The following is a 144,179-nucleotide window of genomic DNA, read 5'->3' as shown; positions in this document are numbered from 1 at the left end:
TCATACTTTTTAAATTTTCTGTCTCTCTTGAGGTATGTTACTATAATGGTGTTGTCAACACTAGAAAGATATCTTGTTGTAATGGTGGTTCTAATGTTAGCACTAGCAAAGTTTAGTAGGGAGGATGCTACTACAAGAGGAATTCCTTCTAAGTGACTATGGCATTCAAAATGAGGCTTTATGGGCTGCTTGTTAACACATGTTCTCATGCTCATATAAAATTAATGTGAAAAGTTGCTTTAATTGGTTCCCATGCATAATTGATATTGATAATGGGGTGGTATAAAATTGTAATGGGCATATCCGTTAGTTAGTTATGATGGGTCAACAACATTGAAACCATCCAAGTGACAATTCACCTTGGAACAATCGTCGCTCGTGCGAAAACACGAAGTTTATGTAAATGAAAGTTGTGATTGTAGTGGAATTAAAACCATCGAGAAATATCAAAGAAGACGCTGCCTACCAGTTTTGAAAGACAACCAAGGGATTGAACAACTATTTGCGTTAGGATGTAGTGAGGGAATCGAAGGAAATTTGGCAGCCCTAAGTTGCCATTACTATTGCCAATCACACATTCAATAGTAACCATAAAAGGTAGCCACATATAAACAAAACCTCGAGGTGTTGACAGTTAGAATCTATTGTAATAGCTTTGACGTATATATAGTTTTGTGTTTAGATGAGAATGAAGTGGGCTTCATCCAGGGTTCGGCTCAATCCTTGTCCATTCCATGCAGTGGTGTTTAATTCGCCAAGCAAGAGAATATTACGTGAGTGTTCAGAGTTAAATCAACAGAAATCAAGGACGTGTGATTGTCAAATTATTGCTCCTCCCTTATGATTGAGCGCTTGATGCGATGGTCATTATCCTTGGGTGATACTTTTATTCCCCATTTTCTATTGAAAAAGTAGCGTTTTTCTGTTCGATTATGATAGGATTGGATGAACGCCGGTTTGGGTGGATGTAGACCCATGTTTTTTTGTGGTGATCTTCAAATGTCTTGAGGATAAGAAAAAAATCCTTGACCAAGGTCCATGGTTTTGGGGATGAGTTGGTCTTCTAGTGAAGCCATGGTTTCCCAACTTCAATCCTCTCACTATGTTGCCGATGACTACTCTAGTATGGGTAAGATTCCCAGTTTTCCCATTCACTTTACCCATCTAGATCTCTTAGAAAAAGTGGGCAATTTTATTGGAAGATTCGTCAAAGTAGACAGGGAAAGACTTTTGAAAGGCATTTTCACCTATGTTTGCATATGTGTTTAGGTAGATCCCAATGAAGTTTTGCGAGATAAAATTGAGCTCAAGTGGATGGGAATTGTGTATTCTAGTTCAGTTATTCTGAGCTTTCAATGGAAAATTTTGACTCTATTTTGGCTTACAGGCAAGATTTCATAAACTAACGCTCTCTATAAATGGACTAGACAAGGTTGTGCTCAAAATTTTGTTTAAAAAATGGCAGAGTTTGGGAAGAAGTTCTTTAAGTTAATGGATCAGCATTCAGATGCATTTCGAGTGGTTTGATTGAATGATTTCTGTCTCAGTTCCGCACATTTAAAAGTTTTGGAGAATGGGAATTGATAATTCTGGTATTTGATGGTGTTTTATTCAAATTACACAGAAGAAGATAGAAAGCTAGGGCTCACAACCCCTACCTAAGAAATTCTGGTATTTGATGGTTTTCCCCCGACCAACCAATTTTTAGGCTCACAACCTGGCTAGGCAAGGTCAAGTTTAGGAACAACCTAGCTAGGCGAAGTGAGAGAGTACCGTAGTTAAGCGCTGCAAGGTCAAAGAGAGAAGGTGAAGGGTTGGATTCCTCACCGATCAATGGGGTAAAGTAGGGGTTGGGTGCTTTGTCAAGCCCCCCCCGCTTCTTATTCACCAGTGTCGTGTCGAGAGCAAGGAACATTCTGGAAAATTCAATATTAAGCATCAATCTGCGATGAAACAGGGGATTCCTCTATAATCGGCTATGGGCTTATCTAGAAGGGCACCTCCTGGCCTTATGACTGGCATCTACACCTCCTTCCTTCCATATGCTAAGGTCAATGGTGAAGTGGGTCTAATATCTTGCTATGGAACTTCATGCATGGACAAGGAATCAATATCTACCTACTATGCCAAGGGGACTATTAGAAGGGTACTAAATAGGACCAAAGACTATTGGCTATTGGAATGGCTAAGTTATACTAGATCTAGATCTTTATCTCGGTAGAGAAGAGAGTAAAGAAGTGAAACGTAGAGATGCGAGTATCATATGTCTAGACGAGTATAATATGTATAGAGATCGAAGAGAATGAAATTCTCTGAGAGCTAGCCATGGCTCAAAGAGCCTCTTTTTAGTTGTTGAATTTAATGTCGACTGCTTTCTCCTTTCCCTTATTTCCTCTCTCTTATTCTTTTTTCTTTTCTCATTTCTCTTATTCCCCTGTCCTTTCCCCCCTCTCCCTACCCGTACCCCACCCTCGCCCGGATGGCCCTCAAGCGTGCCTTCCCCTATCCTCGCCCTATGATCGCTTACCGCTTATCTTTTTTCTTGAACTCGTACCTTTGATGGCTCCTCCGGAGAGTGTTCTGTTCTCCTGCAGTGCCGCCCCTCACCTCTTTCAGAGTAAGATAGACTTCTTTCTTCAAACAAGTAACAGTTGTTCGAAAAAAAAGAACAACCAACAACACCCAAAGTACTCATACCGACTTTCTCTCCTACCGAACCGAAGCAAAGCGTAGGTAACCGACTTTCTTTCTCTCGATACGGCAACCGAAGCGAAGCGTAGGTAACCGACTTTCTTTCTCTCCTACCGAAGGTAACTACCAAAGGTAGGCATTCATCTACCGAAGGGAGGACGACAGGTAACTGACTTTCTTTCTCTCGATACGACAACACAACTACCAAAGGTAGGCATTCTTTCTGGCATCTTTCCAACTCTTGCTCTTACCTCTCTTTCCAAAGGAAGGAAGGGGGGTGTGGCGGGAAGGAAGGATCAGCTTCCTTCCCACCACTAATGAAGGAAGGGGGTTGTAAGGAAAATATTATTAGTGCCAAATGAAAATTTATGTTAGGGATGCTTTCACATAGTTAGTTTTGTAATTATTATAAACATCACATACATAACAACAAAAAATAAAAAAAGTATGTAATATATAAGAACAAAACTAATGAAGTTGTTAGTACTAAAATGAGGCATATACCATCACATGTAATCTTAGATATACTTAGTGTGAAACACCATGACATCAATGTCTGAGCAATTTGTAAATGTGCTACAAGGGCTCAATAGGGGGCTAATATTTATTTGATAGTCACGTTCTTGGCTTTGTTGCTTCATTTGAAGGAAGGAGGACACTATTGAATTATTTCAATTACATGGTTCACACCTTCCAAGTATTAGTTAACTTGCCTAAAAAGGTTCCTAACACAAGTGATCAATGCAAATATCACCCATAGGCTACTTTTGTTCACAAAACTTAACTCTCCCACTTTATTTTTGTAAAGACCCACTAATTCAAGTGTAGCCATGGTAGTTGATGCACGACCTCATGTGCACCAAAAAACATCCCATAACGACCAAGCTTACCCTTCCACTCCTAACACCAAAATGTGCAACACTTATCATAGGGTCCAAGGGGTATTGTCCTTGGTGGCCTCTCATCACTATTGATAACTAGGGTTGAAATGTCACACCCCATGCTTGTGAAACATCTACATCATTTGGCACATTGAATTCCATCCATGCGCACCAAGTTCTAATATGCATGCATGCTTATCCTATATCTGCTTATATTTAGGAATGCCAACTATGACATAACCATTACAATATCTTTCTTCTTATTCTTCTTCTTCTTATTACTATAGAAAAAAAGGACCCTTTTGTTATTCACGAGGAAGAAAAAAAGCACAAACATTGACAAAAAGATTGTAACTTCTGTCATTACAATGGGTTGCCAGAACACAAGGCATCACGACCCAGAAGAAGAGAAAAAGAAGTTGTCGTAAAACCAGGGTTTTACAATTTTTTTTCTTCTGCAAATTATAAGACTGACTAGAAATGACAATAGCATGCAACCAAAAATTGTAGAAAGTGTATTATACAACCACGAAGAGGGCCCTACTATGAGAAAAACAAAGACAGTTACTAGAAATGACATTAGCCTGTAACAAAAAATTCCCGAAAGTGTATTATACAACCATGAAGAGGCCCCTGTCAAGAGAAAAAGAAAGACATTGTATTTGAGGCTAATTGAAAGCTGAATGTAGACTCACTTGAAATTTATAGTAAGCTAGTTGATAACTAATTGAAAATTTGACTTAAAGCTGATCCATATTAGTATATGGGCATCGAATGAGAACTTTGAACTGGGTTGCCAACTAATTTATCATAATATATGTAACCTGTCTCCAGACAAATAATTCTTTTTTAGAGAGAATCTACAGTTGTATTTAGCTCCCTATGGATGTGATGGAAATTGATTTCCTAGAAGTGGTTCTTTAACTCCACAATTTTGCTTTTCCAGGAGGATAAACTTATAACTTCCTACTATGCTTTACTGTCATTATTTTTTGGCTCCATTACAATATTTGTATGTCAACAACATGGCACACTACAACCAAGAAGATGAACAATTACATCATTAAGAGTTACAAAACCATCTTGCCATCGAATAACCAACATTAATTAAACAACCATTTAACAACATAATAGCAATTACACTATATATATATATATATATATATATATATATATATATATATAGATCACATTACACGTATAAATACCACATTTCAATAGAAGTTAGATGAATTGCGCTAGTCCCAAAGTTTTGCTTTGACTTGAAATTAAACTCTTCTTCACTTTGTGATTTTTGTGTTATCCACTAGCATAGACCCATCTTAAATATAGATATAATATGAGTGGAGAGGGATCCAATTTCTTCATTGGCAATTATTTTTTATGAGCAAACATTATTTAAATGTTTTGTATTTTTTTTTTTTAATTTTTTTTTTTTTTTAATTTATTTTGGCCGACACTAGCAAAATTTCAACTTTGATGATGGATAAACATCGTTGTAACCATACTAGGCTGTAGAGTGAGCTTGGCATATTCATATTATTTTCATCCTCAACATTGAGGATTGTGTAAAGCTCAGTGGAAGATGCCCCTTGGAATGATGGACAAACATGGCTGTAACCATACTAGGCTGTAGAGTGAGCTTGGCATATTCATATTATTTTCATCCTCAACATCGAGGATTGTGTAAAGCTCAGTGGAAGATGCCCCTTAGAATAGTTTTGATGCCCCCAAAATGACTTCCATTCTCAACCCCTCCCCATGAAATTTGAACTTAAGACCTCGTAACAACTAAACCCCATACAAACCAATTACCCTACAACTTATCATGGATCAACCACAACAATACTTATTATAATAATTTAAAACCAATATTTCTAATTACTTTTCCATATTTATCTCATTTACAAACCCCTCAACCCCATCCCATTATTATTACAATAAACACAATAATATATCACCGAGGAAAGAGTTCAAAATTGCGAAAACAAAAAACGCACAACAACCTCTGGTCCCAACATGAATGAACTAGGCCTCTCATGTTGGAGATGATTTAGGGGTTATTCCATGGCCTTCTCTCCCTTTGAAACCCCCCAACCATCCCTGTAATAATTTATTATATTATCTTTAACGATGCTACTTTTACTCTCAATCTTTAACAGCTACCGGCCTTCCCTCTTCAAAACCCTTATATAGAGTGTTTTCTCTCCATCGACCTCAAAAACCCTTATATAGAGTGTTTTCTCTCCGTCGACCTCTTTTCCCTTTGCCTTCAAAGCATTTTTGCACAGTTAAATCCTTTGTCCAAAATCGTCGGGGTTTCGCATTTGTGTCTGATATTGGGCGAGTTTCTGGCATATTTTGGATCCATCGATTTCATTCGAGCCCTCCCTCTGTGCACTATCTGGTATTGGGATGGCTGGAACTCAGGAGGATCCTGTTCTTACACGGGAGTAGATGACGATTCGAGAGAGAACGAGGATGATGCCGGAAAGGAAGAGGACACTGGAGCTCAGGTTGCACCCATTGTTAAGCTTGAGGAGGTTACTGTCACCACGGGCGAAGAAGAGGAGGATGTCCTTCTTGACATGTAAATTTCTTAATCCATGGCTATTTCATGATTTTGTTTTCTCAGTTGAAAGTTGTTTTCATGGCCTCTTCGGTGGCCCTTTTCCTGTGCACATAAATGGGACCTTGACTATAAGGAAGATGCATTTGGGCAGTTATTTACTTCTAATTTTTCTCCTTTTTAGTAAGATCTGTTTTTATCGGGTTCTCGATGTTTTGTTCGCCTGTTGATGATGATCAGATTTGTCATTTCAATGGGGTGCTGAAGAAACTCTATGGTAGATGCATTTAGCGGGCTATGGTTTGTTTTATCGGGTAATTAGGGTTTTGCTTTTCTGTGTATTTTTGGTGGGATTTGATGCGCTTTGATGGCGAATTCGTTATATTTTGGATTCTTCGCAAGATATTGCATGAAATTCTGAACACCAGAGAAAATTTACCCGAATATTGATAGTACCTTTATGGAACTTCCTGAGATATGAACACATACTGAATCATCAAGTTTGCTTTGTCTTTTCTGCTCTCAATACTGTTGAACTCCTTCGCAATGTTCTGTAATCGGAAAAACAGGGAATTCCGGAAACAACAAGTTCTGAATTCAAACCACGGGAGCTTTAGGTTTATCTTAGGGTTTAGAATTGAGGGTTTGTCATTCTTTCAGCGAGCGTTGATCATATACACAAGCAATATAAGCTCCCTTTCTATTTTAAATTAAATACACTTTCCTTCATCCAGTCATGCTTTTTGTCTTTCCATCGGAATAGTGGGGATGAAGCTTGATGAACTGATAAATGGGATTGAATTTCCACTTGCAGGAGTATGTTGCTGTACTTGTCTGTCATGGAAAGCAACAGGATCAGGCAAAGAGAGATCTGGATGCATTTCTTGGCAATCACAGTGGTGCATTTGTGGCATGGTATTTCAGTCTTTTCACAAATTTCTGTTTTCTCTGTTCTTTTGAGTCAGGATTATGAGGGCTTATTGCTCTTATATCAGCAAGCATAGAATAGAAATAACATGTTAGACTTTTCCAATATAACATTCAAAATGTATAATGTTTCGTATCTAACGGAGATAGGTTCATTTGACCAAATAAAACAATGCACATTATCATATTTGTCTTTACTTCACAAAATTCCAAAGTTTCCTCCAAAGGGCTATAAACAACAGCATTGCAATCAAAATAGCTATCTTGAGGTGCAAATGAATGGATCGGAGGCAGATATTTCTCTGGTCGACAACAATTAATGGTAATTCTAGACAAGATAATCTGTACCCGAAGACACATTTTTCAAGACAAAGTTGCGTTTGATGAATTGTAGTTATGTTTAATTTATTCTTTAGACACTTCTTCAATGAGGTAATGCTTTTGTCGTTTGCAAAGGATTTTTTTGATTTTATTTTTAAATTAATGCACATATCCTGAAACTAGGATTGTAAGGTGCTTCTGAGTAGAATATGAGAAACAATGCTGGCTATATTGTGATATCATAAACGCTCACTTACATGTATTTACTTGGTGGAAGCAAAACAAAACAGAGAAAATTAACATTGCGCAAGAACATCGGGCCGATCAGTTTCCTCAAACAGTTTCCTTTCATGCTTTACTGATAGTCTCACTTGGTTGAGTTTTCTTATTTTGTAACCTCTTGCTTTGCTATAATATGATTTTGCACCTGAGGGCAACCTTACTTCCAGACTTTTTTCTTTTGAACCAGCTTCCTCTTATCATGATGGAGCAATGTGCCCAGATTTAGCGTTATAGGGAACCATTAGCACCTTTTTGTAGAATTTCTTTGAAAATTCTGCAACTGCTGTAGTGAACAATTCTGAAACTAATTTGTGACACCAAGACACAAAGTTTCTCTACTCTTTTGCAGTGAAATAAAAAAGAGTTAAAAACACATTCATACAATACAATAACACAGGATTTTTCTATGGAACCCTACATGGAAAACCCTCTGCTAGCTATAGATTTTTATTGACAAAGTTGAGCAAATAAAATTAATTACAAGGAAAACTGTTTCACTACAGAACAAGGTTGTTCTTTCTGCTGACACTTAGCTGAAAACTGCTTGCAACAACCCTGTCCTTAGCTCCTAAATCCTTGTGCTGGCCTGCCCCTGTTTCCTTGTGCTGGAAGCCTCTATTTTCTAGTGCAATAGTGGCCCTATCTTCTAGGAATTACTCCTGATTTCTAGCGCACACTAGCATGGATTTTCTCTGCCAAAACTCTGTGCAGAGGCCTCTCCTTCACGCTCTTCCTAGCTCTGCCAGCTCACACACAAAACTCGCACTCTATTGTTTGGTCTCACAACCTGTAAAAAATTAATGTCTGCTCATGTTGTAGCCCACCCAGTTTCAAATTCTTGCAAGGTTTAATGCCCAAAACCCATCAATAGCATATGACTGATATACACATCATTTTATCATTTTCTGCATTTAACTTGAAACAACATAGAGGTACTCTACATTTCACTTTCAGCTGATAAGAGAAAAAATAAGGCAAGCACACACATGAATTTTACACTGTTTTTGGTCAACATGATCCTAGAAAAACCCCGCAGCGGGGAAAACCAGTTCTTCTAGGAGGATTTTATTTTGTTTCTTTGACGAAGCATCACTGAAATCCCATTCTCAAACTGAGTTCTGAACTGTCTTCAACAAATGTTCATGTTGAAATTACAGTCCTCTGAAATGCTCCTTCTTCTTAGGAATTCAAGCCACCCTGACAGTCACAGGTTCCTTGAAACTTGGGTTCATCACAGCAAATATGCACAGGTTTTTTTATCAGCGTTTAACCTCCCTGGAATTTGAGCAAATACACTCCAAAACAGCTCTCTAAATATCATTGATATACCACTAAAACCAGGCTTGAGATTTTTGCTGGTCTTGGCCCAAGAATCTCACTGTCCCACATAAATACGCTGGCAGAGAAATATGCTGCTAAAACACTTGCCTACGGTGAGGAGTAACCAAACTTGACTCCTAATAAGCCTTTGACCTGTGTGCAACCACTGGCTGTGACAATCTTCCAAAATTTCGTGCTCCCTTTTTAGCTTTAACTCGGCCTTCTAGGGATTTGATTAACTGTGGTCTTGTTCCTAGTTCTTGCTGTAGAATTTCTTCACAAAAATTCTCTTCCTCCTATCTCCTTTCCTCTCCTCAATAGTTCTCAAGAGGATTGAATGAAGGAGCTCTTCCTTGCTGCCTCCAAATGCAAGCTCCACAACATGGTTGCGTTCTGCTCTGATTTGAGTTCACCTTGGAACACAGCCTCCTCCTTTAGCTGTCTCGATCTCCTCTCAAGCTTCCCTACACCCTCCTCTTTCCTTTGAGAAGAATAATGAAGAATCATTCATTTCCTTTAACTTCTGTTTTTCTTTTGAGAGGGAAACCTAACCCTAAAGGCTAAAGATCAAGGGCTGAGATTAAATCTCAGCTAATGAGATCTATAGTTGAGATCAAGCTCCCATTAGACCCCTTTCTCATGATGACCCCTCACTTAACCTTTTAATGTTTTAGTACCATGGTCACTTTGTCGCTCATAAAGTGAGTTTTAAAATATAAAGGTTACCTTATTAACATAAAGTGGACTTAGTACTTTACACAAAGTCACTTTAATAACCCATGTGACTTTAATAAATTAGAATTACAAGGTACACAACTCATAAAAGCTTCTTTAGCTCCTTGACATTAATAAACACATAATGTCACTTAGAGAAAAGGATATCAATGTGTATTCCTAGGCCAAAAGGATAAATTCCTAGGAAACACTTCCTTGGTACTATATTCTCAACACAATGTTGTGCTCACAAAATAGTGATCCATTTTTGTGCCTTCGTCCTCCTTATAAGCAATTCACATCAACTAAATTTGGCAAGTTTATTTTTTGAACTCGGTCTTGTGATTGACTAGTTAACTGAGTCTAACTGACTCATGTAATTCGTCTTGCCTCAATTTAGAAACTGAAGCTCACTTGCTTGTCCTTTGCCAAAGATAACTCGCACTAGGAGACAAACAACTGAGCCTCCAACTATACACATGAGTTAAACTGCTTCATGAACTCGACCTAATTTTTAGGAACTCGTCCTAACTTTTAGGAACTCATGCATGCTAAAGACATGAGTGCTTGTGGTCTCTTTGACTAAGGAACAAGTCAAAGAAGACCTTACTCGCTTCTATTTTCAACATTCCCTCTTAGCGAGAAAGGTGCTTTTGGAAGAACCTCGTCCACTTGGATCTATCTCCAATACTACAACGTTCTCCGTTGTTACAGCTTCTTCCACTGAACTAGAAGACTTTGCCTTCTTTTGCGGAACCTGATAAGACCTTTTCTTTCCCACCATGCTCTGCGAGTCTATCACTTCAGTCATAAGGGCCATGCACCCTGTGTACCTTTGTGGCTGCTTCCTTTGGTTGAAGGTGATATTGGAAGATCCAACTCTCCCTTGATCTCCCTTAAACAAATCCTTTGCCCACTTGGCTCAAACTCTCCCTATGCTGGGAGTCATTGCTTGAGTCGCTGCCTCGACTCGCCTTCGGCTATGCTCCTCATCATCTTGTTGGTTGGCCCAACTGCCAACTAGCTTATACTCAAATTGAGATACTGGCTGAGGCTTCATCTTGAGTAGCTTCTTCTCAGGTACTCTAATCTGCTCTTGCTCTAAGGACTCCTTAGACTTAAACTGAGATATTGGCTGAGGCTCCATCTTGAGTAGCTTCTTCTCAGGTACTCTAATCTGCTCTTGCTCTAAGGGCTCCTTAGACTTAAACAGACATATTGGCTGAGGCTCCATCTTGACTCTTGAGTAGCTTTTCTTAGGTACTCTAATCTGCTCTTGCTCTAAGGACTCCCTTTGGGTTTTGCTCTCCTCAACCATCAATTCTCTACTCTGAGCTCTCCTTGCCTTGCTGCTCAAGGTTGCACTTGTCTCTACCTAGAACTTGTAGTGATTTTTCATCCTCACACCTATCTGCTTCTTACATCCAAAAGCTAAGTGCTGGAGGTAAGCCTTACCTTTGCTGAAAATGACATCATAATCCTTGTCCTCAAGGGTAGTTATCCAAACAAGATTCTGCTTTAATCTTGGAACATAAAAGACATCTCTGAGATGGAGGGGATTACTTGACTCCCTCTGAAAACTGAGAGTACCAATTCCTCTCGATTTGAAACTACACGTCCTTCTCCTTCAGGTGTCTAAAATTTTTCTTTTTTTTTGGTCATGTGGAAGGATGTCATGTGGAAGGATGCTACCGAATCAATATACCATACACTGATGTCTGCTGAGCTTGGCATGCAAGCAATCAATGATAAATATTTCTCGAACTGGGCAAAAAATGCATCTAGCTTTGCTGATGTAGCTACATGATCCTCACTGGACTCGTTCTTTCGCTTAGGACACTTAGTGGCATAGTGTCCAAACTCATGGCAATGGAAGCACTTGACCTTTCTTAGATCCTTTTACTTGCCCTTTTGACTAGACTCGACCACTCCTTGGCCCTTCGTGCCCTTGGTCTTGCTACTCTTGCTTGTTATGGAAAAGTTCTCCTTGTCCTCTGTCTTCATCGATCTACCATTTTTGGTCCTTCTTCGGATATCTTCCTGAACGTAGTCAGTCAATAGCATTTCCCAACTAGGAAAATTATCTCTGTCATTGACAACATCCTGGAACCCATACCAAGACTTGTGAAGTCGTAGAAGAGCAAAACTCACAAGGTCATGCTCTGGTATACTCATGAGTGAATTTTGACAAATACGTGACAATGGACTCATCCTTGTTCACCTAGATACTCCTTAGCTTCTCCTTAAGAGCAAGCTTCTTGGTATCGCTGGTACTCTGATATAGATCTAAAATAGTTTTGAACATCTCATAAGCTGTCTTCTTCTCATGGATATGAGGAAATATATGATCTCTGACCCCTTCTAGAATAATCGTCCTTGCCTTGATATCATTCTTAGTATGCCGGGTCAATAGTTGGGGATCTTGTAGTGGTGGTATAGCCTGCTTCACAAATTCTCCCACCCCATTATCCTTCAAAACTATCATGATCCTCCCTTTCCATGAAACAAAGTTTGATGCTCCCTCTAAACAGTTATCTGCTCTCAAACCTTGGTACGCCGTCCTGCTTTCCCAGAGAGCTCTCCAACACCTGCCCACTAATAGCTTAGTAGTCCTTCACAAGAGGCTGTACTTAGGGCACAATAGGGCAACTTCTAACAACCCTCCAACCTGTACACTTAAGCTGCCCACACAATTGTCCAATGGGACCTCATCCACTTAGTAGAACATCAACTTGAGAATAACATTCAACATACCTTAACCAATAGAGACTTCTTCTGCTTCTCTAGGTCACACCCCTGTGCAATTACCTGAAGTTTTCGACCCTCTGATTAGGGCATCTTGCACCTACGTCAACCCATAGTTTGTTGCCTCAAAACTTTGCAAACATTTCTCCACAGGTTCCTCTTCTATGCGTTAGCTCTTGTCCTCTTATATATTGTTGTTCCAGCTCCTTAAGAACATAGACCAGCCCTAAACTAGGGCTTAATCTCTCCTGTAACAACACATAAAAAACTTGGTCTGTTTTGCAAGTTGTTTGCACCACAAATAATGCACAAAAAGACTACCCAAAATGCTCCTCTTGCAAGCTACTTGCTCCTGCCTAACTTGGCCTAATTAGTTACAAGAAAAACGAACCAAAACCAATCCTCTTCTCCACTTTGCTAGGCTCCTTTGGGCTATGACTATTTCAGGGAGATTCTCCTTATGATGTTGCACTAGGATGTGCCAATCAACTTGTGTTGGTATTTATTCTGTTCCTTGCTTCGATACCATGTAGAATTTCCTTAAAAATCTTGCAACTGCTGTAGTAAACAATTTTGAAACTAATTTGTAACACCAAGACAGGATTTTTGTAGGGAACCGTACTAGGAAAACCCTCTGCTAGCTATAGAATTTTATTGAGAAAGTTGAGCAAATAGAATTAATACAAGGAAAATTGTTTCACTAGAGAACAACACTGTTCTTTCTATTGACACTTAACTGAAACCTGCTTGCAACAACCCTGTCCTTAGCTCCTAAATCTTTGCGCTGGCTTGCCCCTATTTCCTTTCGTTGGAAGCCTCTTATTTCCTAGCGCAATAGTGGCCCTATCTTCTAGGAATTACTCCTAATTCCTGCGTACACCAACAAGGATTTTTGGTGCCAAAACTCTGCGTATAGGCCTCTCCTTCACACTCTTCCTAGCTCTGCTAGCTCACACACAAAACTCGTGCTCTCTATTGTCTTGTCTCACAACCTTGTGCTCACAAAACAATGATTCAATTCTGTGCCTTCGTCCTTCTTACAAGCAATTCACATAAGGTATATCTAGCAAGTTTATTTTTGAATCTCGGTCTTGTGATTGACTAGTTAACCGAGTCTAACTGAGTCATGTAACTCATCCTGCCTCAATTTAGATACTGAAGCTCACTTGCTTGTCCTTTTCCAAATATAATTCGCACTAGGAGACAAACAATTGAGCCTCCAACTATACGCACGAGTTAAACTGTTTTATGAACTCATCCTAATTTTTAGGAACTTGACCTAACTTTTAGGAACTCGTGCACGTCAAAGATAGGATTGCTTGTGGTCTCTTTGACTAAGTCACAATTCAAAGAAGACCTTACTCACTACTATTTTCCACACTTATATATATATATATATATATATATATATATATATATATATATATATATATATATATATATATATATATATATATATATATATATATTGAAATGTGGAAAGAAATCATTATGAATAAATGAGCAAGAACATTTACATGACAAACATAAATGACAAGCAATATTCCACCATCACTTAACCCCAATGTGGGGAAACTCTTGATCAATTCTTCTTATATTCTTCAATAATTCAGCAGAGAGAGAGAGAGATATTACAATTTACAGATCTGATAATTAATGACAGCGGCAAAAGAGACCTAACCAGAAAAGTCATTGCTGGTCAACAGGGCAGATTTGACCCTCATAAATTGGTCAACTTCAGTCAACTTCGGCCTCCAAACAACAAGATGAATCAACCCTCAAAAGAACCCAAAATCAGCGCAGTCAAATTTGGTCAAACAACCAACCTGTGGTTAGCCCTAGCTGCAATCAACGTTGGTCAAAGTCAATGTTTGGCCTCAATTTCTGTGCCTAGAAATGCGGCTTGCCCAAATAGAGATAGCCCCCACAAAACATAGTCAAAGGAGGTCAACTCATGTTGGTCAACGCTTGGTCAAACTGTCCAGAAATTCTGTCTCTTGAAATTTCGGCCTCTTGAAATTTTGCTTTCCTGAAATTTCAGACGTGTGGAGAGAGAGATGCCTAGAAATCCGTACCCAATGAACGAGGAGAGAGAGAGAGAGAAGTGTGAAGATGAGTGTATCCAAATGAGGCTAAGGCATCATGTATTTATAGCAAATGTTGAGGATGAATAGACGTGACTGTTGGGCTTCTGAGCCTACATAAGTTTGTTGGCCGACCTTGACAATTTGTCCATAATCAAAGTAAATTCATAACTTCATTTGTACATGTCAGAATCGGATGATCTTTAGATCACTCCTACACCTCTCGGAGAGAGGAATCCAAGAAAAATATCAGTTGTCATAAATAAGATGACCCATGTGGAGTTTGGCCCTAGTTGCCGATTTTAACATGATGAAACTACGTAATCCAAACTTTAAAATATGGTATGAAAAGCTTAGTGTGCCCAATCATTGATTTTTTGTTTGAGGGAAGGGTACAATTTTGCTAAGGCAATGATAGAGGAGTCAAATAAGCAATATCACTAACATTGAGGTACATAAAGCACTTGGTGCTTTTGATTAATTGCCAATCCTGAAATCTCGAAAAATGTTAACTCTCTTGAATTTTGAATGGGATATGAAGTTCTACTTTCTCGATATGAAGTTAGAGGAGATGGGAACCGCTTTTAAACATCTCAAGACAATGAATGGTAATGTTAAAAATTTAAGTAAAGGTTTTACTTTAAGACTTTAACATTACCATTAATTGCCATCATTTTAACGCAAATTGAGAGTGAAACCCAGTCTTAAATAAATATTTCTAGTGTATGAAGTTTCTAAAAGTCTCATGAATTCATAATTATCCTCTAATTAGTTATTAAAACAAAAAAATGTTGTTCCCAACATTTAAATCAAGGCAAAATCAAACAAATTTCATTTAGAAACACGTTGTACAGATGTTGAAATGCATTTCCCATGTGAAATATGTTTCATATGAATTGAAATGTGTTTCTCATGTGAAATATGTTTGATATGAATTGAAATGTGTTTCCCATGTGAAAATACATTTCATATGAATTGAAATGTGTTTCAAGAGCATTTTAGTTGTGTTTCAGTGGCTCGATATGAAAACGTAGCTGGTATGTAGGGGCGGGCCATGTTTCCTGCATCATAGATACCTTCTCATATTTGGAAATTTGTTTTTGTGGCTGATCAAATGTGTCGTTGGTTCTTCTTCACTTTGTTGTTCCCTTTGATGGGTTGCCTAGTCTATGATTTGATAGATGAGATGTCTAGTGGTTGTGGTTGCATGGTATAAAGGTTGGACATAAAGAGCTCCTCCACAATCTATGATTTACATGTTTAACAATCCTTTTCTTAAGTCCAATTATATACAAAATTACAAATCCTAGTGCAAGTGAAAATACGTTCTTCTTCAATGTTGCTTTTGTCAAACTAAACAAACAGGAAACAATTTATTTGACAGGTGGAAGAAGTGATAGGCTTAGAGCAATTGAATTGTAGGCCATGCTTCTTGACAAATTGATGAACAGATGTCTCCTTACTTGAGATTTAGGTTGGCACCATGGCACCATCCTGTCCATCATTATACACTAATCTTGTCATTATCTTCTTCACTGTGAATGATTGGCCTGTTCCCTGCAAATAGATCTGGGCATAGAGGAGCCAATCCAAGAACAGTAATCTCTAGCACAAGACAATATTAATGATCTAAATACTTAATCCTGAAGCTTGAGTTTGATTTTTCTCTACTGGTTCTGAATCTCTGATTGAGAATCTCCCACTCGTCATTATCAAACCTTCTCCTTCATCATTGGCATCAGCTGCACTGCTGAGGTACTTTGGTTGGTTGTCATTGGACTTGAGAGCTTGAAGTTTCAAATGATTATAGTAACAGACAGCCAGAAAAGCCAGTCCACACCCACTCAAGTTTATGACTGTAACCTTTTCATTTATTACAAACAAAGATTATGTTATGAGCAGCCAGTCCTTGACAAGACTAGCAACATTCATAGTCAAGGCTGAAGTCTTTCCTATCAGAAGAAATACTGCAAGATTAAGAGCCAAGGCACAAGCAGAAATGTCATGTAATCCAAATCAAAGGAAGAGACCCTGATTATCAGAAATGGGTATTCTACTAAGGCCCAGGGGGTGCTGAGAAAAACAAGGCAACAAGGAGCAACAAAGATGTGATGGGATTCAACTTAATCCCTTTTGATGTTCGTGGAATTTGTATGAGAACCAATTGGGTAGTCTCACATGCAACTGCACTTAACTTGAGAATCACCTCCCATGCATTCATCTTGGCCTCCCCATAAGCTGAAATAGTAACTCCAATGGATATGGCCAACATATTGGCCTCGGGCTCACCTTTATAAGCTTCTTTCTTCAGGGAAACCACAATCAAATACACAGCAATGGGAATTAGAGCTTTCAGCATTTGAAATAATGATACTGAGAGGAAAACATAGGCAGAATTTGAAAACCAGAGACCCAAAGAATACACTTATCAATACTATGGGTTCAACGAGCTTGAAGACTCTTACAATAGCAATAGCCAGTGTTGAGTAGAAGCCCATGTGAATCATGGTGGGACTGATCACACTAAAGTTGTCAAGCAATGGCAACTCGAATGGATATGGCTAACATATTGGCCATGGCCTCACCTTTATAAGATTCTTTCTTCAGGGGAACTGCAATCGAATGCATATCAAATGGGCACAAGAGCTTTCAACATTTGAAATATCGATACTTTGAGAGACATGCACCAAGGGCTGCATCATTTAGGATTTGTACTCAGTTTAGGTGTCATATTCAAGGGGAAGTTGTTATGCTTTCCACCACTTCATAGATTGTTAGAGTGATGAAACAAAAGAGGCTCCCTCTTGAGGCTAGATTATGTCATTCATATCAGTTGTGTTGTTGATGTCCTAGCTCAGCCAGGTCTTGCCAAAACTCTGTTGAGGTTCAAAATTTATTATAAACTGAAATGTCTTCACAAGAATTGACCTCATAAAATGCCATAATCACAAGATATGCCATACATGGCTGTGATTATGGCTCGCAAGACCCTTAGACTTTGAGCAATGAGGCTCGCAACATCACTTATGATTATGCACTCTACAATTCTGTGACCAGCGGAATGTCAAGCAATTGAACCGCGATTTAAATCCTATTTTGTCAGCAATAATTACTATACTTTGTCTTTATTTAGTGTAGAGAACCAAGCACTTATTCTGCTCATCTATAGAAGGGACAATGGTTGTTTGCCTATGAGGTATAAGGAAATCCTATCAGATGTTTTGTATTTTCGTATGGAATTGAATCATACTCCTGCACACTGTAGCATTCATATATATCAACCTGTAGAGGCTTTAATAACACCTGGTATTCTGGTTAGTGATTTTATTGGACCTCATGTGCATATCCTACATGCACAAGATGGACTATTCATATGTTACAGGGTATTATTCTTATTATTTAGGGTGCACATCTTCAGGTGCTCAGGAACGATTACTAGAACAGTCAGTTAATTCTGCAATTTAAAGGATGAAAAAGGAGGTTATAGGAGTCTAGTTTTGGTTCTCATCCACAATGTCACACTAGTCTGCCTGGGCATGGTTCTCATGGTTTAATAGTGACTTGAGGAGTCATAATACCACAGATCACTAAACACAAACAACTAAGGTAGCCCAAGGACAATAGCCATATTTACACATTAATTAACAGGTCTTACATTAATTATCCTAGGGGGTTTTAATACTTCCAAATGCTTAAAAAACAGTTAGAAGAGCATTCACATTACACATTCCAGCAATCTTTTCTATAAACCAACCAAATGCAGTCAGGAGAGCTCTCCTTTTAAACTATACAACCTTATTGTTAGTATGATCAACCTTATTTTAATATAGTGTGACAAACCGTATGTGACAGGCAGGTGGAAAATTTTTCTCGCAATTGACTAAGCGACGTCCTGCGAGCCAGACTTGAGACAGAAACCCTCGTCAGAAGTATATGCTTGGCTCTTTTCCAAACAAATGAAGAGTCAATGAGGTTTTGTGTAATCACTTCTGGTATCGTATTGGGTTATTGTTAGAAGCGATAATTGGATTCGGATTCTCATCGAGTGAGTTGTTCTGCTTTCTCAAATTGAGAGGGTTTGTTTGGAGGGAAAAATGAAAGAGGACATACGAGAATAGTGAGGGGAAAGATGCAGAGGAAGAGGATTGAGAACATCACCAGCAGGCAGGCTACATTTTCCAAACGTAGGTGGATTGCTGAAGAAAGCTTACGAGCTCTCGGTGCTCTGCACTGCAGAAGTTGAACTTGTGATTTTCTCCCCAGCAGGAAAGCTCTATGAACTGGTTTTTAGTGCAAATCCTACTATTTTGATTCTAATAATCATGGCTATGCAAACCTCATGAGATTCTTACTAATAACCCAGGTGGTGCAAGCCCTAGTAAGCTCGATGTTGAAAAACTTAGTGTAAAACCTCCAAATCGCTGGTTTTGTTGTAGTGCTTATTGGAGAGTATATAAAAAAATTCACACCTTTTTATGAGATATGGGAGGAAAACATGTTAAATATTTTTAATAAATATAAAATTTCCAAAATGATGCTAGTTACGTGTGATTCTTTTTTCATTGTTTGTGATTATGAAAAATGAAACTCGATGTTTTTTCATTAGTGCACACATATTTCATTATATAATTGCATATAGAAAAATCATTCCAGAGTCGATAACAATAAAAGTGAAGAATTTATGGTCCAACGTTATATTTAAGGGAGATGTTTAAGGATGACGTTTGAATTTTGTTTTTCATTTTAAGACATTTGGAGCAAATATTAGGAAGGACTTTGAGAAAGGATTGTCCTTCATTTTCGAAAATGGAGTTGTTCCTTTCCAGCCATATGCCCCAAGTGACCATCAAAGGGAGAGCTCATATGTTTTTTGGATGTTTTCTTTATAGCCATTTTTTTACACATATCCATAGAGACCCCGTGCCATTGATGTGAATTACTTGTTCGGTTTTTTTTAACCAACATTTTTAACCAAACAAGAAAAATTAAAAAAATGCCTCAAGATCAAAGACTGAAACAAAGACCTATTGACATACCTTTTAAAGTATGGAAAGAACTTGTAAAATCATATGAGAAGTTGGATGCACAAAGAAAAGCCGGCAATGAGAGGATTCGGGGATTGAATTTTTCATTAAACATTATTTAGAATGTATTAATACTTATAAGTATCTTAGACATGTATTTGTGTGAAAATAAATTGAATTGGTTTATGTTTAAGGACAAGGCATCCAAGGCGAGGTTAACCAAGACAAAAGTCACTTATTGTAGTGGCTAGAAAGGTTTAAAAGCACTGATAACAACCTTTGTAAGTATATTAAACATGTGATATTTTTTTAATAAATTTTGTACTAGAAGAAAGTCATTGTTATCTAATTTCTCCCTATTTACTGATTGATAGGAACTAAAATATGGAAGACCTCCAAATCATTTGGAAAAGGAGGTGCTGCAGCAAAAGAGATGGGTTGAATTTGTTGTTTGGATGGACTCTATGGTATGTAATCTTAGTTGGATTTCCAATATACTTTTAAACCATATTTTCATTTTATTTTTTAGTACTATTAGATATTATATCTTACCTCATTTTATGGTTAACATTGTATAACAAAAACATGCGTTGCGTTATGTAATTAATACTAACATGTAATATTGATTTTTTTTGTCAGAATGCTATAGGTAATAATTGCCAAGACGATGATCCAAATTATGTTCAACATATATCAGGAGATGATGAGGATGAGGATGAGGATGATGGTGGTGAAGGAGGAGATGATGATGATAGTTGCGGTGTTGATGATGTGGATCAGAGTAATGAGGATGGTCAATATGATCATGAGGATGATCTTGGTGGTGGTAGCTATGCATGCACATGCATTGTTTTTTATGAAGAAATTATTGTGTAGAATGACATTGCTATGTTTAGATGGGTGTTGTGAATTTACCCTATATCAATGAGACATTTTGATTTTGTAATCATACGATGAGTTTGATTTATGTATGTTGTTAATTTATCGTAGAATAACGATATTCATGAAATATTTTGATTTGTTAATCATATTTGAATTTTACTTGTTTTGATTAAAAATAATACTGATTTTATTAGTATTATGTTGCTATTTTATACATGTTTTGAAAATTGTTAATGACACATTGTTATTTTTTTGGATGGATGTTGTCAATTTCTCTTAAATTTCTTTACAAATGATTTTGAATTGTGATATCTGCTTTAATGATATTTAGAAACTATCATATATTTCACTATGAATATATAAAGGGGGTCATATATGTAAAGAAAAATATACTCTATATAAGAAGTCAAATGCGGATGTAACCATGGATGCAAAATTGAAAGTAAAATTGGATGTTAAACTAGGAATTAATACAAAAATGCAAACAATTGACATACAAAGTGTTTTAAATTAGAAGTGAAAAATTGTGCAATAGTTGACACAAAGAAGGGAACAAAACATGGCATACAAAAGGATATCAAATAGGGCAAAAACAAGGACACATAAATGGGCACCAAATTAGATGCAAAAAAAGACAACAACTAGATGTAAAATAAGATGCAAAGTTGAGTGTTAAAAAGAAGCAAAAAACGTTACAAATTAATATGCCAAATGATGATGCAAATAATGGTGTAAATTTGGGATGCAAACTTGGGTGCAAAAAAGGAAAAAAAAAAAAGATGTAAGAAAAGACATAAAACAAGATGCAAAATGGGGCTGAAAAAAGGTGAAACCAAGGATGCCATATTGGATGTAAAAAATGATTCCTAATCACATGCAAATTTAGGCTCGAACTCAGACACAAAATTATATGCAAATGTGGACACAAAATGAGGCAAAAAAAGATGCAAATTTGGATGGTGAAAACGATGTAAAACTAGACACCAAAAAAATGCAAAATTGGATGAAAAAGTTTGTGTAAATAATGGTGCAACATTCGACACAAGTAGACACAAAAAAATGGTGCAAAAAGGGGCATAAAATAGCTTAAAATTGGATGCAAAACTTGGTGCAAAAACAAATACAAAAGTAGACGTAAAAAATGGCTCTAAATTGAATGTACCATTAGACACAAAATAAGATGCAAAGGTGGACACAACACATGACTCAACATAAGATGCAAATATAAATGCAAATTTGGATGCTCAAAATGATGTAACATTAGATGCAAGAAATGGTGTTAAAAATGATGCAAAATTGGATGAAACAAATGACGCAAAATATGGTGCAAAATGAGATGGGAAAAAGGGAGACAAATCAAACGTAAATGTGGATGTAAAAAATGGTCCAAAAAAAGATGCAAAAATGGGCACAAAAATGGATGCAAAATTTGGTGCTAAATCAAATTCAACACATGGTGCAAAGATAGGCACCAAAGCTGGTGCAAAAATAGAAGCAAAAACTAGTGTAAGACTAGATACAAAACCTGGCGTAAGACTAGATGCAAAAACTGACACAAAATGGATGCATAAAAAGACGTTAAATTGGATTCAAAATACAGCGTAAACTTGATGCAAATGATGGTGCAAAAATGGAAGCAAAGAATGACAAAAAATAGGAAGCAAAAGAGAATGAAAAATAGATGCAAAAAATGACACAAAACTAGAAGCAAAACCTGTCATAAAATAAGATATAAATCTTGGTTCAAAATTTGACGCAAAAAATGATGCATAGTTTGGTGTAAAAAATGATGCAAAATCTAGCGTGAAAAAGGATGCAAAATCAGGTGCAAAAAAGGACGCTTTAAAAATTGTACAATAGAGATAGATTTAGCGCCAGGTTGCTCATCACAATTACAAAAAAAATGCACTAAAATCTGGCGCTAAATCTGGCGCAAATCGCTGGTTTTGTTGTAGTGGGGGGGGAGCGAAAGCATTCCCCTGCCATTGATCCGGGCGGGGGAGATCTCGACCATCGATCCTTGCGCACTTAATAATCATACATCGGCATAACTATTTTATCGTTTTATCATAAAACCAAACCTTAGTGCTATATTCCTGATTACAAATGGTTAATCATGATTAAATGACACGATTAATTATTTTAAACCTAATTAATTTATCCTAAGCATGATTAATCTATTCTACAGGTGCATTTTGATTTGCAAGCCCTTTTTATTCATTTTTCTAAGGTTTTCGATTATTTTTTCTTTATTTGTTAACCACAATTAAATGGTGTGATTAAATCTACTAATCTAGCTCAATCATGTTTAAACAGTGTGATTAGACTAACTATTTCTAATTCTCCTTTTTACAGTGTGGCATTTAAACAAGTTGCACACTTATTTACAAAAATTCTTGAAGTATGTAATTCTGCTTTTTTCTTGGTGGCATTTAGACTTGCTCACCTAGGGGACATTTTGATATATTTTTTCTCTTTTTTTTTCTTTTCTTTCTTTATTCTATTTTTTATGTCCCCTACAATTTATTTTTCATTTTTCTTTTTCTATATATTTTTTTGGAAATAAATTTCAAGCATGAAACATTATTTACATTTTTCAAATATAAATCATCAGGTCAAAATAACTCATCCTATGAAATATAGGACCCTAACAGTGGCTCCAACTGGGGATGGCATCCTCCCAGTGAGGTGCCAAAGAACATCGTAGATCAGTAGCCTTATCCATTGGGCTAGTTTCAAAAATATTTCAGTTGAACTATTATACCTGTGAATTATTCATACCTATGGTAACACACCATCAGAAGCTCAGGGCCTTCTTTGCAGGCTTCAACTTCTACTGAGAGTCACCTGCACTCTTGCAATAGAAGTAAAAATGATATTTTACAATGTTGATGAATGAATTGATCTAATCAGGTAGGAAATAATGCTTTAAATATCTGCCATTTATTGGTCCACCTAGCAGCTCTTCTCCTTTCAAATATAACAGAAGGAATGCATTGTTACCTTTGAAAGTATCAATCTTAAAAGGTCCTTTCCATAAGTTGTCAAATTTACCATGTTTTCCCTTATCCTCATTTCTAGAATCCCATTTCAAAACAAGATCATTGAGTTGAAAATCATCTGCTTTAGTCCTTCTATCATAAATCCTTTTAATATTTTCTTGGATGACTTGAGTTTTATGATAGACTTCCTCCCTTGACTGTTGTAACTGAATAGTCTGGTTTATCCTTCTTTGCATATCATTGGTCTCCACTTGTGTTTCCTCTAGAAGTTTGAGCACTATAATTCCCAAAGAATTTGGGAAATCTACATTTGTACCATAGACTATCTAGAGTGGTGACATTCCAATGGACTTCTTGGTAGTAACTCAATCAGCCCATAGTGCATTGATTAATTTTTTGTGCCATGACTTCTTGTTCTCCTACAATAATTTCTTGATAATGTTAACCAAACTCTTGTTTGAGGACTCATATACCCCATTACACCGGGGGTAATAAGAATTAGAGTGCCCTATCTTAATTTGATATTTGTTACAAAAATATGTCATTTTCCTAGATTTGAAAGCAACAACATTGTCAGTTATAATTTTATGGGGGCCGCCAAACCTAGACAATATATTTCCTTCCAAAAATTGGATAATAAGAGTATTAGTGCCTTGTCTAGTGGTAATGGCTTCTATCCATTTGGTAAAGTAGTTTGTTGCTATCAAAATCCCTTTGTGTTGGCCTGAGGAACTGGGATGGATTTCAACAATGAAGTCTAAACCTTTTTATGTACATCAGAGAACGGGGTTGGCCAGTAAAAACTAGTTCTAAGGATTTTGTTGGTTGTATATTTCCAGTATAGATGGCCACCATACTCTCCTTGATGAAATTACTCTAGGACCTTGTCTGATTCATCTTTCAACAAACACTTTAGTAACATCTCTCCAACATCTTTCCAATATAAATTCTTATCAAGAATGCAAAATTTCATAGATTTCATTTTAAGGAACCTTGCTTTGGTTTTTGTTAAACTAGTAGTAGCATATAAGTTTTGTAAGGAAAAAATTATGTCTACATACCATGGTGATGTGTTGAAAACTTCTGAGATCAGTGGAGTCACCTGATCTTCCTATTCATCTAATTCTACAATAAAATTGATGTCTAACACATTACAATTAGAATCTGCCATGAGTTTTGTTAACCCTTGACCCTTGAGAAGCTTTGTTGGTCTGATTTCAATATCATATTCCAGAATGGTGGCAAACCATTCCCCCTTCTACCATCTGGATCTGTTTGAGTATGTCTTTGACAATTGCACTTGGGACAAAAGTAATAATGTGTGAATGCAAAATATAAACCCTGAAATATTTAAGTTCCTTTACCAATGCAAATGCCTGTTTTTCCATGATGTTGTATTTCAGAGATGAATCTCTTAATGCTTTGCTGAAAAAGGAAATTGGTTGTTCACGTCCTTCAAAATTATTCTCTAACAACACAACTGTTATAGTATGATCAGATGCAAAAGAGAATATCATGAAATCTTTTGTAAAATTAAGACTTATTAAAATGGGTGCAGTTATTAAAGCTTTCTTGACCTTAGTGAAAGAATCCTTTGCATCATTAGGCCATTTGATTTCAATATCATTATTTAACATGTCAGTTATCTCTTTTATGATTTCAGCTAAATCTAGTATAAATCTCCAAAGGAAGTTTATTTTTCCAATAAAGGATTGTACTTCTTTATTGTTCCTAGGGGGATCTATCTTCAATATTGCTTCCACTCTGCTAAGGTAAATTTTTATGCCTTCCTTTGAGATGATGTGTCCTAACATTTTTCCCTCTTCTAAGCCAAATATCATTTTCTTAGGGTTAAGAGAGATACCAAATTTTCTACACTTTTTGAAAACTCTCCTTAAATGGAGAAAATGCTCCTCATCTATCTTTGAGAAGACAGTGATATCATCTAAATAAATGACTATGAACTTACCTAATTCATATGTAAAGGCAAAATCCATTCCTCTTTGGAATGTAGCACCAACATTCACTAGACCGAAAGGCATTTTCACATACATGAAAGTGCCCCAGGGTGTTGTAAATTTTGTTTTCTCTTGGTCATCTGGATGTACTAGAACCTGGTTGTAACCATAAAATCCATCTAATAAGGAAATTCTATCCGATCCAACTACCTTCTGTAGGATGTGGTCCATTTTGGCCAAAGGATAGTTGTCTTTCAAAGAAGCTTTATTGGTATTTCTAAAATCAATACATAGTCTAATCTCCCTAGTCTTTTTTCTAGTAGGAACTAAGTTTGATACCCATTTTGAAAACCGCAAGGGTACAATGATTTTGGCATCATACAATTTTTTAACTTCTTTCTCAACTAGAGGCAAAGCATTGCGTTGATCCATTTGAGTTTCTGTTTAAAATGTTTATGGTCCTCTTTTATAGGAATTTTATGTTGAATGATGTTGGTGTTATAGGACTTTAAATCCTCATAACTCCAGGCAAATACATCTATGAATTCTTTGAAAAGCTCTATGTATTTCTGTTTTTCAGCAAAAGGCAAAGATTTGGACAATTTAACTATTTTAGGCTTTTCTTCGGTTTCTAAGTTACATTCTTCCACATCGGCTCCAGTAGGTTCTATTTTAGGTTTTTTAGCCACATCATTAAAATCAAATAACTCTTCTAAGGGAACTAACCCTCTAGGCAAAACATTATCCTTCAATTGCAAAATTTCTAACTCTTCTTGATCTTTATCTAATTCATTCAATTCTACTTTATTCATCATCTTATCTACATTATTATCTACATCATAATCTATGTCTATATTGGCACACTCAAATTCATCCTTTGACTACAAAAAAATTTCAATCTGTTCATCGTTAGCAAAAGCTTGCGAGTCCCTGATATTATCCAAGATAGTTGGTTTTTTTTTAACTTCAACTATGTACTGGTGACTTGGGCGGCAAGGAATTTTACAAGTACTAGCTGAAGTAACCAGACCATCAACTATGATATTTTGACTCTTGTAACTACAAATAACTCATACTCAACAAAACATTCAAGGAAATCTAGAACAACATTCCTATAAGCCCTTACCTTGGATGTTTAGTTGAATATTCCGCTATCAGTTATGAGTTCAGAATATCCATGAACTAAAATTCTCTTAGCACCTAATATTTTCAAAAGCTGCAATACTAGGATTAAGGCTTCATACTCAACAATATTATTGCTACATTGAAAATTTAGTTTATATGAATGTCCTTCAGCTTTTCTAGTTTGTGAATTGAAAACCCACACACCTTCTCCTAATCCTTCCTTACTTACGACTCCATCAAAATCCATGTTCCATAAAGGCTCATTTTCTTGATCCAGTTTTACAATGCTTGTTTTGGTTTCTTCCTTCTCACACAAATTAGTTTCTAGGTGTTGTCTTAACGAATCCTAACCCAGGTTTGAAGTTAATTGTGCCAAACAAAACCCTACACTATTGGCCCTTTCGGCATCAACCCACGTAGCGCAGGTTGAAGTCTCACCTGAAGTAATATGGGGGGATTCTGGAACCAATTTTCCACATCCAACAATCAATGTGATGTCTTTTATTGCCCTGGATCTGCCTTCACGAAGATCGATATGCCCCTAGGTCTTGGTATTGTAACCTCCTTTAAACAACTTTCATACCTTTGCGAAGGTCTGCAATAGGCACTTGCGGACCTTCAACAAGTGACTTAGCTACTTACACGCACCATAAATTAACCCTAGATATGTGTTATGCAGATCTACTTAAGAGCTTAATAAACATAATAGAGCGTACCATAATCTTTGCGTAAATACTTAACATGCATTACGATCAGTTAATAAGACCTATCCAATAAAGTCTCGCATCAACAAATTATTATTTCATAAAGGTATTATTTTACCACAACATATATCACAACATAAATAACATAAGTAAATAGATAAAACACATGAATTTCTCCAACAGTCTTCTTTATTGATCTTCAATATGAGGTTACAAACTCAAAACTTCCCTACACACTTAGTTGCAGGGGTCCACACCCTTAGCTAGGGACTCTACTCTAGGCCTCTGTTCACTCAGTTGTGGATCCTTTCCCATTTTATCTACCTGTTTTTTCTTGCCGTTCTTCTCTGACATAGACCTAAGCATCCCTTTCTCTCCCCTTTCTTAGACTCTCTAAGACACACCTATTTATAGATTTTTACATACAATCCCATGGTCCGTGGATCTCAAAACTGACTCATCTTTAAATAGACAAAGGAATAAAACCCCTTTTGACTTATAACTATCTATGTGCTTCGCATCCACAAATTGCAGAGACTTTACATATTTTTCCCAAAATTTACATCAAATCTGGGGTTTCTAACCCCAAAACTGACCCAAGGGACCCCTCCTAACAAGACCCCAACACAAAGGTCGTGACTCGCCCTCGAGTCACTTGGCTGGTGCAGTGATCTTGCTGCGAAGATCCCTAAATCCTCCTGTACAACAGCAACCTCGACAATGCTCTACGTGGTTGCCTATTTAACCTCGTCAACGAGCTGTCCTATAGCTAGTCCTTCCGCGGCTAGCTTGATCTTTTATTGTGCTAGCTACAAGCCCATCAAATTTTCCTAAATTCTTTTTGCGACCTAGTAGGCTTCGTCTAACCAGGGCCCCAATTTGGCCTTAAGCAAGGCCTCCTTCTTTGTTGCCTCAACTTGCGCGAAGAGCTGCTTCCCTTCCTGCAGAGTAGTTACCAGTTTTGTGGCCTACTCAAATAATGTTGTGCATTCTACAACGGTGGCATCTAGAGTGGATAGTCCTTCCTTGATTGCAGCTCCACGCTACTCCCAGACCTCCGGCGAAGTCAATGGTTGTACCTTCAATTGCAGCTCAGTTATCCTCATGTTGAGGTAAAATTGAACTTGACTAAGCTTGGATTTTGCCTCGCGTACACCAACGATCAATTTTCGAACCTTTGCATCTGGTTGTGCATTGTCTGGAATATCGAGCTTGGGTACTATTTTGCAGGCCTCGGTGAGTTCTGACTCCAATCATGAGTTGTGTGCTTGGAGTGCTTCCTTGTATTCCAAAATCTGTGTTTTCTCAACAAACAGCTGTCGGTTATGCACCTTGATCTCGCTGACAACACTAAGTGCTCGTTGTTCCCGAAGGCAAAGCTCTCCTAAAATTCCATGTAGTAACTCATGCAATGTCTCCAATGGCATCATGATAAGGTTTAGGCGCATCTTTCGTATGTGATCGAGTTGGGCACGCTGCTCTGCGGTCTTGGTATGTACTGAACCTGTGGGCAAGGGAAAGACTTGCACATTTGTTGTTGGCCATAGAACTAGCTCTGCACCGGTAGTTTGTTCTGGCGTCAAGCTGCTCACTGCTACACTTACTTTACTGACATCTGCTTGGAGCTTGGTTGTTTGGAGCTGTAGCTCTTGAAGACCCGTCTGCACTCCCCCCAAGGACTGAATATATGTTTTTCCAATTATTGCAGTACTTCCATGGCAATGTCTCGTACTTTATCACCGAGCACATTCAAATCGGTCTTTGTAAGAAGTAGGGGTTCATCCTGTGTTTTGTGCACCTTCTACTTCTTCCTCAATCCCACTTGTTATCTTGAATCGTGTCTTTTCACCACGAAGGGGGTGCGTTGTCCTTCCTGGCTTCCCCCGCCTTGCCTTGTTTCAATCTTTGTTGTTGTCGAAGGTGACTTGTCACCTTTAGGGGTCTCATACTACTCCTGCTCTGCCTTCTACTTGGCAATGCATTCATCCTCAACCTTCACGCAATGTCTTATACTGCACCGTCACTAGTTTTTGTGCAGTGAATTTGTCGCGTAGTCCTCCAACCCTGGTAGTGTAGTTTATAGTTCCGCGCTCCCTTACAACTTCCTGGAGCACTAAAACTATCCTACCACCTATTGAAGCCCCGAAAATTGGGTCTACAATAAGGGGGATAACCACCCGGTCCAGACCTTGAAAGCAACTCCTTTTCCGTTTGGAATAGTGCCTCCAACTGGGGATGATGGGACGAGTTTCCCAATTTGTTTATGATGGTACACTAAAGGGATGATGTTTTTCTCTCTTGAAAGGTTTTATGGGGGGAATGCTTTATTCTAAATCTAATATAGCATGTGAAATTTTATTCTAATGAAGGAAAACATCTAATTTAAACTATCCCCGGAGTAATTCTTTGTTTATGCGATCTAGAATAATTTCCAACAGCAATTGGTAATAAAAATCATTCAATTACTATGAGAAAAGAATACGTTAAAGATGATTGTTTTGTATAAGAAATTAGCCGAAACAATTATGATAAACACATCGCATAATAAGTCATTCATACACTTGACATAAAAGAATAGTTATCACCGTACAAAAGTGCAAAAATGATAACTGAACATTCAGGTTTCCATATATAAACAACTGAAAATAATATATCACTTGGCCTATAAGCAAAAAGTATTAAGAGATAAAAGTACCATTGATAATAGGTTCTGCTCATGAGCTTCAACGATATAGATTTATCTTCAAATAATTCAACATATACTAAGAGTATAGAAGTGAATTTCAGTAGTAGACATTAAACTCAGATATAAATAAATCTCGTTCCATTCATTTATCAAAACCTCCTTAGAGGGGACAAAAGTGCATGTTCTGAAGAATTGTTTTTTACAAATTTCTGAACCCCTCTCTAAATGCATGAGAGGGGTTTAAATATTACTCTAATGAAAACTAAAAATAGTTATTACAAAAATGTGGGAGGAGGTTTAAAACGACCATCCTCATTCAAAGCAAAAATAATTTGAAATTAAACTAAAATTGTATCTAGGATTAATTATGCATCTGTTCACTTAAGTTGCAAATGTCTAGCATTGGCTTCAAGAGTGTTGGTTTGTCGACCTCGAATTTCAATTGACCTATGAAAACGGAATCAGCAAGTGCTGGCGCTATTTTCTCGGCAGAAGTTGTAAGGCACTTCAGAGTCATACACTGACTGTGTGGTTTTACTAGATACTGCCACTAAGTGTCCCAATTTAACTTTGCTATCTTCTTAATTGACTCTGCTTTTTCTTTCGCTGTCCGTCTCCACCTTGTTTGCAGCTATTGTGCTTTTGGAAGGAATCTTGGAGTGGTTTCTGATATTAGATTGGCTCTGTGCAGATTTTCATTGATACAGTCAATGATATTGCTTGCCGCTGTCCCTGCCTCCTCTATTGCCTGCTCTGCTTCTTTAAGTTGTGTATCCCATTTATCAAATAGCATTTCTTTATGGGATTCATCTATCTTGGGAAATTCTGCTCTTTTCCCTTCCTCTGTCTTCTGCCAATTCACGAAGTCAGACACCTTCTTAAACATAAAATCATAATTGATTCGTGAATCTATGACTTGATTTGTAATATTGTCTCTTTTCTCACAGTGGGAATTCCATTGCGATATTCTTTGGAAAAGCATTTCCTGCTATTGTAAGAGTTGGTCATTCAGGGCAAGGGCTTCTGTGGCAAATTCTTCAACTTTAGGGTTGTCCTTGTGCATTTCGATTGTGGCTTGCAACTATTGTTCCTTATCGGCCAGATTATTCTGAAATCCTAACTGCATTTGTTGGAAGTCTTGTTGTAACTTTGCCAATTTCTCCTCTGCTTCCTAGCTGACATTGGCCTGCTGTAGTTGTTGTTTCAAAAATAGGATTTTATCCTCTTTTTCCTTAAGTAACACTTGAATTTCAGATGCTTTATCAATTGTAGCAGAAGCATAAGCTCCTGCGATTTGAGAGAGTCTGGTCAGGTTCTCTGATGGATCAGTAGTTGGGTCTTGCCAAAGGACGCCCAAAGGTTCTACTTCAGGTGAGAACACACTGTCTATTTTTCGCTTCTTTCTCTGTCTCCTGACAACAACTTTATGCTACGGACTGTAAAATACATCCAGAGGAGGAATCTCCTCTATCCTCAGTATAATTTCAGATGAAGGGGCTAGAGGAATGTGCTCAGTCTGTTGAGTATTAACAACCCTTCAATTATCATTTTTGTGGTTTTCTGTACTCGATTCCTTAGTGGCTCTACACTTTGCTCATCAGTTTTAATTAACTCATTAAATTCCCATTCCTTCTATAGATCTACTATGATTGGCTTTGTTGGCTTCGTGAGGGGAGTGGGAGTCTCAACCTGTTTTGGGGACGCAATTTGCTGATCAGGATTCTCTCTAGACTGAGCTATATCTTTGTCTGACCCTTCGCTTCTGCTGTGTTTGCTCCCTGACTGTTTATTAGACCTTTCAGTTGATTCCCTTTCATACTTTGATTTAGACTTTCCTTGTCTCGAGCTTCCACTTATGCTAATGATGGGAGTGGGCTCCCTTATTGGTTCTATACGCAATTTGTCCAATGGGACATTTGCTAAACTCCGTTCTCTATAGTGAGTGAACTCTTGAAACTTCCCTTGATCAAATTGAAGTTGTGCCATATGTAGAATTTCTTTGAGAGAGCTTTTCTGCTGAAAGACATCATTGAAAAGATTGTCTTCCTTTGTAAATACTTTTATTTTGACCATGGTTGTAAAGTTCATTATAACTTCAAAGGGATCATACTGCCTCCTTGGGAATTTTGGCAATTGTAAACAAAACATGTTATCCACCTCCCTAAAAGCATGGCCCAGGTCAAATAATGCAAAAGCCCCACAGACTACAGTGAATTGGGGCCAAATGGCCTTCTTCTTATCCTTAAGTTCTCTGCTCATCCCTCCAATACCATAGGTCTGGTAGGCTATTTCTCTGGCAAAGCATTTTTTGCTATTGCAAGAGTTGGTCATTCAGGGCAAGGGCTTCTGTGACAAATTCTTCAACTTTAGGGTCATCCTTGTGCAGTCCAATTGTGGCTTGCAACTGTTGTTCCTTATCAGCCAGATTATTCTGAAATCCTAACTACATTTGTTGGAAGTCCTGTTGTAACTTTGCCAATTTCTCCTCTGCTTCTCGGCTGACACTGGCCTGCTGTAGTTGTTGTTTCAAAAATAGGATTTTATCCTCTTTTTCCTTAAGTAACACTTGAATTTCATATGCTTTATCAATTGTAGTAGAAGCATAAGCTCCTGCAATTTGAGAGAGTCTGGTCAGGTTCTCTAATGGATAAGTATTTGGGTCTTGCCAAAGGACGTCCAAAGGTTCCGCTTCAGGTGAGAGCACACTATCTATTTTTTGCTTCTTTCTCTGTCTCCTGACAACAAATTTATGCTGCGGACTGTAAAATACATCCAGAGGAGGAATCTCCTCTATCCTCAGTTTAATTTTAGACGAAGGGGCTACAGGAATGTGCTCAGTCTGTTGAGTATTAACAACCCTTTCAATTATCATTTATGTGGTTTTCTGTACTGGATTCCTTAGTGGCTCTACACTTTACTCATCAGTGTTAATTAACTTATTAAAGTTTTCCCATTCCTTCTACAGATATACTATGATTGGCTTTATTGGCTTCATGAGGGGAGTGGGAGTCTCAACCTGTTTGGGGACACAATCTGCTGATCAGGATTCTCTCTAGACTGAGTTGTATCTTTGACTGACCCTTCGCTTCTACTGTGTTTGCTCCCTGACTGTTTATTAGACCTTTCAGCCGATTCCCTTTCATACTTTGATTTAGACTTTCCTTGTCCCGAGCTTCCACTTATGCTAATGCTGGGAGTGGGCTCCCTTATTGGTTCTATACGCAATTTGTCCAATGGGACATTTTCTAATATCCATTCTCTGTAGTGAGTGAACTCTTGAAACTTCCCTTGATCAAATTGAAGTTGTGCCATATGTAGAATTTCTTCGAGAGAGCTTTCCTGTTGAAAAACATCATCGAAGAGATCGTCTTCCTTGGTAAATACATTTATTTTGACCATGGTTGTAAAGTTCTTTATAACATCAAAGGGATCATACTGCCTCCCTGGGAATTTCGGCAATTGTAAACACAACATGTTATCCACCTCCCTAAAAGCATGGCCCAGGTCAAATAATGCAAAAGTCCTAGAGACTACAGGGAATTGGGGTGAGATGGCCCTCTTCTTATCCTTAAGTTCTCTGTTCATCCCTCCAATACCCCAGGTCTGGTAGGCTATTTCTCGGGCCATAAGTTTGTCAAGAACATACAAAGGAAGCACATGAGGCGAGGCAATGCTCCCAAAAATCCTAATTTAGGTAAATGACTCCTCTCCAAACCACCTTCCCACAGGGAGAATGTCAATTTCAGCTTCTGGGGAGAATCTTGGGGCGTCTTTGTTATACAACATTTTATGAATGGGAAGCATTACTCCATGAAAAATCGTATAGGAATGTGGGATGAAATTGGATTCCCACAGCTCTTTGTGGTAGATTGTTGGCATTATGGCACAGGATTGGAGCTATGGCACAGGTGTTGTCCTTGATGGCAACTCTCTTTGGTAACAGATCTCAATTCAGGCTTTCAGAATGAAGGAAAAGTCATATACGCAGGTTCATCTAGACAAAGGCACGTATACACGCAGGTTATACGTTTCAAAGGCGCGTATGCGTATACACACACTTTCATGCAAGGAAAAGCACGTATATGTTGGAGAACTTACCTTTGGTCCGTGGTAGTTAGTCCTTGGTATTTGAACCTATGGTTTTGGACCATGGTACCTCGTCAAACGTGTTGATCCCAAGTATTGGGTCCGTGGTATTGGTTTATTATGGTTTTGGACCGTGGTATTTTGGAAGGCCTAAAACTATGAAAGAGGAAGGAGATCATGTGGCAAGGCATCATCTAAATTACTATTGAATATCTGATAAAGTGTTAGATCTGGAATACTGGAAATTGGGTTATGGTGCAGATCTGGATGAAGGAGGAACCTTAGCGCAAAGAGAAGGATAAGTTCTATTGATGGATCATAATCTTTAAGCTTGAATGATAGTATCTTTGTATGATTTTGATCTGTTATTTGTGGCGCTTGCTTGATCTATAAAACTAACAATCTGGGTTATTTATATCTGAAAGAGTGAATTATTCTTTATAGATCTGTACGTAGGTTCAGAGAAGCGAAGGCGCGTATATATGCTGGTTCATTGAAGGAAAACAACGTATACGCAGGTTGTTCCATACGTAGAAGCGTATGCACGCAGGTTTCAGGCTATTAAAGTAGCGTATATATTTTGAGTTGTGATCTTGCTGCTTCTGTTTATTGCTGCAGTGTTCTGGGTTTAGATTTGGTGTGTGGTACTGTTACTGTGATCTGGGTACAGTCGTCAGAGAAGTGTTTATGTTGATTCAGTTTTGATTGGTGAAAAGGTGATTGGTTGATGCAGAAATTTTTGATGTTTGATTGATGTTATTTGTGGATCCAGTCTGAAAATTTATGAAACGTGGTCCCTGAAAGAAAGAGAAGGTTGTAGCCTTCTGTAGGCTAGCACCTACGTACTAGTATCTTGGCTAGTGCAAGAGCTAAGGTGGTTGTAGCTCCCTTCTAGGAGAAGCTGGAAAACGAGAGAGGGTTGTAGCTCTCTGTAGGTTGCAGCCTGTGTACTGGTAAAGGAATGCACCAGTACAATTGTAAAAAGAAGTTTCTAATTAAAGAGAAGATAGAGACGAATTGCAGTAGGTGGTTTTCACCCACATTGGGTTTCCACCTTATATCTTGTGTTCTTGTGTGCGATTGTCTTTCTGCTCTGTTTTACTGGTTCTGGTTACTGGTTATTTGCTTCTGAATCACAGATTAACAATCAACATCAGAAAGATAAAGTAAATTAAAAGTTTGCATTATATACGCGGGTTTTCTTCTGCATAGTTGCATATATACGCGGGTTTAATTAACTGAAGTAGCGTATATCATTTGATTTTGAAAAAGGAATATTTGACTTGATAATACTGATTCACCCCCCCTCTCAATATTATTTCCAACAATTGGTATCGAAGCAGGTTCTTCAGAAGAAGCTTGATCGCTTGAAGAAAGATCTTGCATCATGAGCAACTACGAGAGGGAAGCATCAATCAGGCCACTGATTTTTGATGGGACAAACTTCATTTATTGGAAGGTAAGAGTTACTGCCTATCTTCAATCTCTTGGTACAGAAGTCTGGGATATCATAGATACAGGGTATACTTTTCCATTAGCAACTCCTACAGATCCGGCTGAGAAGAAGAAATATGAAACAAATGCAAAGGCAGTCAATACTCTATTAGGATGCCTATCTCAATTAGAATTTGTCAAGGTAATGCAGTTTAAATCTGCAAAAGAGATATGGGACAAGATTGTTCTGAGCTATGAAGGAGATGATCAAGTAAAACGAGCAAAACTTCAAACCCTCAAGATTCAGTATGAAAATTTCAGGATGTATAATGATGAAAGTGTGGCTAACTATTTTCTTCGTGTAGATGAGATTGTTAATTGTATGAAAATTTTGGGTGAAGAAATAAAAGAGGTTGTTGTGGTTGAAAAAGTTCTAAGATCTTTGTCCCCTAGGTTTGAATCTAAAGTTTCTACAATAGAAGAAAAAGAGAATCTACAAAGCCTTAAAATGTCACAGCTGCATGGAATTCTAACTGCTTATGAAATGAGGAAAGGAGGTCCATCAGACAGGAGAGAAGCTGCCTTCAAGGCTTCAGGAAAAGGCGAGTACTATGAGTCAGGACACGTGTCAGAAGAAGAAGAAGAATCAAATTTTGTCAGAAATCTTCAACGAGGTACTAGATGGTTCCGAGGTAAGTTACCTTTCAAATGCTTTGCTTGTGGAAGGGTCGGTCACTATGCTGCCAAATTTCCTCACAAGGATAAGATTGACAAAGGGAAGGAACCTATTAGATGGAACAAGAAACAAAATGCAACTAAGAAAAGTTACTACACTCATGAAGACAGTGATGGCCTATCAAATAGTGACGAAGATGAAGGAGGTAATGATTATAAACTTTTAATGGCTTTTGAAGATGATGATTACATGGATGCTATAGATGTGGATGACTTTTATGAAGATATTTCTAGACTCAAGACATGTTTAGAAGAAAAGAATGTGATCATTGATACTTTGCAATTTCAACTTGATGAAAAAGAAAAATCTCTTGAGAAGTTAGAATGTGAAATTGTTGGCCTTAGAAAAGAAATTGAGAAAACAAAGGTTCTTAATCTTAAGTTTGTTAAAGGATCTGAAACTCTGGATGAGATTATCAATGTACAGCATTCTCCACTAACCAAGACAGGTCTGGGTTATAATGGAGAAACATCTCAAGCATCCACCTCAAAGAGTTATCTTGATGCAGCAAGGAGGAATGAGCAAAAGCCCAATGGAGATCATCAGGTAAATCAGGGACGAATTACATCAAGAACAAACAGAGACTACCAGGTAAACCAGGGGCAATCCATCTTAAGGGTGAACAAAAGCTACAACCAGCCACAGGTAAAAAATTCTCAATTTGCTTCAAGAATGGATGACAATAGAAATTACAATCATTTGGCTGGTAGATTTGATAATCGCAGAAGTTTCTTCAATGGCCAATGTTTCTCTTGCCATAACTTTGGTCACAAAGCAGCTCAATGTGTTTCCTATAAGACAATCATGACTAGAGAAGCTCAAAAACAAAGAAGTATGACCGGGATTACGAAAAGGACCTATAACAACTTTTCGGCCCTTGAAAATGAAATTGAATGTTCTATTTGTAATAACTTCGGTCATGAAGATTCTGAATGCAGGAGCAGGTTTCGGCAGACAAAGGAACAAGCCTCAAGCACCCGAACATGGAGAATAAAGGAACCACAACCAGAAAGATGTGGGATAGCTTTTTATGCAGAAGGACAGGAAAATCTATGGTACATCGACAGCGGATGTTCGAAGCATATGACAGGTGATAAAGAAAAACTTGAATCATATACTGAATTAGAAAAGGGTAAGAAAGTTTCTTTTGGAAATGATACCCCTGCAGCGATAAAAGGAAAAGGCACTGCTCAGTTGAAAGAAAAGGTCAAAGCTGGAAATGTTTTGTATGTTGATGGCTTGAAGCATAATCTACTGAGTGTCAGTCAGATGTGCGATCAAGGAACCGAGGTAATATTTCGATCAAATGGATGTAGCGTTCGTGATCTTGATACAGGAAAAACAGTGATCAAAGGCAGAAGAACTCCAAATAATCTATACATATTTGAAGAAGGACAACAACAATGCTGATGAGCCACAAATTTTGGTAACATTTTGGGCTCATTTGGCCTACTTACCTTGCTCAACCCTTCATTTTTCATCACTTATGCATCATTTTTAGTATATTCATGTTATTTGTAGGAAGGAGGGCAGTCACTATGCCTAGGTGGCTAATACATGTTTATTTCAGGTTTTTTGACATTAAATGGAGCAAAACCACGCAGATGGAGGCAAGGAGACAGCCAAGGTGGCATTGCGGTTTTGTAGGAAGGTTGTCCACAGCCTTGAATGATCTTCCTCGTGATCTCCACCCCAACTCCGAGCTCCAACAGCTATCACCACCGAGCTAGAAGGCAGCCAACGGATTCTAAAGGAACAGCAGTTTACTTTTAGTTGGTCAGCCAAGCCCCACTAATTTAGGAGGCCAGCTTGGCCCTCATAATGTATAAATATTGAGGCTGTAGCCTTCGAAAAAAAACTTTTGAACCTTTGTTGCAAATTCTGAAGTACGAGCTACAACTCTGTTTTGCTCTTTGTAAGCCATTTTTGGCATGTTGTTAGACTTTTGACTATGATCTTTTAATAAAAGGCAGGCAGATTTGAGTTCAATTCTGAGTTCTTAGAGGAGCTATAGCTCTCAGGTTTGGGCCCAACCTGAGAGCAATAGGCCTCCTTTCTTTGTATTGTTACTTGTCTTTCTTTTAGCATTGCATTTCTTTCCTTTACATGCACTTGGAAAACACAGTTTGCTGAGTTGACTGTTTCGGTTTGGTTATGTAGGTTAGTTTCATGAATGCAGTTGTTTCAGTAGTTCAGAATTAGCGTAGGGAGATTGAAGTTACGTTGAGTTCCAAAAAAGGTTGAATGCATGCTCACTTTCACCTCTGTTTGGGGACCGGAAGTGTAGACCGTGCCAACTGCCAAAAACACTGTTTTACATATTCATGCAAGTATTGATGTAATGTTTTCAGTTGAAGAAGTGCCCATACGATTATATCTTGAGCAATGACTCTTTGTTTCAACACCATGTACGGTTTTTCCTTTAACTTACATTGTTGTTCTTTGGCTCCTAATAAAACAGTTAGAATAGGTTGATGAACTTTCGTTTACATGCAAGGTAAGGGTGATTTGTTTCATTTACACTGCGAAGCACCACTTCATCGTGTTCTTATCCTTCTAAGCCATGCCTAAGCCACCTACTCATCCTCTGTTCAGCTCATTTGCCTTCCAACCCTTCTATTGTCCACGTTGCTCAATCCTTTTGACCTTCCATTACTACTACCCTCCTCTAGACCAACCAGCTTTGCACACATCTTCTCCATCCCATCACTCTATCCATAAGCCATCACATGCTCCTCTCCTACCTCCCTATCCTCCCACACAGGTCATTCGCTCATCCATCACCCAAGATTCCGACTGCAGAACATCCTGTAGAAATTACGGGACTTCCTGTAGAAATCCTGAACTTCCTGTAGAATCCCCTGCAAACATCCTGTAGAAGCTTGCAAACACGGTTGCCATGCATCTGAACGTGGTGAACTTCTCTGGGGTGATGTGAGCGATCCCTTAGACCCTCTTAGAGTCATCCTGACCCTTTCCAAGCCTTCCTTCCCTTGATTTACCCCTGCATAGTCAAAGACCCAGTAAGAAGCACAGTCATAATAACTCCAACCACTTGAGAAAAAATACAAAAACATGTTCTCTTCAGTTGAAAGTAGTTTAGACACATGCATATCATCTCAATAGAAGTAATAACATCACTTTTAGAAGTTGCATTCCCACCATTGCACCAGAAGGATTAAGCTAGGTAGAATTAGGGTTTACTAGGGTTTCCATGTTCTGTTGACTCTCAGTTTATTTTTGCAAAGTAGGTTACTTTCCTTTGAGATAGCTTTCGTTCATCACTTAAAAAGCTTCTTCTGAGCACATATAGAAGTTGGCTTGAGCCCTAGCGGACTTGTGCCAGCTGACCAAGTGACAGCTGCGACAAGAGCTAGTACTTGTGCATACAGCACCGTCGCTTCCAAGTTTGTTACGAACTACCGGGTTGATAAAACTAGAGAAGGAAGCTCCAGGAGTTGTAGCATTATTGCTACAATACTGGAGCCCACCAAATGCTATTTGAGCAAGGATGATGAACACTGGTTATGGCACCGGAGGTTGGGGCATCTAAGCTTTTCACAAATAAGGAAAGCATGCAAATACCACGCAGTTTGTGGTCTTCCAGATATCAAAATTCCAGACAACACCATATGCAAATCATGTCAGTTTGGTAAGCAAACTAGAACCAACTTCCCTAAGAAGGAAGTATCAGCCAGCAGGCCTCTTGAACTAGTCCATACAGATGTATGTGGTCCATTTAGGACAAGGTCACCTCGAGGAGAAGAATACTTTATATTATTCATTGACGACTTCTCCAGGATGGTTTGGTTGGGACTTATGAAGCACAAGGACGAAGCATTCAAAAAATTCAAATCTTTCAAAGCCTTGGCTGAAAACGAATCAGATCATAAAATTAAGTGCCTCAGGTCCAACAGAGGTGGGGAGTTTACCTCAAATGAATTTTTCAATTTCTGTGAAGAACATGGAATAAGAAGGGAATTCTCTACAGCTAGGACTCCTCAGCAAAATGGAGTGGTGGAAAGAATGAACAGAACGGTTCAACAAATGGCTCGTGCTATGCTTGATGAGTCTGGAACTCCCGCAACCTTCTGGGGTGAAGCTGCATTTGTTGTGGTGGTTATTCTCAACAAAACAAATGTCCGAGTGAACAGCACTCAAACTCCTCATGAGCTCTGGTATGGTGAGACTCCTTTGGTAAAGCATTTCAAAATTTTTGGAAGCAAATGCTACATTAAGAATAATGATGAATAGCTTGGAAAACTTGAACCTAGAGCAAATGAAGGCATTCTCCTTGGTTACTCTCCCCACAGCAAAGCATATAAGTGTTACAATAAAAGACTTGGAAGAATTGTTGACAACATTGATGTAGTGGTTGATGAAAAAGGATACATTCCTAGGCAAGTAAATTATGAAAATATTGAAGAGGATGAAGACTACTCTCCAAATCAGACTGATGATGAAGAATAACCTCAAGAGGCACTTGAGGAACAGATAAGGATAGAAGAGAAGACTCCATCCAGGTATGTTTAGAAGAATCATCCAGAATCTCAAATTTTGGGGCAGAAAGAGGCAGGTGTACAAACAAGAAGAACAATCGCAGAAGCCTCAAGCTATTTGGCATTGCTCTCCTCCACTGAGCCACAAAATGTAAAAGAGGCATGCAAAAATGAATGCTAGGTCAAGGCAATGGATGAAGAACTTGAGCAGATAAAAAAGAACAACACTTGGGAGTTGGTTCCTAGACCAAAAGATAAGAATGTCATAGGGACAAAATGGATCTTTAAAAATAAGTTGAATGAAAATGGAGAAGTAATCAGAAACAAGGCCAGACTTGTGTGTAAATGGTATGCTCAACAAGAAGGAATAGACTTTGAAGAAACTTTTGCTCCCGTTGCTAGACTTGAGGCCATCTGAATGTTCCTTGCTCTCTCAAGCTTTCAAAAGTTCAAAGTATTTCAAATGGACGTGAAATCAGCCTTTCTGAATGGAGACTTAGAAGAAGAAGTGTACATTGAGCAACCAGATGGTTTCATTCTTGGGAATGATCCAAATCTTGTATGCAGACTAAAAAAGGCTCTCTATGGTCTTAAACAGGCTCCAAGGGCTTGGTACTACCGTTTGGACAAATATCTTCATCAACAAGGATTTTCAAAAGGATCAGCAGATAGCAATCTCTATATAAAAATTGAAAATGAAAAATTGCTAATACTTGTTGTGTATGTAGATGATATTATCTTTGGAAGCAATGAAGAAGCTATGAGTCAAAGCTTTGCCTTGGTGATGTAGAAAGAATTCGAAATGTCCTTGCTTGGAGAACTGACATACTTTCTTGGATTGCAAATCCAACAAAATGAAGGCGGTATCTTCTTGTCTCAAACCAAGTACCTCAAGCAGATTCTGAAGAAGTATGGCATGGAAGATTCGAAACCAGTATGTACCCCCATGGTTACAGGATGCAGCCTCAGTGCAAATGATGAATCAACAGCAGTGCATCAACCAACCTATAGATCTATGATTGGAAGTCTACTTTATTTGACAGAGACCCGACCAGACATCATGCATGCAGTGGGAATAGTTGGAAGATTTCAGGCAAATCCAAAGGAAACTCATCTTTAGGCAGTGAAGAGAATTTTCAAGTATCTTCAAGGAAATCAAAACTATGGCTTATGGTATCCTAGAGATACAGATCTCACTCTTCATGCTTATACAGATGCAAATTTGGCTGGAAGCATGGATGACAGGAAGAGCACAAGTGGTGGTGCATTCTTTATGGGTTCTAGATTAGTATATTGGTTCAGCAAGAAACAGAGTTCGATTGCTTTATCTACAGCTGAAGCGGAATATGTGGCTGCTGCAACTTGTTGCACTCAACTTCTTTGGATGATGCAAGCAGGACTTTCAAATCACTTGTACACCACCTATCTCCATCTTATGTGATAATACAAGTGCAATCAACATTTCAAAGAACCCAGTCATGCATTCAAAGACCAAGCACATACCAATTAAGTATCACTTTCTCCGGGAACAAGTCTTGGAACAAAAGGTCAAATTGGAGTATGTTCCTTCTAAGGAACAAGTTGCTGATATTCTCACCAAACCACTGCCCAGGGAGACATTTGAATACCTCAGACAGAAGCTGGGAGTAGTTGATGCATCATCTTGCTGTTAAAACTCGTCTGTTTCAAAGAAAAATGGGTGTACGTGAGTTGCCTGAGGAGGATCCGCATACATATGCCGGTTTGTGCAGAGACAGTCGCGTATATGGAGGTTTGATGGATATCAGTAGGGACAGGCTCTGGTTGAAGATATTCTGATATGGGTCTGACAGAGACCATCCGGCACAGGTTCAGGGGGAGAAGATAATCTTCTAATAATGCATTGTTGGCATTATCTTAGAAGCTTTTGGTTCTAGTTCACAGCTGTTGTTGGTTTCAGATGGAAGAGAGGCAGAGGGAGAACAGAAGGAAACCTTGGTTGCTGATCTGAATGGTGATTGACAGATGCTACTGCTATCAGTTATTAGTGACTTTCATAATTCTTGTTCTAGATATTTCATCTCTATGTCATGTATCTCTTCTGTGGTATCTCTTTATGGTGTCAAGGTCATGTAACGGCCTATTTTGGTTTCCCCACTATGCCTAGGATGAACATGTAATGAACTTAGTTGTTATCTGTAAATTTATGATGTATCCCCACTTGGTTGGGTGGATGATCCCCACTTGGTTGGGTGATCGATGTATGTATTGAGTCTTTTGGTGATAGGAAGGTCTTTCATAATGTCTATGTCTTGGTTCTTCTTGAAGAACATCTTCTACAGATCTTGCCTACAGTCAGGGGGAGCATGGTCAACATAGCAGGGCAGAACTTTCAGCATGTACTCAAGGGGAGCACAACCCTTTGCCCTTGATGTCAAAGGGGGAGAATGACTTTGAGGATTTTGGGTTGCCATCACGTCCAAAGGGGGAGATTGTTGGCATTATGGCACAGGATTGGAGCTATGGCATAGGTGTTCTCCTTGATGGCAACTCTCTTTGGTAACAGATCTCAGTTCAGGCTTTTAGAATGAAGGAAAAGTCATATACGCAGGTTCATCTAGACGAAGGCGCATATACATGCAAGATATATGTTTCAAAGGTGCGTATGCGTATACACGCACTTTCATGCAAGGAAAAGCGCCTATATGTTGGAGAAATTACCTTTGGTTCGTGGTAGTTAGTCCTTGGTATTTGAACCTATGGTTTTGGACCATGGTACCTCGTCAAACGTGTTGATCCCAAGTATTGGGTCCGTGGTATTGGTTTATTATGGTTTTGGACCATGGTATTGTGGAAGGCCTAAAACTATAAAAGAGGAAGGAGATCATGTGGCAAGGCATCATTTGAATTACTATTGAATATCTGATAAAGTGCTAGATCTGGAATATTGGAAATTGGGTTATGGTGCAGATTTGGATGAAGGAGGAACCTTAGCGCAAAGAGAAGGATAAGTTCTATTGATGGATCATAATCTTTAAGCTTGAATGATAGTATCTTTGTACGATTTTGATCTGTTATTTGTGGCGCTTTCTTGATCTATAAAACTAACAATCTGGGTTATTTATATCTGAAAGAGCGAATTATTCTTTATAGATCTATACGCAGGTTCAGAGAAGTGAAGGCGCGTATATACGCTGGTTCATTGAAGGAAAACAATGTATACGCAGGTTGTTCCATACGCAGAAGCATATGCACGCAGGTTTCAGGATATTAAAGTAGCGTATATATTTTGAGTTGTGATCTTGCTGCTTCTGTTTATTGCTGCAGTGTTCTGGGTTCAGATTTGGTGTGTGGTACTGTTACTGTGATCTGGGTACAGTTGTCAGAGAAGTGTTTATGTTGATTCAGTTTTGATTGGTGAAAAGGTGATTGGTTGATGCAGAAATTCTTGATGTTTGATTGATGTTATTTGTGGATCCAATCTGAAAATTTATGAAACGTGGTCCCTGAAAGAAAGAGAAGGTTGTAGCCTTCTGTAGGCCAGCACCTACGTACTAGTATCTTGGCTAGTGCAAGAGCTAAGGGGGTTGTAGCTCCCTTCTAGGAGAATCTGGAAAACGAGAGAGGGTTGTAGCTCTCTGCAGGTTGCAGCCTGCGTACTGGTAAAGGATTGCACCAGTACAATTGTAAAAAGAAGTTTCTAATTAAAGAGAATATAGAGACGAATTGCAGCAGGTGGTTTTCACCCACATTGGGTTTCCACCTTATATCTTGTGTTCTTGTGTGCGATTGTCTTTCTGCTCTGTTTTACTGGTTCTGGTTACTGGTTATTTGCTTCTGAATCACAGATTAACAATCAACATCAGAAAGATAAAGTAAATTAAAAGTTTGCATTATATACGCGGGTTTTCTTCTGCATAGTTGCGTATATACGTGGGTCTAATTAACTGAAGTAGCGTATATCATTTGATTTTGAAGAAAAGGAATATTTGACTTGATAATACTGATTCACCCCCCTCTTAGTATTATTTCCAACAAATTGTTGGAAATAACACTGAGAGGGGGGGTGAATCAGTATTATCATATCAATAAAACTTTTTCATTTCCATACTTAGATACATATACACTACTTCATTCAAGGGAACCTACGTGTATACGCAACTGAGTCTAAAGAAACTAGCGTATATCCAAAATACTTATGATTCAATTAATCCATTAAATGTTGATCTCTAGTTAGTGCATCAGAACTTCATTAACCATATGAACAGTAAGCAGGAGTAGTAAAACAGAACAGATCATCACACACAAGAAGCACACATGAGCTTCCACTTATGCTAATGCTGGGAGTGGGCTCCCTTATTGGTTCTATACGCAATTTGTCCAATGGGACATTTGCTAATATCCATTCTCTGTAGTGAGTGAAATCTTGAAACTTCCCTTGATCAAATTGAAGTTGTGCCATATGTATAATTTCTTCGAGAGAGCTTTCCTGCTGAAAGACATCATCAAAGATATCGTCTTCCTTGGTAAATACATTTATTTTTACCATGGTTGTAAAGTTCTTTATAACATCAAAGGGATCATACTGCCTCCCTGGGAATTTCGGCAATTGTAAACACAACATGTTATCCTCCTCCCTAAAAGCATGGCCCAGGTCAAATAATGCAAAAGCCCTAAAGACTACAGGGAATTGGGGTAAGATGGCCTTCTTCTTATCCTTAAGTTCTCTGTTCATCCCTCCAATACCACAGGTCTGGTAGGCTATTTCTCGGGCCATAAGTTTGTCAGGAACATACAAAGGAAGCACATGAGGTGAGGTAATGCTCCCAAAAATCCTAATTTAGGTAAATGACTCCTCGCCAAACCACCTTCCCACAAGGAGAATGTCAATTTCAGCTTCTGGGGAGAATCTTGGGGCGTCTTTGTTATACAACATTTTATGAATGGGAAGCATTACTCCATGAAAAATCGTATAGAAATGTGGGATGAAATTGGATTCCCACAGCTCTTTGTGGTAGACTTGGATAGGTAAGGGGTTCTGTACAGTCCATTTCCACCCCATAATGGGAAAATCAGATAAGAAACAAACGGCATCCATGACATAGGCAGCTAGAAAGAAGGAAGGATAAAACCTCTGGGCAAGACTTCTTTTAGTTCGATAATTTAGAATAGCAGACGCTAAATTATCAGAGAAAATTTGGGCCCAATCCATTATGGTGGCATTGGTGGCCGCATCCAATAAAGGTAACCACTCAAACGAAAACTTATTGATATCAGGCTTTTTGAATAGCCTACACAGCATTGTAGTAGCAAAGCAATAGGGAGAAGCAAGGGAGCCAGTAGCATACATACCATTCTTATCTTTCTTTAATGGCTCCTCCTTCGCAGACCAGCCTTTTGTGGTGTCTACCAAATCCTCATTCTCCTTAGTGAATTTCTCCACGAACAGTTTGTTATAGCTAGCCTGGGGCTCTGGCAAGTGGTACATGCGCCTTAAATTATGTGGGGTAAATGACCCCATGACTTCTTGGTTCCGCGTCTTGAATTGCTTGTCAGATATCTCGGTGTCGTCTATAACCCATTTTACCATATCTGTGTAAGGGAGTATCTTAGGCCTTGCTGTGACACGGTGTAGAAACGAGCATGCAAGCTTTGTTAATGATGCTTCATATGATCCTTGTCCATCTGCCATAGCTGTAACCTCCATTATTCTCGGGTTTTCTTCTTCTAATAGTTGATACATGCCTTCCCAAGTAGATATCCCTGCTTCCCTGGTACAAGTGGTGTCTGTGAATATTGGAGTCATCTCTGATTTTTCAGATACTGGAGCTTTTCCTTTCTTTCCCATTACATTCTGTGTACTACTCTGTGTGTTGTTCTGTGCAGCACTCCTGCAAGTTCACAAGTAGAGAACGAAGACACAATAAGGAATATAATAAATAATGATCGAAAATAAGGTGACGGGAAAGCTTTTAATTTTAAAATCATATCAAAGATATCATCTTACGTGAAATAATGCTTTAAACCATATCTGATTTGATTTTAATAAATATCATGAATGGGCCGTTACACAAACATTAATGCTCATAACTCTTGCATTGAACGACGGAAAATAATCATTGAACTCTGAGCCCTTAGATTTGCGATAAAGAGATTTTGGGATTTGCTTCGCAATATCCCAGATCGCGATATCGAAAAACCTTTTATTTTTTTAACAATCATTCGTTTCATCGTGCGGCTGCGAGATTCTATTTGCGAGAGCTTTATTGCATTTCGCAATATCTGGGTGTTTTGTATTAAGTGGTGCTGTGATTAATGGAATCTGTGATATGCGGTAAGTTTATAAGACTTGCGATCTCGTAGTCTCGCATTCTCGCTTTTCAAAGAGTTTCTTAATAAAGAATGCCTGCCGTTACCCTTTTGCAATGCGATGCTTATCCTTAAAAGATTAGGTGTTAAAGCTTTTTTGCTTAGTACTCAAGATTTTCCACTTACAAGGGTTTTCCTAGCTTTGTGATTATATTGCGCTTTTTCATAAGGAAGCTTAACAATTATAACATTTTTTATGTGCATGAAGCATGAAAAGGTAGGAATTCATATTTTTTTGGAAATTTGGCCTTGATATCATGTTTTATTGAAAACAAAAATCTAATCTTAAGTGCCAAGTTTTGATTTTTAGAAGGGTCCCCATTTATTAATGTTATTGCTAACACTAATAAAAAGGGGGGTTATTGATGGTCACAACAATTGGCGATTCACTTTGAAAGAACCAGTTATCTCTGATAGTTTTTTTGAATTTTCTAAAACTTCTAAAATAAAAATGGTTTTTGAAAATCAAACTTTATTGTAGAAATATAAGGTACAAAGCGCTATTTACTAACAACAACATTCTGTTCCATCTATCCTAATTCTGATCCTCTTCTTCCTAAAGCTAGTCATTGTACTTACATCAGTCATTACTTGGTTTATAAAGATAAAAATAAAGACATCTTTGTAGATCAGTTTTAGGTGTACTCATTTGTCATAGGTGGAGCCTCTGCTACCAGCAGGCGTTTATAGCCTCGACAGGGTTACCTATTACCCAACAGTGATCCAGTATCCCACTTAAGAAGTATGCAATCCTCAAAGATAAATCCTCATTCACACTTATTGATTTTTCTTTCTTTTAATTCTTAAAGAACAATGTCTTGGTTTGGTGGCCAATTTTGACAGTGCCATTCACTTGATTTATAACTAACTGAACAAGTTGGCTCGTGATGAGACCCCTTGTCTTTTGATTGAAACAATCTCAAGTCATTACCCTGTTTTGGTATGCAGTTTGGCAATGTCAGTTAGTTATAATCTGTATGATCATGATAAGCCGGCTCTTGATGAGACCTCTTATTCTTTAAGTTTATAGTGCATAATTGGATTATTCTTTGAAACTTGCAATTCCCTAAAGTGGGGAGGAAGTCATTGGCTCCTTAAGAGTTCTTCTGGACGACAATTGTAGAGTTTTAGAAGTAGCTTTTCTATAGAGAATCTTTGTCTTATTATTGATGCTTTTCATGACTGATATAATGCAAATTCCTACTAAAGGTTGTTTTTAATCAGAACTTGTAAAGTTGAAACAAAAGACAAGTAAAATCTTCAGAATTATATAGCACTTGACCGTATTTTTCAAAAATAAAGATTAATTTTCCTAACCATTTCCATTTATACAAGCGAAAAACAAAATTGAAAAGAGACACTAATCTTTTTTGTGGAAACCAAAAGGTAAACATTTTCAACTTGTTTTATTATCAAAAAGAAAAATAAACTAAAAATAATAATTTACAAAAATAGAAGAGGTCATCTTCTATGGAAAGTATTTCTTAAGGATCTGTCCATTAACAGGTAAAGACTCTCTTTTCCCTACTAAGTCTTGTAACATAAAAGTCGATGGACCTATGATTTCAACAATTTGGAATGTTCCAAGCCACATCCGTTGGAACTTAGTATGTTTTCCTTTCTCTTCGTGGGCTTTATCCCATTTCAATACTAAATCTCCAATTTGAAAATCTTTTCTGGATACCATGTTTGAATCAAAAGAAGCTTTTACTAATGATTGATGATGTGCATGGGTAATTTTGGCATGTTCTTGTTCCTCTTCTAGCTTAAGGATCTGTATTTGTCTTAGTTGAAAGAATAAAGAAGGAGTTTCTTCAATGAACTGAACTAAAGCTAAAGAAGGAATAGCCAAATGTGTTCGAAGAACTACTTCTTTCCCATAAACTAAATTAAAGGGAGAAGTGCCAATAGAATCTTTTTGAGTTATTCGATCTGCCCAAAGAGCATACATCAAGGATTTGTGCCAATTCCTATGACTCTGATCAATAGTCTGTTTAATGATTCTAATCAAATTTTTGTTTGTTGACTCGGCCAATCCATTCCCTTGGGGGTAGTAATTGGAAGAATACTTAATTTTAAAACCTCTTTTAAGTGCAAATTCAGTCATGGCATTACCAAAAAAATATGATGCATAATCGAACATTAAAGCAAAAGGTAAGCCAAACCTGGTAATTATGAACTGACTATGAAATCGATGATATTTTCAGAGTTGGCTGTCTTGAGAGGAACTGCTTCTACCCATTTATTAAAGTAATCGGTAGCTGTAAGGATGTACTTATGCTGTTTAGAAAAGTGAGGAACGATCTCACCTATTATATCTAATCCTCATTGCTCAAATGGTTGATCGATATTAACTGGTTGTAATGGCAATGATGGTTTCCTCTTTCTTCCGACAGAAGTTTGAAAATTTTGAAATCTTCATACATAGCTATGTGCATCCTTAAATAATGTTGGCCAGTAGTAGCCTGCACACAAGATTTTGTGTGTTGTTGCATCTCCTGCGTAATGTCCACCTGCTGGTCCATCATGAAGTTCCTGCAACACTTTTTCAGCTTCAGATTTCTCAAGGCATCTAAGAAGAATTGAATCATAATTCATCCTAAAGAGTACATCATTTATGATTTGATATTGCTTAGCTTTTAATCTAAGGGCTCTCTTCTTTGTATGATTCAAATGTGAAGGAGCATAGCCATTTTTTAGGTAAAACATGATATCAGCATATCTTGATTCAATATCGTTTAGGCTTACCTCATACATTTGTACCTCATGATCAAGGGATGGTATTTCTGATATATGCGATGCTCCAGCCAACATCCTGCAAAAACCTTGACCTTTTACAATATTTGCTGGCTTGATTTCAACGTCATATTCTTGTAGGGTCGTGACCCAATTCGCTCTCTTTTCACCCACGTCTTTATGTACCAAAAGGTTTCTTACCGCTGGAAATGGCACTATTATTTTTGTATGGGTTTTGAGAAGAAAGGGTCTAAAGTGCTTGATTGCTTTGAAAACAACATAAGCTTGTTTTTCAATGTCGGAGTAATTTAATTCGGGCCCTTGCAAATTTGAACTGAAAAAGGTAATTGGGGCTTTTGCTTTGTCTTGATTGTCTTGCGTGAGTATTGCAGCATATGATTTTTCAGAGGCAAATGTATACAAAATGAATGGATCATAAAAGTTTGGAGTTGCTAGAGATGGGGCATTTATAATTGCTTGTTTAATTAGGTTGAACACTTCATGCTCTGCCTAACCCCATTTGAAGAGGAAGTTTTTCTTTATCATTGCTTGGAGAGGTGACACAATTCTTGAAAAGTCGAGGAAAAAACTTTTAACGAAATTGATTTGACCAAGGAAGGATTGCATTGCTATTTTGTTATGGGGTAAGGTTATCTTGGAAATCTCTTTAATCCTATCTGGATTGATATGGATTCCAGATTTAGACACTATGAATCCGAGGAGTTTTCCTTCACTTAATGCAAAAAAAGACTTGTTTGGATTAAGTGAGATCCCATACTTTTGACAATGTTGAAAGATCTGCTTTAAATATCTGAGGTGATTGCTACATTTTTTAGAATACACTGTTATGTCATCTAAGTAAATCACCACTGACTTATTCACTAGTCCTTTAAATGCAATATCCATGGCCCTTTGAAATGTGGTGCCAACATTAATTAGTCCAAATGGCATCTTTTGATATGCATGTGTGCCCCATTTGGTTCTGAATGTTGTCTTCAAATTATCATCTAGATGGACTAAAATCTGGTTATGTCCTAAAAATCCATCTATAAAGGACATCAATTCAGACCCTGCAACTGATTGTAATATCTGTTCCATAGGTGGTAATGGAAAATTGTCCTTTTGATAGGCTTTATTGAGATTTCGAAAGTCAATACAAATCTGAATGTCTTCGTTTTTCTTTCTTACTGGTACCAGGTTGGAAACCCATTTAGAATGTCAAACAGGAAAAATAATTTTGGCTTTCAATAATTTATTTAGCTTAGAATTAATCTGGCTTTCCAGATTAGGATGAATTTTCCTCAGCTTCTGCTAGACTAGTTTCTCGTCAGAGATCATCGAAATTGTATGCTGTATGATTGAAGTATCATAAGTTTTGAGCTCATCATAGTTCCAGGCAAAGACATTTTAAACCTGCTTCAAATTCGAATGAAGGCTGACTTTTCCTCTGGAGTAAGACCAAGACCTAAGTTGATATTATGTGGCTTTATGTCAGTCCCTAGATTCACTAATTCATATCTCAGAGTTGAACTCTGAAGTTTTGAATTAGTGGACCTTTTGAATCTATCTTTTAAATCATATAGGTCTTCTAATTTGACTACAGATTTAGGTATAGCATTATTGGTGCTTTCTTGTTGTAGCTGCTTGTCGTGTTGGTCCTCATCAATTATTTGATTATTGTAAGAGCCTTCTGAAGTCAAAAAACTTACAATATCAGGGTCATCGTTAAAAACTCTCCAGTTGGTAACATTATCGGGGATGGAGGGTCTAAAGATCAATTCGATTGAGAATCTGTCTGGACTATAGTCTTCTGAGGGAATGAGCTTGGAAGCTACATTAGCCAGAAGGTCAGCACTAGCATTTTGGAGTCTGGGAATGGATGAAATATTAAATGCTATAAAGTGTGCAGTCAGGTCTTGTACTAATGATTGATAATGCTTTAAATGACCTGATAGACAATGTATAGTATTTCGTACCTGCTTAATAACAATCTCAGAATCCCCAAAGACTTGTAGATATTTGATGTCAAGTCTGATTGCCTTGTATAACCCTTGAACTAGAGCTTCATATTCTGTAGTATTATTTGTGCAATCGAACTCGAGTCTACAAGTTAGCATAGTCTTCTCTCCTTCTGGACTAATTAATATACAACCTGCTCCTACTCCATCATTAGACTTAGAACCATCGAAAAATAATTTCCAAAACAAATATTTATTTACAGGCCTATCTACAAAACTAATGCATTTAGAAGTATTTGTTTGAGAAAAATTTTCTACCTGAGATAAAACTGAATTTTCTAAAAAATGTGAAGTATGAGCATTGAAATTCCCTAAGAACAAGTCAACAAAACAATTTCCAATTATATTGTTGTTGTACGCTATAGGTTCATTTTCTCCTTCTAACTCTGTCACTATGTACTTTTGGTGTCTTTCCCACTCAACCTTTATCTGATTCGGTTTACCGTTGTAAGGGAGCCACATGTGTGACCAGTCGATCACGAAGTAAATGTGAAGCTTTTCTAACCAATCCCTGCTTAGAATTAATCCATAAAACTTGGGAATATCTACAACAAGAATATCAATGACTTGACATACCTTTGGGTTTGATGAAAGCCTTATGGTCACTTGATTTAGTTCGCCAATGACTTCAACTTGAGACCGGTCCAGCTGCACTATGCGTACTGCAGACTTTTGAGGTTGGACGTTTAACTTTGTACAAACTGTCTTAGGAAAAATGTTAGATGAAGCACCAGAGTCAACCAAACAGTTATGCAAATTTTTATTGAAAACTTCGAAGGTAAGGAGGAATGGAGGAGTATGGGATTTTGACCTACCTCCAATTAAAGCAATGTCATTTGGATCAACTTTATTTGACATACCAGTTGGAGGTCTCCCCATTTCATGAGTAGCTTGTGAGATTACAGCAGCAGGAAGAGGTGCAACAGGTACTGCATGCAACTCTTTCAAAAGTAATTTCTGTTGATGTTTTAATTTACTCAGCTCATGAAAAGTAATATTGGCCCTAGTCTTCTTCATGTCTTCAACAATATTATACTCCATTTCGTCAGAAATGATAAGTGTTTTAGATGGAGCTGTTGAATCAGATTGCACTGGGTTCGTTTGAGTCACTTTAGGTGATGATTTATTACCTGGGACTTTATCTTTGGAAGCTGAGCTTGAGTTTTTCTGTTTAGAACTAGATTGTGGAGGATCGAGTTGATTTCTACTTCTGGTAGTGACTAGTAATGCATCTTGATCTTCTTCATCTGGAAGAATGAAGTCCCACATTCCTTGTAGTTCAATAACCTCATCAACATTAGTATGTTCCTCATTCAAAGCTTCCTCTTCTTCTCCTTCCGATTCTCCATTTGTTATAGCATTGGGAGGCTTTGGATCGGTTGAAGGATTCCTTCTGAAAGTCTTATAAGGCTTCTTAGAAGAGGTCTCTGCCACTTGTTTTTTAATATCAACCATTTCGTTAGACATGGTTTTTAAAACTTTCTGTAACCCTTCCAATTCAAATGGGTCCTTTGATTGTTTTTTCTTAGGGTCATCCTTAAAATCAACTTTTTAAGATTTTCTTTCATCAATAGCATTTTTCTTTTCAAAAGCTAAGATACGTTTTTCCACCGCTATTGCTTCTTTCATATTTTTGGCCAATGTTGGCTTAGCGGCCCTATCTACAAAGATTGCTATGTTTGAAGGTAAGGCAGATATGTACCATTCACTTCGAACTTCTTCACTAGGCTTGGATGCGGTAGGGATCTTATTTAAGAGTTTATTAAATCACGAGTTGAAATCTTTGAGGGGTTCTCTTGATTCAGTTTTAAGATCTGGGAGGTCATTGATCAATGTCATTGTTGACCTATCATCACTGAACTTTTTCAAGAACTTCTCTTGGAAAATATTCCAACTAGTAATGGATCCTGAAGGTAATGAAAAATACCAGGACCCAACCGCTCCTTGTAAGGTATACGGGAAAAGCCTAACAACAGCGTCTTCTTCAGTAACTCCATTTAAGTTTATGGACAACATAAAGTTGTTTATGTGTTCTTCTGCTAGTATGCCTGCATCTGGGTTAAACTTTGGTAGCCACTTTTCAGGATGAGCTGGCAATTGACTCAAGGGCGCAGGCATTGCGACTACCCCTAGATTGGCCCATGGCCTTGGTGGAGGATTTCCTGCCATCGTTGAGATACTAACAGAGGAAAGTGCAGATGAAGTAAGTGGTTGGGAAGATGATACTGCAGTCCAATACCTTGTTGAACAACGATATGGAGTTGGGGGGTGGATGGTTGACTTTGCAATGGATTAGATGAAATGGATGATGATGATGAAAGAGTCTCAATATCAAACCCTTCTGGTGTCTTCCTTGCTCTTTTTCTTTTCGGCAGAGAGAATTCTGTTGGTTCAATACCAAGCTTTTCGCTTTGTAATCTGGTAAGAGGATTGGAAGGAATGTATTGTGAAGTCACATTGTCTTGAGATAACTCAGACTTCTGCGGTGATATGGAAAATCCTTGAAGTTTATGAATTAAAGACTGAACTTCAAGAGGTTCAAGAGTGGATTTATCTGAGATGTTCAGGTCTTCAGTAGTGGTTGTTGTTTTCTCAACTTCTTGCTTAGAATTTGGAGATTCATAATGTGATGGAGAAGTCGGGGGAGATGTTGAGGGTGATTTACTCTCAGAATGGGTTTTGGATTTAGGTTTGCTCGCCATTCATAGTTTAGGCCCTCCTTCTAGCGCCAAATATGTTGAAGCCCTGAAAATCAGGTCTACAATAAGGGGGATAACCACCCGGTCCGGACCTTGAAAGCAGCTCCTTTTCCGTTTGGAATAGTGGCTCTGACTGGGGGTGATGGAACCAGTTTCCCAATTTGTTTATGATGGTACACTAAGGGGATGATGTTTTTCTCTTTTGAAAGGTTTTATGGGGAGAATGTTTTATTCTAAATCTAATCTAACATGTGCAATTTTATTCTAATGAAGGAAAACATCTAATTTAAACTATCCCAGGAGTAATGCTTTGTTTATGCGATCTAGAATAATTTCCAACAGCAATTGGTAATAAAAATCATTCAATTACTATGAGAAAAGAATACATTAAAGATGATTGTTTCGTATAATAAATTAGCCGAAACAATTATGATAAACACATCGCATAATAATTCATTCATACACTCGACATAAAAGAATAGTTATCACTATACAAAAGTGCAAAAATGATAACTGAACATTTAGGTTTCCATATATAAACAACTAAAAATAATATATCACTTGGCCTATAAGCAAAAAGTATTAAGAGATAAAAGTACCACTGATAATAGGTTCTACTCATGAGCTTCAACGATATAGATTTATCTTCAAATAATTCAACATCTACTAAGAATGCAGAAGTGCATTTCAGTAGTCGACATTAAACTCAGATATAAATCAATCTCGTTCCATTCATTTATCAAAACCTCCTCAGAGGGGACAAAAGTGCATGTTTTGAAGAATCGTTTTTGACACATTTCTGGACCCCTCTCTAAATGCATGAGAGGGGTTTAAATACTACTCTAATGAAAACTAAAAATAGTTATTACGAAAATGTAGGAGGAGGTTTAAAACGACCATCCTCATTCAAAGAAAAAATAAGCTAAAATTAAACTAAAATTGTATCTAGGATTAATTATGCATCTGTTCCATTAAGTTACAAATGTCCAGCATTGGCTTCAGGAGTGTCGGTTGGCCGACCTCAGATTTCAATTTACCTGTGAAAACGGAATCAGCAAGTGCTGGTGCTATCTTCTCAACAGAAGTTGTAAGGCACTTTAGAGTCATACATTGACTGTGTGGTTTTACTAGATATTGCCAATAAGTGTCCCAATTTAACTTTGTTATCTTCTTAATTGACTCTGCTTTTTCTTTTGCTGTCTATTTCCACCTTGTTTGCAGCTGTTGTGCTTTTGGAAGGAATCCTGGAGAGGTTTCTGATATTAGATTGGCTTTGTGCATATTTTCATTGATACAGTCAATGATATTGCTTGCCACTGTCGTTGCCTCCTCCATTGCCTACTCTGCTTCTTTACGCTGTGTATCCCATTTATCAAATAGCATTTCTTTATGGGATTCATCTATCTTGGGCAATTCTGCTCTTTTCCCTTCCTCTGTCTTTTACCAATTCATGAAGTCAGACACCTTCTTAAACATCAAATCATAATCAAGTCGTAAATCTACAACTCAATTTGTAATATTGTAGATTTTCTCGCAGTGGGAATTCCATTGCGATATTCTTTGGCAAAGCATTTTTTGTTGTTGTAAGAGTTGGTCATTCAGGGCAAGGGCTTCTGTGACAAATTATTCAACTTTAGGGTCATCCTTGTGCAGTTCGATTGTGGCTTGAAACTGTTGTTCCTTATCGGCCAGATTATTCTGAAATCCTAACTACATTTGTTGGAACTCCTGTTGTAACTTTGCCAATTTCTCCTCTGCTTCTTGGCTGACGCTGGCTTGCTATAGTTGTTGTTTCAAAAATAGGATTTTATCCTCTTTTTCCTTAAGTAACACTTGAATTTCATATGCTTTATTAGCAGAAGCATAAGCTCCTGCGATTTGAGAGAGTCTGGTCAGGTTCTCTAATGGATAAGTAGTTGGGTCTTGCCAAAGGACGTCCAAAGGTTCCTCTTCAAGTGAGAGCACACTATCTATTTTTCGCTTCTCTCTCTATCTCCTGACAACATATTTATGCTGCGGATTGTAAAATACATTCAAAGGAGGAATCTCCTCTATCCTCAGTATAATTTTAGATGAAGGGGTTACAGGAATGTGGTCAGTCTGTTGAGTATTAACAACCCTTTCAATTATCATTTATGTGGTTGTCTGTACTGGATTCCTTAGTGGCTCTACACTTTTCTCATCAGTGTTAATTAACTTATTAAATTTTTTCCATTCCTTCTCCAGATCTACTATGATTGGCTTTATTGGCTTCACGAGGGGAGTGGGAGTCTCAACCTGTTTTGGGGACACAATCTGCTGATCAGGATTCTCTCTAGACTGAGTTGTATCTTTGACTGACCCTTCGCTTCTACTGTGTTTGCTCCCTGACTATTTATTAGACGTTTCAGATGATTCCGTTTCATACTTTGATTTAGACTTTCCTTGTCCCAAGCTTCCACTTATGCTAATGCTGGGAGTGGGCTCCCTTATTGGTTCTATACGCAATTTGTCCAATAGGACATTTGCTAATCTCCATTCTCTGTAGTGAGTGAACTCTTGAAACTTCCCTTGATCAAATTGAAGTTGTGCCATATGTAGAATTTCTTCGAGAGAGCTTTCCTGCTGAAAGACATCATCGAAGAGATCGTCTTCCTTGGTAAATATATTTATTTTGACCATGGTTGTAAATTTCTTTATAACATCAAAGGGATCATACTGCCTCCCTGGGAATTTCGGCAATTGTAAACACAACATGTTATCCACCTCCCTAAAAGCATGGCCCAGGTCAAATAATGCAAAAGCCCCAGAGACTACAGGGAATTGGGGCCATATGGCCTTCTTCTTATCCTTAAGTTCTCTGCTCATCCCTCCAATACCACAGGTCTGGTAGGCTATTTCTCGGGCCATAAGTTTGTCAGGGACATACAAAGGAAGCACATGAGGTGAGGAAATGCTCCCAAAAATCCTAATGTAGGTAAATGATTTCTCTCCAAACCACCTTCCCATAGGGAGAATGTCAATTTCAGCTTTTGGGGAGAATCTTTGGGCGTCTTTGTTATACAACATTTTATGAATTGGAAGCATTACTCCATGACAAATCGTATAGAAATGTGGGTTGAAATTGGATTCCCACAGCTCTTTGTGGTAGACTTGGATAGGTAGGGAGTTCTGTACAGTCCATTTCCACCCCATAATGGGAAAATCAAATACGAAACAAACGGCATCGATGACATAGGCAGCTAGAAAGAAGGGAGGATAAAACCTCTGGGCAAGACTTCTTTTAGTTCGATAATTTAGAATAGCAAAAGCTAAATTATCAAACAAAATTTGGGCCCAAACCATTATGGTTGCATTGGTGGCCGCATCCTATAAAGGTAACCACTCAGGCGAAAACTAATTGATATCAAGCTTTCCGAATAGCCTACACAACATTGCAGCAACAAAGTAATAGGGAGAAGCAAGGGAGCCAGTAGCATACATACCATTCTTGTCTTTCTTTAATGGGTCCTCCTTCGTAGACCAGCCTTTTGTGGTGTCTGCCAAATCCTCGTTCTCCTTAGCGAATTTCTCCACGAACTGTTTGTTATAGCTAGCCGGGCCTCTGGCAAGTGATACATGCACCTTAAATTATGTGGGGTAAATGAACCCATGACTTCTTGGTTCCACGTCTTGAATTTCCTGTCAGATATCTCGGTGTGGTCTATAACCCATTTTTCCATATCTGTGTAAGGGAGTATCTTATGCCTTGTTGCGACACGGTGTAGAAACGAGCATGCAAGCTCTGTTAATGATGCTTCAGATGATCCTTTTCCATATGCCATAGCTATAACCTCCATTATTCTCAAGTTTTCTTCTTCTAATAGTTGATACATGCCTTCCCAAGTAGATATCCCTGCTTCCCTGGTACAAGTGGTGTCCGTGAATAGTGGAGTCATCTCTGATTTTTCAGATACTGGAGCTTTTCCTTTCTTTCCCATTATGTTCTGCATACTGCTCTGTGTGTTGTTCTGCGTACCGCTCCTGCAAGTTCACAAGTAGAGAACGAAGACACAATAAGGAATATAATGAATAATGATCGAAAATAAGGTGACGAGAAAGATTTTAATTTTAAAATCATATCAAAGATATCACCTTACGTGAAATAACGCTTTAAACTAGATCTGATTTGATTTTAATAAATATCATGAATGGGCCATTAAGAAAACATTAATGCTCATAACTCTTCCATCGAACGATAGAAAATAATCATTGAACTTTGAGCCCTTAGATTTGCGATAAAGCGATTTTGTGATTTGCTTCGCAATATCGCAGATTGTGATATCGCAAAACCTTTTATTTTTTAACAATCATTCGTTTCATCATGCGGCTGCGAGATGCGATTTGCGAGAGCTTTATCGCATTTCACAATATCTAGGCGTTTTGTATTAAGTGGTGTTGTGATTAATGGAATCTGCGATATGCGGTAAGTTTATAAGACTTGCGATCTCGCAGTCTCGCATTCTCACTTTTCAAAGAGTTTCTTAATAAAGAATTCATGTCATTACCCTTTTGCGATGCAATGCGATGCGATGCTTATCCTTAAAAGATCAGGTGTTAAAGTTTTTTTGCTTAGTACTCAAGATTTTCCGCTTACAAGGGTTTTCCTAGCTTTGTGATTATATTGTGCTTTTTCATAAGGAAGCTCAACAATTATAACTTTTTTATGCGCATGAAGCGTGAAAAGGTAGGAATTCATATTTTTTTGGAAAATTGGCCTTGATATCATGTTTTATTGAAAACAAAAATCTAATCTTAAGTGCTAAGTTTTGATTTTTAGAATGGTCCCCATTTATTAATGTTATTGCTAACACTAATAAAAAGGGGGGTTGTTGATGGTCACAACACCACCATATAGTCATTGAGCCAAGTCTCCTATGTATGGCTTCAATCAGCTGCCATTCACCCTTACCGAAAAAGGTTCTCCATTTAGCTTCGTGAGCTTAACTATGCCTCCATCTGTAATCTCTTTGATAACATATGGCCCAAGCCAGTGCATCTGAAATTTCCCTGGAAACTTAGTGAACTTGCTATCATACAATAAGACCAAATAATTGACCTTGAACATGTGGAGCTTGATGTGTCGATCGTGCCATGCTTTTTCACCTTCCTTCTATACTTGTTGATGGAATCTAGCTAAGAATCCGTCTTCTTCAAGCTTCGTTAGCTGCGCAAGCCGTTCTTCCAAGGCTTCACAATCTGCCATACCTGTGAAAGCTACTATGCATAGACTAGGCACGATATATTCCACAGGCATAAGAGTTTCTATGCCATTGACCAATCGAAAAGGTGTCTAACCTGGAAGCTTTTTGCAAGTAGTCATGTATGCTCATAACCCTACAAGTATGCACACATCCCATTCATTCTATTGTGCGTTACAAATCTTTGTCAGTGTGTTCTCAAGGATATTATTAAAGTCCTCAACTATTCCATTAGCCTGAGGATGATATGGTGTGCTCTCCTAATGATAAACCTGGAACTCTTCTGTCAACGCACTGATCATTTCTTTTAGGAAGTGCGTACCCTAATCACTCATCAACACTTTTGGGCAGCCAAATTTGGTTAACACATACTCAAACAAGAACTTTGTTGTTGTATCCCCTATACAATCCTTCACTAGCTGTACCTCCGCCCATCTAGTTAGGTACTCTATCGTGGTGATGATATAGCACGCACCTGTCTTCATTCCTTGGGGCTGAATTCGCCCCACAAAATCAATTACCCATTTTTCAAATGGTTGCAATGATACTTGAGGATTTAGTGGCAATTTGTCCCTTTGCAATGGTCTACTCATTCACTGACATGCATCGCATGCCCTACAATACACTTTAGAATCTTTATGCAGCGTAGGCCACCATGGACCCGCATGCAAAATATTCTGGATTGTTGCTTTTCCTACATAATGTCCTCCCGTAGCCCCTCCATGAGCTTCCACGAGGATGTTGTTTCTCTCCAAATCAGGCACATACCTTTGCAAGATCTCGTCAGCAACCATCTTATACAAGTGTCCAGCAATCATCGAAAAATCCGCCGCACGCACCACTAGTTCCTTCTTTTGTTGACCGATATACCATTTTGGAGTCATCCCTGTAGTCAAAAAGTGGATAATATTTGCAAAATGATTATTGCTACTAGTATCGTGATGAGTTGTGTGTTAGGAAACCCTTCCTCCAAATTAGTAGACTCCTCCCTTGTTTCAATCCACAGCAGATGGTTGATGGACCTCTAAATTAGACATAAATTAAGCCCCATACCTCTAAATCAAATATTAATTTAATGCCTGTGACCATCCTTTAGCACATTAAACCTCTCTTTCTGCATTAGATAATGTATTTTAACTTTAATATATTCATTATGAAGGTTTATGAATAATTGGATATTTGTGCCTAATATTATTTATTTTGTGGAATATTATGAGAATATTGGGAAGATTGTGATGATTTGGAGGAGGAGATAATTTAGGGACTTGCTCCCTACTATAGGAGGATCAAATAATAAATAATAAATCAACAAGATATCATGGAATTATGGCACAGATTGTGGAACTCCAATGATTGAGAAAATCTAGGAATGTGTTCCCTGCCATTTAATGTAAATTACTAGTATTGGGGACCAGATCCACTAATCAAGGGGTTTTGGTGGGGAAATCTTCCTCCATTCATGGGGAATGATTCCTAATAATTTTGTATAAGTAGCAAGTCAAATTTTCCTCTAGGGAATGATTGAGAAAATCTAGAAATGTGTTCCCTGCCATTTAATGCAGATTCCTAGTATTGGGGACTAGATCCACTAATCAAGGGAATGATTCCTGATCATTTTTTATAAGTACCAAGTCGAAATTTCCTCTAGGGGGAGATTTTCGTTAGTGTTCTTGTGGAGATAACTCGTATTTTTATAGCTCCATTGTATTTTCTTATAGGGATGTAATTCTATCGATGAAAATAATGAAGATTAGTGTCATGTTCAACTTCTAAATCTTGTTCTCCTCCATAGGTCTCTGAGTTTCTTTGGGCTTGGCCATCCTAGGAGCCTCAAATCCCTTTTGTATCAATTTATTTCCTTCTTTTCACTTCTTTTTTTTTCTCGTTAAAGACTAATTCTATTAAGAGTAATATAGTACAATTAAAATAAGCAAAAACCGGCAGACCGGAAATGATGGATCCATCAACCTCGGTTCCGGAAGAAAGATTCAAACTCATAGCTACATCAGATGACTAGAAATCACAGACTGCCTAAATCCCCCATAGGGGCAGAACCTACAACACATTGTTTTTTCCCTTTCTTTTTGTTGACTTTTGTCCATCCACCCTGAGGGGAATGAGCCAAGACAACTTGAAGACTGGAATTCTCTTTCATCGGGAATTCCTTTTCTGATTCCGAGGAGGTCTCATGGACGCGTTTCTGGGCTATAGCTGAGCCATGGGTGTGCCCCATGGTATTCATGGGTGAATCCATTGGTTGAGGCGCCTGGTCCGGTTCTGAATCGCTTTCCCCGTCCTCTGAACTTGGGGTGCTGGAGCTTCGAGCTGGCTGCGGAGTACAGGGAGCCCAACGCTTGGGTTTGGATTTTGCGAAGATTCCCTTTTTCGCTCTTGCTGACAGTGATGGGCATGAGGCCTGTAGATGCCCTGTTAGGTGACAATGGCGGCATCGGAAGGCAGTATTTTCATAATCTAAAAACTGGGTCCACACTGTGTCCCTGATCTTGAGATTGATTTGCTCTGGCAGACCCTTGCTTAGATCTAGCTCTACACAGATTCTGGCGTAAGTGTAGAGGCCTTTCATTTCCCTCTAGTAATCTCCCATTAGAAAACAGCCCAAAGCGTTGCCTATCTGCCTGTATACTTCTGTTGTCCACAGATGTAAAGGGAGATTTGGAAGCCTGATCCATACAGGGGCTTTTGTGATAACTGCAGAAGCTGGGTCAAAGTCTGGGAACCATGGAGTTAGGAAGAGGCCTGCTGTACCCATGAACCAAGGGCCTTCCTCTAAGGCCTTTTCGTAGTGCTCGAGACTGTCGAACAACACTATAAAATATCCCTTTGCACAGAAGTAGATCTTGCAACTGTGTGTCCAGTTATCATAGATCCAGTCCGAAAGATCTTTTGAGCGTGGCCAGAGCCCATTGAATCTGCATATGATGGCCCTTTCTGCAAATTTTTGGGTGTCGTCTGCCAGGTTAGGGTAGGAGATCTCAACAGAGGGAACCTCCTCCACTTTGTCTACCAAAAAAGGCTTGGGTACAGCCTGAACTGGTGGAGCTGTCTTGTCAGGCTTCTTGGCATGGACTGCATCTTTATATGAAAATGATTTAGCTGTGGATGGCTCTCCAGCAGCTCCTCCTCTCAAACGAAGGGTTAAAATAATAGATGCATCTTTCTTAATTCCGTAAAAAGAAATAGGGTACAGATCCTCAAGTTGTTTACCTTCGTGGAGAAGTCGTTGTGCTGCAGAGGGGATCCCCAGCTTGATGTACAGTGTCTGCTTGAGATGCTGCACTAGATCCGTCTGGCTTACCCATAGCAACATAGATTTGCCTGTCAAGATCTTGATTTGTATCTGGAATGATGAAGAGGGTTCCAAACGCGTCCTTCCCCTGCAGATCTGTGGAGAGGGCAGGCATATGCATTGTTTGATTCGCGGTTCCTGGATTCGCCTCATGGGCAACAGAGGCTTATTGATCCCACGCGAATCTGCTACAAAGGGATCAGTGAATCCTCTATTAAAACGCTGCGTCAGGGTGAACAAAGCCCAGATCTGCGCAGCCGAGAGCAGAGGAATCTCAAGACATCGAGGATCCAGGTTCATAATCCCCCACCATGCTTGATCTTCGACCCTGTCATTTAAAATGAACCCTAGCTCGTCAGATCGGGGCCATGCTACCCCAGATCTCTCGGCCAAGAGGTTTGCATGCGCGTATGAGCCTGCGGCGCCTGCGTTCCTGGTGTGGCCGTCTTGCAAAGCTGCAGCGGACATACAAATTCTTGTTTCTTGCCTGAGTCTCTCGATTCCCTTCGCAGCCAGAACGATCCGAGCCCCGCCGGCGGCCGAGGGCATGGAGGCGGCAGAACCAGGGTTCATTCTTGGAGCCGAACGCCGCTTTCCCTCCTTTCTTCTAGGTTTTCCTCTCTCCTGACAATATTGATTAAGATCTTGCTTTGTTACTTTCCTTCTTATTCACATGCATCTCTTTTTTTTATTTATTTCTATTTCTGCATTTGGTATTAATGATTTCTTGTTGTAGGATTGTGTTAAATAGTTGATGTAAGTTCTTTTGTAGGATCACAAGAATTATTTCATCCTTGGAAAATCTTTGGAATTTCATAGTAATCATTGAGCTGCTTGGATTAGTCTTCTTATTCCCAAATCTAGATTTCTGGAACTCCTTTATGGCAAAGAACAATAAATTTCTGCTATTTTTTAGAGCATGCTAATGAGCTTCAATCAAGTTTGTTACACTTGCATTATATCAAAAAAACATTATAGTTCATAAAAAAATTACCCCATTGCATTTTCACTTGATTAGGTTAGGCATTTTTTAGATTTACTAGCTCACTAGTTCTCGAATTTCTAGATTTTCGACTAGTAAAGTTTTTCTATTTTTTAGCATGGGTTAACAGAGGTCGTTTTGAGTGATTCCACTTGGAATGGGGACCTAAGACATCATAGTTAATAAAAAAAAAAAAAAATTCCCATCCAATTTGGATTTGAGTTGCTTGGTCATTCGATGAATTATAGTAAATATGTACATCATGTAGGAAATCACTCTAGCATCGTGTAGGAAATCTTGTTTTGAGCTCGAATTGAGAAAAATCATCATTGAAGCTAGGATTAGGCCTCTACTTGACCTCCATGCCATCAATACCATTTTAACCCTCTTGCTCTACACTTAGGTCAGCATTATGCTAGTTTTCAAGAGTAGGATTTGATTTCCATTTCTTCTATCTTCAGTCTTACATTAGATCTCATCAATGTTTTATATCATTCTACAAAGTTTTCCTCATGCATGAAGTAGACAACTAGCTCATGAAATTCTATTTCTTTTAGATAATTAAAGTTCTTCTTGTTTGCATGAATTTTGGGTAAATGTCAATGTTTGATGCAGTGAAAGTGTTTCAAGAGTACAGAGAGATTTCATAGTCAGCAACCTCATCCCAACTTCATCCACCCATGGTCCTCACTTTCTTTCACTAAAACCTCACAAATTTCATCATTTCACAAGGAAACTTCTCCAAGTTTTTTGAGCAAATCCAGCCATATCCCAACTTTAGTTTTGAGTTCTGAAGTGGTCCTTGTTACACTAAAAAATGTCACCATGACTATTTACAGTTAGTATGGCTCTATCAACAGTCATGCTATCCTCTTAGGCAAGTCTTATGCCTCTGCTCTCCATGTCAAACTCCAAGAAGAGAGAAAGTCTTTATAAATGTATTTATCTCTGGGTACACAGGTTCTCTCAACCTTACCTGCGGGTACGCACTCAATGTTCACAATGCCTGCGTCCAAAGACGCTCTGTATGTAAAGGGGTAGGTGCGTCCCCCTGCAAAGGTCAAAATGCGCAATTTTCATCTTTAAAAAGTTACTTGTGGTTATTTCTAGAGCATTCTAGAAGGTTGTTCGACGTGTATGAAGCGCCTCCAGATGGTTCATGTACCCCTACCAAAGAGGAACTTATCCCATCAATAAGGGAGCTATCCCATCCAAAGAAGGGATTATCCCATTGATGGTGGACCTGATTAACTTCCTCTTGAGCACTATAAATATAGGCATTGGGCCAGAAGGAGAAGAGGCTGAAAGCTAAACATTCCTAAGGGTAGATGCTGCTGGAATTAGGACTTCCTTGTGAGAACTTGTGAGGAGAGATTACCATCTTTACTTGTTTCCATTGGGAGGTGGGTGAGCTTTGTCAAAGTAAAGGAGAACTCTTGTGGACCCTGGAAGGAGCTTGCACAACACCAAGGCTCAGGTTGTAATGGTTCCTTTTGTTACCTTTAATACAAATTAGTCCATTCTTCTTAATAACTTGTTGTTTATGAGTTGTTTCATATACTCCTTGGTCTATATGATGAATATGCTTTGTTTTATGTTATAATCAGGTGCTATTTAATGGTTTGACTGTTGGTGAACGCAGGTTTCGAAGAGAAGGAGGAGCTCATCCGGATCAACGGAGCTAAGCTACTACAACAGCGTTTGGTTAAAGGTAAGAACTAAACACTTGATTTCTCATATCATAATGCATGTTTAGAGAAGGATTGCTCTTTTTTGTCTTGTTTGTCATTAGAATGTCTTAGACTTCTAGGAAGGTCGGTTGTGTCCGCACTATTGACTGATTCCGTGTGACAAAATGGCGACTCCGCTGGGGATCCATTGATGTGAAAGTCTTTTCCTTTGAATGAACTTTGCTCTGAGAAAATTGGTTTATTTTTCTGGTTTTTGGCTGTGTGAACTTGTATTTGGGTGGATTAGCTTAGGATTAAATTAGATTTAGTTTTTCTTGAGTTTTCCAGTAGGACGCACCCTCTGAGTATTGCACAGTGCGTCCCTGTACGCACTGTCGCTGTGTGCACAGAGCGGGCCCGCACCTGTCTTAACAGGTTGCCTGCGTCCCCTGCTAAAATTTGAGAAAATTCCATTTTTTGCATTTTTTCTCTTAGATTTTGCTTTTTCTTAGTTTTTACTGCCCAGATCCATGAGTCTCTTGTCAAAGATCTTCACCTGAACTTGTTTCGATAACATTGAGTGTTTTAGTGGATTTCATAGAAGTTTAAGCCCTAGGGTTTGATTTTTGAGTAGGTCTTGTAGTGACTTTGGCGGTAGAAGTTGTCAAGCCTTAGATCTCTCTGGTTTTGTCAGCATTCTTAGAAGTCAGACCTGTCATAAAGTCTACCTGTGAGAGCAACTCACCTTTGAGTGGTCTCTTTGGCAAATTTCGAAGTACTTGTTGATTAAGTATTGAATTCCATTTTGCAAAAGAACAAAAAGATTTTGAGTTTTGTTTTGACTGGTCTTTTGATTCTGCATTAGCTGGTCCTTGACTTGATTTTGGTCAAGTAAAACATCCGGGAATCATCCTTGTAAGCTTTTGTCCTCTTTAGTTTTGCTTGTAGGTAAATTTCCCTTTAGTTTGCTTTTGAATGATTTTGAGTTCATTTCCTTAGATTTGTTAAAATTGATTTTTGATAAATAGTTTTATTTGCTTGGTTAATATAGGAAAAATACAAAATTCTTTTGGAATCGAATTTGCTTTAGTAGCGTTTGTAGTCTTTTGAAGAAAAGGAATTTTCGTGAGTAATTAGTGGTTATGAGTGCATGTTTTGGAAAAGATAAAAGAAAATTGTTTCTTTGATTGTCTTTGTTAAGAAAGTTGTTTTCTATAAAATTGCATTCTCTCAACTCTCTTAGCTAAGAAATTCATTGAAAAGCAAAGTAGTGTAAATCATCTTAGGTGCATCTTTGTAGTGGTTGCGAGTCGAGTCTACACACCACCAGTTTCATCTCCACTACCTTTTGTCTTAAGGAAGCCATAAAAATTAACGCTTAAAGTAAAATTGACGTAGTAATTTTTATTTACTAGGGCTCTGAAACACCAATATAGATCAGGCTAGTGTCTTGGAGTAGGAGAGTAATAAACTCTCCAAGACAACAAAACCAAACAAGTAGCTTATCTTGTGATAGAATAAATCCAGCTGTTTCATTTACACTCTGGGAAAGCTCCTCTTAAAGGAGAAGCACGAGCTCGTGTCCGAACCAGTGAGGGGATCAATCCTCCCTCGTTGGGAACGACGCCAGACACGCACGTATTACAAATGGTAAACCTCGAATTAACCATTGTCGAGGAGCCAGGGGTCACTTGTCGGTAAACCTTGGATTATTGTCAAGGAGCCGGCAAGGGGATTGAGCTTGATACTCTGCCCTTGCGTGCTATCGGAGTTTAGACTGTTCCCCCAGGTGTACTAGTTGCTGTTGGTAACCTTAGTGACCATAATCTTTAGGATTCTACCGAGGTGACGGTGGAGGGAAGATCCCACTGTACCTGGAGCAGACGTCGGCTAGACTCACTTGGATTTTCCGGGGGGTTCACTTCACTCGAGACGGTTAAAGTGGAGGAACTTGTGCCGGTCTATTCATTAAGCAGGTTGCCGGGGTAACTGTTCCACCCGCCACTTCTGTACTGAATCCGGCGATGTTGGACTTCATCACCAACTAGCGCTTTCGGTCCGGAAGGCTACTGTTTGTGCTTGGTTTGACGCCCTAGATTCTTTAGGCGTGTGCTTCAAATTTGTTTGGTTCTTTAGAGACTTTAGGTGGTTTGATTTGAGATTTTACTTTGTTTTCGTGTGTAGTAGTTAAAAGTCTTTAACTGTGGCGGAATTACCGAGACAGTCCCGTAGACTTCGGGGCAAGTCACCTGAGATTGTTACCGGAACTGATTTGTTGAGGAAACTCCGTAGAACGCGGGGTGGACCTCCTGAAGACGATCCAGGTCAGTACGAAGGTTTGAAGGTCCTTGTAACTCCTCCTAGTGGCAGTAGAGTAGGTTCACCTGAAGAAGGAGAATCTTCCTTGGTAGTCCATCCAGATTACCAAAGTCTAGAGACAGGTTATAATCCCGAAGCTGTTACAGTTTCTGAGCTTGCTGGTAGTTTTTCGTCTACTAGTGACATAGGCGAAGAACCTGAAATATCTGAACCTGTTACTCCAACTTCTAGTGTTCCTGATTCACCTAGGGTTGAAAGAGTCATAACCGAAAATCTTCCTTCTGGATTGATTGCTATTGAAGAACTTGCTCCAGAAGAAGAAGTAGGCCCTGTTCTTGAAGATCAACCTACCATTGATCTAAGAGAGCGTGAATCTATCTTTTACAGCCCTCCTAGAAGTACTACTTGGTATCTTTCGTTAACTAATTATCTAGACAACTTAAGTACTGGTTTTTCTCCACCTCGTACTCCTTTTCCATCTAGAGGTATATATAGTCCTGTAAATATGTCTGGTCAGTCGTCCATGTTTTCTCAATCATCTGAATCATTTTTACATGGCGGTCCTTCTGTTCCTACTGGATATCAGTCACTTTCTGGTATTTTTGCAGGAGCATCTCCTCAACCCATTGAACATGGGTTATTAGCTGGAAACAATGGTAATAGGCCGTTGGGTGTAGGGGATATCTATATGATGTCAGGTTCAACTCCTAGTTCTCAACCTCAAGGTGGGCAGTTACCGCCTGGGGGGCAACCTCAAGTAGCGCCTGGGGGGCAACCTCAGGGTACACAAATTGTGTCTGGGGGGCAACCTCAAGGACAGTATATACCTGTGGTACAATACTTACCTCAAGGTCAACCCCAACCTCAATATGTACCCCAAGGTCAACCCCAGTATCAGTATTTACCTCAGGGGTATCAACCCCAAGGTCAGTACTCGAGTCAAGGTCAACCCCAGTACCAGTATTTACCTCAAGGGCATCAACCCCAGGGTCAATATTCGACTCAAGGTTATCTACCACCTCAAGGTCAAACTTATGTTCAAAATATAGGAAATGTACCTGTCAATTATCAATCCTACCCTCAACCTGGTTACGGATCTCAGTATTCTCAACCTGTTACGGGTCAATACCCCGGAATATTAGTGTGGGATCCATCACAAGGTCAGCAGGTGATGCAGCCAAGTATACAGTTGCTACCTCAAACTGGGCAACCTGTAGTTTCTGGTACACCCCAGCAACCACAACCTGTCCAGTCAACTATTCAAACTCCTGTAACTTCGGTAGTTACTCAGTCGCCCATTGCACCTAGTACTCCATCTCAAACGACTGCTACAACTACCACACCATCTGTCCAGTCTACCGCACTTACTTCTGGAGTATCGACAGCTCCGGTTTCTACCGCCTCTACAACCACCCCTCAGACATCTTTACCGTTGTCTGGATCTACGATCCAAACCACAGTTCAGATGCCTGTAGGGCAGCCTGGTTTAGGTACTGTTGTAACAAGTCAACCTCAATTTACGTACCAACAGTACTAGGGGCAGTATCAACTTGGTCCTGCTGTCCAACAACCAGTTTACCAGTATCAACCGTATCCTGGGTATACTTATCAACAACCTCAACAGCCCCAGTACGGTCCGGTTAATCCTGGTTTTCCAGGAGGATATAATATCCCGAATGCAATTCCCATTCCTAGTTATCCTGGATATCCTCCTCCTGGAACTGGTATTGTGGCCCAGAGTTTTAGAGATCCTAACCGACAATTGCCGTTTATTGCAACTTTGGATTTACCCGACTTGATGCGCCTAACGAACGATCCAATCAATTATCTTCCGTTCTAGCCGCCAATGCCAAATAAGTTGCCCAGTGATATACCTAAGTTCGAAGGTAAGTCTGGGGAGGATCCGTCAAATCATGTGATGACTTACCACCTCTGGTATGCTTCAAATTCGATCTCGGATGATTCGATCTGTTTACGTCTTTTCCAGCGTACGCTCATTGGTCTCGCGGCCAAGTGGTACATTGAGTTACCACGGGCCTCTTTTTACAATTTCAGCCAATTAGCTACCTCTTTCCTCACTCATTTTCACTTGCCGGTCAGATACGATAACGGTACTGAGTTATTAACTTCACTAAAACAATCGACGTCCACTTATATCTCTGACCATATTCATGAATGGCGACGTCGAAGACGTTTGGTGAAAGTTTATATCCCGAACCAAATCTTAGCTGAATGGTTTGTAAAATCATTATTACCGAAGATTACTGAAGATGTAGCTAAGGCCGGGGTAGTTACTGAGGAGCAAGTCATTGCTCAAGCCCAGTACCTTGACTTAGTTTATACTCAGTCGGGTACGTTGCACGAGAAGATCCCAGATCTTCCTAAGTCGAATCAAATCGTTGCTGCTCCTTCGGGGTCTCATGCTGCTGATGGCATGATTGGTACGGTAAATACAAAAAGCAAGAAGAAATCCTCCAAGAATTCTTCTCCAATTATAACCTTACCAGACTCCCCGACAGGAGAGTCTTCTCCTGAAATTACTGCCGACATTCACGCTGTAGAGTCATCTACGGCTAAATCCAAAAATGGTAGTAAAAAGAAAGGTAAGAAGAAAGAGAAAGCAGATAAGGCTCTAAAGGAGAAAAAAGAGAAGTTGGAATCTACTGACGAGAAGCGCAAACCTCGATATCCTTGTTTAATTTGTGAAGAAGATCATTTCACAAGAGATTGCCCTCATCGGGCAGAGGTTGTGAAAATCGTTAAAGGTTCCCCAACTCCTGTTGTTTTGAAAGATCCATTTCCAAAGCAGGAGAGTAAGATGATAGGCTCTTCCTCGAGTGCTAGTGAAGAACCCATATTAATGATGTCTCATGTACGGATTGCGACTCGGTTGCAAGATTATGGTAGTAAGAGTCCTGTTGATGGTAAAGAAGCAGAATCTTCTCATTCTAATACATCAACCTCAGCTCCTGGTTCTGATCCACTACAGATCGAGAAACCTAACCCGGACTTAGGAATCAAACCGCTCGCCAAGGGTATACTTCGAAAATCTGCTTTCAAACCACATGCGAGAGCAGCTCAGAATTATAACATTGTTGAGGACTTAGCTGTTTCACCCTCAGCAATGTCGGCCTTGGAAGTGCTGCAATCATGTCTAGCACAACGAAAATTACTATTGTCAGCTATAGGAGCTGTTGATATTCAGGATCCGAACCTGATAATCTTCGATCTAGAAAATAGTACACCACGTCTCCCTCATCAAATGGCTTTCTAGATCCCAGTGATAGTCAAAAACAGGCCCATTCATCGGACTGTAATTGATGAAGGAGCTTCTACGTGTATTATGTCGATTCAATGTTGGAGATCACTTGGTTCTCCTACATTGAACCAGTCCCCGACCATTCTTAAGGCCTTCGATGGCCGTGGGTTCCATCCGTTTGGCATTCTACAGGATTTGCCTATAGGGGTTGAAGGAAAAACCGTTAGTCTGGATGTGGAAGTGGTTGATGCCCCTCTAGACTACAACCTTCTTTTGGGTCGAAGTTGGTCTTACGCTATGACAGCGGTCGTGTCATCGGTCTTCAGAGTTATAAAATTTCCACACAATGGTAAGATCGTGACCATAGACCAGCTGGCTTATTTTTCATCCGACCCAGCCTCTTCTGAGAGTATTCAGCATGTCGGTAAAACGACTATCCCTTACAAGGATATTGGTGTAGGTTTAGTTAAAGATTCCGGTTTACTGGGAACTTTTCCTTTTCCCCCACTCAATGCAGACCCTTCATTTGCTTATATTCATATGATTACTTCAGATACCATTATTTACGATGATCCTTGGATTATCCCATCTGAAACTGAAATAGACTCATTCGGTGATGCTATGCCTTTGAGTCCATATGAGATTGCTTATGAAGCAGTGCAGTCTTTTTCCGACACGAGTTCAACCCAAATTGACCAAATGAATGTGGTCGGTGAAGAGTCACTTTTCACATCAACCTCAGAATGGATAACGTTTCCTGAAGTTGTCTCATCTGACGAACAACTTCGCGAAATCCTAAGTGTAGATGATCTACCGTGGGAAGATCTCCATCACAGATCTTCGTTTTTACCTGAGGGTGATGTCTTTGAAAATGATTTTTCATCCGTTTTTACCGCTGAATATGTCAAGGACGCTCAGAATCCAATGAAACATCCTAATTCAGAGTTGAATTTGGCAAATATTTCTCATACTATTGCCATTGACATTTCAGTCAAAACTGGAACTATTGAGAACATTCATATAAGTGCCTCATGTACAGACGATGAAATTCAAAGGTACAAGGCCCTATTCCAAGAGTTCCGCGACGTGTTTGCCTGGTCTTACGAGGAGATGCCAGGAATTGATCCCTCCATTGTTGTTCATGAGATTAAGACTTACCTGGATGCTAAACCTGTTCGGCAACGTCTGCATCAGATACACCCTAGGAAAGCGGCTGCGATTAAAGCAGAAGTTGAGAAGCTGTTGAAAGCAGGTTTCATTTATCCAATCCCGTTAACGGATTGGGTTTCGAATATTGTTTCGGTTAACAAGAAACAAGGAACAATAAGAATCTATATCGATTATATGGATATAAATCGTGCTTGTCCAAAAGACAACTATCCCACGCCCTATATCGATCAAATCATTGATGATTGTGCCGGCAGTGAAATATTTTCCTTCATGGACAGTTTTTCCGGATACAACCAAATCAATATTCTACCTGCCGATCAACCAAAAACGGCTTTCATTTGTCCTTGGGGGACGTTTGCTTACTGCAAATTACCTTTTGGACTTAAGAACGCCGGAGCCACTTTCCAACGGGCAATGTCTTATGCGTTTCACGACATCAAACACATTGTGCAACCGTATATCGATGATTTGCCTGCTCACTCTTTACATCGAGCTGATCACCCTGTTCACTTACGAGCTATTTTTATGAGGTGTCGGCATTATCGAATTCGTTTGAATCCACACAAATGTGTCTTCTGCATAGAAGTGGGACGATTACTAGGTTTTGTTGTTTCAAAAGCCGGTATCCGCGTCGATCCCTCGAAGGTAGAAGCTATCGTCAAATTGCCTCCTCCTTCGAGTTTGCGCCAACTCCAAAGTTTGCAGGGGAAAGCAAATTTTTTACGTCGATTCATTCCTAACTACGCCGAGATTACAAAGGGTTTCACCCGGTTGTTGAAACAAAATGCTCAATTCTTTTGGGATGAGATAGCTCAGAAATCTTTTGATGCGCTTAAGCACGCGTTAACCCATGCACCGTTGCTGCATCCTCCCAACTACAACCAGGATTACTTTTTGTATCTCGCCGCCTCCCACTCCACCATCGGAATGGTTTTAGTTCAGGAAGATGAATTCGGAACGGAACATGTGATATATTATCTTAGTCAGACCTTAAATCCAACCGAGTTAAAATACTCACATGTGGAAAAGTTGGCTCTGGCAGCCGTTCAAGCTGTCCAGCGTTTTCGTCACTACATTCTTCTCCGCAAAACTATAGTGATTTCGGATTGCAACCCTATGACCTATATTTTGACAAAACAATTGCTAGGGGGCAAGTACTCCAAATGGATCGTTATCCTGCAGGAGTTCGATTTGGAGTTCGAGAAGTCCAAGTCTAAGAAATCCTTAGTTTTTGCCGAGTTGATGTGTGATTTCCCGTATACTGATACAGAGACTGTGGCAGAGGAGCCCATTGCAGACGAATCTTTTTTTCTTATCAGTACTTTAGATCCATGGTACGGGGATATAATCATCTATCTCCAAACCCAAACCTTTCGGCCTGAAGCTTCAAAGTCGGAACGTCGAAAAATTCGGTTTCAATCCCAGCAATACAAGATTATTGGGGATACACTTTATCGCCGGGGGGCAGACTTAGTTTTTCGACATTGTTTAACTCACGAAGAGGCTGAGAGGGTTTTGAATGATTGTCACTCTAGAGCTTGTGGCGGTCATATGTCTGGGTATGCCACAGCTCAGAAGGTGTTGCGCGCTGGCTATTTCTGGCCGTCCATGTTTAAAGATTGTATCATTGCGGTCTGGAAGTGCCACAACTGTCAAGTGTTTGATCGCAAGATGCGCGTACCACCTGCTCCTCTCAACCCTATAATTGTCGTCGGTCCATTCGCCAAATGGGGTATCGATTTTATTACTTGTAACCCTCACTCGGCCGGGGGGCATGCGTATATCATCCTCGCGGTTGATTATTTTACTAAATGGGCCGAGGCGATGCCTACATTCGACGCAAGCGGCAAAACAGCTGCAGTTTTCGTATTCAATCATATTATAACTAGGTTTGGTGTCCCACAAGCAATCATTACTGACCATGGGAGCCATTTTTGAAACATCATGATGACTGAGCTTACAAGCCAGCTTGGTTTGCGCCACGATAGCTCTACTCCTTATTATCCACAAGCCAACGGTTTGGTTGAATCTATCAACAAAGTTCTAGTCATCATGATCCGACGGATCATTGGTATCCATCGGTCGAATTGGCACAACATGTTATTTTCAGCGCTATGGGCATACCGAACCTCAGTAAAAACTTCAACAGGGTTCACTCCTTTCCAGCTAGTTTATGGCTTGGAAGCCGTGTTACCCATTGAATGCGAAATCCCATCGCTTCAAATGGCTGTCGAATTACTCCTAGCTACTTCCGAAGAGGAGAAACGTTTGTTATACTTAGCTAAATTAGATGAGACTCGACGTGACGCTGCATTGGCAATCGAGACTCACGCAAAGCGAATGAAAGCTCAGTATGACCGGAATGTGACCCCTCGCAGTTTTTCGGAAGGAGACCTAGTGCTATTATATGATCAAGCTAACGATAAGCTAGGTGCTGGAAAATTCGTTCCTATGTGGCATGGGCCCTACATTGTTAAGCGAAAGCTAGCAAAAGGGGCCTATGAGCTGGTAGACTTTGATGGGGACTCTTTGGGTAAACCCAGAAATGGACTTTACCTAAAGAGGTATTATGCTTAAATGGTGGGTATGGAGAATTTTTAGTTAGTTAGGTTTACTTTTCTAGCTAGTATGTTTGTTAGTTTAGTCAGTGTGCTTAGCTTAGAAGAGTGTGTTTTCGTCGTTATTCTGGCTTATCTTGGTTTTGCTCTTGATATTGCAGATGTCGACGCCTCTCCAAACGTACATTGGATTTGCTGATGGTGCTTGTCGTAGTACATGGAATATCTCTTCCGAAGCTTGGGTTATCTATTCGCCCTCTGATGAGTTAGTTTCTATGTATGGGGTGAGCCTCGATCAAACAACAAACAACATTGCAGAATACAGTGCAGTGATTGAATTATTATCTGAGTCTATTTCATTTGGGATTCGGAGTTTGATAGTGAGGTTGGATTCTGAACTCGTTGTATTACAGCTTAATAGAGTTTATGCCATTAGAAATCCTGTGTTATTGAGATTGTTTTTGAGGGTGCGTCTCTTGGAACGTGAATTTGATTACATTGAATATCAACATATTCCAAGGTCTTTAAACACATTAGCAGATGCAATGGCGTCTCGAATGTTAAATAGACATTTGTAAACAATCATGAATGCAAATTTATAAACATTTCATCATACATGTTAAACAAAATAAGCCGGTAATAATGATATATATATAGATAGGAGTGTGTCAAAAAATATACATCGTCTTCGATCATAGGTTTAAAACACCTTATGATCGGCAAAATGATAAGTACAAAAAGTCAAAATGTCACATGTGACTACAAAAGGTGACCATCCAGTCACTGGTGATGATCTCTGTAAGACACTACTACATGGGCTACTTTACATAAAAATCTCCTAATAGGCCCCGGGACCGCGACTACATAGCGCTGCAGTCTGATAGGAATGTCATCTATGGTCATCTCCGGTATGTCCACCGTCAGACGCTCTAGATCCTACTCCAACTCAGCTAGCATCTCTGCGGCCGCATCCTCTGGGGCCGGTGCCGATGCGGGTGGATGTCTCCTCTCGAAAGCCCGGAGATTGGCTGGACGCCGTGGGCCTACATCTGCATTTTGAACATTTTTACTGTCAGTTTGAGGCGATATATATAAAAAACAAAAAAATACATAATTTAAAAACTTGTGAAAAATGAAGTACCTCTGTCGTCCCATTGTTCTCCCTGTGGAAGAACCATGTCCGGATCACCTCGAAAATCTACTCCGGCATACGGAAAGTCCTGGATCGCAAAAACCTGGTCCTCTAACCAGTGAAAATAACTATCAAGGAATCGAACAACTGCCGCACCCTCGTCAGGATGCCGGGCCATCACCGTAACCCATCGTATCAGCTTTGGCTCCCGAGGACCCAAGATATCAACAGTGAGATGCTGAGGGATCAGCATCGGAACTCTCTCTAAGGAAAAGCTCACAACTAGAGGCCCATATCCAAAGGTCTTCAGTTGTCTGTTCTTTGCCCTAGTTAGTTGGCCCTTCAAGTTGGCCGACACAGCATCGCACCAGTTGAAGATGGTGCCTCGGAAATAGTGAATTGCCATCCGCATTTGGGACCCGGTGGCAATATGTAAAGCGGCTGCCCCGCAAATTCTGGTAACCGTGAAAGCCATGACCATGAGTTCACGCCGAGAGATGTATTTGATTTCTATGCCTTTCGCATGGTGTTGATTGGGTATGCACCAATCTGCCCGGAGACTAGCAAGGGATTGGCCACCCAGCCTAGTCCCGGCTAGATTGAGTTGCTCGCCCCTATTCGGCAAGCCAGTGAGAAAGTATATGTCGGAGGGCTCTAGCTCGAGCTGGTGCTCTCCGATGTAAAAGCATTGCTCATGAATGTTCCATCTCTCAACCAGCCACTCCAAGAATCTCACCTGAGCCCTCATGCCAGGTATGGCCCAGTATTTATATAGTCCACATGCTTTTAGGGCATCAACGGAAGGTTGGTGACCAATGGCAGCTTCATCAACGTCCTCGTGCTCTCTTTCTCTCCAATCCAACATGGTGAGTGCCCTACACACCAAGAAATAAAGGTTAGAATTTATTTGGGAAAATTTAAATGGTTATTTTGGGGTTTGGGGTTTCAAAAATCCGCCTTTCGCGGGGGACGCACCCCGCGTTTAGAACACAGAGCGCCGGGATGCAGCTGGCCTGAAGGTGGGCTGCGTACCCTGACCTTTTTCCTGTGTAGGAAAAAGTCGGGGGACGCAGGTCACCCTTAGGGCACCTGCGTACCCCGCGGAGCGGATTTTAAAACCTAAAATCCCCCAAAAATCAAAAATAAAACCTAAAATAAAATTTTAATCGGATGAAATTGAAGAGGAGGATGTTGTGAAATACCTGGAAGAGACGGCGTTCGATTCTGACGGCCGGATTCTCCGCAATGACCACGGGAAGTTTCTTGCCAAAAGCCCTTTTCTCAACCTCAATAGTAAAATGGTAAAAATGACATGGTAAAAAGTCTTTTTATAGGTTTTTTGGATGAATGAATGATAGTTTTGTTTATTTTTCACCATGGAAGGATATTTTTCAATGTATTTTTGCCTATCTTAAACAGGTATGAGTAATGTGTCGTTTTTGTGCAGGACAAAGGGATTTAGAGGGAAAATTGTCATTTTTCACGAACTAAAATATTAGAGTCATCTTTTAAGCCCTTTTCTGACTCCTAAAACATGAAAAGATTGCCGAGCGTTTCTTTTACACTCGTTAAAACGAAATTAAAAGACGGTCCCCTTATAGCCCTTTTCTGACCGTAAAATCAGGAAAAGATTGCCGGTTTTTTGTCGTTTCAAACTCGATACTGGAAATAAAACGACGTGTCCTTGATCGCTTTTTACTTTTCAGGTCAACGACACTAAACATGAAAGTACTCCTTGGTCGCAAGATCAAGCGGTTCCCCCAGGTATTATTTTATACTTTTTCGGGCTTGAGGGACACAAACTTACGAAAAAGTTCACCGTGGAGTCTCCTTTAGTTTTTTCAGACTCTCTAAAATTGAAAAACGCCGAGTTTCTCCCATACTGGGCTCGTTAAACATTTCACAGTAAAGGACCTGTTCAATTACAAACAGGAATGAACCACTCCTTCCTAGGGTTCGAATCAAAACTAGGTTGGACTCATCCGAAGGATGAGCTTATAATCAAGCATATGTTATCCTCCTCAAGCTTGTTAAAAATAAAGAGGTACTTGCCAGAAATGGTGGGGGAAAAGAGAGAAGAATGAACCTATTTGTTATCTTTTGCTACAGAAGAACCTTATCACCACTCTTGAACACGACACTTTTCATTCACCTGGGTTGGGAAATCCTTTACCTCACAGTTAATCAAACCACTTTGAAAGTCTTCAGTCGGGTTCCGGGGATTAACTTTGAGTCGTTTATCACCAAGCCATATGTCGTGTCGTTATGTGTTCAAGAGGTCTGCAAACAAAACTTTCATCTGCAAAATACTTGTCATCCATTTGACCATCCCTGAGTCAGTCCTTACAGGAACATTTCTTCAACATGATCAATGATTTCGTGTTGTGGGCTTGCCTGCAACAGGTCGCTTTCTATCGACATCAGCACATTATCTAGAGAGATGACTTAGAAATCGTCAGTACCTTGAAGTCTGCATGCATCAATGGCAGGTTTCTCGCCTTTGACATTAGTTTACATCATTGACTTTCGATCAAAGGATTCCGTGAAATGTTCGACATCAACTCATTCATTCACATCTCATGGATTGTACTGGGTACTTTGAGAACCATTGACATCACTGGTGGTCTCTCTCACACTTGTTAACAGTTTACATCATCGACTGGTAATCAAGTGGTTTCCACCATGCTCGACATCAACTCATTTATTCGCATGGATAGGATCGTACCAATTCGAGAAGTATAAATGAAGACCCTGGATCTAGTTTCCACCATCCAGGCTGCGAGGAGTTTTGTATTCATTATCTAAGTAGACTAATCATAAATAGATGGTTGCGCCCATACTATGTCTACAAAAGTCTATGATTATGATGTACTGCAAGATCATTCCTGTATCAGAGTAGTTAGTCTGTTAGTTAAAGTTTTGATCTGAGTATGGGAATGCCTACCTCAGTGATGATATAATCTTATACATGTATTTTGTGTTGAAAATTGCAGGTTCTGACCAGGCTCTCCACGAGATAATCCTTGAAATGATAAAGCGCTTCACCCTTCCTAGATCATATGAAACCCTGATCTACTACAGGCTTCGCACTTTAGGGGGCAATCTGTTACACTAAAAAATGTCACCATGACTATTTACAGTTAGTATGGCTCTATCAACAGTCATGCTATCCTCTTAGGCAAGTCTTATGCCTCTGCTCTCCATGTCAAACTCCAAGAAGAGAGAAAGTCTTTATAAATGTATTTATCTCTGGGTACGCAGGTTCTCTCAACCTTACCTGCGGGTACGCACTCAATGTTCACAATGCCTGCGTCCAAAGACGCTCTGTATGTAAAGGGGCAGGTGCGTCCCCCTGTAAAGGTCAAAATGCGCAAGTTTCATCTTTAAAAAGTCACTTGTGGTTATTTCTAGAGCATTCTAGAAGGTTGTTCGACGTGTATGAAGCGCCTCCAGATGGTTCATGTACCCCTACAAAAGAGGAACTTATCCCATCAATAAGGGAGCTATCCCATCCAAAGAGGGGATTATCCCATTGATGGTGGACCTGATTAACTTCCTCTTAAGCACTATAAATACAGGCATTGGGCCAGAAGGAGAAGAGGCTGAAAGCTAAACATTCCTAAGGGTAGATGCTGCTGGAATTAGGACTTCCTTGTGAGAACTTGTGAGGAGAGATTACCATCTTTACTTGTTTCCATTGGGAGGTGGGTGAGCTTTGTCAAAGTAAAGGAGAACTCTTGTGGACCCTGGAAGGAGCTTGCACAACACCAAGGCTCAGGTTGTAATGGTTCCTTTTGTTACCTTTAATACAAATTAGTCCATTCTTCTCAATAACTTGTTGTTTATGAGTTGTTTCATATACTCCTTGGTCTATATGATGAATATGCTTTGTTTTATGTTATAATCAGGTGCTATTTAATGGTTTGATTGTTGGTGAATGCAGGTTTCGAAGAGAAGGAGGAGCTCATCCGGATCAACGGAGCTAAGCTACTACAACAGCGTTTGGTTAAAGGTAAGAACTAAACACTTGATTTCTCATATCATAATGCATGTTTAGAGAAGGATTGCTCTTTTTTGTCTTGTTTGTCATTAGAATGTCTTAGACTTCTAGGAAGGTCGGTTGTGTCCGCACTATTGACTGATTCCGTGTGACAGTCCTAGGAACTCCCTTGCCTCATTCCATCCACCAACCACCTTCGCTAAGCTTTCCATCACCTTCAACATCCATCCTTTTTCTCTCGGCTGTATCCTGTAGGTTTTCAAGGGATCCTGTAGGTTTTCCTGTAGTGGCCTGTTTTGAGGCTGAATTGAGGAAAAAGCCTCTAGGAAGCTAGCAAAGGGTCCCTACTTCTCTCCCAAACCTTTTGACCATTCACCATCATCTCCAAGCCACCTGCCACATCACCTAAAGAGATTAGCTTTCACACTCTCACATAAAAAAAGACAAAAGAAAAACAGTTTTATTTTATTCATTTTCATGCACAGCAGTAGAAGGTTTGATGGTTTGAATCTGCATGCTTAGGATAGTAGGATTGCATACATGTTAACTTAGCATTCTTTTGAAGCAAAGCTTCTTAGCAGTTAGTTAGAAAATGGTGTGTTTTAGCATTTGATTTCAGTATCTTTCCTTGTACTTTCTTTCTTGTAATAGGTTAAGGTTCCATTTCAAACATTTCATTTTCTACAATTAGTTTAGGATTTTAATTTAGTACATGCACTCCATTACATCATGACAACAAAGGAAGGACACATTGTATGCCGCACATATAGTGCCAATACCTCTTAAGTTTGTATGAACCTCGGGTTTATAATTAAAGTCAGTAGCCTTAGGAGTTGCAGCATTATTGTTGCAATATAGAGGCTCATCACTTTTTGGCATCGTTGCCAGGGAGGTGTTGAAGTATGCATTGTTTTCTTCCCTAGTTGATTCATTTCTTTTTACTTTTTGCAAAAACAAAAAATATTTGCATTAGGCATATTTAATTTCAAAAGTAGAAATTGCATTGCATAATAGTTTTCATTCAATCATAAAAACAAAACAAAACAACATTCTCCAACACCAACCCACCCCCCCCCCCATTTGATCACGTGGTGCAGTAATAGCCACATCACCATCCACTTTTGTAGGTACAAGAAGAAGAGATGGAAAAGAATGTAGAAGAAATGGATGGAGATTATTCTTTACCCACACAGTATTTAGCAAGGCATATGCCCGATATTTGACACGCCGGGCACTCACTCAGCCGCTCCCTAACAAAGCTTTCAGGGCCCATATTATAGATTACCAACTTGAATTGCAACCTCGGTGGAATATGATAACACCAAGCCTGGACAACAAACCTTCGCGTCAAACCGCTCCAACGCCACCCTCTCCAATTCAGATTCATTTATTTCAATACTGGCTCTTTCTCGGATTTCCCATTCACAAAACCGATGGTAGTGTGCACATGAAGAACATCCCTCCATATTTTCTTCCAAAATTTCATGGTCTAAGGTCAGAGGATCAGGAAACCTTTCTCTTTGAATTTGAAATTGTTTGTAGATCTTATGGTTATTAAAAACTCAAAAACTAAGATTTTTTCCGGCAACATTGAAAGATAAAGCTCTTAAATGGTTCATGAGTTTAGGGACTAAATTGAATAAGATCATGGAATGATATGAAAAATATATTTATCGAAAAATATAAAGATCATGATCTTAAAGAAGAAATATTTAGAATGAATCAAACAGAAAATGAGAGTCTAGAGGATCTAATAGAGAGTTCCATGTATAATGTTAAGAGGGGAAAACTACATCATTTAGGATCTGACACACTAAAAACCCTCTTACTTAGAGAAATTAAGAATGAATGGATTGATCTCCTTAATCTCATGAGTAGAGGTGATGTATATCAATTATCATTTGAGAAAATTTGTGAAACATGCAAACACATATCAAGAGGAAAAACAAGAGCATGTAAATCAACATCAAGGTCAGTAAGTCATGCTAAACTTGGAAATTTGTTTGATGATTTTAAAACAGAAATTCTTAGCAATCTAACAAAACAAGTAGAAATGTTAAGAATGCAAGATGAAGGAAAAGAAAATGTTGATATTTGTGTTGCAGAATCACATGATGTTAAACATTGTACATCATTACCAAGGTTGAAGGAAGTTTACCAAGAGGACAATGGATCAAATCAATTTCCAATGTAGCTATGTTATGTAGCTCCAAGGGCACCATGGAAGTCTATTCAGCCTGATATGATGCAAGAGCCTAATTCATAATTTCAAGGTTATGCATATCCACCTCAAAGTAATTGGAACACACCTTGTCCTTTTCAACATTGGCCATGTCAACCCCAAAACCAATCTTGGCAACAAGGTTGGCAAGGAACTTATGGGAGCCATCCAAAATATCCTCAATATTTTTCTTAATATTCTCCATACCCAACTCCATGTTATCCCTACCATTCACCTCCGCCACAACCACAACCCCTTCACATCCATCTCAAAATATACAGTCCCACTCAACTACATGTACCACCATTTCCAAACCCACACATTGAAGTAGCTCAGCCCACCTACAATGCTGAGGTACAACACTTCCAAACATCTCCTCTTGAGCTCAATGGTATTCACCATAGCTTAGGAAGAGTATTGCAAAAAAGAGATTCTCTTGATATCATTGAAGGACCACATCTAGAGAAAGAAGATTTGAAAGAGAAGATCAAAGAATCATGGGCTGCACTTGATGAAGAGCAGACAATAAAATCAAAGATTGAGAAACCTCCCTCATGGTTATCATCAAGTCCACCATGTGTTCAAGAGAACAATCAACAAAAAGAGGAAGATTTGAAGGTCATGGTATAAAAGACATCCAAGATGGTCCAAATCAGCGAGTGGACCAGAGGCATCACAACTATATTGAAATATGGTTCCAGACAGTCACTAAGTTGCAAAAATAGCCTCTTCTTCAACTATTCTTGAACCTTTCAAGGTCAAATCATTTGGTCTCTGAAATCCAGGTACATGTCAAAGCATACATTTCAAGCCTACACATCATTTTGTCTATCATCTTGATGTGCACATGGCTCCATTGGAAGTATTCTTATACTTGAAAGTGATTTTGTTTTTCAAGCAGGGTAGGGTAGGAAAAAAAAAATAAAAAAAATCCCAGGTGAAAACCTCCTTGGACGTGCCTTAGATTGGCTCATTGATTGAAAAACTCCATGAGGCGATCAATGGGTCGGAAAAAAAAAAAAAAAAAAAAAAAAAAAAAAAAAAAAAAAAGATCCTAGGTGAAAACTTCCTTTGAGGCACCTAGGTAGACCTCCTAGTTGAAAACCTCATTGAGGCGGCTAGTAGGCCTAGAAGAAAAAAAAGAGAAAAAAATAAAAAAAATCGTTGCTCTTTGATGAATGCATGTACTCTCCAACTTCTGCAAGCAAAAAAAGAAAAAGAAAAAAGAATTTGGTACTGAAAGAAAAAATGGTCAAGCCTAGTCAAAAGAAGTGAAATTTTGACTTTCTCCTCCTTTTCTCAAATTCTCCAACAATACCAAGGCCATGCCAATCCATCACCCTCATCTATTTTCATCATCCACCCATAATTCTCAAGCTTCTACCATTCAGTTTGCTTGTTGTCCTAAAAAATTACAGGATGCCCAATTTTACTACAGGATACAAAAATACATAGAGCAGAAATTTGTTTTTGCCATAACTTGAAAATCATGCATCCATTTGCCAAGATGTTTCAAGGGGAGATGCATATGGATGAAGGTAACATGCTCAAGCAATTTCAGCAAATTCCAGTGCACGGGTTTCGAGAAATCAGAGTCCATCACCTACAGTAATTTTCCATTTTCTCGATATTCGTGTATCCATTTAAAAATTTGTTTCATGGGAAGATGCATATGGATGATGGCAACAAGCCCAAGCAATTTCAACAAATTTTGGGGCACAGTTTCCAAGAAATCGACCACCATCACCTTTAGCCATTTTTAGTTTTTCTTGAGATCCGTGCATCCATTGACCAACATTGTTTTATGGGGAGGTGCATAATGATGATGACAACATGCTCAGAAAGTTTAGGTCAATCCGTTCTACGGTTTTGGAGATATGGACAAAACGAGTCAATGTCTTGAAAACCTACAGGATTCCCTGAGATCCTACAAGATACAGAACAACACCTACAGGACTGGGAGTGAGTAGTTTTAGAAGGGAAAAATAGAGGTTGGCTTCATCAAGCAATGTTAAGGAGGTAGGGTCTACATTTCCCCACATTTTTCCAAGTGAAAGGAACACAAAAAACCCTTAGTTTGTTGAAAGTGATTGCAACATAAGGGAATTGTATACAAAAAAATTTAAACTTGGTATCAGACATATACAAACCTCCATCCAACAGAGAAAAATGATAGGGGGAACCCATCAACACAGTGAGGATTCATCAACACCCTCTTGTACTAAAAATATTCACAAAGCACAATTGGATGGGTTTCTTTGAAAAATTGAGGATGAAGTAGCAAGAGATTTGCAGTCAGCTTCAACATGGAGATCCAGAGGTCAAAGAAGCTCCTCTAGAGCTTAGCAACAACATTAGCATCACCATCCAACACTTGCACATCAACATCAACTCAGCAACAGCATGCATGTCTCTCCAAAAACCATCAGGTAAGTATAGGTATGCAATATTCTTGACCTCTTCTCTTGAGCATATTATAATTATAAATTTGTTGTCAATGCATGAGAGATGAGGTTTTATAAGCTAAGGATTGGTCAACAGTCTCAGCCGCCTTCAACTAGTTAATTGCAACTCACTCCTTCACTCATGCAATGTTGAAAAATCAAATTATGAAGGGTGATGATTTCAAGGAATGAGGGCATCAGTTAAAAGAAGAAAATTTTTCAAAGGCTAAGTCACCACAGCACTCCAAGCCCTCCATCCACTTCATATTAACTATCTATTAATTATTCGTCCATCCCATTTCATTCTTGAAAAGACACAAACAGAGCATCCTCTCCATTTTCACAAACCTACACTACTCCCTTTGAGCCCTAGCATCATCATCCAATCCCTCTTCATCATTTCTCATCACTCCCATACAGTTAGAAGACCTTGAAAGAGGAGGAATGACTACTACAGGAAGGCAGAATGTTGCTACAAGAAGGAAGAAAAGAACAAATCATGCTAAACCCCAAGATGGTAGAGATTAAGAGAGACCTAATCAAAACAGAGAACTCCAAGGCCATTAGGTAGTCATCTAGGCCACAAGAGAGAAGAAGAAGGCAACAAAAGGAAATGAGGCATTCACCATCAAAACAAAACTCAAACTGCAGTGATGAAAATATGTTTTCCAAGAGGTCTCCAATCTCTTTCTAGCTTTTGTCCAAGGCCTAAAAATGGGAAAAAGGCATGGGAGTCAAGTTGAGGGCATGTCCTAGGCTTAGAATATCATTTATGCTCAAAAAGGGTTTCATGTAGTTTTAACAGGGTTTCCTGTAGTTTTGACAGGAATTACTACAAGATGTCCTAGTTCTCATCTAAATGCATTTTGAAGGTGTTAGAGGTGTCCAAATGGCAGAACAAGGTAGCAGAAGGTTGATAAGGGTGTGGAAGACCTTGCCAAACTGAAAGATATTCAAGAACCCATCTTGAATAAGGAGAAGAAAGCAAGCTAATGGTCTCAAGAAACAATGATTTTTCTTTACACAAATATGTTCTTGGGCTTGTCCTTGCAAAACTTACAACCATTATTCTTAATGCACAAGAGAGAGGCCACCAAGGCCATGAATGAGGCACAATGAGGTCACTAAGTTGCTTAGAGGATGAGCAACACTTTCAGCAGGGCCTATGATGGGCCTCTAAATTAGGCATAAACTAAGATGCATACCTCTAAATTAAATATTAATTTAAGGCATATGACCATCCTTCAACACATTAAACCTCTCTTTCTACATTAGGTAATGTATTTTTAAATTTAATATATTCATTAGGAAGGTTTATGAATAATTGGATATTTCTGCCTAATATTATTTATTTTTGTGGAATTTTATGAGAATACTGGGCAGATTATGAAGATTTGGAGAAGGAGGTAATTTAGGGACTTTCTCCCTACTATAGGAGGATCAATAATAAATAATAAATCAACAAGATATCATGGAATTATGGCACAGATTGTGGAACTCCAATGATTGAAAAAAATATAGCAATGTGTTCCCTGCCATTTAATGCGAGTTCTTAGTATTGGGGACCAGATCCACTAATCAATGGATTTTCGTGGGGAAAGCTTCCCCCATTCATGGGGAATGTTTCCTAACAATTTTACATAAGTACCAAGTCGAATTTTCCTATAGGGAATGATTGAGAAAATCTAAGAATGTGTTCCCTTCCATTTAATGCAGATTCCTAGTATTGGGGACTAGATCCATTAATCAAGGGATTTTGATGGGGAAAGATTCCTCCATTCATGGGGAATGATTCCTAATAATTTTGTATAAGTACTAAGTCGAATTTGCCTCTGGGGGAGATTTTCATTAGTGTTCTTGTGGAGAAAACTCATATTTTTGCAGCTCCATTGTATTTTCTTGCAGGGATGTAATTCTATTGATGAAAATAATGAAGATTGGTGTCATGTTTAGCTTCAAAATCTTGTTCTCCTCCATAGGTATATGAGTTTCCTTGGTCTTGGCCATCCCAGGAGCCTCATAGCCCTTTCATACCATTTTCTTTCCTTATTTTCACTTCTTATTCGAATGCATCTCTTGTTTTTATTTCTTTTTATTTTTGCATTTAGTATTAATGATTTCTTGTTGTAGGATTGAGTTAAATGGTTGATGTAAGTTATTTTTCAGAATCAAAAGCACTATTTCATCATTGGAAAAGCTTTGGAAGTTCATAGTAATCATTGAGCTGCTTGGATTAGTCTTCTTATTCCCAAATCTAGATTTCTGGAACTCCTTTGTGGCAAAGAACAATAAATTTTTGCTATTTTTTAGAGCATGCTAATGAGCTTCAATCGAGTTGGTTCCAATTGCATTAGATCACAAACAAATCTAGTTCATAACAAAAATTACCCCATTGCATTTTCACTTGATTAGGTTAGACATTTTTTAGATTTACTAGCTCACTAGTTCTAGAATTCCTAGATTTTCGACTAGTAATGTTTTTCTATTTTTTAGCATGGGTTAACATAGGTCGTTTTGAGTGACTCCACTTGGAATGGGGACCTAATACATCCTAGTTAATAAAAAAAATTGTCCCATCCAATTTGGATTTGAGTTTCTTGGTCATTCGATGAATTATATTAAATCTGTACATCTTGTAGGAAATCACTGTAGCATCCTATAGGAAATCCTGTTTTGAGCCCGAATTGAGAAAAATCATCATTGAAGCTGGGATTAGGCCTTTACTTGACCTCCATGCCATAAAGACCATTTTAACCCTCTTTCTCCGCACTTAGGTCAGCATTTTTCTAGTTTTCAAGAGTAGGATTTGATTTCCATTTCTTCTATCTTCATTCTTACATTAGATCTCATCAATGTTTTATATCATTCTACAAAGTTTTCCTCACGCATGAAGTACACAGCTAGCTCATGAAATTCTGTTTCCTTTAAATAATTTAAATTCTTCTTGTTTGCATGAATTTTGGATAAATGTCAATGTTTGATGCAGTGAAAGTGTTTCAGGAATACAAAGAGATTTCATAGTCAGCAACCTCATCCCAACTTCATCCACCCATGGTCCTCACTTTCTTTCAATAAACCCTCACAAATTTCATCATTTCACAAGGAAACTTCTCCAAGATTTTTGAGAAAATATAGCCATCTCCCAACTTTGGTTTTGAGTTCTGAAGTGGTCCTAGGAACTCCCTTGCCTCATTCCATCCACCAACCACCTTCCCTAAGCTTTCCATCACCTTCAACATCCATGATTTTGCTCTCGGTTGTATCTTGTAGGTTTTCAGGGGATCTTCTAGGTTTTCTTATAGTGGCCTGTTTTGAGGCTGAATTGAGTAAAAAGCCTCTAGGAAGCTAGCAAAGGGTCCCTACTTGTCTCCCAAGCCTTCTGACCATTCACCATCATCTACAAGCCACCTGCCACATCACCAAAAGAGATTAGCTTTCACACTCTTACATGAAAAAAGACAGAAAGAAAAACATATTTATTTTATTCATTTTCATGCACAACAGTAGAAGGTTTGATGGTTTGAATCTGCATGGTTAGGACAATAGGATTGCATACATTTTAACTTAGCATTCTTTTGAAGCAAAGCCTCTTAGCAGTTAGTTAGAAAATGGTGTGTTTTAGCATTTGATTTTAGTCTCTTTCCTTGTACTTTCTTTCTTGCAATAAGTTAAGGTTCCATTTCGAACATTTCATTTTCTGCAATTAGTTTAGGATTTGAATTCAGTATATACACTCCATTACATCGTGGCAGCAAAGGAAGGACACATTGTATGCCGCACATATAGTGCCGATACGTCTTAAGTTTGTACAAACCCCAGGTTGATAATTAAAGTCGGTAGCCTTGGGAGTTGCAACATTCTTATTACAATACCGAGGCTCATCAATGGTCAGGTCCTTCATTCAACCTACCAGGTTTCACAATAACCTCAAAGTCATACTCTTGGTATAATAGCAACCATCGGCAGATCTTCCCCCCAACATAAGCATTTTGACTAGGTATTTCAAGGCAGAATGATCTGTGTACATTTTGAAATGTCCGCCCAACAAATACTACCTGAAATTTTTAAGCATGTACACCATAGCCAACCCTTCGCACTATGTCATTGAGTAATTCTTCTCGGCCTTTGATAATTTCCTGCTTGCGAAGGCTATAGGGTGGTCCATCTCTCCTTCACCAGCCTGTGTGAACACTGCGCCCAGCACAATGCAAGAGGCATCGACATGTACATGGAATTCTTTTTTTCAATTCGGGAAGACCAAAATGGTGCGGTGACCATCTTCTCCTTCAATACATCCAAATTTCATTGACATTCTTCATCCCAACAGAATGTAACATCCTTCTTCAGAAGTTTCTCCATGGGCGCAGTAATCTGAGCATAAGCCTTGATTAACTTTATGTAATATCATATATGTCTGAGCGTTGCACGCCACTGTTTGACACTTCTTGGGGCCTCCAAATTCACTATTATCGTGATCTTGGCAGGGTCCACCATCAATCCTTATCTTCACACCACATGACCCAACAAGATCCTAAAGGGGACACAGAATAGACACTTCTTCATATTCAGCGCGATTTGTTATCTACGACACGTATTCAACATTAGGCACAGACTTTCTACAAGGCGCTTTCCTAGACCAAACACCTTCTAGTCATCAATATACACCTCCAAGAACTTGTGAATAAACCCTTTAAATGCTACTATAACTGTGTGAGAGAATATTGTAGGCGCATTCTTATGTCCAAATGACATGACAGTATACTCAAAACAACCCCATTCAGTTGCGAAGGTTTTTTTTCTTGTGTCCTCTAGCGCGATCTTGATCTGATGGTATCCAAAAAACCCATCAGTGAATGAGTAGGCCTCCTACCCTCCAATGTTGTCCAATACCTCATTGGTAAACGATGTCGGAAAAGGATCATGGATGCAGGAATCATTAAGTTTCCTTAGATCAATGCAAATTCTTATTTTTATTTCCTCTTCAACCACCATCAGGCTCACCTAATCAGATTCCTCGACAGGTTCGATAATTCCTGCCTCAAGCATCTTATCCAACTCCAAGTAGACATTTTCCTTGTATTTGGGATTAAGGCGATACAAACTCTTCTTAATAGGCTTCGCGTCTGGTTTCAAATTGATTTTCATCACACCCAAGACACCTATGATGCCTTTCAGGTCCAAAAACTTGGTAGGAAAATGATCCTAGTACTCACAGAGTAACTCAGAAACTTTATCTACTATGGCATCATCCTAGTAGTCCCCTATCTTCGCAAATTTAAGCTTTGCTTCAGTACCAATGTTTACTTGCTTGGTTTTCAAGGGCACAGTGATGTCCGGGTTCTCTATTTGCAGACCTTCCACTTCGTGATGGCCTTCTGCCTCCGGGATATTGATATTTCTTGGATCTTCATCCTCCCCCTCAGTGGTCACATTATAGCATTCCAACGCATGGCGCAACTGGGTGCTCCAATCTGGCTGAACCAAATCCAAAGGATTGTGCGATATTCTGAAGATTGCTACCTTAACGTCTTGCAAAGCTTCACCAATGCTTTTGAACCCATCTTCAAAACTGAAGGTCATTAAGAATCATTTCCTTTATATATCCCACTCCGTGGTGCCATGGCGGAGCTCTGTTTCTAGGTACCAATTCATAGGGATTATATCCAAAGTATGATAGAATAAGTGCACCCACTCTGGCTGCAGCTTCATTCCATAAAATTTAGTCCACTTCGCCAAATGATCACACGGATCATTTCTCCCATCGTATTTATTAGTCAGCCGAACCTTTGGATGACCAAATCGCAACCTCATCATCCTTCTGTAGTCTCACCCTTCATCAAATTTTTCCTTATGTGTACCCCACCATCCTGTGGGCATACCGTGTAGCGCCAAATCCAGTGCTTGGAAGCGATGATCCTTAGGGAATTCTTGTTCAAAGGCATCCAAAAACTTATCTACGTTAGTTAAGCCATCATAATAGGGTAAATTTCTTACCTCCGATGACATAGAGCGCAGCGATTTAGTCATCATGTTGCAACGCAGCGTAGATACTTCATGCAACCTATTTTTCCAATGCTCCAATTTTTCATTTGAATTTGAGGTACAGGAACTTTCCCGATCCCATGCAATTCGTCCATGAGCTGTTGGATTAATCTAGTCTTGATCTCGTGTTGTTATTTTGTAGATCTGATCCAAGTCATCATCACTTTCTTGATAGTTGCGAACCGGTTTAGTATAGCACAGTCTTTCCGCAGGGTCCAACGGTACTACAACATGGTGTGATTTCCTTTCAAACAACATCATCCACTCCTTTAAGTTGATGACCCCATTCATATCAATGGCCCAATCAAGTCCAAGGAGCGTAGGATATGGATTACTATCATCAATGATCTCTATTACTTCAAGATCAGCCAACGTGCTTGCACCTTCGATATCCATTGTTACTCCATGTAGTCACCCCATAGGGATGATCTTCTATTGGTTTTCCATTCTAAGCTAGATCAGAGACCACTACAGGGCAGGTCTCCCAATCCTCTCCCATGTTTATTTAGGCAAAACATTTTCGTCAGATACCAGATCTAGAATGACCTGGTCCATCTCATAATCTCCTATCTGTGCGGTGAGCCTCATCTTGTGCCCTATTCTTGCCTTGTGTTTTCCAATATTTTTGACTACATGTTGTCCGTCATGAGTGTTTTCCTTACCAGCACACTTGTTTATCAACTCCTGTAGCCCCTTCACAGCCTTGCTATTGCGCAACATTTTCATGCAGGTCTCCAAAAATGTAGTGAGTACAGAGGGATCAACTTCTGTGGGCGCGTTGGTTTCTAGTATTTTGTTCTAACTGCCTAAGGTAGATGACTCAGCGAAGCTTTTCTTCACCTCCATAAATGTCTCCTTTTCATGTTCTAGATCGAAACAAACTTCCTTTTCTAGGGCCTTGCAGAACCATCCATTCTCTTCAGGTTGTTTTCCCTTATTGTCCCCAGTTGTCACTCTACTTCTCAGAATGATATTCACATTCGGATCTTCCTCGCGAGGCTCGGATCTCATCATTTGTAAGTTTTGTATAGGTTCCTGAGGCTGTGCCTTCTTCTCCTACATCTTGGCTATCAGCACAGGGCATTCTTCAATAGCATGGTCAAACTGGCTGTAGTATTGACAAGACAGGCATGTCTGATTCTGACAGTCCCGCGCGTAGTGTCCTGGTGTCCCATAGTTGTAGCAAATAATCAGATTGTGACCTCTACCAGGTCATCCTCCTCCTCGGCCTGATACTCGCCCCCGATATCCTCTTCGCGCTCCCCTAGCACCCTGATCTAGAGGCCAAGTTTCTGCTTGCACTCGATAGGTGGGTGTTCTTTCGATCATCAACTTGTAGCTACAACAATGGCGCTCATTGTGGCCCACCAATTTGCAGAAATCACAGAACAACTATTGTGGTGATTGGACAAACTTTTGCAGCAAATGACAATTATTTGTTACATGTTTTCTAGGCACCTGACAAATAGCACACCATAGCACAGGCCCCACACTTAGTTTTGCTGAAGCTTCCTACCTCAGGGGAATCGGCCCTCCCCCTATAATGTAATTCGTGAAGATAGGGTAGTGGTCTTTATCATGCCCTTGGCCCTTACATTTGAGGCACCAAACTTCCTCACGCACCTCTGGCCTAGCCTTATTCTCTTTTTTCAATCTCTGTAATCCCAAATAGAGGTTTTGCAACTGCGAGTGAATCTGTTGGAATCCCAGAGTTGCATCCTGAATAGGGGTCTCATGTAATGTCATCACGATTTCTAGAGTGTCTGCCTAAGTCCCTGTCTTCTATTGTGACAAAGAAATCCTTAGGTGTGGCAGAAGTGAGGCTACAAACCACTCGCGGTGTTGGCCATATGTGAGCTACATATTAGCTTCGCGGATCACACACTTCAACCTTTGCTCTAACTCCCAAGGCGTTTCACTAGCCATCCTCATGATTCCCTTAAATCCAATGGCTGACTGTGATTTAGACTTGGACTTACTAAACTCCTTGTTTAAAGCATCCTTCGTTTCTGCTAGCGTTCCTATAGGATGGTCAGCACAATACTTAATATACCACATCAGCGCGCAGTCCTGCAAGGTAGTAACTAAATGTACCTTCTTTATGTTATCATTAGTGATCTGCTACATGGTCCACACGACATTTTCAACAAACCAGAACTGATCTGTATCTTCACTCCATATACCCTTAAAAATCAGCATATTTATTGAGTTCGACATGTTGAACGACGGTGGTGGCGACGAAGGTGTGGGTGAAGGTGTATGATGTGGAGGTGAGGGTGGAGGTGGAGTGGATGGGTGATGTATTCACGGAAAACCCTATCTTATCAGTTAGACAACACTCCGCGGTGAGGCTTGTACCTTTCCCTCATCGTCACTCGAAGGAGGCCCAATCAACAGGCTATGTTCAGGACCTTCTTTCTCTTAATTTCTAAATATCCGCCCACTTCACGTAGATCCAAACATCAAGGCAATGGCATAACTTGTTTCTCAGACAAGAGCATATTAATCCAGGTATTTAGAGATCTTAGATACTTACCTCACGGTCCCTTGAAGAATCGTCGCTCTGTTTCATTGTAGCTGACTGAGGTATCAAACATGAATTCTGTAACAAGTCCTCCTATAATTAGTCAAGCGAGTGGTCGACAGCTTGCATGACCTTGTCTTTAGAGGCTCTCAACCTCTGCACTAGCTAAGGAGTCCACACTATTGTACCGTCAAGCCTCCACCTTCCTTGGCCATTTGCCAACTGAGCTATCCACTCATATAGTTCAATTGGGAAGGTGCATAAGAAAATTTTGTGTATTTCTGTATACAAATATCTGTCCAACCACTGCTCCTTCGATAGACACGGATTTCTGTTCTCTTGCGCCGTGAATTCATGGATCTTCCTATCCAACCACTTATCAATTTCCTTTTTGGTCGGATTCCAGTGATGTGACATCACACATCTCCTTATACAGATCCCTGTCCCGACAATAAAACCATTTGTTGGCTTAACGGGTCCTGACCCAGGTTTGAAGTTAATTGTGTGAAACAAAACCCTACACTACTGGCCCTTTCGGCATCAACCCACATAGTGCAGGCTAAAGCCTCACCCGAAGCAGTATGGCGGGGTGTTGGAACCAAGTTTCCACATCCAGCGATCAGTGTAATTTCTTTCATTGCCCTGGATCTGCCTTCGCACAGATCTATATGCCATCAAGGCTCAGTACTATAACTACCTTTAAATAACTTTTAGACCTTCGTGAAGGTCTGCGATAGGCACTTGCGGACCTTCAACAAGTGACTTAGCTACTTACACGCACCATAAATTAAACCTAGATATGTGTTACACAGATCTACTTAAGAGCTTAATAAACATAACATAGTGTATCATAATTTTCATGTAAATACTTAACATGCAGTGTGATAAGTTAATAAGACCTATCCAATAAAGTCGTGCATCAACACATTATTATTTCATAAAGGAATTATTTTATCATAGCATATATCACAACATAAATAATAGAAGTAAACAGATAAAACACATGAATTTCTCCAACAGTCTTTGTTATGAAACCAGCTCAAGAAAAGATAGAAAAGATAGATCAACGCCTTAGAATTCAACCTCTTCGAGGGGGCAACCTCCTTTACATTACATAAATGAACAATTCTTGGATGATTCAAATGACAAAACCTCCTTTCTATATATAGGAGTCTAAGGAGTCACAATATAATCCAGCCGACCTAACAATAATAATATAAAGCCACAAAAATAACAATAGAGGGATTCTATGGGGCACAGAAATAACAATAAGGGGGTAATAGGGGCACAACAATATAAATAAGGGGTATAACTATAATAGTAATGGGGTAATCACTAGTATTATAGGGACCCAACATGCCCCTCTCCTTCAAAAAAGTGTTGTCCTCAATGCTTGAGTAATTCTGGATACTTCTGCATAAAATTCTCATCCTCCCATGTGGAATCTTCAGCGGATAAGTTCTTCCACTTGATAAGATACTCTGAAATTGATCGATTTCGTAGCTGTCGAGTTCTTGTTTCTGTGACTGCTTCCGGTTCCAATATAATTTTTCCTTCCTCGTCAAGTTCTGGCAATATTGTTTGAATTGGGAGCTTGTCACCTATAACCTTCTTTAAACATGAAACATGGAAAACTGGGTGCAATCGAGAAGCTGCAAGAAGCTCCAATTTGTATGCCATAGTACCAATCTTTTGCAACACCTTGTACGGACCATAATACTTTGGTGATAATTTATTATCCTTCTTAGCTTGCTTGAGGGACATTTGCTTATATGGTTGTAGCCGTAGGAATACCCAATCACCTACATCAAAACTTCTTTCACTGCGATGTTGATCTGCCTGTTGTTTCATTCTATTTTGTGCCAACACGAGGTTATCCTTTAAGAGTTGGAGGACTTGTTGTTGATGTTCGATGTGATGTTCCACTGCCTGAACCTTAGAATTTTCTCTTAAATATGATGTGATGGATGGTGGTTGATACCCATAAAGTGCCATAAATGGGGTCATTTTTGTTGCTGTATGGAAGGAAGTGTTATACCACCATTCAGCCAGAGGCAACCATTTGACCCATTGTGTCTGTTTATCAGATACAAAGCAACGAAGATATCCTTCCAAACATTTGTTTACTATCTCAGTTTGCCCATCAGATTGAGGATGATAAGATGAGCTATGAGCTAACTGAGTACCAAGACAAGAAAATAATTCTGTCCAAAAATTTCCAGTGAAAATGGGATCTCTGTCACTTACAATAATCTTTGGGTTTCCATGTAGCTTTTGAACTGTTTCCATAAATGCAGTAGAAACTGTACTGGCTTTAAATGGATGTGATAATGCACAAAAGTGTGCATACTTGGTAAGTCTGTCAACTACCACCATGATGACACTCTTTCCCTCAGACTTGGGTAAACCTGTGATAAAATCCATTGAAACCTCCTCCCAACGTTGGCTTGGAATGGATAAAGGTTGTAATAGACCCGGTGTCTTAATTGTTTCAACTTTATTTTGTTGGCAAACCAAACATTCCGCCACAAACTTTTGAATATCTGATTTAAGGCCATCCCAAAAAAATTCCTTCTTAACCCTGTGGTAAGTTTTTAAAAATCCTGAGTGCCCTCCTAAGGGAGAAGTGTGCAATTCCATAAGAATCTTTTGTTTTAGCTGGGAATTCTTACAGAGGTATAAGCGATCTTTGTACCATAACGAATCATTTTGCCAGCTAAATGTATCAGAAGTACTGGAATCTTGTTGTAGCTTTCGAATAAGTGCCCACACTTCTTCGTCATTCTTCCATTCCTCCCTTGCTTCGTTTATCCAATCTGGTTGGATAATAGAAATGGCACACAACAATGCTTCCACATCCTCATCCTTTCTTGAGAGTGCATCTGCCACCACATTTTGCTTCCCTTTTTTGTAGATGATTTCAAAGTCATAACCCAACATCTTTGTGACCCACTTTTGTTGCTCTTCAGAGGATAATCTTTGTTCTAAAAAGTATTTAAGGCTATCATGATCCGTTTTTACCTTGAAGTGTCTTCCCATTAGGTAGGGTCGCCATTTCTTAAGTGCATGGAGTATTGCCAACATTTCCTTCTCATAAATAGCTTTGCTTAAAAACTTTCCCTTGATTGGACGACTTTCAAAAGCAATGGGTCTTTCATCTTGCATTAGAACAGCACCAATTCCATTTCCTGAAGCATCACATTCCACAATAAAGGTTTTTGTGAAGTCCGGTGTAGCTAAGACCGGTGCTTGGCACATTGCCTCTTTAAGATGTTCAAAGGCCTTTGTTGCTTCCGGAGTCCATGAAAATGAATCTTTCTTCAATAATGTTGTTAGAGGTGCTGCTATTCTCCCATAATTCTTAACAAACTTGCGATAATACCCTGTCAACCCAAGAAATCCTCGCAGATGCTTTATGGATGTGGGGATTTTCCATTCCTTAATGGCTTTAATTTTGCTAGGGTCTACCTTAACTCCTTCATGAGATACAATATGACCCAAATATTCCACCTCCTGGACTCCAAAGAAACATTTGGATCTTTTTGCATATAATTGTTTCTCCTCCAATAGTTGTAGCACCCTGTCAACATGTTCAACATGATCCTTCCAAGACTTGCTGTAGATTAGTATATCATCAAAAAATACTAACACAAATTTTCTAAGGAATGGTTTGAAAATTGAATTCATCAAACCTTGAAATGTTGAAGGTGCATTGGTAAGGCCAAAAGGCATGACCAAAAATTCATAATGACCCTCATGAGTTCTAAATGCTGTTTTCGGAATGTCTTCAATCTTCATTCTGATTTGATGATATCCCGAACGAAGATCCAACTTGGTGAAGTAAATTGATCCATGCAATTCATCCAGTAATTCATCAATGACAGGAATGGGGAACTTATCTTTAATAGTGAGCTTGTTGAGCTCCCTATAATCCGGACACATGCGCCATGATCCATCCTTCTTGTGCACCAATACTACTGGAGCTGAGAAAGAACTTTGACTCGGTTGAATTATACCAGCCTCTAGCATTTCTGCAACCATACGTTCAATTTCACTTTTTTGGACATAGGGATATCTGTACGGCCTGATGTTTGGAGGAACACTTCCTGGAATCAGATGAATAGCATGATCATGATCACGCATAGGTGGGAGACCTTTGGGAGTCTCAAATACCTTGGAATGATTGTCCAGGACTTTTTGGAGATCTGGAGAAATAGATGATTCCAATGTGGAAACATCTAGTGAACATAATTGTGCAATTACACCTCTTTGCTCCTTTTTTAGGAGCTTAGTCATGCCATTAGAGCTTATTATCTTTCCTGGTTTCCCTGCAATACCCCTTAATTCAACTTCCTTTCCTTCCACAGAAAATTTCATGAAAAGTTTTTGAAAATTAAAAGCTATTGTACCCAAGGATTGTAGCCATTGGACTCCTAGTACAACATCGGCACCTCCCATTGGAATGGAAAGCATTGGGCTAGTCAATACATATTCTCCCATGGATAGCTTGATATTATGGCACTTTCCAGAGCAATTTATTGTTCCTCCATTTGCAATCATCACTTGACACTCTGTGTCAGGCGGAAAGAGTCGATTGTGCGGACACAACCAACCTCCCTAGGAGCCTAAGACTCTCTAGTGACAAACAAGACAAACAAGAGCAATCCTTCTCTAAACATGCATTTACTATATGGGAAATCAAGTGTTTAGATCCAACGCTGTTGTAGCAGTCCAGCTCCTCTGATCCAGATGAGCTCCTCCTTCACTTTGAAACCTGCATACACTAACAATCAAACGATTAAATAGCACTGATAATCTCATAAAATAAAACATATTTAACACGTAGACCAAGGAGTACATGAAATAACTCATAAATAACAAGTTATTGAGAAGAATGGACTCATTTGCATTAATAGGTAACAAAAGGAACAAATACAACCTGAGCCTTGGTGTTGTGCAAGTCCTTCCCAGGGTCCATCAAGAGTTCTCCTTTACTTTGACAAAGCTCACCCACTTCCAAATAGAACAAGAAAAGATGGCAATCTCTCCTCACAAGCTTCTAAATGGGAGTCCTAATTCCTGCAGCATTTACCCTTAGAAATGTATAGCTTTCAACCTCTTCTCCTTCTGGCCCAATGCCTGTATTTATAGTGCTCAAGAGGAGGTTAATCAGGTCCACCATCAATGGGATAATCCCCTCTTTGGGTGGGATAGCTCCCTTATTGATGGGATAAGTTCCTCTTTGGTAGGAGTGCATGAACCATCTGGAGGCGCTCAATACACGTCGAACAACCTTCTAGAATGCTCTAGAAATGACCACAAGTAACTTTTTAAAGATGAAACTTGCGCATTTTAACCTTTACAGGGGGACGCACCTGTCCCTTTACATACAGAGCGTCCAAAGACGCAGCTTTTGTGAACATTGGGTGCGTCCCCGCAGGTAAGGTTGAGAGAACCTGCGTCCCCAGAGATAAATACATTTATAAAGACTTTCTCTCTTTTTGGAGTTTGACATGGAGAGCAGAGGCATAAGACTTGCCTAAGAGGGTAGCATGACTGTTGATTGAGCCATACTAACTGTAAATAGTCATGGTGACATTTTTTAGTGTAACAGATTGCCCCCTAAAGTGCGAAGCCTGTAATAGATTAGGGTTTGTATTATCTAGGAAGGGTGAAGCGCTTTATCATTTCAAGGATTATCTCGTGGAGAGCCTGGTCAGAACCTGCAATTTTCAACACAAAATACATGTATAAGATTATATCATCACTGAGGTAGGCATTCCCATACTCAGATTAAAACTTTAACTAACAGACTAACTACTCTGATACAGGAATGATCTTGCAGTACATCATAATCATAGACTTTTGTAGACACAGTATGGGCGCAGCCATCTGTTTATGATTAGTCTACTTAGATAATGAATACAAAACTCCTCGCAGCCTGGATGGTGGAAACTAGATCCAGGGTCTTCATTTCTACTTCCCGAATTGGTACGATTCTAGCCATGCGAATAAATGAGTTGATGTCGAACATGGTAGAAACCACTTGATTACCAGTCGATGATGTAAACTGTTAACAAGCGTGAGAGAGACCACCAGTAATGTCAATGGTTCTCAAAGTACCCAGTACAATCCATGAGATGTGAATGAATGAGTTGATGTCGAACATTTCACGGAATCCTTCGATCGAAAGTCAATGATGTAAACTGACGTCAAAGGCGAGAAACCTGCCATTGATGCATGCAGACTTCAAGGTACTGACGATTTCTAAGTCATCTCTCTAGATAATGTGCTGATGTCGATAGAAAGCGACCCGTTGCAGGCAAGCCCACAACACGAAATCATTGTTCAAGTTGAAGAAATGTTGCTGTAAGGACTGACTCAGGGATGGTCAAATGGATGACAAGTATTTTGCAGATGAAAGTTTTGCTTGCAGACCTCTTGAACACATAACGACACGACAGATGGCTTGGTGACGAATAACTCAAAGTTAATCCCCGGAACCCGGCTGAAGACTTTCAAAGTGGTTTGATCAACTGTGAGGTAAAAGATTTCCCAACCCAGGTGAATGAAAAGTGTCGTGTTCAAGAGTGGTAATAAAGTTTCTTCTGAGACAAAAGGTAACAAATAGGCTCATTCTTCTCTCTTTTCCCCCACCATTTCTGGCAAGTACCTCTTTATTTTTAACAAGCTTGAGGAGGATAACATATGCTTGATTATAAGCTCATCCTTCGGATGAGTCCAACCTAGTTTTGATTCGAACCCTAGGAAGGAGTGGTTCGTTCCTGTTTGTAATTGAACAGGTCCTTTACTGTGAAATGTTTAACGAGCCCAGTATAGGAGAAACTCGGCGTTTTTCAATTTTAGAGAGTCTGAAAAACTTAAGAAGACTCCAAGTTGAACTTTTTCGTAGATTTGTGTCCCTCAAGCCCGAAAAAGTATAAAATAATACCTGGGGGAACCGCTTGATCTTGCGACCAAGGAGTACTTTCATAATTAGTGCCACTGACCTGAAAAGTAAAAAGCGATCAAGGACACGTCGTTTTATTTCCGTATCGAGTTTGAAACGACAAAAACCCGGCAATCTTTTCCTGATTTTACGGTCAGAAAAGAGCTATAAGGGGACCGTCTTTTAATTCCGTTTTAACGAGTGTAAAAGAAACGCTCGGCAATCTTTTCATTTTTTAGGAGTCAGAAAAGGGCTTAAAAGATGACTCTGATATTTTGGTTCGTGAAAAATGACAATTTTCCCTCTAAATCCCTTTGTCCTGCACAAAAGCAACACATTACTCATACCTGTTTAAGATAGGCAAAAATACATCGAAAAACATCTTTTCATGGTGAAAAATGAACAAATTCATCCAAAAAACCTATAAAAAGACTTTTTACCATGTCATTTTTACCATTTTACTGTTGAGGTTGAAAAAAGGGCTTTTGGCAAGAAACTTCCCGTGGTCGCTGCGGAAAATCCGACCGTCAGAATCGAACGCCGTCTCTTCCAGGTATTTTACAACATCCTACTCTTCAATTTCATCCGATTAAAATTGTATTTTAGGTTTTAGTTTTGTTTTTTGGGGGGGTTTAGGTTTCAAAATGCGCTCCTCGGTGGACGCAGGTGCCCTTCGGGTGACCTGCGTCCCCCGACTTTTTCCTATACAGGAAAATGGTCGGGGGACGCAGCCCACCTTCAGGCCAGCTGCGTCCCGACGCCCTGTGTTCTAAACGCGGGGTGCGTCCTCCGTGGAACGCGGAATTTGAAACCCCAATCCTCACAAACAACCATTCAAATTTCCCCAAATTAATTCTAATCATTATTTCTTGGTGTGTAGGGCACTCACCATGTTGGATTGGAGAGAAAGAGAGCACGAGGACGTTGATTTAGCTGCAATTGAACATCAACCTTCCATTGATGCCCTAAAAGCATGCGGGTTATAGAAATACTGGGCCATACCTGGCATGAGGGCTCAGGTAAGATTCTTAGAATGGCTGGTTGAGAGATGGAACGTTCAAGAGCAATGCTTTTACATAGGAGGGCACCAGCTCGAGATAGAGCCCTCTGATGTATACTTTCTCACTGGCTTGCCAAATAGAGGCGAGCAACTCAATCTAGCCGGGACTAGGCCGGGTGGCCAATCCCTTGTTAGTCTCCGGGAAGATTGGTGCACACCCAATGCACACCATGCGAAAGGCGTGGAAATCAAACACATCTCTCTGCGTGAACTCAAAGTTATAGCTTTCACGGTTACCAGAATTTGCGGCGCGGCCGCTTTACACATTGCTTCCGGGTCCCAAATGCGGATGGCAATTGACTGTTACCAAGGCACCATTTTCAACTGGTGTGATGCTGTGTCGGCTAATATGAAGAGCCAACTGACTAAGGCAAAGAACGGACGACTGAAAACTTTTGGATATGGGCCTTTAGTCGTGAGCTTTGCCTTAGAGAGAGTTCCGATGCTGATCCCTCAGCAACTCACTGTTGATATCTTGGGTCCTCGGGAGCCAAAGCTGGTACGATGGGTTGCGGTGATGGCCCGGCATCCTGACGAGGGCGCGGCGGTTGTTCGATTCTCTGATAGTTATTTTCACTGGTTAGAGGACCAGGTTTTTTCGATCCAGGACTTTCCGTATGCCGGAGTAGATTTTCGAGGTGATCCGGACATGGTTCTTCCACAGGGAGAACAATGGGATGACAGAGGTACTTTATTTTTCACAAGTTTTCAAATTATGTATTTTTTTTGTTTTTTATATATATCGTCTCAAAACTGACAGTAAAAATTTTCAAAATGCAGATGTTGGTCCACAGCGCCCAGCCAACCTCCGGCCTTTTGAGAGGAGACATCCAGTTGCACCGGTACCGGCCCCACAGGACGCGGCTGCAGAGGTACTAGCTGAGTTGGAGCATGATCTAGAGCGTCTGACGGCAGATATGCCTGAGACTACTATGGATGATATTCCTATCAGGCTTCAGCGCTATGTAGTCGCAGTCCCTGGACCGTTTAGGAGATTTTTGCGTAAGGTAGCCCGTGCAGTGGTGTCGTATAGGGAGCACCACCAGTGATTGACTAGTCACTTTTGTAGACACATATGACATTTTTGGCTTTTTGTACTTATCATTTTTGCCGATCATAAGGTGTTTTTCAACCTATGATCGAAGACGATGTATATTTTTTGACACACTCCTATCTATATATATATCACTATTACCGGCTTATCTTGTTTAACATATGTGATGAAATGTTTTTAAATTTACTTGCATGATTATCGTAAATGTCTGTCCAACATTCGAGAAGCAATTGCATCTGCTAATGTATTTAAAGACCTTGGAATATGCTGATATTCAATGTAATCAAATTCACGTTCCAAGAGACGCACTCTCAAAAACAACCTTAATAACACAGGATTTCTAATGGCATAAACTCTATTAAGCTGTAATACAACAAGTTCAGAATCTAACCTCACTATCAAACGTCGAATTCCAAATGAAATAGATTCGGATAATAATTCAACCACTGCACTGTATTCTGCAATGTTGTTCGTTGTTTGACCGAGGCTTACCCCATGCATAGAAACTAACTCGTCAGAGGGCGAATAGATAACCCAAGCTGCGGAAGAGATATTCCGTGTACTACGACAAGCACCATCAGCAAATCCAATGTATGTTTGGAGAGGCGTCGACATCTGCAATATCAAGAGTAAAACCAAGATAAGCCAGAATAACGACGAAAAACACACTCTCTAAGCTAAGCACACTGACTAACTAACAAACATACTAGCTAGAAAGAAAATCTAACCTAACTAAAAATTTCTCCATACCCACCATTTAAGCATAATACCTCTTTAGGTAAAGTCCATTTCTGGGTTTACCCAAAGAGTCCCCATCAAAATCAACCAGCTCATAAGCCCCTTTTGCTAGCTTTCGCTTTACAATGTAGGGTCCATGCCACATAGGAACGAATTTTCCAGCACCTAGCTTATCGTTAGCTTGATCATATAATAGCACTAGGTCTCCCTCCGAAAAACTTCGAGGGGTCACATTTCTATCATACTGAGCTTTCATTCGCTTCGCGTGAGTCTCGATTGCCAATGTAGCGTCACGTCGAGTCTCATCTAATTTAGCTAAGTACAATAAACGTTTCTCCTCTTCGGAAGTAGCTGGAAGTAATTCGACAGCCATTTGAAGTGATGGGATTTCGCATTCAATGGGTAACACAGCTTCCAAGCCATAAACTAGCTGGAAAGGAGTGAACCCTGTTGAATTTTTCACTGAGGTTCGGTATGCCCATAGCGCTGAAAATAACATGTTGTGCCAATTCGACCGATGAATACCAATGGTTCGTCGGATCATGATAACCAGAACTTTGTTGATAGACTCAACCAAACCGTTGGCTTGCGGATAATAAGGAGTAGAGCTATCGTGGCGCAAACCAAGCTGGCTTGTAAGCTCAGTCATCATGATGTTTCGAAAATGGCTCCCATGGTCAGTAATGATTGCTTGTGGGACACCAAACCTAGTTATAATATGATTGAATACGAAAACTGCAGCTGTTTTGCCGCTTGCGTCGAATGTAGGCATCGCCTCGGCCCATTTAGTAAAATAATCAACCGCGAGGATGATATACGCATGCCCCCCGGCCGAGTGAGGGTTACAAGTAATAAAGTCGATACCCCATTTGGCGAATGGACCAACGGCAATTATAGGGTGGAGAGGAGCAGGTGGTGCGCGCATCTTGCGATCAAACACTTGACAGTTGTGGCACTTCCTGACTGCAATGATACAATCTTTAAACATAGACGGCCAGAAATAGCCAGCGCGCAACACCTTCTGAGCTGTGGCATACCCAGACATATGACCGCCACATGCTCCAGAGTGACAATCATTCAAAACCCTCTCAGCCTCTTCGTGAGTTAAACAACGTCGAAAAACTAAGTCTGCCCCCCGGCGATAAAGTGTATCTCCAATAATTTTGTATTGCTGGGATTGAAACCGAATTTTTCGACGTTCCGCCTTGGAAGCTTCAGGCCGAAAGGTTTGGGTTTGGAGATAGATGATTATATCCCCGTACCACGGATCTAAAGTACTGATAAGAAACAAAGATTCGTCCGCAATGGACTCCTCTGCCACAGTCTCTGTGTCAGCACTCGGGAAATCACACATCAATTCCGCAAAAACTAAGGATTTCTTAGACTTGGACTTCTCGAACTCCAAGTCGAACTCTTGCAGGATAACGATCCATTTAGAGTACTTGCCCCCTAGCAGTTGTTTTGTCAAAATATAAATCATAGGGTTGCAATCCGAAATAACTGTAGTTTTACGGAGAAGAATGTAGTGACGAAAACGCTGGACAGCTTGAACGGCTGCCAGGGCCAATTTCTCCACATGCGAATATTTTAGCTCAGTGGGATTTAAGGTCCTACTAAGATAATATATCACATGTTCCGCTCCGAATTCATCTTCTTGAACTAACACCATTCCAATGGTGGAATGCGAAGCTGCGAGGTATAAGAAGTAGTCCTGGTTGTAGTTGGGAGGATGCAACAACGGTGCATGGGTCAACGCGTGTTTAAGTGCATCAAAAGATTGTTGGGCAATCTCGTCCCAAAAGAATTGTGCGTTCTGTTTCAACAACCGTGTAAAACCTTTAGTGACCTCGGCGTAGTTTGGGATGAATCGGCGTAAAAAGTTCGCTTTCCCTTGCAAACTTTGGAGTTGGCGCAAACTCGAAGGAGGAGGCAATTTGATGATAGCTTCGACCTTCGAGGGATCGACGCGAATGCCGGCTTTTGAAACAACAAATCCCAGCAATCGACCTGTTTCTATACAGAAAACACACTTGTGGGGATTCAACCGAATTCGATAATGCCTACACCTCATAAAGATTGCTCGTAGGTGGACAAGGTGATCAGCTCGATGTAAAGAATGAGCAGGCAAATCATCGAGATACGGTTGCACAATGTGCTTGATGTCATGAAATGCATAAGACATCGCCCGTTGAAAAGTGGCCCCGGCATTCTTAAGCCCAAAAGGTAATTTGCAATAAGCAAATGTCCCCCATGGACAAATGAATGCCGTTTTTGGTTGGTCGGCAGGTAGAATATTGATTTGATTATAGCCCGAAAAACCATCCATAAAGGAAAACATTTCACTTCCGGCACAATCATCAATAATTTGATCGATATAAGGCGTAGGATAGTTGTCTTTTGGACAAGCTCGATTTATATCCCTATAGTCGATACAGATTCTTATTGTTCCTTGTTTCTTGTTGACCGGAACAATATTCGATACCCAATCCGTTAACGGGATCGGATAAATGAAACCTGCTTTCAACAGCTTTTCGACTTCTGCTTTAATCGCAGCCGCTTTTCGAGGGTGAATCTGACGCAACCGTTGCCGGACGGGTTTAGCATCCGGGTAGGTCTTTATTTCATGAACAACAATGGCAGGATCGATTCCCGGCATTTCCTCGTAAGACCAGGCAAACACATCGCGGAATTCTTGGAATAGGGCCTTGTAAGTTTGGATTTCATCTTCTGTACATGCGGCACCTATATGAATGTTCTCCTCAATTCCGGGCTTCACTGAAATATCAATGGGAATAGTACGAGAAATATTCCCTAAATTCAACTCTGAATCAGAATGTTTCGTTGGATCCTGAGCGTCTTTGACATATTCAGCGGTAAAGATAGATGAAAAATCATTTTCAAATGCATCATCCTTAGGTAAAAACGAAGATCTGTGATGGAGATCTTCCCATGGTAGATCGTCTACACTTAGGATTTCGCGAAGTTGTTCGTCAGATGACACGACTTCGGGAAACGCTATCCGTTCTAAGGTTGAGGTGAAAAGTGATTCTTCACTGACCACATTCATTTGGTCGATTTCGGTTGAACGCGAGTCGGTAAAAGACATGACAGCTTCATAAGCAATTTCATATGGACTCAAAGGCATAGCATCACCGAATGAGTCTATCTCAGAGTCAGATGGGACAATCCAAGGATCATCATAAATAATGTTTTCTGATGTAATCATATGAATTGTTGCAAATGAAGGTTCTACGCTGAGTGGAGGGAGAGGAAAAGTTCCCAGTAAACCGGAATCCTTAACTAAACCTACACCAACGTCCCTATAAGGGATTGTCGTCTTACCGACATGCTGGATACTCTCTGAAGAGGCTGGGTCGGATGAAAAGTATGTCAGCTGATCAATAGTCACGATCTTACCGTTATGTGGAAACTTAATTACTCTGAAGACCGATGAAACGACCGCTGTCATAGCATATGACCAACTTCGACCCAAAAGAAGGTTGTAGTCTAGAGGGGCATCAACCACTTCCACATCCAGACTAACGGTTTTACCTTCTACCCCTATAGGCAATTCCTGTAGAATACCAAACGGACGGAACCCACGGCCATCAAAGGCCTTAAGGATGGTGGGGGATTGGTTCAACGAAGGAGAACCAAGAGATCTCCAACATTGAATCGACATAATACACGTAGAAGCTCCCTCATCAATCACAGTCCGATGAATAGGCCTGTTTTTTACTATCACTGGAATTTGGAAAGCCATTTGATGGGGGAGACGCGGTGTACTATTTTCTAGATCGAAGATTATTAGGTTCGGGTCCTGAACATCAACAGCTCCGATAGCCGACAAAAGTAATTTTCGTTGTGCTGGGCATGATTGCAGCACTTCTAACGCCGACATTGCTGAGGGTGAAACAGCTAAGTCCTCAACAATGTTGTAATTCTGGGCTGCTCTCGCATGTGGATTGAAAGCAGACCTTCGAAGTACACCCTTGGCGGGCGGTTTAATTACTAAGTCCGGGTTAGGTTTTTCGATCTGTAGTGGATCGGAACCAGGAGCTGAGGTTGATGGGTTAGAGTGAGAAGATTCTGCTTCCTTACCATCAACAGGATTCTTACTACCATAATCTTGCGATCGAGTCGCAATCCTCACATGAGACATCATCAAAATGGGTTCTTCACTGGCATTCGAGGAAGAACCTATCATCTTATTCTCCTGCTCCGGAAATGGATTTTTTAACACAGCAGGAGTGGGAGAACCTTTGACTATTTTCACAACCTCGGCCCGATGAGGGCAATCTCTCGTAAAATGATCCTCTTCACAAATAAGACAAGGATATCGAGGTTTGCGCTTTTCGTCATTGGTTTCCGACTTTTCCGTTTTCTCCTTCGGAGCCTTGTCTGCTTTAGCCTTCTTCTTTCCTTTCTTCTTTCCACCGTTTTTTGATTTGGCCGTAGATGACTCTACAGCGTGAATATCGGCGGTAAGTTCAGGAGAAGACTCTCCTGTCGGGGAATCAGGCAAAGTGATAATAGGAGTAGTTGAAGCCTTGGAAGACTTCTTCTTGCTCTTTGTATTCACGATACCAATCATACCATCAGCGGCATGAGATCCCGAAGGAGCAGCAGCGATTTGATTCGACTTTGGAAGATTCGGAATCTTCTCGTGTAACGTACCCGACTGAGTGTAAACTAAGTCAAGGTATTGCGCCTGAGCAATGACTTGCTCCTCAGTAACTACTCCGGCCTTAGCTACATCTTCAGTAATCTTCGGTAATAATGATTTAACAAACCATTCAGCTAAGATTTGGTCCGGGATAAAAACTTTCACTAGCCTTCTTCGACGTCTCCACTCATGAATGTGATCAGAAATATACGTGGACGTCGATTGTTTTAGTGAAGTTAATAACTCCGTGCCGTTATCGTATCTGACCGGCAACTGAAAGTGAGTTAAGAACGAGGTAGCTAACTGGCTAAAATTGTAAAAAGAGGCCCGTGGTAACTCAATGTACCACTTGGCCGCGAGACCAATGAGTGTACGCTGGAAAAGACGTAAGCGGATCGAATCATCCGAGATAGAATTTGAAGCACACCAGAGGTGGTAAGTCATCACGTGATTGGACGGATCCTCTCCAGACTTACCTTCGAACTTGGGTATATCGCTGGGCAACTTATTTGGCATTGGCGGCCAGAACTGAAGATATTGAATTGGATCGTTCGTTAGGCGCGTCAAGTCTGGTAAATCCAAAGTTGCGATAAACGGTAACTGCCGGTTAGGATCTCTAAAACTCTGGGTCACAATACCAGCCCCAGGAGGAGGATATCCAGGATAACTAGGAACAGGAGTCGCATTTGGGATATTATATCCTCCTGGAAAACCAGGATTAACCGGACCGTACTGGGGTTGTTGAGGTTGTTGATAAGTGTACCCAGGATACGGTTGATACTGGTAAACCGGTTGTTGGACAGCTTGCCCATGTTGGTACTGTCCCTGGTACGGAGGTTGAACAAATTGAGGTTGAGTAGTGACAACCGTACTTATACCAGGCTGACCTACAGGCATCTGGACCGTGGTTTGAATCGTAGATCCAGACAACGGTAAAGATGTCTGAGGCGTGGTTACAGGGACAGTAGAAACTGGAGCCGTCGATACTCCAGAAGTAAGTGTGGTAGATGTAGCGGTAGTTGCAGCAGCCGTTTGAGATGGAGTACTAGGTGCAATTGGCGGCTGAGTAACTACCGAAGTTACAGAAGTTTGAACATTTGACTGGACAGGTTGCGGTTGCTGGGGTGGACCAGAAACTACGGGTTGTCCAGCTTGAGGAACCAACTGTATACTTGGCTGCAACACCTGTTGACCCTGTGATGGATCCCACACTAACATTCCAGGGTATTGACCCGTAACAGGTTGAGGATACTGAGATCCATAACCGGATTGAGGATAGGATTGATAATTGTAAGGTGCAGTTCCCATACTTGGAACATATGACTGACCTTGAGGTGGTTGATAACCTTGACTCGAGTATTGACCTTGAGGTTGATAACCTTGAGGTAAATACTGATACTGGGGTTGACCTTGACCTTGAGGTTGGTACCCTTGAGGTTGATAACCTTGGGGTTGATACCCTTGAGGTTGCCATCCTTGAGGTTGATATTGATACTGAGGTTGACCCTGGGGTACATATTGAGGCTGGGGTTGACCTTGAGGCACGTATTGCACCATAGTTACATACTGACTTTGAGGTTGCCCCCCAGACACGATTGGTGTACCTTGAGGTTGCCCCCCAGGCGTTAACTGCGGTTGCCCCCCAGGCGGTAATTGGCCACCTTGAGGTTGGGAAACGGGAACTGAACCTGACATCATGTAAATGTCTCCTACACCCAATGGTATATTACCACTGTTTCCAGCTAATAACCCATGATCAACGGGTTGAGGAGATGCCCCCGCAAAGGTACCAGAAAGTGATTGATACCCAGTGGGAACAGAAGGACCGCCATGTAAGAAAGATTCAGGACTTTGAGTAAACACGGATGACTGACCAGACATATTTACAGGAGTATAAATACCTCCAGGTGGAAAAGGAGTACGAGGTGTAGAAAAACCTACCCCTGAGTTGTCTAAAAAATTGGTTAACGCAAGGTACCAAGAAGTACTTCTAGGAGGACTGTAAAAGATGGATTCACGCTCCCTTAGATCAATAGTAAGTTGACCTTCAAGATTAGAGACGCCTATTTCTTCCTCTGGAGCAAGTTCTTCTATAGCAATCAAACCAGTAGGAAGATTTTCGGTGATAATTCTTTCTATTCTCGGTGAATCTGGAACACTAGAAGTTGGAGTAACAGGTTCAGATATTTCAGGTTCTTCGCCTGTATCACTAGTAGACGAAAAACTACCAACAAGCTCAGAAACTGTAACAGCTTCGGGATTATAACCTGTCTCTAAACTTTGGTAATCTGGATGGACTACCAAGGAAGATTCTCCTTCTTCAGGTGAACCTACTCTACTGCCACTAGGAGGAGTTACAAGGACCTTCAACCCTTCGTACTGACCCGGAATGTCTTCAGGAGATTCACTCCGCGATTTACGGAGTTTTCTTAACAAATCTATTCCGGTAACAATCTCAGGAGACTTGCCCCGAAGTCTACGGGACTGTCTCGGTAATTCCGCCACAGCTAAAAACTTTTAACTACTACACACGAAAACAAAATAAAATTTCAAATCAAACCACCTAAAGTCTCTAAAGAACCAAACAAATTTGAATCACACGCCTAAAGAATCTAGGGCGTCAAACCAAGCACAAACAGCAGCCTTCCAGACCGAAAGCGCTAGTTGGTGATGAAATCCAACCTCGCCGGATTCAGTACAGAAGTGGCGGGTGGAACAGTTACCCCGCAACCTGCTTAATGAATAGACTGGACCAAGTTCCTCCACTTTAACCGTCTCGAGTGAAGTGAACCCCCCAGAAAATCCAAGTGAGTCTAGCCGACGTCTGCTCCAGGTACAGTGGGATCTTCCCTCCACCGTCACCTCGGTAGAATCCTAAAGATAATGGTCACTAAGGTTACCAACCGCAACAAATGCACCTGGGGGAACAGTCTAAACTCCGACAGCACGCAAGGGCAGAGTATCAAGCTCAATCCCCTTGCCGGCTCCTTGACAATAATCCAAGGTTTACCGACAAGTGACCCCTGGCTCCTCGACAATGGTTAATCCGAGGTTTACTGTTTGTAATACGTGCGTGTCTGGCGTCATTCCCAACGAGGGGGGATTGATCCCCTCACTGGTTCGGACACGAGCTCGTGCTTCTCCTTTAAGAGGAGCTTTCCCAGAGTACAAATGAGACAATTGGATTTAATCTATCACAAGATAAGCTACTTGTTTGGTTTTGTTGTCTTGGAGAGTTAATTACTCACCTACTCCAAGACACTAGCCTGATCTAAATTGGTGTTTCAGAGCCCTAGTAAATAAAAATTACTACGTCGATTTTACTTTAAGCGTTAATTTTATGGTTTTTTCTTAAAGACAAAAGGTAGCGGAAGTGAAACCAATGGTGTGTAGACTCGACTCAAACCACTACAAAGATGCACCTAAGATGATTTACGCTACTTTTCCTTTTTCAATGAAATTCTTAACTAAGAGAGTTGAGAGAATGCAAATTTTATAGAAAACAACTTTCTTAATAAAGACAATCAAAGAAACAATTCTCTTTATCTTTTCAAGCATACAAACATGACCACTCCTTACGTGCACGAAAAACTCTTTTTCTTTCAAATCTTTTCAAAGCTACTTGAAACAAAACTTTTCAAAGGAGATATTTTTGTATTTTCTCTTTTTAATAAAGCATATAAATCTATTGTAACGAAAATCAATTTTAAAAGCTATAAAAACTATGAAAACTTGACTCACAAGCAAATCAAAAAGGAAATTACTCTAAGCAAACCTAACAAGGCAAAAGCTCACAAAGATGATTCTAGGTTGTTTTACTTGACCAAAATCAGATCAAGGACCAGCTAATGCAGAATCAAAAGACTAGTCAAAACAAAACTCAAATCTTTTTGTTCTTTTGTAAAATGGAATTCAAGACTTAATCAACAAGCACTTCGAAATTTGCCAAAGAGACAACTCAATGGTAAGTTGCTCACACAGGTAAAGTTTATGACAGGTCTGACTTCTAAGAATGTTGACAAAACCAGAGAGATCTAAGGCTTGACAACTTCTACCGCCAAAGTCACTACAAGACCTACTCAAAAATCAAACCCTAGGGCTTAAACTTCTATGAAATCCACTAAAACACTCAATGCTATCGAAACAAGTTCAGGTGAAGATCTTTGACAAGGGACTAATGAATCTGGGCAGTAAAAACTAAGAAAAAACAAAATCTAAGAGTAAAAAAGCAAAAAATGGAGTTTTCTCAAATTTTAGCAGGGGACGCAGGCGACCCGTTGGAACAGGTGCGGGCCCGCTCTGTGTACACAGTGACAGTGCGTCCAGGGACACACTGTGCAATGCTCAGAGGGTGCGTCCTACTGTAAAATTCAAGAAAAAATAAAAGGAATCTAACTCTAAGCTAAGCCACCCAAAAACAAAGTCGCAGAGCCAAAAACCAGAAAAATAAACCAATTTTCTCAGAGCAAAGTTCATACAAAGGAAAAGACTTTTCACATCAATGGAATCCCCAGCGGAGTCGCCAATTTGTCAGGCGGAAAGAGTCGATTGTGCGGAAACAACCAACCTCCCTAGGAGCCTAAGACTCTCTAGTGACAAACAAGACAAACAAAAGCAATCCTTCTCTAAACATGCATTTACTATATGGGAAATCAAGTGTTTAGATCCTACCTGTAATCCAACGATGTTGTAGCAGTCTAGCTCCTCTGATCCGGATGAGCTCCTCCTTCACTTTGAAACCTACATACACTAACAATCAAACGATTAAATAGCACTTGATAATCTCATAAAATAAAACATATTTAACACGTAGACCAAGGAGTACATGAAATAACTCATAAATAACAAGTTATTGAGAAGAATGGACTCATTTGCATTAATAGGTAACAAAAGGAACAAATACAACCTGAGCCTTGGTGTTGTGCAAGTCCTTCCCAGGGTCCATCAAGATTTCTCCTTTACTTTGACAAAGCACACCCACTTCCAAATAGAACAAGCAAACATGGCAATCTCTCCTCACAAGCTTCTAAATGGGAGTCCTAATTCCTGCAGCATTTACCCTTAGAAATGTATAGCTTTCAACCTCTTCTCCTTCTGGCCCAATGCCTGTATTTATAGTGCTCAAGAGGAGGTTAATCAGGTCCACCATCAATGGGATAATCCCCTCTTTGGGTGGGATAGCTCCCTTATTGATGGGATAAGTTCCTCTTTGGTAGGAGTGCATGAACCATCTGGAGGCGCTCAATACACGTCGAACAACCTTCTAGAATGCTCTAGAAATGACCACAAGTAACTTTTTAAAGATGAAACTTGCGCATTCTAACCTTTACAGGGGGATGCACCTGTCCCTTTACATACAGAGCGTCCAAAGACGCAGTTTTTGTGAACATTGGGAGCGTCCCCGCAGGCAAGGTTGAGAGAACCTGCGTCCCCAGAGATAAATACATTTATACAAGACTTTGTCTCTTTTTGGAGTTTGACATGGAGAGCAGAGGTATAAGACTTGCCTAAGAGGGTAGCATGACTGTTGATTGAGCCATACTAACTGTAAATAGTCATGGTGACATTTTTTAGTGTAACACTCTGGTGCTGGATATAGGAAGCAATTCAATTCTTTTGCTACCCTACAATGAATAAAATTGTGGGTGCTTCCTAAATCAATCAACACTATTACCTTTTTCTTCTTGATTTGTCCTTCTATCTTGATGGTTTGAGGAGTGGTAATTCCCGCCAATGCATTACAAGATATGGTCGGATTTATTTGTTCTTCATCTAGGCTTTGTTCCTGGAATATATCCTCTTCTTTTGACCTTTCTTGCTCCTTTTCTTCTTCTTCTTCACAATCTATGTAGAATAATTTCTTCTCAGCACACTTATGACCTTTTGTGTATTTGCTATCACAATTGTAACAAAGCCCTTTTGCTCTTTTTTCTTCCAATTGTTGTGGTGTCAACCTTGTAGGTTGTGGAAGACTAGGGGCAACAACACTTCCGTCTTTATAGTTGTGAGTGGTATGCTTCCTAGTTGCCATAATTTTGCTTTCCATTTTTCTTGCTAACCTGAATGCCTTCTCTAATGAATCAAGTTCCCAAAGGCGAACATCATGTTGGATATTATCCTTTAAAGACCCTATGAACACATCAATCCTATGCTCCTCTGGAATATCTTTTACCCTTATGTTCAATTTTTGGAACTCCTCAATATGCTCCATTATTGAACCCTTTTGTTTGAGACTTATCAATTGGCTAAAAAAAGTGTTGCTTTTTGTGTCCGCATAATGTGCTATCAATTCTTCCGTAAAAATTGCCCAAGTGATAAATTGTTTACGAGAACAAAGCCATTGATACCATACAAACTGATTTGGTTCCAAATATACAGTTGCCATACGTACCTTTTGTGCATTTTGCACATTATTGAGATCGAAGAATTGCTCCATCTGTAATATCCATGTGGCAGGATCCTTGCCATCAAACTTCCTCATATCGATTTTTGGAATATGGTGATTCTTTGATCCAACATTAGCGTCTATGGAATCATGATTAACATTTCTTTTGTTCTCATCATGAGTTTCCTTTACTACCTTTTCACCATTAGTAAGTATTTCTTATAGAAAATTTGTCAAATCTGTCTTCAAATTTTCCATGCCTGTCTTCAAATTTGTGTTCAAATCTATCTTCAAATTGTCCATCTTAGCTTCCACGCCATTTATCTTAGCATCTGTTAACTTTTGTGAGCGTGACATTTGTTGCACTTGTTCTTGTAATTTTGATATATCATGTAGCATTTCTTCCTCTTCTTCATGAGTCATGCTCGAGCTTTCAGGTTCCTTACTAGGTGTTTGCATTTTCTTTCCTCGGGGCATCAGTTACCGATAATAATGCTCTACTATTCCCTTTGAATTCCTTCAAAATAAATTTTCAAACCAAGCTTGAGCAAAAATTTAAAAAAATCTACACATCTTTTTTCACTTTGTAGGAGCTCGATATTGCCTCTGATGTATCTCTGTACTTTCCAATCATCTAGTTTTAAATTTGTGACCTATAGTAGCTCTCTGTGTCCTCTTTCCAATGCCACCAGTCTGATCCAAATTGGATTCTCCAAGAAAGAGTTATGCACAATCTCCCAAGATGACTTGATTATAGACCTTTCCAGAAGAGCGAAGTTGTATGAAGTGCCACGTGTAAAATTTTCGATATTTGGTTTTGAAAATGATATACAAGAAACTACAGTCTATCCTATTTTTGTACCTTCTTACGAAATTTCAATCTGATTCCCAGAGAGAAAGTTATGACAATTTTCCCTAGGTCACCTGTTTTGAATGTAATTCAGGAGTCTGTAAAAAGACCAACTTTCTCAGATCATATCTCCTAAAATATAGCGCGAAAATCTCTGAAATTCAGACCCAAGGTTTAGCGCAATTTCTTCTCAAATGGGTTTTTTTTACGACTTCTGAAACTTCACAGAAAAAAAGTTATAGCGAAAATTCCACGATGACCTGTTTGGAGCAGCGAAACCCTAGAATCCAAAGCTCTGATACCAAATGTTATGAAACGCCTTAGAATTCAACCTCTTCGAGGGGGAAACCTCCTTTACATTACATAAATGAACAATTCTTGGATGATTCAAATGACAAAACCTCCTTTCTATATATAGGAGTCTAAGGAGTCACAATATAATCCAGCCGACCTAACAATAATAATATAAAGCCACAAAAATAACAATAGAGGGATTCTATGGGGCACAGAAATAACAATAAGGGGGTAATAGGGGCACAAAAATATAAATAAGGGGTATAAATATAATAGTAATGGGGTAATCACTAGTATTATAGGGACCCAATAGTCTTCTTTATTGATCTTCAATATGAGGTTATAGACTCAAAACTGCCTTGTGCACTCAGTTGCAGGGGTCCGCACACTCAGCTGCAGACTCTACTCTAGGCCTCTGCACACTCACCTACAAAGCCTTTCCCCTTCTATCTATCCACTGTTGCCTTTCCCTTCTTCTTTGACATAGACCTAAGCATCCCTTTCTCTCCCCTTGCTTAGACTCTCTAAGACACACCTATTTATAGATTTTTATATACAATCCCATGGTCAGCGGATCATGGGTGGATCTAAAAACCGACTCATATTTACATAGACAAGGGACTAAAACCCCTTTTGACTTCTAACTATCTACGCTCTCTGCGTCCACAAATTGCAGATACTTTACATATTTTTACCAAAATTTACATCAAAACTTAGGTTTTTAACCCCAAAACTGACCCAGGGGACCCTGTCCCAACACTAGGTTAGAGATTTTTTCTTCTATACCTCCATCATTATATAAGATAAAAGAGTCTAGGTCTGAATGGACTGAATACAAGGGATGGTTGTTTGGTCTATCTTAACTGCTAACCATGTATTTCATTAGTGTTTCTCTGTAAAGTCTCCTAGGATGACCAAAAGCAGGTATGGTAGCATAACTCATATCCATTTGCACGGTGCCTTGCATCTTTTCCCCCCATGATCTAGAGAGCAGAATTCTATAATTTGGGGGTATGTCTGCTACTAAGATATCCATAACTATGCTTCTGGTAGGGATTTGAGCTAGGGTGTAACAAAGATCTTTAATGAGACCAAGACATCTTACCTTGCTAGAATAAAATGAATACAAATCTTTATATGGCCTAGTGATGTCAAGATTCAATTTCTTGATTATGGCTTGGGGCATTAAATTGTGTGAGGCACCAGTGTCGAGCATCACATGGTGAAGGATTTTATCGAGGATATTGAGACTGACGTAGAAAGGGGGAACTGTTCGATCTTGGGGTTTACCTTCTACCTTTGGACCAAACAGTAGTTCAGGCTTGTCATCAATGAGGTTTACAATATATTTTTCTTCTCCTAATTTCAAGGATTTCATTACTTGTGTCTTGTATGTATTCTTATTCACCAGTTCAATGAGGGGGATTGAAATTTTAACTTTAGCCAATTCATTTTCTATGCTGAAAGAGGTTTGTGGCTTCTTTGTTTCCTTGATGTTCTAATCTTGTTTTTTAAGATTTTTTTTTTAGCATCTTCTTTGGATTGACTAGAGGAAGGAAGATATTTAGTTTGACTAGAATAAGGGATATCAATCTGAGTTTTATTTGGTTGATTGTCAGCAGTCGTTTTGGAAGGAATGTCAAGAATTTTCTTCAGAGGAGTATCAACAGTTTTTCCACTCCTGAGTTTATATTGCCTATGAAATTCCATAATGGCATTCTGATAACCTTGTTTGTATTCTTCAGACTCTAATGGATTTTTTTCTGGTTGTAAAAGCGGAAATTGATCTTGCTCTTCTTTGGTAAAAAAGATATGATCAATTTCTGTCTCCCCAAACAAATTAATTTGGTTTTCCTCTAAATATTCTTCTAGTTCCACTTCCTCTTCGGCATAGTTTTCCTCGAAAGGAGGCCTAAGTTGTTGATCATTACGACCCCTTTGTTCCCTTTGTTTTATCAAAGGTTGATTTCTCCTGAGATTATGATTCTATTTTGAGAATTTTCTTGGTTATCCCTAGGAGAGGTTCTATCAACCACTGTCATTCTCTCCATAATTCTTTCCATGGTTTTGACTAGGTTGTCTAGCTTTAAGTCTGATGAAGAGGAGGAATGTTCCTCCTTGATGGCACCTTGATGGTAACCCTTCTTTTAGTTTTAAGCATGTCTTTTTTGGCTAATAAATTAGCCTCTACTTTGACAACGTTACTTTGCATTTCTTCAAGCCTGGTAGGTTCTGTTTCTCTTAATTGGTAGACCATGTCAACATCTAATCCTTTAGGGAAATGAATGAGGGCTAACCTTGGTGGAGGCTTTATAGCAGCTGGAATGGAATTATAGACTTGATTAAACCTATCACACTATTCTTCAATAGTTTCATTGGGCCCTCTTTTTAGATTTTTGTATTCATTTAAAACCTAGAGGGGATTCTTTTTAGTTTCCCATCTATTGAGAAAAGACTGATGAAACGTAACAAGGTCTTTTATGGTAGTTGCTCATAAAGATTTAAAACATTTTCTTACCTCTCCATTAAGGCTTTCGGAAAAAAATCTCATCTTTACATCATCCTCATCAACCTCTTGAAGGTCAAAGTAGTCATTCATTTTATCTACATGTTGTTGTGCAGTGATGGCCCCAGTGCCATCAAACTGAGGAATCCTACTTTGATAATCTCGAGGCATGTTATGTAATTGGGCAGGTAAAACCAAGGGAGAATATCAAGCTGCCATGACTGGTATATGAGGATGAAAAATAGATGAACTTGTAAGGACTGTAGATGTGGAAGGGATCAAGACAGTTTGAATTACAGTTTGTGATGTTGATGGAGAGGAGGTGGAAATTGTTGAAGAGATGAAACTAGTGGAAACAAGATGTATAGATTGTGTGATGGGAGAAGAAACAAAGAATGATAGGGATGAAAGTTCAACTGATTGCTGGACGTAGGATTTATGGATAGCTTGGTCTAGGTCTGTCACTAGGTGTTCTAACTTTTCAAACTACTGGAGAGCTTGTTTTTCAAGATCTTGTTCTACAAACTGATGTTCAGATATATATAGTCTTAACACTAACTCATCAATGGCAGTTTCAGCTGTAAAGATTTTAGATTTGGATCTAAACAAACTGACTGCAAAGGGTAGATCAAATTGAATATTTTCTATGGTAACAAATCTCTCTAGAAAATAATTGGCTCTTGGTAGAGGACTGTTACTCCCTTGACTTTCGGTCAAGCTTTTATTCCTTATAATTTTCTTAGGATTATTGAGGATATTGGGAGGATTTAGATATGGATGTGCTCTAGTATGAATTATTTAGGAGCCAAATCTATATAGTATTAAATACACAATTTCAACTATGCACAAATTTTAAAACTTCGAAACATTTATTTCTGAAATATAAATCTTAAATGTTCTTGAAATAAAGTTTTTTGAACCAGGGCAATAAATTTCAAACGAAGATATGTTCATCGCCTGTAAGGTCGCCATGATGTTATCACTCTGCAATTTTTGAGGTTATGGAAAAAATCATAGAGGTAACCACATAACCACTTTGGAAACTGGGAATCTAGCCCTTCCAGTTTCAGACAGGGGTCTCTCTTTATCATTTAGCTTTATTTGGCTAAATGTATTAGGCTATATATTAAGTTCAGGTTTGGGTTTTTGTGTTGTTGGGTTGAAACTGGGAAGAAAGGCCATTGGGAAAATGGAGTCATAGGTTTGAGGTGATCAAATACATAATTTATAGATTAAACTTACAGGGAAGGTTAATCAAATTCAGTGGATCCTTTAAGATCTATGGTGTGAAGGGGAGGAAAATATTTAGATATCTAATTAAAAACAAAGTAGTTAAGAATTTTGATTTTAATCTTTAGTGGGAAACATAAAAATTATTCTTAAGCCAAAGACAGAGTGTACATTCAAACAAATTATGTTCTTTATCTTCTTAGAATAATTTAGATTTTAGAATCACATATGAGAATGTAAAGAAAACAAATTGACAAAGAATGATGTACTTCACCAATAAAAATGACACAAGAATCCTGTAATGATTGCACTGTATTACTAAAAATATGATTAATGGTGGCTCTGTGAGCTGCTTTACAATGCAAGTCCTTTTCTTCAAACATGTCCCAACCCTTCATAATTATAATTATGAATTACTTATAGAAAATATTACAAAATATATTGATTATGAAAATCAATATAGGATCCTAAAACTATCTAACAACTTAATACAAAAGTAGTACAAAAATTAAGCAATTTTCGAACTGTTGGAACTGTTGGCCCTATTATTAAGTATGACTGTTGATAACTAAATCTCTAGATTTGTTGTGTTGTTTGCCTTGCTGTCGAATAATAAAATTACTGAAGTAATTCACACAACTTGTCCCATCTATCTTCAGTACAGATAGAAAAATTAACTAATTTTCTATAGGCCTCATCGACATCTATGTACTTTTGAAAAGTTGGTTTGATGATGAACAAATTTCTAAGCTCATGACTGATGAACAAGTCAAAATCTAAGGCCTCCAAGAATGCTTTCCATGTTATGTGCCCCTATATACCTAAAAAGCTTGACTTATCTTGGGAAATAGTGGATATTTTCTCCTGGTACTTTTTCAATCTCATACGTTTATCTTCCCTACCAATTAGTCTTGGTAGACCTTTTCTGTTTAGTACCTGTATCTTCTTAAGAAATCTCGTTATGTTGGTCTCTAGACTGTGACACTTATTGTCAAGTTATAGCATAAGGTTCCTCTTGGTGTGCATCCTTCTCACTTCTAGAATAGTCTATGTCTTGTCTTGAACCCCCAGTTTCTCTAATTCTTCTTTGTTTTTGGAATTCAAGAATTTGATGAGTGTTGTTGCTTCCTGAGGCTTCTGTCCTAAGTTTATTTTGATTTGTGTTATTACCTCTTTGGGCCTTTGTATCAATTATTGTTGCTCAAAAATAATCTGTATGGAAGGCCATATTTCTGTGATGGCTTCACTGATTTCTATCCATATATTTTTTCTCTAGATTGGGCCAGAGTTTGACTCATAACTACTGCAACTGCTCAATTTTAATATTAAGCTAATGGGTTTTCTGCAACCCTGCCACATAAAAATTCTCCTATGTGCTCGTGTTGCAGATGATGTAGATTCTCCTAGGGTTGTGGTCACTGAAAGTGCAACTGTTGTAAGTGGAACTATGGCCAATTGTGCTGCTTGCTATTTCTCTTTGAGCAGTTTCTCCAGTTCTACTTCCATGTCCCTGATCTGGCTGTTCTGTTCAATCACTATCTGTAATTTATCCTCTTTTTGCTTTTCCATCTCTTCGAATTCCTTAGCCTCTGGATCTTCTATGGTAGGCAATTTTAGTTTCTTACTCAATGTTGATATATCAACATCCTTTCTTTTCACCAGCTCTTTTGTTGCCTTTACATATTTGGGATTATATCCTAGTTTGATCACCGAGTCTTTAAGTGACTTGATCCTGGTATCCTTGGCTAAGGATGAAATCCTTTCCAACTTTAGTTGTGACTGTGTGTTGTTTAATGATACCTCAAATCTAGAAGTGGACATGGCAACATTTGTTAGTGTAGAATACATCATTTCACTAGTTTGTTTGTGCATGTCCATTTAACCTATTGGATGAATTTGTTGTGTATCAAAACTAAAAAAAATCTTTGTAATCTACTGGTGTCCTTGGGGCTGACACTTTTGCTTCAAGGAATGAAATTTGCATTTTACCCTTCTCCATGTCAAATGTTGAAAGGAGCATGTGTTGTGATGTAGTTGTTTGTTTCCAAAATTGTGTGTATGTTGTGGCTTTCAGCATCTCATTCCTCTTTTTGATTGCCCTATATTTGGCAAAAATATTAGGCTCAGCAGTATCTTGAGCCAAGTCACATGTTTGTGGTGTTTCTGGAGGATCTTGTGAAACAGAGGAAGATGGAGAGCCTAGAAAAACGTCCTCCTGTCTTATACCTACAATGATGTCTTTTGATGTGGTCGAATCATGTTTACCTGACATGACTACAGTAGTTTTCCCTTCATCCTCCTGTATAAAAACCGATGGTGGATTCTTTTTAGGCTTATTAGTATAGATTAACAAGACCCTTCTTCCCTAGGCGTAATGGTTTGCTGACATGGGAAGGGGAGTACTAGATGGCGGCCTTTGATTGAGAGTGGTACGGATTCTCATTATAGGTTAAATGGAAGGGAAGATCATGGGAGTGGGGTTCGCGAGGCTGATTTGGCAAATGAGTGAAAAAGAAAGGGGGGTGCAAGGGGGTGACATGTAGAAGGCCTTTCAGACACCCCCCCCCCAATGGATAAGGTGGGATGGAGCTAGGGGGAGCCGAAAGCACTCCCCTGTCGTTGATCGGGGCGGGGAAGATCTTGACTGCCGATCCTTGAGCACTTAATAATCATATGTCGACAAAACTATTTTTTCATTTTATCATAAAACCAAACCTTATCATTAGATGCCTTATTACAAATGGTTAATCGTGATTAAATGACACGATGAATTATTTTAAACCTAATTAATTTATCCTAGGTATGATTAATATATTCTAAAGGCGCATTTTGATTTGCAAGCCCTTTTTATTCATTTTTCTAAGGTCTTCGATTATTTTTTCTTTATCAATTAACCACAATAAAATGGTGTGATTAACTCTACTAATCTATCCCATTCACGTTTAAACAATGTCATTAGACTAACTATTACTAATTCTCCTATTTATAGTGTGGCATTTAAACAAGCTGCATACTTATTTACAAAAAGTCTTGAAGTATGTAATTCTGATTTTTCTTGGAGGCATTTACACTTGCTCACCTAGGGGGGAATTTTCATATATTTTTTTCGCTTTTTGGTTTTCTTTTCTTTCTTTTCATTTCTTTCTTTATTTTATTTTTTATGTCCCCTACAATTTATTTTTCTTTTTTCTTTTTCTATATATATTATTTTGGAAATAAATTTCAAACATGAAACATTATTTACATCTTTCAAATATAAGTCATCAGGTCAAAACGACTCATCCTATGAAATATAGGACCCTAACATTAGGGACTAGTAAGATTCACCGAGGTTTCTAAACTTCCATCCTTGAAATTTTCCCTGATTAAGAGTAACTATTTCATTCGAAATTTAAAGTGATATACATAGTTACACAATGGATAAATGCAATAGTTGACCTTTGAAAATTATTTAAGTAGGTTGCTAACCAAGCTTAGCAAATCCAAGACAAAATATATCACCTGCGCTTTCTATCACCTAAGACAAAATTCCATTTGGACTTGCCCAAAAGAGAGAGTAGAAAAAACTTCAAAAGGGCTTGCCATTAAAGACATTAGGCCAATAAAATTGGATAAACTATTGATCAAAGATATTTAAAAAAGGAGAATTAATTGTCTAGAGGAGAAACCATAGTAAAATCTAACATTAAAGAGTGTTTTAGCCTATTTCCCTTGGGGAGGAAAAAATGTTGATTGGGGAGTCCTTGAAAAGCTAGTAGCCACCTTCACTTGGATTTTTCCACCATGGCTTTTCACCAACCAAGAGATTAATGTGAGTATGAGTCAAGTTTGTTTTTCTATTAACTCAAGGCAGTTAAAAATAATTTTTTTATTCTTTCCCCATAAATATAGTGCACGGGCCACAAAATCTTTTGCGTGCCAGTAAATCTCCACTATATGGTGGAATTTAGTATCCCTAGTCCAACTCAACCTAGACCGTATAAGAACAAATCATAAGTCGTGGAAACAATTTTCTTAGAGACTACAAAGATTTAACTTGTTCTTCAATTACAGCTACTATTTTACACAGATTGGTTGAAGTGGTGCGGATATATGCAATGGCAATAGCAACTACATCTAACTCGGCCCTCATTTAACACATTAGGACTTTTTCTTTACGGGCCAAACAAGGAGCCATACCGATAAGAAGATGAAAATGCTTAATTCCAAAACTAAAGACAAGTTGCAAACATTAATAAGTGAATAGGAGATTAGGAAGCATATGTTGGAAATAATACTGAGAGGGCGGGGGGGGGGGTGAATCAGTATTATTAGATCAGATAAAACTTTTTCATTTTATGCTCAGAAACATATACACTACTTCAGTTAAGTGAACCCGCGTGTACACGCTACTGTGTTTATTGCAACTAGCGTATATCAAGAGATCTTATGATTCAATTAACTTATCTTCAGTAAATGCATTAGAACATTATTAACCATATTAACAGTAAACAGGTGCAGTATAACAGAACAAATCATCACACAAGAGCCACACACATAAACACCATGATATAAGGTGGAAACCCAATGTGGGTGAAAACCACCTGCTGCAATTCGTCTCTTTCTTCTTTAATAAGAAACTTCTTTTACAATGTACTGGTGCAGTCCTTTACCAGCACGCAGGCTACAACCTGCAGAGGGCTACAACCCTCTTAGCTCTTGTACTAGCCGATCCATTTACTAGTACGTAGGTGCCTACCTACAGAATGCTCCAATCTTTACTCCCCTTGCTCTTGTACTGGCTGATATGATTACCAGTACGTAGGTGCCGGCCTACGATCTACCCGGGACCACGTTTCATACATTTTCATACTGGATCCATAAGACAATCATCATTGTAGTACAACCTGCATCATTGATCACTGAAACACTGTCAACAACACAGTCACCAGAACACAGAGCAGACATAGAACTCTGCAATAACCATCAGACCCATCTGCAACTTCAAATATCAAGCTTTACAATGTACACGCTACTTGGATGAACCCAACTTGCGTGTATACGCTCTTTTTCCAAGGCCAACCCGCGTACAGATTTAAAAATATTTCCTTATAACTTTGCAGTTGTACCGGACATCAATCATACTATAACACTTATAGAACATTATTTGCGTCAGTATGCAGATCTAGAATAAGCATAATCAATCATATAAAGATAGTTTATTTCAAACCATTTGATCCCGATCTCTCCTTAGATCTTGTTCTCCATCAATCGGTGAGATCTCTTCTTAGCTTAGATCAAGCAATGCATCATCAACCCATAACCTGCATACTGGATCTAATACATCATCAGATATTCAAGACATTTTAGATATGTTTGCCTAATGATCTTCTTCTCCTTATATAGCCTTAGGCCTTGCTCAATACCATGGGCCAAAACCATAGAAATCCAATACCATCAACTTCAAAACTAGGGATCAACACGTCCGTCGAGACACCATGGTCCAAAACCATAGGCACAACTTCCAAGGAATAACTGCCACGGACCAAAGATAAGTTTTCCACATACACGCTCTTTTACTGAAGCCAACCTGCGTGTACACGTGACTTGGTATATAGAGAACCTGCGTATACGCGACTTGGTATATAGTGAACCTGCTTGTATACGCGACTTGGTATATAGTGAACCAGCGTGTATATATTTTCTCTTCATACTTGTAGTCTGATCATTAATTCCTTGCTGCTGACCTTCTGCACTATGATTTGTCATCAGTGTGGTTTGCCATCAAGGACAACACTTATCTCATAATGCCAACAATCTCCCCCTTTGGACTTGATGGCAAAGCTAACTTGTCACACTTAGAACTATCATCTGATTCCTTTGAGTTGTCCTTCATCAGTCACATCTAATATCTCTTCTGAAGATTCATCCAATTATAAATAAGTGAGATGTTCTTCTATGAGTGGGTTGCCATCAAGTACAACACATGCACCATAATGCCAACAATCTCCCCCTTTGGACTTGATGGCAACAACATCAAATCACTCTCCCCCTTTGACATCAAGAGCAAAGGGTGGACCAAGATGTTCTCTTCCTTTGCTAAACATTTCGCTGTCCATACTCCCCCTGAGTATCTGTTAAAATCTCTTAATGATCTCCCCCTTTGTATATGCCAAAGTGTACCAATCTGTCAATGCTCCCCCTGAGTACATGCCGAGTCTCTGTACTGCTGAAGTGTGTTGTTCATGCTCTTCCTGACTGTAGGCAAGATCTGCAAAAGATGTTCTTCAAGAAGAACATGACTCTATTCATCATAAAAGACCTTCCTATCACCAAAGACTCATACATACATCCATCTCTCAACTAAGTGAGGATATACAAAAATTGACTCATCCACCCAACCAGGTGGGGATACATCAAAAGTTTACACATGATAAAGCAAGAACATTACATCTTCATCCCAGGCATAGTGGGGAAACCAAAATAGGCCGTTACATGACCTTGACACCATGAAAGAGATACCACATAAAAGAGACATATGACATAGGAATGAAATATCAAGACTAAGCAAATCATCAATAACTACTATCAGCAGCAATCATGTTCTCCTTCTGTTCTCCTTCTGCCTGTGTTTCACCTGAAACCAACAGCAAATGTGAACCAAAAGCTTCTAAGATAATGCCAACAATGCATCATTGGAAGATTATCTGCTCCCCCTGAACCTGTGCCAGATGGTCTCTGTCAGACCCATATCAGAATCTTTGCATCCAACATCTGTCCCTGCTGATTACCTTCAAAACTCCATATACGCGTCTGCCTCCACATGAACAAGCGTATATACGCGGATAGGCCTTATGAAACTTGCGTACAACCATTTCAATATCAGCAACCTGTAAATGTCCTGCAACAAGGTATGTCTGAACATAGAGGTCAACTCCTCCTTTTAAACATCATCATGAGATCATTCACATTATATGTGAAACCACCATAGCCATTACATCAACGTCAAGATCTACATGATCCAAGTATCATTACTTGGGAATATCTGCATCAATCAACATATGTAAGTATCAACCTATCATCATATAGATAAGAACTCATCACCATGTCTCCAACAAAGCAACTTTGAGTAGTCATCCATGTATCAGCACTATGTATCTTGAGCTCAAGCTCATTTGATAAAACTTATTGATATCATCAACAGCAACAATCCTTGTCCACAAGAGTGCCTCCATCATAACTGTATGCATATGATGGCTATAGCATATGAGTGACTCATCATCAAGTGAGGAAGATGTGTATTCAAGATCTGTACTTCTCCTTATCCTTATGAAGATCACCATGTAAGCATCATATATGCATCATCAAAGAATCAACCATAAGTCTGATCTGAACAACAACTATGTATCCCCAAGAATCATATGAGATTTAATCCATGACAACTCATAACCATATCATAGCAAGATATATCATTTAGCAATATAAGCATCATCACCAAGGACTATCAACCATAATTCCAACAATGCATTATTAAGGACATATTCTCCCCCTCAACCTGTGCCATCTGTTTGCTGTTAGATCTGAACATGCATACATCAGTAGTAAACATCAAGACATCATCATCATCAAGTTAAGATTAAAACACTTCTAGCATCTTACAAGTATCAAGACATTCTCAGCAGACTGTAACTATTAACCAATAGAGCAAATAATGGACTGAATCATATCAGATCCTTTTTCTGAGCCTGTCCCCACTGCTTTTCCTCAAACTGACATATACGCGACTTTGCAGTGTCTAACTCGCGTATACACGCGACTTCCCTTTAAGGAACTTGCGTATGAGATTCAGGACACTGAAGTTTTACACTTTCAGCTCCCCCTGAGTCTGATATGTCTGTGTTGTGCTGTGTCTCAGTACATTGTGCTATGCCACATCTTTCTGACTGTACTTCCTTCTTCTTCCATATCTTCAAGTGTGATTTTGTTTTCTCCTTTTGGTGTGATGTCCGTCCTTTGTTCCTGCATTGCTTTGCTATATGTCCAAGTTTGTTACATGCATAACATCTTACATGTTTCATATTCCTCCTGTAGCAATCAGCAGCTTTGTGACCAAACATATTGCAAGCAAAGCAATATCCATTAAAGTACCTTGAATGTGATGATCTTTCTGCATGATGGTCTTGAACTCTTTTTCTTCCACATCTGGATGCAACATGTCCAAGATTATGACATACATAACATTCAACTTTATTCATAGGAGGAGTAAAAGATTTTCTTTGAGGAGTCTCTTTCCTTGATTGTTGATGGGGTTGACCTTTCATCTCCTTATTGATCATTTTAGATTTCTCTTTAGAGTTCCTTGCCTCACCTTGTGAACTAGATTCACCTTCAACAGATTCATGAAAACCAAGACCAGTCTTGATAGCAGGAGACCTTTGACTACTAAGAATATCATCCAAGACTTTAGAGCTATCTTGAAATCGTAAAAGCTTATCCTTTTCTTCTATTTTACCTTTCAAGATATTTACCTCAACCTGAAGCTGTTCTTCCTTTTCAAGAGATTGCTTTTTCCAATTTTCTTCATCTTTTCTTCCTTCTTCCATTTTCTCCCTTAGTTTGAGAATCTCCTTTTCTTGTTCTTCATTCAGATCCTGCTGCATTTGACGAACTCGGAAAGCACATTCCAGCTGGGATTTTAAGCTGATGACTTCATTTTCTTGTTTTTCAATTGCTTGATGTAGATCTTCATTCTGCTTCCTTGATTCTTCAAGATCTCCCTTTAGAGAGAGGATTGTAGCTTCAAGATTTTCATAGTAGTTGGATCTATCTTTGAGTTTCTTGCTGGTTGTGTTCTTGTCATTGACTTATTTCTTAGAAATGTTGCTTCAATCTGCAACTTTTGATATTTCTCCTTGAATAAATCTCGTTGAGCCTTAGCAGTACTATCCTTTATGTTCAGAAGATCTTCTTGAGCTCTAATTTTGCTTCTCAGTCTTCTAAATTCTGCTTCTATCTCATTTCCTTCTTGTTCACCCATAAGAGCAAGTTCAGTAGTTTCACTATCACTTCCATCTGTCTCACAAGGAAATATGGCTGGAACATCAGAGGATAACACATTCATACCTGATAATGATTATGAATCTGATTCTAAATCTGAAGAGCTTCTTATACCTAATCCCCAATCGATTCTCCCACTGTCATAGTCCTTCTGAGATGTCTTCTTCTTCTTATGAGTTTTCTTCTTAAGCTTCTTTCCCATTGTTCCACGGATCTCCTTCAAGCGATCAAGCTTCTACCAAAGGACCTGCTCTGATACCAATTGTTGGAAATAATACTGAGAGGGGGGGGGGGGTGAATCAGTATTATCAGATCAGATAAAACTTTTTCATTTTATGCTCAGAAACATATACGCTACTTCAGTTAAGTGAACCCGCGTGTACACACTACTGTGTTTATTGCAACTAGCGTATATCAAGAGATCTTATGATTCAGTTAGCTTATCTTCAGTAAATGCATTAGAACATTATTAACCATATTAACAGTAAACAGGTGCAGTATAACAGAACAGATCATCACACAAGAGCCACACACATAAACACCATGATATAAGGTGGAAACCCAATGTGGGTGAAAACCACCTACTGCAATTCGTCTCTTTCTTCTTTAATAAGAAACTTCTTTTACAATGTACTGGTGCAGTCCTTTACCAGCACGCAGGCTACAACCTGCAGAGGGCTACAACCCTCTTAGCTCTTGTACTAGCCGATCCATTTACTAGTACGTAGGTGCCTACCTACAGAATGCTCCAATCTTTACTCCCCTTGCTCTTGTACTGACTGATATGATTACCAGTACGTAGGTTCCGGCCTACGATCTACCCGGGACCACGTTTCATACATTTTCATACTGGATCCATAAGACAATCATCATTGTAGTACAACCTGCATCATTGATCACTGAAACACTATCAACAACACAGTCACCAGAACACAGAGCAGACACAGAACTCTGCAATAACCATCAGACCCATCTGCAACTTCAAATATCAAGCTTTACAATGTACACGCTACTTGGATGAACCCAACCTGCTGTATACGCTCTTTTTCCAAGGCCAACCCGCGTACAGATCTAAAAATATTTCCTTATAACTTTGTAGCTGTACCGGACATCAATCATACTATAACACTTATAGAACATTATTTGCATCAGTATGCAGATCTAGGATAAGCATAATCAATCATATAAAGATAGTTTATTTCAAACCATTTGATCCCGATCTCTCCTTAGATCTTCTTCTCCATCAACCGGTGAGATCTCTCCTTAGCTTAGATCAAGCAATGCATCATCAACCCATAACCTGCATACTGGATCTAATACATCATCAGATATTCAAGACATTTTAGATACGTTTTCCTAATGATCTTCTTCCCTTATATAGCCTTAGGCCTTGCTCAATACCACGGGCCAAAGCCATAGAAATCCAATACCATCAACTTCAAAACTAGGGATCAACACGTCCGTCGAGACACCATGGTCCAAAACCATAGGCACAACTTCCAAGGAATAACCGCCACGGACCAAAGATAAGTTTTCCACATACACGCTCTTTTACTGAAGCCAACCTGCGTGTACACGCGACTTGGTATATAGAGAACCTGCGTATACGCGACTTGGTATATAGTGAACCTGCTTGTATACGCGACTTGGTATATAGTGAACGAGCGTGTATATATTTTCTCTTCATACTTGTAGTCTGATCATCAATTCCTTGCTGCTGACCTTCTGCACTATGATTTGTCATCAGTGTGGTTTGCCATCAAGGACAACACTTATCTCATAATGCCAACAGCATAAAAGGAAAGTTACCTACGATAGATCCCTTGAACCATGCTTTAATTCCATTATAGACCAACATTATTAGGTAGAGGGGTTGAGTTTGTAGGAAAACATCTCACACATGAGTCTAGTTGCATCTTGATAAAATCGTCATTTTCCATTTCCTTGGTTTTCCCTATTTTCCTTGTTGTGCCATGAATGAGCCACATCATTATATTCCACTTGTGCAAGGGTCATAGTAATGGTATCTAGGTTTCCCTTGTAGTTGTCATTTTTTGCAAGGGAACAACTCTTGAAACCCTTTCAAAATTGAAATTGGTAGTTGAGGAGGAAGGGATCATGCCTTTCCTTTTTCTCATTTCATGTCTTCCTGCCACCCTATATGGGGGGTTTCCATATTTATTATTAAATGGTACTTTTTTTGTGAAAATATTGAAACTATCTTCATCATAAAATAGTAAATAATAATTAGTGTGCAATGATTCACTAGTAATGGGTGGATAATTTTTGGATGGTTCACTAGTAATGGACATATGAAAATTTGTTGTATTGTGTTTGTGATGGTACAAATTTTAGGTTGTAGGTTGGCTCAAAGTGAAATCCCATATAGTGCATGAGTTTGACTCATGGAAGGATTTTCATTATGTTCATGTAATGTGGAAGCTTGTTCTCTTAGCCTTAATCCCAATATCTCATTTCCCTTTTACCTTAGTACCTTGTTGCTAAGATTCCTTGAATATATTTTACCATTATAATCATATTGCTTATCCTCATTCTTTTGGAATTCTTATACTTACCATGTTATTCCAAATAATAATAGTTTTTGTTGAATCCTCGACCTTGTAATCCACCTTGACTCACTTATTCCCTTCACCATAGCCAATGGTATATCTAACACTCCCTTCGACCACTTAGTCTAAAGAAGCTATGATGGAAGGTATTACTTTCATTTAACTCAACCTCCATAGTCTTATCATGTAAATGGGGCCATAAATTCCTCATTTTTCAAATTCTTCCAATTCTAAAATAAACAAATCCATCATTTCCATCTCATCAAGTTATTTCTTGCGATATAAAATTTATTGAAAACTGACTTCTGGATCAAAAGTTATTGTTGTTTAATGTCTATCCCTTTTAATCCAACCACATCATCATTATCCACCATGTCACACTCCTATGATATACCACATGATCACTCCACCACTCTTGGTGGTCCACATCGTTCTGATAACCTCATGTGTATAGCCATGCAACATGCACCACATCATGGTATTAGAGCCCTTAATATTGTATTCGTGGATTAAGCCCCTATTACCAAAACCACCAAGCGAGCCCTCTCAAGACCCAAACACTGAAAAATCACATAGTTTGGGCCCTTGACCATATCCACAATAAATTCGCTTTTCGACCCTAAATAGCTCATTCAAAAGTTCAGGCCTGAACACAGAAACAACTAACCAATCGCTCCCAAACCCCACACTCCTTACGCAAGGGATAAAATCACACTGATGTCACCTTAGCCATGTGTCCCACCACATGAGAACCATATGTCATCCATTTATAGGTCATTTGGCCCTCTGAAATGGCCAATAATACTCACCACATGGAAATCCCTTTTCTTGCCATGTCAACCCTCTATCCACATTGTCGAGCTTTGTCATCATTCCATTATGGCCCCCAACATGGTCCCACAATTTCCTCAACTCACTGTGTAAGTGTAACGCCCTCCTCCCACACTTACCCAGGCTAACCGGTCCACCAGCATTAATATGTGATGATGAGTTACTATGAAATGATTCAACTACCCAAGTATAGTTAAAGAAGTGGAATAGACAAAACAAGACCAAACTGAATTTCTAGAGGAGCTACAGGAACGCTAGAGGCTAAACAACCACTCTAGGTTCCCAACCCATGAGTCAACTTAATTTTTAACTAAAATAAACCCCCAGTCGCTCCCATGGAAAGCCCTCCATGCCACTGTAACCCTCCAGAGTCCAGTCGCTCCCACAACAAGGCCTCCATGCGACTGCAATATTTTTGAGGCAGTTTTGTGCCAGAGACTACAAGATGCAAGCCACGTTTTCAAGGCTAGGACTCAGAACTCTGCCCAGAACTTCTGAAACACTCATGAAAGATAAACAACACAGAGACAAAGCCTTTAACTAAAAACTTCATTATGGACTTAACCTGACCCCTCCTAACCATGATAGTCATTTCATCAAACACATCATGAACATGTAATCTACATGCCATAATTACACATCTAAACATAAGGATCTCATACTTATCTGAGAATCGAAAAGAAGGACTCATGCCCTCTCATAATAGAAACAAAAACATTTATTAGGTCATGCATTCATTAATACTTCATCTACTAACCAAAACATGATGAGATCCATAACTCAAGACTGTCATAAAACCATACTTATTACCAGCATATAACCAGATAAACAACAGTGATAGAACAACCATCATAGCCACATAATAACAAGTATTTTTACACATAGATCATAAGAGGAAAAGAGATCTTATTAACATATGAAAATACAACCAAGTTAAGGACTTCCACGTACCGCCCGACCATAGATTGGGCTAAACCAAATATTTCTTTCAGCCAATCACCCCCGTGCCATATTCCAAACATGAATGTGGGATCTCATGGAATAAACCAAGAAAAACAAACCAAGGCTTCCAGAGGCCAATCACCTCAACCCTAAACTAATGATTCCACCTCACAGTCAGACATCACTAACCATCACTAGATCACTATCCATCCAAGTTGTCCAGGGATCCTGAGCATTTGTTCCAAGCCGACTTCCCAGACTAGTAACTCAACCCATAGCTATTGTTGAACTCCAGAGAATTTTTCCAACCATGGCTTCCAAGAATAGTAACTAAACCCACCAAGGGCTCAAGAGTATTTGTCCAACCAAGGCTTTTAGGACTAGTAACTCAACCCAAGTTGTTACAGGGCTTCCATAGCATTTGTCGAACCAAGGCTCCAAGAACTAAGAACTCAAGCCACACCCATAAGGAACATGAGCACCAACCAAAAATCAAAAAGGTAAAACCCACAACACCATGACTATCTGGGAAATGGAAAGGTTAAGAAAAACCATTGTTAATCCAGGAAATCCTCCATGCCAATGACTGATCATAACCAAATAACCACATGCATAAGCCATGCATGTCAAAACTAGAAAGGAAATCATACATGCAACTCAGTACCTACAAGAAAAACCCAATGTAGTTTCTAATCATGTTGTCCTCTTGTGCTTTCCTTCTCTTCCTTCTCTTTCCTTCTCCAAAATCCCAAGTATGCCACACTCCTCCAAAAGTGCTCCAAGAAAACTCTAAGTGTCCAAGTGTATGAGAGAGATAATAGAATAGAGAGGGATCCAAGCTAAAACTGACAAAATTTTGAACTAACAAAAGTTGTGTATTGATCCTCAAAAGACGTTTTATTAATGAGGCCTCTGCTTTCTTCATTTTGCGTTATTTTCCTTCAATTTCCTCCTCACATGCAACCTCTGACCTTTCACCTTCATTTTCTCTAATTTTCCTTTATTTTCATAAATAAAATGCCAATAAATGCCTCATGCCTTTCCAGAGTGTTTTCCATTACCTTTTCCAATTTCCATATCCATTAATTAATCACAAGTGATCGCCATCACTATGTTTTTTCCCAACATTAATCTTGGAATACATGTCCCATGACCTTCATTATTATTTTTCCTTTATTAACTTTGTTACATTGATTTTTAACCCAATGTTGTTACAAACCCCTCCTCCTTAGGGGAACACCATCCTCAATGTTCAACGACACTTACAACCAGCAAGAACGTTGAAAATAAAAACATACTACGCATGGAGCTTTATAACTTAGCTCGTTACAATATTTACAATGAACAGCCTGCTGAAAAGAAAATGAACATGACAACCATACTGCTTATTGGAGCTTTATAACACAACTCATTGTTGTATTTACATCCATATACATATATACATATACCAAAACTACTTTGCCTCAACCAACAAACAATGAAGGATACATAACCCACATATAATAAGCAATATTCCAAGTAGCTTCATCAGGCCCAAAGTGCTTCCACTACACTTTAACCTACTCGATTGGTCGGTTTAGAAGCATGAGCATCTTTCTCTACAGAATGAACAGAGGTTCTGGTTGGAATTCTCCTTCTAGTTCCATCCGTAATACGGACCATTCAATATGACACATGATCAACATCTTTAATGTAATTCTTAAGTAATGACACATGGAAAACATTAAGGAATTTCACTGTCAGAGGCAGCGCAATTCTATAGGCTGCTGGTCCAATCCTCTCAAGAATCTTGAAAGGTCCATAATACTGAGGTTCTATATTCGTACATGACCCAATCCTCAAGGATCTTTTCTTTGGATTCATGCACAAATAGACATGTTTCCCTACTTAAAAATCCTTAAACACTAGGTTCTGATATGCATAATGTGTTTTCCTATCTAGTGCTACGTTTAGATTCTTCTTGATTACTTGTGTTTCCTGTTCCATCTCTCCAACATGTCTGGTCTTATCAATACCCTGTTCACTAGATCAATCATAGGAGTAATACAACTTTTCCCATAGTGTGCCTCAAACAAGTTCATCCTCAGTGACTCTTGATACCCATTGTTGTAAGCAAACTCAACCAGTGGTATATACTCTTCCCTCTTTCACTATTGATGCATCACATAAATTCTAAACATGTCCTCCAAAATAATGTTGACCCTCTTCATTTTTCCGTCTGTTTTTGGATGATAAGTTGTGTTTAAGGCTAACTTTGTACCAAAACCTACAAATAACTCTTTCCAAAACCTTGAAGTGAACTTAGCATCCATGTCTGATACAATTTTCTTTGGTACACCATGCGACCTGACTACATCTCTGATGAAGACTCCTGCTGCATCATTAGCTGAATAACTAGACTTCACTGGAATGAAATGCACTACCTTTTTCAACCTTTCAACCGCAACCATAATAGAATCATGTTGTCTAGGTGTCCTTGACAAACCTGTAATGAAATCCATGGAAATGACCTCCCATTTCCACTTTGGAATCGGAATCGGTAGTAGTAGACCACCTAGATGCTTACACTCTTCTTTACCTGTTGACAATCCAAGCATCTAGCCACAAACTCTACCACTTCCCTATTCAAATTCGGCTAATAATATAACTTCTTCACCATTTTTAATGTCTTATGATATCCTGGGTGACCTGAGTATGGCTTGACATGAAATTCCCTCGTGATAATCTTCTTGACCTCACTGTTTTCTGGCACATATATCTTGTCCCTAAAGCTAACCAAATCATCCGTTGTGAGGCAATAGTCCAAATCTTGATCATATGTATCCTATTGTAACCTATGCCTAAGCTCCATATACCCGTCATCCTATTGTTCCGCCTACAATATCCGATCTTGTAGATTTGTACCATATGTACTCATAAAAGCTACGTGATTTACCTAAGCATCTACAACCCTATTCTCTTTCTCTTCAATATGCATGATCTCAAAGTCAAACCCACTTATTTTGGCCAACCATCTAGCTTGTCTAGAATTCAAATTCAGTTGGTCAAACAAGTACCTTAATCCACTATGATCACTCATCAATACAAACTTCCTACCAAGAAGTTAGTGTCTCCACATCTTGAATGCATGAATGATCATTGCCAACTCAAGGTCATGTGTCTCATAATTCTACTCTTGCTCGTTTAGTTTCCTTGATTCATAGCACACTAACTATCCTTCTTGCATCATAAATCCACCAAGTCCTCTCTTACAAGCATTTGTACACACCACAAACTCTTTGTCTAGATTTGCGATCTTTAGAACTGAAGCATTTGTAAGCAATTTTTTCAACTACTTAAAACTTGTTGCAAATTCCTCTGTCCATTCAAATTTCTTACCTTTCCTTTGCAATGATGTAATAGGATAAACAATATGTGATAATTTCTCGATGAACCTCCTATAATAAAATGATAACCCCATGAATGATCTAACCTCATCCACATTCCTAGGGGTTGCCCATTCCATGATAGCTTTTATCTTCTCTAGATCCACTGCTATGACTTCCATGGAAAAAACATGCCCTAAGTAAAGTACTTGTATATGAAAGAAACTAAATTTACTAAGCTTGGGATATAATTAATGCTCTCTTATCCATCTTAACACTACTACTAAGTGTTCGACATGATCTTCCTCATTCTTAGAATATATGAATATATCATCAATTAATACAATCACAAACTTGTCCAGATAAGGACACAATACACTATTCATCAAGCACATAAAACTAGTTGGAGCATTAGTCAAACCAAAAGAAACGACAACAAACTCATAATTCTCATACCTGGTCCAAAAAGCAGTCTTGTAGATGTACTATTTTTTAATGCGTACTTGATGGTATCCTGATCTTATATCAATCTTCCAGAAAATTATTTCTCCCTTCAACTAGTCAAACAAGTCATCAATCCTCGACAACGAATACCCATTCTTGATGGTTACCTTGTTCAACTGCCTATAATCAATGCACAATCTAAGAGTACCATCCTTCTTGTTCACAAACAATACTGGTGCACCCCAAGGTGATACACTTGGCCTAATGTATCCTTTGTCAAGCATTTCCTTCAACTGGAACTTCAATTCCACTAACTCTGGAGTGCTCATTCTGTATGGTGCCTTTGATGTTGGTGCTTTCCCTGGTACTAATTCAATAGAAATGTCCACTCCCCTATGAGGTGGTAAATCTAAAATCTCTAGGGGAAATACATCCTGAAACTGTTGTAGAAATGGATAACTCTTCAAAACATCCACATACTCAACATCCTTACCTTTATCACTGGAAATATATACTACAAATAACACACACCATTTCCCATGACTACACTTTTCCTGCATAGTTATCACCATTGTAATTGATGTTTCCTTATTCTTACCTTGCAAGATTCTTTATTCTCCATTTTCATCCAAGCACTTAATAGCCTTGTCATAACAATCCACCTTGGTCCTATGAAGATACAACCAGTCCATACCCAACAACATGTTGTATGATCTCAATGGAATCACATTCAAATGCACTGATGTAGGCATACCATTCAACCCAAATGCACAAGCTCTTACCCAATGATGAACTCTTTTCTTTGTACCTGTAGCCAACTGCACTAACTAAGATTATGCATGTACTTATTTATTAAAACCACACTTATCCACCAAGTCAGGATTAACATAACTATAATTAGATCTAGGGTTAATCAAAATAGAAACAAATTGAACACAAATCTTACCATCCATCTCGATAATAAATGCCTAGTGATATATCTACATGTTATCCAATACTGCATAGATCCACGGAATGCTTTGTCTAACATCTCTAATTTTCTATGCCTCCTGAGCATTGTAGATCTGCAGTCTCCCACCCTGATGTTGTGGACAACCTCTCCTACGATGATCTCTTCCACAAGTCCAACATTGTAAAGAATTCCTGACATCACGCTTGTTCTGCTCCTCAAAATGAAATCCTTGCCCTCTGTTAGATGCATTGAAATTCTTAGGTAGTGTTGCATTCTCTTTGTTACTTGTGTCCAAAGGTCTTGTTCGCTTCTTATCCCATTTTCCCTTATTCTTATCATTACCTTTCAAATCCTGCTTGGTCTCAGATATACGCTTTGATTGCTCATAATAATGCTTTAGCTTTCTGATGGCTTCCTCCAATGATCTAGGCTCATCAAACTCGATTTTGCCTTTGAATGTTACCAACAACCCACTGATGAATCTTTAAATCTTTACTTTCTCCTACTTAAGATAAGGCAGATAGTTCAATAAATCCAATAATATGGTAGTGTACTCATCATCGGTCATGGATCCCATCTTCAACTTATAGAATTCTTTTTCCCTGTCATCATAGTATCTCTCTGATAGATACTTCTTCTTGAAAAGTCTCTCAAACTCACTCCGAGTCAACTCCTCTTCATGAATACCTCTAACATTGTTTACATGTTCCCACCAAATGTCTACTTTACCTTTAACATTGAACGTAACCATTTTGGTATTCATGTTCTCTGAGTAATCATGCAATATGAAGAACTTATTCATCCCAAGCAACCACACTTCTACATCCAGTGACTTCTTCATTTCTCCATCAAATGTAGGTGGCCTTTTTTCTTGAACTTATCTTGTAAATATCCCCTGTCACTCCTCCTATAAGGATGATCAAAATGATGATCATGATACATGTATGAACCAAAACTAGAATAAATCCCATGTCCACTGCCCCCTATCAGGTGTGTCCAAGAATTTGCCATCCCTGATGCTATCATCCCTGTCTGACCTATGTCCATCATGAGATATGCTAGCATGGGATCCATTAGTCCTATCGTCCTGTCCATGACTGATCCTAAGAGTTACCAGTATCTGCAAGTCTGACAAGATCTAAAGGATGATTGCATTAACCTTTTCTCGTTGCTCATGTGCCCTGGCAAGTCTTTCCTATGAGTGTGATTCTGTCATTATCTTCTTTGCAACTTCTTATTTCTTCCTTCAAACTTCTCAAAGTGTTTATTATGTGAGGGGAGTACTCATCACCATGTTTCTCATATGATCTATAGGGAGAATTTCGTGAACTATAATCCACCATTTTTCTAGTCATATTTGATCTTCTTCCTACAAGTATATCATGTCAAGTAAACCAAAACACAAACATAACCAACATACCTCAGTATAGTTCAGGGGAAGATATCTCATATGCAAGATCAACCAGATTAGCACAATACATGTATAATCATAATCATAACAGTATATAGACATCATCCAATTACCATGCATGATGTCACAACTATAATACCAACTAGACACAATGCATGCAAAACAACATATAGAAACTGACATGGATAATCAATGCATATAAAACAAACATGCATTCATGATAAACACATCCCAACAAAAATATCATCAACTGCTACATGGCCACAACTGCAACAATGACCATCATCATGCATACACATCAAGCACATGTACAACCTACATGCATGCATGACAAACACATTCCACCCATCCAATCCAAGGGTTGAACCATGCTTTGATACCACTCTGTAACACCCTCCTCCCACACTTACCCAAGGTAACTAGTCCACCAAGGTAAATATGTGACAAAAATTTACTATGATATCATTCAACTCCCTAATTATAGTTATTAAGGAAGTGGAATCAACAAAACAAGACCAAACATACCTTCCTCATGAGCTACAACACCCCAAGAGGATCACCAACCACTCCAAGTGCCCAACCCCTAAGTTAACCTGCTTTTTAGTTGAACTAAACCCCAAGTCACTCCCATGACAATCCCTCCATCTAAATATAACCCTCTAGTCGCTCCCACAACAAGGCCTCCATGCAACAGAAGTATTTTTTAGGAATGTTTGTGCTAGCAACTGCGAGATTTAAGCCACTTTTTTAGGGCTAGGACTCATACCTCTACCCATAACTTCATGAAACACTCAGGAAAGATAAACAACACAAAGACAAAGCCTTTAACACAAAACTTTATTATGTACTTAACCTGGCGGGCCCTCCTAACCATGACAATCATTTCATCAAACATATCATGAACATGTAATCTACAGGCCATAATTACACATCTAAACATAAGGATCTCATGCTTATCTAAGAATCAACAAGAAGGATTGATTCCCTATTATAATATCTGCAAAAACATCTATTAGGTCATGTATTCATTAATACTTCATAGACTAACCAAAACATGATGAGAGCCATAACTCAAGATTATCATAAAACCATACTTATTACCAACATATAACCAGATAAACAACAATGATAGAACAACCATCATAGCCACATAATAACAAGTATGTTTGCACATAGACCATAAGAGGAAAATAGGTCTTATTAATGTATTAAAATCCAACCAAGTTAGGGACTTCCATGTACCACCCGACCATAGATTTGGATGAACTAAATATTTCTTTCGGGCAATCACCCTCGTCCCATATTTTAAGCATGAATGTGGGATCTCATGGAATAAACCAACAAAACAAAACGAGGTCTTCCAGAGGACAGCCACCTCAACCCTCAACCATTGATTCCACCTCATGCTCATATGTCACTAACCATCATGATATCAGTCTCCATCCAAGTTGTCTAAGGCTCTAGAGTGTTTGTTTCAACTTGGCTTCCAGGACTAGTAACTCAACCCAAAAATCTTGTTTGGATCTAAACCTCTTGTCCAACCAAGGCTTCTAGGACTAGTAACTAAACCCACGAAGGGCTCCAGAGCATTTTTCCAACCAAGGCTTCTAGGACTAGTAACTCAACCCAAGTTGTTACATGGATTTTAGAGAAGTTGTCCAATAAAGGCACCAGGAACTAATAACTCAACCCACAGCCATAAGGAACATGAGACCCAACTAGAAAATAAAAATATAAAACCCACAACACAATGGCTATCTAGGAAATGGAAAGGCTAGGAAAAACCACAGTCAATCCAGGCAAGCCTTCATCCCAATGACTGGTCATAACCAAATAACCACATGCACAAGCCATGCATGTCAAAACTAGCAAGGAAATCATACATGCAACTCGGTACCTACAAGAAAAACCCAATGTAGTTATTGATATTGTTGTCCTCTTGTGCTTTCTTGCTCTTCCTTTGGTTTGTTGCTCCAAAATCCCAAGTATGCCACACTCCTCCAAGAGTATGAGAGAGAGAATAGAAGAAAGAGAGCTCCAAGCTAAAACTGACAAAATTTGTGTACTAATCCTCAGAAGCCTTTTTATCAATGAGGCCTCTACTTTCTTCATTTTCCATTATTTTCCTTCAATTTCCTCCTCACATGCAACCTATGACCTTTCACTTTCCTTTTCTCCTATTTTGTTTTATTTTCAGAAATAAAATGTCGATAAATGCCTCATGCCTTTCCAAAGCCATTGCCATTGCCTTTCCCAATTTCCATAGCCATTAATTAATCACAAGTGATCCTCATCACTATGTTTTTTACCAACATTCATCTTGGACTACGTGTCCCATGAACTTGGTTATTATTTTGCATTTATTAACTTTGTTACATTGATTTTTAACCCTAGGCTATTATTTTAAGGCAAAAATTTCTCATTATATGACGAGGAGACCTTCTGTATCGCCTCCTGTCATCTTGCTTGCAACTGCAGCTTGACTTCCCTAAGGTCCCAAGACAGGAATATTACCATTAATTACTAGAGTGATCTCCATCTCTTAGCTTTTCAGTCTGTGCCTTGCTCCCCACTACGCACAGCACCACCACCCAGAGGTTCGAGACCCCAAGATCCTGAGACGATCTGTAAACTACTTGGGATATCTCAATCCCTTGCCCTCCATCAATATTACCCTCACTTTGATATGTGCACAGTCAATTCTATCGAAGCTCTGAGATGAGATCATGTTGACACATGGCACTCTCAAATGAGGGCACATTGATGGGATGACACCAATAAGATGTCATCTCGAGCATCGAACTAGTTATATTCCACTAGGACTATATACATAGATTTCCTTTAGGAATCAAATGTTTTGACTGAACATTCGACATCAAAAAGTCATCATCCACTCACATTCATATCAATAAATAATAAACAACATTCTTGAGACTGCAAAAGATATTCCTCATTAACATACACCTTTAACAACAATGATAAACATTGACATTGTAGTCACATTTATCATTCAATCATTCATATAGTGAATACGAACATTCTCATTAACAACACAAGTTACATAACAATAATACAATATCACAGTGAAATATCATTCACAATAGCATAGGTAAATCACTTATATTACTTTATAAATTATTCTAACAACTGAGATTGGGACTCTAACTCTCCTCCCAACTATAACAAGATATGCACTACAATATTTCTTGTAGATACCCACCACCAATCTAGATTTAGAGTAAAGGGAAGTGCTCCAATAATATTCATACCAGCCATATGGACATTCAGTTAGGGATTTAGAGTGATTTCTCTACTTTCTCCTCTTCCACCATGATGTGTTATGCCCCTTCTCTTCCTTCCTTGTATGTCCAGAATCACCTTTCTAATTGTAATCTCCCTTTTTTCTCTCCTGAACCCCTTTCCTGAAGGTGTGCTTGACTAGGCTTATTTTCCATGGTTGTGGATGTTGGTGCATCTTCATTCTCCAATCCCATATGCATTGTTAAATTCTTGGTGTGGCCTTCATATTTTCCTTAATAAGGGTCCTTGTAGAGCCTTTAATGCCCAGATTTCCATGCTCTTTTCTCCACCCACTCAGTATGTTACAGGTCTATTTGGGCACATCACTCCCGACATTCAGATCAGTATAATTGGGCTCATCAAACCCTAATTCAGTTGTTACATGCCCTAGAAAAGTCATAAAATTGAATGCTTCCATCCATGAAAGTTTCCTAGCTTGAAACCCTGCTAAAATGCCTCTTTGGGACACCAACACAACCTTGGTTAGGGGTAACTGCACTGCAGAGTAGGTAGGCCCATTCAGGCCTGCACTACAGTGCACTTAGGCCCTCTTTGACCTGCGCTGGCTGAGAATGAGCGAAATTTACATTGGATTCTAGGAATATTCTCTGATTCTAGAGCATTCTAGAAGGATTCCCAACTCTTATATCATCCTATGAGGTCAACTTTGGATAGGATATGGATCAATTACCCTTCTATCCTCTCATCCCTTTCTCCATGGAAACTAACTCCAATTTTGGAAAGCCATTCAATGCCCAATTTATGATATAACCACCTACATTTCCCTATAAATTCACTACTCATCATAGTGATCAGAAGGCTAGAATTTGAAGATTGTAGAGAAATACTGTTGGTTTGAGATTTGAGTTCATGTCAAGTAATGTTATGTTGATGTGCTTTTGGTGTGACGAGGGTTTGGACTGAAGCTGGATGAGTGACACAGGATTGAACCGCTTTGGGTGTAACTCTTCCTTCTACATCAATAAAGTTGTTTGCTCCTTTTCCCATATTCTTGTTCATATCTATGATGCATATATCACTAGTACAAAATGACTAATTAGTTACTAAAAAAACAATGAAAAGTTGCATATAAATGACCATTTTTCAATCGGTGACCAATAGTAGCTAATTTACAATATCTTATAACACGATCAACTTTTAGTCATTTTTAGCTTAATCATTAATTGGTTTCCTCAATTTTACCATCTAGTAGTATATTTAGTCATAAATTTGGCCATTAATTTCTCATTGGTTTAGTCATTAATTGTCGCAATTAATGACCAAATATATAACAAAATATATGAATCCATGAGAAAACCAATTAATGACCAAAACATTGGTCTTGTTATAAGATAATGTAAATTAGCTGCTAATAGTCATATATATATGCAAATTTTAGCCATCATTTAAAACCAATTAATGACCAAAGAAATATGACTAAATTTTAGTCATGTTATAAGATGCTGTAAATTAGCTACTAATAGTCGTATATATGCAAAATTTAGTCATAGTTTAATAATAAAAAATTTATCATTTGTAGTAGTCATTTGCCTTTTTTTGGTATTTCCATATTCATTATATAAACGACTCATTTAGTAGTTTCTATTCATTTCATTTAATTTCATTCATAATCATTATAAATGACTAATTTAGTCATATATTCATTTTATTCATGTTCATCACTAATTAATATAAACTACTAATTTAGTAGTTTTAGATTGATTTTATGTGTTTATTATTAATCACCATAAATTAATTAGTATGATTTTGCAACTAATTTTTAGGAAAATGTCATACAATGTGCATGTTTATTTAATAAGATAGCACAAAGTTACATATGTTAATTACAAGACTAAATAATATCAAGTGCAAATAAAAATAATTTCAACTATATAAATTTTATTATATAAAATATCAAGTATTACAATATGAGTTTCCAACTTAATATGGGTTGGACTACAATTTACACATGAAATATTGTTTCATCACTTCAAAACATTTTCACTGTGTTTCCAAAGCATTTCAAGTGAAATCACCAACTCTAAAGGCTTGACCATTAGTCTCTATGAGTGTGCCTTATGCAAGATATTGGCTCTACAGGTATCACTAGACAGATTCTCTTATCTCTCTCATTTTGTATTTGCCGATCTAATTATTGTTCTCCTCTTTATTCAATTGTTTCTTCTTACCATTAATATTGAGTTCCTCTCCTGAAAATCAAAGAAGATACAATGTAGAGTATAAGACATGAAAGACGATGAATAATTGACTATAAAAT

This window comes from Pinus tabuliformis, chromosome 1_2, assembly GCF_031772625.1.
Source record: "Pinus tabuliformis cultivar Carrire ecotype Pingquan chromosome 1_2, CPIR1, whole genome shotgun sequence".
Taxonomy (NCBI): Eukaryota; Viridiplantae; Streptophyta; class Pinopsida; order Pinales; family Pinaceae; genus Pinus; species Pinus tabuliformis.
Note: the sequence above shows the minus strand (reverse complement) of the source record.